This window comes from Aquarana catesbeiana, linkage group LG02, assembly GCF_042186555.1.
Source record: "Aquarana catesbeiana isolate 2022-GZ linkage group LG02, ASM4218655v1, whole genome shotgun sequence".
NCBI lineage: Eukaryota > Metazoa > Chordata > Amphibia > Anura > Ranidae > Aquarana > Aquarana catesbeiana.
Window position 1 is genome coordinate 149,143,778 of NC_133325.1, and position 144,179 is coordinate 149,287,956.

General features: G+C 43.7%; 2 protein-coding genes across 9 annotated transcripts; one reads left to right on the forward strand and one right to left on the reverse strand.

Annotated features, from left to right (window-relative positions):
• Window positions 1-40,596: 40,596 nt before the first annotated feature.
• CBX5 (chromobox 5) lies at window positions 40,597-85,822 on the reverse strand. 4 transcript variants are annotated; one of them, XM_073613625.1, is made up of 7 exons: window positions 85,532-85,674; window positions 68,265-68,313; window positions 56,711-56,913; window positions 54,657-54,819; window positions 47,698-47,863; window positions 45,006-45,103; window positions 40,597-43,665 (listed from the first exon to the last, which is right to left on the reverse strand). In XM_073613625.1, exons 3-7 carry the CDS (start codon window positions 56,760-56,762, stop codon window positions 43,515-43,517), a joined length of 630 nt encoding a protein of 209 aa, XP_073469726.1. In that variant the 5' UTR covers window positions 56,763-56,913; window positions 68,265-68,313; window positions 85,532-85,674; the 3' UTR covers window positions 40,597-43,514. The 4 variants fall into 4 exon arrangements, with proteins under 4 accessions (XP_073469726.1, XP_073469728.1, XP_073469727.1 ...); XM_073613627.1 differs by lacking the exons at window positions 56,711-56,913; window positions 85,532-85,674 and adding an exon at window positions 85,724-85,822; XM_073613626.1 differs by lacking the exon at window positions 56,711-56,913 and having other exon boundaries at window positions 85,532-85,689.
• Window positions 85,823-85,991: 169 nt separating this feature from the next.
• HNRNPA1 (heterogeneous nuclear ribonucleoprotein A1) lies at window positions 85,992-99,560 on the forward strand. 5 transcript variants are annotated; one of them, XR_012241540.1, is made up of 11 exons: window positions 85,993-86,148; window positions 87,953-88,069; window positions 88,765-88,911; window positions 88,991-89,201; window positions 89,280-89,372; window positions 89,746-89,853; window positions 89,938-90,159; window positions 90,244-90,408; window positions 92,559-92,627; window positions 97,288-97,363; window positions 99,410-99,560. XR_012241540.1 is itself a non-coding variant. In XM_073613623.1 (10 exons), the coding sequence occupies exons 1-9, from the start codon at window positions 86,134-86,136 to the stop codon at window positions 92,615-92,617; spliced, it is 1,137 nt and encodes a 378-aa protein (XP_073469724.1). In that variant the 5' UTR covers window positions 85,993-86,133; the 3' UTR covers window positions 92,618-92,627; window positions 92,752-93,045. The 5 variants fall into 5 exon arrangements, 3 of the variants coding, with proteins under 3 accessions (XP_073469723.1, XP_073469724.1, XP_073469725.1); XR_012241539.1 differs by having other exon boundaries at window positions 85,992-86,148; window positions 89,938-90,384; XM_073613623.1 differs by lacking the exons at window positions 97,288-97,363; window positions 99,410-99,560 and adding an exon at window positions 92,752-93,045.
• The last annotated feature ends 44,619 nt before the right edge of the window (window positions 99,561-144,179 follow it).

Sequence of the window (144,179 nt, forward strand, 5' to 3'; positions counted from 1 at the left end):
CCTGCTGCATTCGCCAATCCTAATTGGGAACCCACCGCTTCTGCAGCACCCGTACTTCCCCCATTCACATCCCCAACCAAATGCAGTCAGCTGCATGAGAGGCATTTTCTTTATGTCCTCCCGAGTACCCCTACCCAACGAACCCCCCCAAAAAGGATGTCGTGTCTTCAGCAAGCGCGGATATAGGCGTGACACCCGCTATTATTGTCCCTCCTGTCCTGACAATCCTGGTCTTTGCATTGGTGAATGTTTTGAACGCTACCATTCACTAGTTGAGTATTAGCGTAGGGTACAGCATTGCACAGACTAGGCGCACTTTCACAGGGTCTCCCAAGATGCCATCGCATTTTGAGAGACCCGAACCTGGAACCGGTTACAGTTATAAAAGTTAGTTACAAAAAAAGTATAAAAAAAAAAAAAATATATATATAAAATAAAAAAAAATAGTTGTCGTTTTATTGTTCTCTCTCTCTCTATTCTCTCTCTCTATTGTTCTGCTCTTTTTTACTGTATTATATTCTGCAATGTTTTATTGTTATTATGTTTTATCATGTTTGCTTTTCAGGTATGCAATTTATACTTTACTGCTTACTGTGTTTTATTGTTAACCATTTTTTTGTCTTCAGGTACACCATTCACGACTTTGAGTGGTTATACCAGAATGATGCCTGCAGGTTTAGGTATCATCCTGGTATCATTCTTTTCAGCCAGCGGTCGGCTTTCATGTAAAAGCAATCCTAATGGCTAATTAGCCTCTAGACTGCTTTTACAAGCTGCGGGAGGGAATGCCCCCCCACCCCCACCGTCTTCCGTGTTTTTCTCTGGCTCTCCTGTCTCAACAGGGAACCTGAGAATGCAGCCGGTGATTCAGCCAGCTGACCATAGAGCTGATCAGAGACCAGAGTGGCTCCAAATATCTCTATGGCCTAAGAAACCCGGAAGCTACGAGCATTTCATGACTTAGATTTCGCCGGATGTAAACAGCGCCATTGGGAAATTGGGAAAGCATTTTATCACACCGATCTTGGTGTGGTCAGATGCTTTGAGGGCAGAGGAGAGATCTAGGGTCTAATAGACCCCAATTTTTTCAAAAAAGAGTACCTGTCACTACCTATTGCTATCATAGGGGATATTTACATTCCCCGAGATAACAATAAAAATGATTTAAAAAAAAAAATGAAAGGAACAGTTTAAAAATAAGATAAAAAAGCAAAAAAATAATAAAGAAAAAAAAAAAAAAAAAGCACCCCTGTCGCCCCCTGCTCTCGCGCTAAGGCGAACGCAAGCGGTGGTCTGTCGTCAAACGTAAACAGCAATTGCACCATGCATGTGAGGTATCACCGCGAAGGTCAGATCGAGGGCAGTAATTTTTGCAGTAGACCTCCTCTGTAAATCTAAAGTGGTAACCTGTAAAGGCTTTTAAAAATGTATTTATTTTGTTGCCACTGCACGTTTGTGCGCAATTGTAAAGCATGTCATGTTTGGTATCCATGTACTCGGCCTAAGATCATCTTTTTTATTCCATCAAACATTTGGGCAATATAGTGTGTTTTAGTGCATTAAAATTTAAAAAAGTGTGTTTTTTCCCCAAAAAATGCGTTTGAAAAATCGCTGCGCAAATACTGTGTGAAAAAAAAAATGAAACACCCACCATTTTAATCTGTAGGGCATTTGCTTTAAAAAAATATATAATGTTTGGGGTTCAAAGTAATTTTCTTGCAAAAAAAAAAAAACTTTTTCATGTAAACAAAAAGTGTCAGAAAGGGCTTTGTCTTCAAGTGGTTAGAAGAGTGGGTGATGTGTGACATAAGCTTCTAAATGTTGTGCATAAATTGCCAGGACAGTTCAAAACCCCCCCCCCAAATGACCCCATTTTGGAAAGTAGACACCCCAAGCTATTTGCTGAGAGTCATGTCGAGTCCATGGAATTTTTTATATTGTGACACAAGTTGCGGGAAAGAGACAATTTTTTTTTTTTTTTGCACAAAGTTGTCACTAAACGATATATTGCTCAAACATGCCATGATAATATGAAATTACACCCCAAAATACATTCTGCTGCTTCTCCTGAGTACGGGGATACCACATGTGTGAGACTTTTTGGGAGCCTAGCCGCGTACGGGACCCCGAAAACCAAGCACCGCCTTAAGGCTTTCTAAGGGCGTGAATTTTTGATTTCACTCTTCACTGCCTATCACAGTTTCGGAGGCCATGGAATGCCCAGGTGGCACAAACCCCCCCCCCCAAATGACCCCATTTTGGAAAGTAGACACCCCAAGCTATTTGCTGAGAGGTATAGCGAGTATTTTGCAGACCTCACTTTTTGTCACAAAGTTTTGAAAATTGAAAAAAGAAAAAAAAAAATGTTTTTTCTTGTCTTTCTTCATTTTCAAAAACAAATGAGAGCTGCAAAATACTCACCATGCCTCTCAGCAAATAGCTTGGGGTGTCTACTTTCCAAAATGGGGTCATTTGGGGGGGTTTTGTGGCACCTGGGCATTCCATGGCCTCCGAAACTGTGATAGGCAGTGAAGAGTGAAATCAAAAATTTACACCCTTAGAAATCCTGAAGGCGGTGATTGGTTTTCGGGGCCCCGTACGCGGCTAGGCTCCCAAAAAGTCCCACACATGTGATATCCCCATACTCAGGAGAAGCAGCGAAATGTATTTTGGGGTGCAATTCCACATATGCCCATGGCCTGTGTGAGCAATATATCATTTAGTGACAACTTTTTGTAAATATTTTTTTTTTTTTTTTGGTCATTATTCAATCACTTGGGACAAAAAAATATATATTCAATGGGTTCAACATGCCTCTCAGCAATTTCCTTGGGGTGTCTACTTTCCAAAATGGGGTCATTTGGGAGGGGTTTGTACTGCCTTCCATTTTAGCACCTCAAGAAATGACATAGGCAGTCATAAACTAAAAGCTGTGTAAGTTCCAGAAAATGTACCCTAGTTTGTAGACGCTATAACTTTTGCGCAAACCAATAAATATACGCTTATTGACATTTTTTTTACCAAAGACATGTGGCCGAATACATTTTGGCCTAAATGTATGACTAAAATTGAGTTTATTGGATTTTTTTTATAACAAAAAGTAGAAAATATCATTTTTTTTCAAAATTTTCGGTCCTTTTCCGTTTATAGCGCAAAAAATAAAAACCGCAGAGGTGATCAAATACCATCAAAAGAAAGCTCTATTTGTGGGAAGAAAAGGACGCAAATTTCGTTTGGGTACAGCATTGCATGACCGCGCAATTAGCAGTTAAAGCGACGCAGTGCCAAATTGGAAAAATACCTCTGGTCCTTAGGCAGCATAATGGTCCGGGGCTCAAGTGGTTAAAGCAAGGTCATCACAGAGGACAACAAGCTTTCACAGAGGAAAACAAGCTTCTCCTTAAAGGGGTAACACTGTGGCAAACTAAACAGCCCATATAGTAGCTTCCACTCCTACTGGACAATATCATCAGAATAAAAACAAAAAACTTTTGTGGAGCACTTGCGTTTGCACGCCCCATCAGCACATTGGCAATTTTAAGCATTTCCTTAACCAACATAATCAGTACTTAGACCACCCTCCTTCTCTTTGAGCAAGGTTGCTACAGACTGTTCAGTATCATAGCCTGAAGATGCAGACCCTAAATGTGACCCCATTTGTTGCAGAGACTGCATCCACCATTTGAGTAATCCTTCTAATTGTTCAAGGGAGCTGAGAGAGGTGGAGGCAGACATTGTTTATCTAGACGTGACTAGGCAACAAGTGCACTCCACCCTAGAAACAAAGCCCTCTAACATGGCAGGGAATCCATAGTTGTGGCTGGCCCTGGGTGACCTAAGGGTGGGAAAAGGGACAATGAGGATGGGAGTGGCACCACAGGTGATTGCTTACAGCAATCTCTCTGACATGCTGTCCAGCAATGCCCACCAAACTGCAATGATGCAGGGTATGCCCCCCCCTTCAAACAGGGGAACATATAGACCAAGGTGCAGCAGCTTGTGACCACTCAAGTCAGCAGAGAAGTGAAAGTAGCGTTGTATTTTTAAATCTGCGTCTGAGAAATGACAGGAGAGGAGTGGAGGTACTGTTGCGCTTTTAAGTCTGCAACATTCTCTATGAAGTCTGGGAACAGAACTGGGCAGTTTGAAGAAACAAAGACATTAAAGGGGTGCTAATACACTAATTATAATGTATGTGCCCTAAACACCAATATCAAATGTTAAGATCCTAAAGAAAATATGCAATAAAGATAAGTGAAAAAGATCCTAACACCACTTATATAACCAAACTCTAAATAATAATATCCTAAATAATAATGCCCATAAATATGTGATCAATTTTCTTCAATGTAGTACTTTGTGCCTTCACTGTGCAATATTATTTCACATCCAATGTGCTCATGTGAATAAATCACTCACCGAACACAATGACCGCTTAACATTGTCCACTCCGCCGGCCACCGCTGGCCCTTTTATATGACCAAACGATATTCCTTCAAAGTATTCCTCTGCTTACATAAGGATTTGTAATCTATCCAATAATGCCTCCTCAATTTCACCATAGAAACCAAGAGATGGTAAGATAATATAGTGTAGTAAGTTTAATCAAACATGTTAAAAACCAATAATAAAAAATGATGCTCACATTAAAAAGTGCCTAATCTTTGGCACCAATATAAACAGCCTTAAAGAAGTACAGTCAAAGCTTTTTTAGGTGTACTTCTCCTGTGGATCACAGGAGTGCAGTTCGTTCTACACTCCTGTGACCCGTTTTCAGCAGACAGCAGGCTGAAGCCTGCTGCTGGCTGACGTCACAATGCCGGTCAAGGTTCATGAAAGATTGCAACCATGTGGTCGGGATCCACCCACATGCCTGGACCGCCACCCAGCTTAACCTCTCCACAGCTCAGCGCTCCAGTGAGCGCTAGAGGGGCAGAGCCGACAGCAGTGACTGACAGTTACCAGTCCTCTGCTCATTGAGCTCCGAGAACCGAGCGATCGGCGGTGTTTGACCATTTAGTTGTCAGCCTTGGAACCAGCGGGGGACAGATGCTGCATCCACCCAGGTAAGTATGATTCTAAAATTTTTTAAAAATCACATACTTCTCTTTTAATATGCTGTAAGAACGCAGCCACTCCACTCGTGTCCTGAAGCCAGCGTGCATTCCACTGACCGGGTGTTCGGGACCAGAAAAGACGTACCTGATGTTCTGCATTTGACGAAACCGTGGTGTGCTAACTACACACATAGGAAAGGTAGCCACATGGATTTCAAAATAGAATCAAGTAATCCAGGACTGCCCTCTCCTCCATCAAGTGTTTCCTATTCCTTTCAGGGCAGAATCCCTTACCAAAGAGAGTCACTTCAGCTTTCGTAAGATTCAAACACACAGGGCAAGTACTGGATCTCCTTCTGCAGCCAGAGGCATGTCCTAAAGGGATATTCTTTCAAAAGCACATAGATCTCCAAATTAGCCTCCAGCAGTGACCCCACTACAGGGAACCACCCAGTCGCACTATACATTAAACCAGGGGTGGACAACCTTTGAGAGGCAGAGATCTACCTAAACATGAAAGATCCAAGAACACCAGGGTTTGGCACCCTTCATTTCATTTTTTAAGGAATTAACTAGCAAGGCCTAACTAAATAGTAACAAAAACTTAGGAAAAATATAATAAAACAAGTGTCACTGTAAAAATATAAAAACTACCTTTGTAGTAGACCTGTCAGCAGTGCAATGGATGGTGTCAGTCAGTAGGACAGAGTTTGATGTCAGTAGGACCATGGATAGTGTCAGTCAGAAGTGCAGGAGACAGGCCAGTAGGGCAGAGGCTGGTGTCAGTTTACTATGCTTCTGTTATGAAAGAACACAGTGATTGATCAGTACCAATTACTCATTCAGAAAAGGACGGGGGTGGTAAATTACAGATTTACCTCTGCAGTTCTCCATCCATCTGCAGCAGCTGGCGGGAGAGGAGAAGGTGTGGTAAGTTAATCTCCTTCCTGTCCAAACCTTTCCTGCTTCCCCTGTTTAACCTTTATTGGGTCGACAACCCATGGATCACGGGCAGGTGAGCGTTAGACCATGATCCTTCCTTGTCGACCCAGCGATATTTACAGGTACCGATTCGCTGTATTTTCCTCCTGCAGAAACTGAATGCCGGTGGGAGGGAGAAGAGAAGAAGCAGACTTTCAGCTGCTGCAGTAGGAAAAATACAGCAAGTCGGTACCAGTAAATGCCACTGGGTCGACCAGGAAGGATGATGGTCTACCTATCACCACCCTGCGATCAACAGGTAAATCGCAGTTGATGGGTTGCTGACCCACACATTAGACAGAGGAAGTAGGAAACGGAATGGGACAGAAAGGGTTGGAGGTGGACAAGGAGATTAACTCGCCACACCTTTGGCAACAAATACCAGGAACCACAGCCTTTTTGAGCAGAGATGCTTCAGGCCTGTAAGGGAGACACTGTGACAAACCAGCAGTTTGGCCAGTCATATGTGCCCCCTTAGGGTAAAAATCCCACATGCTGCCTGTAAGGAAACGTAGGCCTGTAAGCCTGTTACATATACACATTGGATGTTGGCATGGTAGGGGTCCTCCCTTTCTATGTAAGGAAACAGGGTTGTCACAGCCGAACCTGCACAGAGCAAGAACTGTATATGCTCAATGGCTGCTACAGGGAGTACTACTAAAATTTATTATCCAGTCTGTTCCCCAGCCAGCACCTTAAGCCTCATATACACGGTACGATTGTTGGCCAACCGAGCGTCTGATTTTTGGCTTAAGGGCGTGTGCCAGGATCTTGTCTTGCATACTAACGGTACACAAATTGTCGGTCGACAACACGAACGTATGACGTACTACACGTACTACGAGACTATAATGAAGAAGTTAATTTCTCAAGCGCCAGCCTTTGGGCTCCTTCTGCTAATTTCGTGTTAGTAGAAGTTTGGTGAGTGTTGATTCGCGCTTTTCCGTTTGTCAACCAGCCATGTTGCGTAATTGGAGGAGAGAATGTGCGATTATTGGGCTAGGAGTTATTGCTTTGACCCAAGTCCAGTCCAGGAACAGGAGGAGTTCTTGGACCAAAAATTGGTTGCTTAATCGTGACCAATTATGTCATAAGCCATTGCTGCGGGAGCTCCAGGAGAATAATCCGGATGATTTTCGGAATTATCTCCGGATGACGGACCCCTGCTTTCACCAACTCTTGGCATTGGTGACCCCCTATATTAAGAAGCAGGACACATGTACGAGGCTTTCCATCACTCCTAGAGCAAAGGCTCATAGCCACCTTGCGGTACTTGGCAATGGGGAGAAGTCTCCAGGACCTTAAGTTTACGAATGGGATCTCCCCCCAGGCCCTAGGAGTCATTATTCCAGAGATCTGATCAGCCGTCATTCAAGTCCTGCAGAAGGACTAAATTAGGGTAAGTTTTTACCTTTAATATCATGTATTCTATGTATTTAGGTTTGCTAATGTATTTTATTAATTTGTTGATTACATAATTATCAAAATTGTAATATGCTGTGAATGTCCTCTTTATCCTCATGCATGCTGTAAGCTTTTCCTGCTCCTTTTTTTTGCCTACATGCATATTTTCCTTCACTATCCTCCCCAGCATGCTATCCTGGGCACATACACACCTGGCCTGGTAACTTAACAATGTTTTTTGTCAGCTACATTTTGGGGCTTACCCTAAACAACCCCTAAAATGTGTACAAATGTTATTGTTGTCCTCAAATTCAGGCGGAGTGCAAGAGGCAATTTTTTTGGGCCCAAACTTATTTGGAACCTTCCCTCTCCCCCAAAAATGCGAAGTCAACAGATCCAAATACTCTATCTGCTGACTCTTTTGTGTTCAAATTTCTGTATAAATTCACCAAACCATGTAGTCCAAGGGCCTGCCTGATTACCTACAAATTCAAACTTCTTAAGTTTTTGTCTCCTGTTATACTGATTGGTTAAATAATAATGTCAAAATATGTTGCAATTTGGTCAGTGTGTATCCAGCTTTTTAGATTATGACACTTCTTACCTGTCCAATGGGCTGCCAATAGTGTAAGTAAGGAGGGGCTGGCCAAAGTATCACTGATTATTTAGGCAAACAGCTCTCATGGAGGTGGAGAGGGTTACCTGTCCAAAACATATACCCATTACCCCCCCTATTGTCTAATGTGCCACTGGGGGGGGGGGGGGGGGGAATCAGATAAGTTGACCTTCCACTTTTGTATTTAAATACTCATTAAAGCGGAGTTTCGCGAAAAAAATTTTTTTTTAGATGTCAGCAGCTGCAAGTACTGCAGCTGCTGACTTTTAAAATAAGGACACTTACCTGTCCCGGGGTCCAGCGATGTCGGCACCCGAGACCGAACCGTCCCTCGATCCTCGGGTGCTGCCGCCGCCATTCTCACTGAGGGAATCAGGAAGTGAAGCGTTGCGGCTTCACTGCCCGGTTCCCTATTGCGCATGCGCGAGTCGCGCTGCACGTCTACACTGGTCCCCGTTGTGTTGTGGGGACTGTGTATTTCCCACAACACAACGGGGGTGGGCGGGGAGCCTGCGGCTAGCTATACCCGGAAGTGGGTGCAGATACCTGTATTATACAGGTATCTGCACCCCCTCCCCCCTGAAAGGTGCCAATTGTGACACCGGAGGGGGGAGGAATCCGATGAGCGGAAGTTCCAATTTAGGGTGGAACTCTGCTTTAAGTGTATCCTTATGTTGGCTAAGCATGTTTGTGTCAAATCTGATTGCAATGTTATGTGCAGAAGTAGTAATTTCTTTTTTAGTTTTTTAATCCAGTTTCCTTCCAACCCAGAGCAATGGCAAGACGTTGCAGCCCAGTTCCATCATCAGTGGGATTTTCCCAACTGTGGTAGTGCTATTGATGGCATGCATGTCCGGATTGTACCACCAGCCAACTCTTGCTCATATTATTTTAACTATAAGGGCTTTTGCAGCATAGTCATGCTAGATGTAGTGTCTGCCAACTACGAGTTCTTGTATTTGGATGTTGGGAAAAACGGCTGCAACTCTGACGGAGGAGTGATTATGCAGACAGAGTTCTACAAGCGAATGGCACCTTAAACTTGCCACCTGCTGAGGAGAATGTTGAGGGCCTCAATTTTGTTTTTTGGCAGATGAGGCCTTTGCTCTGGGGCAACATCTGATGAAGCCATTTCCTATGAGGAACCTCACCCCAGAGCAGAGAATCTTCAATTACAGACTCTCTCGTGCCAGAAGTAGACATGTGCATCTCGTTTCATTCCGAATCGAAATTCGGATGAATTTTTCATTATTCGGAAATTCGGATGCATCTGAATTTCCTAATTATAAAAGTGATGAATTTAAACGAATCTGAAAAAAAGCGAACGAATTTGAATCGAATTTGAAAACATATTCGAATCGAATTCGAAAACATAATCGAATTCGAAAATAAATTTGAATTGAATTTGAAAACAATAGAAATTGATTTTCTAGAAAATACAATAAAATAGAATATAAAATCATAAAGCAATAGAATACATATATATAATATTTTTTTTAATTCTGTTTTATTGTTTTTCTATGCTTTTCTTTTCTATTATTTTCTATTCTTTAATAGTCTTTTCTATTCAAATTCGAATTCATTCTATACGAAATTCGAATTTCGGAACATGGCTCCTGAAGATCGAATTTCGTATAGAATGAATTTGAATAGAAAAGATTAGAATAGAAAAAAAAAATAATAGAAAAGAATAAACTAGAAAAACATATATTGTATTTTATTCTATTCTGTTATATTGATTTTCTATTCTATTTTATTATTTTCTCTTCTATTCTAATCATTTCTATTCAAATTCAAAATCATTCTATATGAAATTTGAATTTCGGAAAATGGTTTTATATATATATATATATATATATATATATATATATATATATATATATATATATTTATATAAAACCATTTTCAGAAATTCTAATTTCGAAAATTAGAATAGAAGAAAATAATAGAAAAGAATAGACTAGAAAAACAATAGAATAATATATATATATATATATATATATATATATATATATATATATAAGTTCCAAAGGTTGCTGCACTTAAAAATTTGTTGCTTTATTCCATCAAATCTTTAGAAAAAGATTACAAAGCAAGTAGAGTCATTCCAAACAGAATCATTACAATCAATTGTTCAGACAAAGATTACGTTTCAGGCTGATTTGTTCGCACCCTTCCTTAGATCAGTCAGAACACATCTGAACTTTATTTTTATAAATACAAGGTCGGTGGGAGGACCTGTTTGCTGACACTAGATTGAAAGCTGTGTGTGGTTCTCCTCTACACTTCAATCTATATATATATATATATATATATATATATATATATATATTATATTTTTTCTATTCTGTTCTATTGTTTTCTATGCTATTAGTTTCTATTATTTTCTATTCTATTCTAATCTTTTCTATTCAAACTTGATTTCAGTCTATATGAAATTCGAATTTAGGAAGATGTTTTTTTCTATTCTGTTCCATTGTTTTTCTATGCTATTCTTTTCTATTCTAAACTTTTCTATTTGAATTCATTCTAGACGAAATTCGAGAATGAATTTGAATTTGAATAGAAAAGATTAAAATAGAAAATAATAGAAAATAGACTAGAAAAACAATAGAACAGAATAGAATAAACTATAATATATATATATCTCTATATCTATATAGATATATATATATATATATATATATATATATATATATATATATATATCTATATAGATATATACACATCTATATATAGACACTGGCTGCAATGGGGGCCACTGGCTGCAATGGGGAACCCTGGCTGGCTGCATTGGGGACACTGGCTGCAATAGGGAACCCTGGCTGCAATGGGGGGCACTGGCTGCAATGGGGGACACTGGCTGCAATGGGGGACACTGGCTGGCTGCACCAAAACTCACAGACTGGGCAAGGAGGGCATCAGAGAGGCAGCACAGAGACCTAAGGTAACCCTGGAGGAGCTGCAGAGTTCCACAGCAGAGACTGGAGTATCTGTACATAGGACGACAATAAGCCTTACGCTCCATATAGTTGGGCTTTATGGCAGAGTGGCCAGAAGAAAGCCATTACTTTCAGCAAAAAACAAAATGGGATGTTTTGAGTTTGTGAAAAGGCATGCAGGAGACTCCCAAAATGTATGGAGGAGGGTGCTCTGGTCTGATGAGACTAAAATTGAACTTTTTGGCCAAACAAAACGCTATGTCTGGCGCAAACCCAACACATCACATCACCCAAAGAACACCATCCCCACAGTGAAACATAGTGGTGGCAGCATCATGCTGCGAGGATGTTTTTTAGCAGTCGGGACTGGGAAACTGGTCAGGGTTGAGGAAAAGATGGATGGTGCTAAATACAGGGATATTCTTGAGCAAAACCTATTAGGGCTAGGATGGAGGTTCACCTTCCAGCAGGACAATGACCCCAAACACACTGCTAAAGCAACACTTGCGTGGTTTAAGGAGAAACATGTAAATGTGTTGGAATGGACTAGTCAAAGCCCAGACCTCAATCCAATAGAAAATCTGTGGTCAGAGTTAAAGATTGCTGTTCACAAGCGCAAGCCATCCAACTTGAAGGAGCTGGAGCAGTTTTGCAAGGAGGAATGGGCAAAAATCCCAGTGGTAAGATGTGGCAAGTTCATAGAGACTTATCCAAAGCGACTTGGAGCTGTGATAGCCACAAAAGGTGGCTCTACAAAGTATTGACTTTAGGGGGGTGAATAATTGACTTTTTCTGTTATTTTGTCCTATTTGTTGTTTGCTTCACAATAAAAAAAAAATATTCAAAGTTGTGGGCATGTTCTGTAAATTAAATGATGCAAATCCTCAAACAATCCATGTTAATTCCAGGTTGTGAGGCAACAAAACACGAAAAATGCCAAGGGGGTGAATACTTTTGCAAGGCACTGTAAATGAGGTGACAATATCTTCTTCAGCTAACTATTATGGTGTGCTGTGGGTCTGCTACACACACACACACACAATGTTTTTGTTCTTAATGGATCTAATATATGAAGTTCAAAAACATTATGCCTTTACAACTCCTTTAATTTTTTGGAGGCCTAAAAATTTCAGGAGTTGTCCACATTTAAGAGCATATTGTCACTGCAACTACAACAACTTACGAAATACACTGGTATTGAGCAATGAAATAATAAGCCACACATTGTTTATTAAAAAACATTTTACTCAAAGCACTTTCACATGTGCGTTTTAATGTTTTAAAACAAACCAACATCTTGGTGTATAACATGTATGTTTTGCATTATTTCTCCTTTTTTGTGGCTAAACAGGCATGTTCTAAAACATTAGATACAAATCCCTCAGTAACTTACAAAGTTCGAGTTGGGTAAATCGAAGGCCAAATGAGACATTAGTATCCCAAGACTGTGTTGCCTTCCTCAGATGGGGTGATCTCACCCCTCTAAAATCCAAAAATTGAAGCCACGTACACGTAGAGGCCTAACTGTTAAATGTCCCTTATGACCCCATGCCTAAAATGTGTGTAGTTACAAACATCTATTTTTCTAAACCCCCAAAACACACAGTGTGTCAACATGTGCTATCTCCCATCACGAGGTATCAATGGACGCATTTCGGGGGTGCAACCCCTTCCTCTGAGTTACTTTAGTTATGAGGAAGGGGTTGCACCCCCAAAAAGCGTCCATTGATACCCTGTGATGGGAGATAGCACATGTTGACACGCTGTTTTGTGGTTTTGGAAAAATAGATGTATAGAGCTACACACATTTTAGGCATGGGATCATGGGGTAAATAGGAATGTTAACATTTTTGGTTTTAGATTCTAAAAAAACACAAACATTACAATTCACATTAGTTAGGGCAGTGTTTCCCAACTCTGCTCCTCAAGATGCAAACCCAGGTCATGTTTTCGAGATTTCTTGAATTTGGCACAGGCGATGTCATTTTAACTGTTAGTAATTCATAAGTCGTTTATAGACTGAGGAAACTATAGAAAACAGGACCTGGAGGTGCACCTAGAGGAGCGGAGTGTAGAAACACTGAGTTCTGTCCCTTTCACATTTAAAAGTCATAAAAACATGGTAATTAGTAATGCAAACAGGAGCCAACAAGTGGAACAATAAACTTCAGACCAGGCATAAGGAAATTAAAATTTGGCAAGCATGTCCACAAAATCTCTTATTCTTCGCTGTAAAGCAGTGGCAGCCTCCTTGATTTGCTCCAGTTCCTTCAAACAATTCAACATATATGCACTCATTCTGCCAATAGTACATAGTGGAAGATCATGAGTAAGAAGAGTAAAAAGTATTAAGGGAACGATGGTCAAGTGGCTGAGGCCCTACATAATGAGTTATGGTCATGTTACTAGTCAAATTCAGGAAATACCTACCCAGTCTATTGTTGCTTGCAACCTGCTTGCCCTTCAAAAACCTACACTACTAGGTATGTACACACTGCAACTACTCTGTAATCTTGGCTTGGTGCCTGGGTCTCCCAAACTCGGGTACCTAGCAAACAGGGCCGGACTGGCCTACCGGGATACCGGGAAATCCCCCGGTGGGCCGGCTGTCTGGCTGCCCCTGGTGCCGCTGTGAGGGCAACGGCGCCTGAAAGAAACATGGCCACGGGGCCGCCAGGCTGGCATGCAACTGCGCATGCGCTAGCGCTATTCTTGGAAGTGTGTAGGGCTTTCCCGAGCTAGCCGTGCCCGGGAAAGTCCGTACACACTCGGCAATTCTCGGAAATGCGGGCGCATGCGCAGTGACACGATGGCGCCGAGCGGCGCCATTATTAAAAGTACCGCAGTGAGTACTCGTCTGGTGGCCTCTTCCTCCTACTCCCCCTGCAGCCTCTGACCTCCTGCCCCCCCGCAGCCTCTGACCTCCTGCCCCCACTGCAGCCTCTGACCTCCTGCCCCCCCTGCAGCCTCTGACCTCCTGCCCCCCCTGCAGCCTCTGACCTCCTGCCCCCCCCTGCAGCCTCTGACCTCCTGCCCCCCCTGCAGCCTCTGACCTCCTGCCCCCCCCTGCAGCCTCTGACCTCCTGTCCCCCCTGCAGCCTCTGACCTCCTGCCCCCCCCGCAGCCTCTGACCTCCTGTCCCCCCCCTGCAGCCTCTGACCTCCTGCCCCCCCTGCAGCCTCTGACCTCCTGCCCCCCCCTGCAGCCTCTGACCTCCTGTCACCCCCCTGCAGCCTCTGACCTCCTATCCCCCCCTGCAGCCTCTGACCTGTCCCCCCCTGCAGCCTCTGACCTCCTGTCCCCCCCCTGCAGCCTCTGACCTCCTGTCCCCCCCTGCAGCCTCTGACCTCCTGCCCCCCTGCAGCCTCTGACCTCCTGTCCCCCCCTGCAGCCTCTGACCTCCTGCCCCCCTGCAGCCTCTGACCTCCTGCCCCCCCTGCAGCCTCTGACCTCCTGCCCCCCCCTGCAGCCTCTGACCTCCTGTCCACCCCTGCAGCCTCTGACCTCCTGTCCCCCCCCTGCAGCCTCTGACCTCCTGTCATCCCCCCGCAGCCTCTGACCTCCTGTCACCCCCCCCCGCAGCCTCTGACCTCCTGTCATCCCCCCTCCGCAGCCTCTGACCTCCCCTGTACCATCCGCAGCCTCTGACCTCCCCAGTACCATCCGCAGCCTCTGACCTCCCCAGTACCATCCGCAGCCTCTGACCTCCCCTGTACCATTCGCAGCCTCTGACCTCCCCTGTACCATCCGCAGCCTCTGACCTCCCCTGTACCATCCGCAGCCTCTGACCTCCCCTGTACCATCCGCAGCCTCTGACCTCCCCTGTACCATCCGCAGCCTCTGACCTCCCATGTACCATCCGCAGCCTCTGACCTCCCCTGTACCATCCGCAGCCTCTGACCTCCCATGTACCATCCGCAGCCTCTGACCTCCCCTGTACCATCCGCATCTTCTGACCTCCCATGTACCATCCGCAGCCTCTGACCTCCCCTGTACCATCCGCAGCCTCTGACCTCCCCTGTACCATCCGCAGCCTCTGACCTCCTGCCCCCCTGCAGCCTCTGACCTCCTGCCCCCCCTGCAGCCTCTGACCTCCTGCCCCCCCCTGCAGCCTCTGACCTCCTGCCCCCCCCTGCAGCCTCTGACCTCCTGTCCCCCCCTGCAGCCTCTGACCTCCTGTCCCCCCCCTGCAGCCTCTGACCTCTTGTCATCCCCCCGCAGCCTCTGACCTCCTGTCACCCCCCCGCAGCCTCTGACCTCCTGTCATCCCCCCTCCGCAGCCTCTGACCTCCCCTGTACCATCCGCAGCCTCTGACCTCCCCAGTACCATCCGCAGCCTCTGACCTCCCCTGTACCATCCGCAGCCTCTGACCTCCCCTGTACCATTCGCAGCCTCTGACCTCCCCTGTACCATCCGCAGCCTCTGACCTCCCCTGTACCATTCGCAGCCTCTGACCTCCCCTGTACCATCCGCAGCCTCTGACCTCCCCTGTACCATCCGCAGCCTCTGACCTCCCCTGTACCATCCGCAGCCTCTGACCTCCCCTGTACCATCCGCAGCCTCTGACCTCCCATGTACCATCCGCAGCCTCTGACCTCCCCTGTACCATCCGCAGCCTCTGACCTCCCATGTACCATCCGCAGCCTCTGACCTCCCATGTACCATCCGCAGCCTCTGACCTCCCATGTACCATCCGCAGCCTCTGACCTCCCCTGTACCATCCGCAGCCTCTGACCTCCCATGTACCATCCGCAGCCTCTGACCTCCCCTGTACCATCCGCAGCTTCTGACCTCCCATGTACCATCCGCAGCCTCTGACCTCCCCTGTACCATCCGCAGCCTCTGACCTCCCCTGTACCATCCGCAGCCTCTGACCTCCCCTGTACCATCCGCAGCCTCTGACCTCCCCTGTACCATCCGCAGCCTCTGACCTCCCCTGTACCATCCGCAGCCTCTGACCTCCCCTGTACCATCTGCAGCCTCTGACCTCCCCTGTACCATCCGCAGCCTCTGACCTCCCATGTACCATCCGCAGCCTCTGACCTCCCCTGTACCATCCGCAGCCTCTGACCTCCCATGTACCATCCGCAGCCTCTGACCTCTCCTGTACCATCCGCAGCCTCTGACCTCTCCTGTACCATCCGCAGCCTCTGACCTCCCCTGTACCATCCGCAGCCTCTGACCTCCCCTGTACCATCCGCAGCCTCTGACCTCTCCTGTACCATCCGCAGCCTCTGACCTCTCCTGTACCATCCGCAGCCTCTGACCTCCCCTGTACCATCGCAGCCTCTGACCTCTCCTGTACCATCCGTAGCCTCTGACCTCCCCTGTACCATCCGCAGCCTCTGACCTCTCCTGTACCATCCGCAGCCTCTGACCTCCCCTGTACCATCGGCAGCCTCTGACCTCCCCTGTACCATCCGCAGCCTCTGACCTCCCATGTACCATCCGCAGCCTCTGACCTCCCCTGTACCATCGGCAGCCTCTGACCTCTCCTGTACCATCGGCAGCCTCTGACCTCCCCTGTACCATCTGCAGCCTCTGACCTCCCCTGTACCATCGGCAGCCTCTGACCTCTCCTGTACCATCCGCAGCCTCTGACCTCCCCTGTACCATCTGCAGCCTCTGACCTCCCCTGTACCATCTGCAGCCTCTGACCTCCCCTGTACCATCGGCAGCCTCTGACCTCCCCTGTACCATCTGCAGCCTCTGACCTCCCCTGTACCATCGGCAGCCTCTGACCTCTCCTGTACCATCCGCAGCCTCTGACCTCCCCTGTACCATCTGCAGCCTCTGACCTCCCCTGTACCATCTGCAGCCTCTGACCTCCCCTGTACCATCCGCAGCCTCTGACCTCCCCTGTACCATCCGCAGCCTCTGACCATCTCTTGTCTTATATCACGTCTGCAGTCTGGAGAGGAGGCAAGAGTGGGAGTGCCTCAGGGATGGGGGTCATGGGAGAAGTCAGACATGTATGGACTGTGGAGAGGAAACTATGGGATAAAACCAGAGCCACCGAGCTGGAGCCGACTGACTGAGCCCTGCATGGTGCACCTGAGAGGAGGTCAGTGACAGCACCGCCAGGCCTACCTGAGAGGGGGGGGGTCAATACAATATTGTAAGGGGGCACTGATATATAGGTTTCCCCCTTATATCAGTAAACCCCCTTACTTTAGTGTTTTCTTTCTGCGGAAGGTACTCTCTGGTCACCAGAGTCCTCCCCACATTCCCAGAGTTCCCCTTTACATCATAGTCTGCAGGATTTTACCTTACAGTGCAAGGGGGAACTCTGATGTAAAGAGGAATGCTGTGGACTCTGATATAAGTGGGGTCTCTGGTCACCAGTGCCCCCCTTTTATATCAGAGTTCCCGCTTAGATCATGATCTGCAATGTGTCCCTTTATATCAGAGTTCCCCTGCACTGTAAAGGGGAATCCTCCTGATGTATGGGAGAACTCTGTGTTGGGTTATATTAATCTGACCTTCATGTAAGAGGAGAAATATGGTTTTTGACTTTTGTTTAACTTAACACATTGCTAATAGCAGTTTATAGCTTAAATATTGATATTTGCACTGAAAACTGCCATTTACGGCACCTTTTTTTTGCAGTGTCAATAAAAAATGTGCCAGTAAATGGCATGATTTTTGCCTTGAAAAAAATTGCTGCTGTTTGTAAAAGCCATGTCTCTCTTATCTATATATAATACACTCTTCAAATGTGCTTTAAAATGCATGGTTTTCCCTTTTGTGAACAAGAAAATAAAGACGTTATGCGGTTGGGCTGGTATAAAAATACTATGGGGCTGGTATGAAATTATTTCCGGGGCTGGTATGAAATTATTTCCAGGGCTGGTTTTTATTCCCAGTCCGGCCCTGCTAGCAACTCGGGTACATAGCAACACTGCCCGCTCCTTCCACCTCTTCCTTCTCCATGCTAATGTTAAGGCACTACATACAGTACTTTGCTAATGTGTGGAGTGGGTGTTTGGTTTGGACATCTATACACATTTTTTTTTTTCATTTAAAGTTTTTTTATTGAGTACACCAGACCAGGCAAAACAAGACCAAAACTGACATTTTGTACAATGAGAACAGGCTGATACATAAACCAAAGACAAAGCATCAACATACAATATGGAGATAGCAAGTCGGCTGGTGTCAAAATAGCGCCAGCTCACCTAAATTAAACATAAGGTACCACAATATAAAACAATATGCTCGCCCCTAGTCAGGTGCACACAAACAGGTTTTTCAAATATCGAAGAAGACATAACAGTTTCGGAAATCAGAAGACAGGGTAGAAGACGTGAACATGATAAGAACCAAAGCAGGTTTAAAAGAGATCAAGAGAGAAAGAAGGTAAGATCTTAAGGGGAGAGAGGGAGGGTAGGCAAAAAAAAAAAAAAAGGGAGTGATGGAAGCGGAGGCAGTTGGTAGGGAAAACATGCACAGTTGCTGTAGCTCTATGTATACACATTTGAAGCAAGATTCCAAGAATACTTACTTGCGCAAACAAGAGGCTCCCAAATACTTTCTTTCTCTTCGGCTTCGCTTTGGCCCTCACTGTGACCCACGTTAGGGGATTTGACGTCCACAATGGCAATGTCTGTGCTGGGTCCAGGAGTCAGATCCCATGGCTCCAAAGAAACATCCTGGGTGAGCTGACCACACTCACTTTCCTCTAAAAAGAAAAAATACACCATTCATTAAGCCACCCCAAGTCCCATCTGTTTCTAGCATTTATTTTGCTACATTAGTTGACCAACTTTACACTTGGTCTGATGTCAGTGTTTGCTCCTGACTAGTAGACTTCACCAAGCTGCACTCTTTTTCTGTGAAAAATGCATAGAAAATGGAAGGTGATGGCATTTTCCAGAGGTCAAACACTTGACAAGGGCCAACATTGAAAAAATCCTGCAGTTGCCCCCAACCCCTCTTGTCCCCTATGGGATACGGGATATATTATGACCATCCTAGCAGGCGTGACTTTGTGTGACTGGGAGCCCCGGGGCCTCTCCTCTACCCATGTCTACACTGGCAAGGCTGCATTAATGGGCACAGATGAGCCAGGCAGTAACCAGAAAGTGTTCTTTACCCCTTAAGTTTTGCCCTAAGCCCATGGCCCACCTAGAAACACCACTGTCGGTGGCTAAATGAGTGTGTTTGAAGTTGGCACTTATGTTTTTGGGGAAGATAGCCTTGTTGTCTTCCCTGTTGGGGCCAGAGTGAGGGTAGCCTCCCTTTGTCCCTTGTGGTGACTTGGCTGGAGCCTCCTTTTTTTTGTGCCTCCCTATTGAAAGAAGAAAAGAGGAATGGCCAAAAACGTGACCAAATAAGTATGTTCATATATACCTTCATCTTTGGAATCTCAAGTCATACAAAGATTTTAAAAAAACATTATCTAGAATTCTCTAGAGCTACTTGGAGAACGACCATATACAGACAGCTAATTTACACATATACATATAGTTTAGATCCAAATATTGCTTACTTTTTTTTATGATCTAAAGTATGTACTCCATCTGGTCTTGTTCACGGTGTTTCAGATTAGACCATCATTTTCGGATTTGGTCCTTTGATCGTTAAACTGAAAATTTGCGCTGCAAAATGGCGATGACCTTCTCCAAAATGATGTCCTTTTGGCTGTTGGGCCTTTCATAATTGCGTAGCTTGCAGTTGTAATCATGCTTCGCTAGGGTGCGCGCCATCTCACCCTTGCTCATGGGGGTTGCTTTGTGCCTCCTATGAGCTCCACCACCACGGGGCTGGCTATAATCCTCTGAATACGCCATGTTGTCCCTCCCGAATGTTCCGCCGTGTGTGTCGCATGCAGACGAGAGATGGTCACGCCCCAGCGTCGTGACGCACTGTGAGCGGAGTTTGACGCATGCACAGTGTGTATAAAGCCAGAACGCACGGTTGATGAAATGGCCGTAGGAACGATCTTGGAGTGAGTGTAGGAAGAACGATTGCCAACGCAAAAAAGGAGGCATAAAACGAAGGTACAATTGGAAATTGGGGCATAGGTGGGTAGGTAAGCCTACTGCTTAGATTGAGGCCTATATTAGGACCAGCTTATGGGTTAAAACAGACATTATGGTTTGTCTTGCAGACATCATATTATCATGACGGATACATTTACTTCCTCGGAATTTCTCCCCTAATTCATTGACCTGTATTGGGAGCTGCCCTGTCTCTGGAAGGTCAAGAGTAGACACTACTCCAATAAAATATTGAGGAAGGCAGCTTTGGAGAACCTGGTGGAGTTGGTCAAACCTGTGTACCCCAGGGCAGACACCAGCTATGTAAAGCAAAAGATAGCCAACCTTTGGACTACATTTAAAAGGGAGCTGAACAAGGTCCTGGATTCTGAGAGATCTGGAGCAGCAGCGGATGACCTATATGTCCCCAGGCTGTGGTAGTACCACAGCTTGCGGTTTTTGACAGACCAAACAGAGCCCAGGCCATCACTGTCTACACTCCTTTCAACGTCTGCTGAGGCCACAGCCCCTGAGGTCCGCGCAGGTCCTGATGCACAGGATGAAGATGTGGAGGAGCCCAGCTTGACCCAGGTATAACATTGTTGAACATATTTGTATCCAAAAATACAAATGATGATAACTAGACGTTATTGTGAAAATATTTCTGCCTTAACAAAGTGGTTTCCATATCAATAGACATTAGTGACCAAAAATGATTTGAACAAGAATGAAAAATGCTGGGGTCAGAATGATAGTCTTTTCTATTTCTCCACATTCAACAGCGAGGAGATAAAAATTTGTGTGTGGTTGATGAACAAACCCTAAAAAAGATTATTTTTTTAATTTTTAATTATGTCCCATTTTCATACACAGGAAAGTGTCAGTCTGGAGGAGCCAGCAGCCAGCCAGAGTCCCAGATCCCTCCCCTACGCCATCCTGCTAAAAGGGCCAGGAATCTAGAGGAGGCCACAGCTGCCTTCCTCAGCCAGGCCACTACTGCCATCTGGACAGACACAGATGAGGCTGAGGAATTTGGGTGTGTGACGGCCAATAGATTAAGGCAGATGGCCGGTGAGCAAAGGAGCAGGTGTGAGGAACTCATCCTGCAACTCCTCAACAAGGTGCTGAGGGGCCAAATTTCAGAAATTTCTGATTTTGTGGCCCCACCTCCACCCCACACACCACAGCAGCATGGCGGTCAGTGGCAATACCAGCCACAAGAACCCCAACAACCCCGCTGGACCACTTACTAATTTCTATTATTTTGTTGTTTTTGGAATAATGATTTTATTTGTTATATTTTCTATATTTTTGTATGCATGGAATACACTTTTTGGTTAAGTTCTTTGTATTTGGATGACAGATAGCATGTCTAATTTTATTTTATTTATTTTTCTGAACAATAAAAAAAATTGTGTAATAATACTTGGCTATGTGTTTTACTTCAAATGACAGTTTGGGAGTAGGCAGTTACATTAAAAAAAATACAATGTAAAATTAACAAGGGACACCAATATAGTTGTTTCTTTATTACAAGAAAGGAGAGGAATTGGAATTTGGGACTTTAAATGAGGAAATGGCCTGGTAGGGTCAAGTACCTCCATCCCTGTCACTACGAAGGAATTGGGGAAATAAGGGGGGAGGAAATGGGGAAATAGGTGGGGGGGGGGGAAGGGAAGAGGGAAATTTGGACTTTAATTGAAACATGTGCGTACAAAATAAATAATTGTAATTAATTGAGTAAAATTCATATTTAATAGTTCATAGCCAGGTTATATTTTGGTAATAATACATCAGATCCCAATTTGATTCATACATGGTAATGATACAAAATCGAACAATATGCATGATTGAACATATAAAAATACAATATAGACAATATAATCTGGGGCCTCGCTTAATCCCTAACATTGATGATAGACAAGATTATACAATAAGGCAATGCATAGTCCAATGGATCACATATACACACAATAATGTCCCATTGTGGGGCCTCATAGATACTAGTTAAATCATCCCATGAGGGATTGACACAGACACCCATGGGACCTATTATCTGAGGTAAATAACATAAAGTAGTTGGGATGGGCATGACGAAGTACACGGCATCTGTAGCTTGACGCTTTTTCTTGGCTGGAGCCAATCCTCAAGAGCTAAGCACGTGAACTGGATTTGTGGTAGAAAACTATAATTATATTGGTTCCTAAATTTTTTTTTTTTTAGGCAATCCTGATAAGAGGCAACAATAGGATGGATATGAAAAATCCGCCAAGGGTGTGTTACTCACAGGGTGTCTGTGTAATGATGGTGTGGCACTGAAGGTCGGGAATCACCCAGAGAAAGCCATTTCCGGGATCTGTGGCGGCGCGCCAACAGATGTCGGCCAACAATCATGGTGGGTATAGATCAATGATAGTGGTTGGGTAGATAAGTGGGATCAATCAATAAGGGCCTCTGTGAAGGATAATATAATAGATTAAATTGTGTAAAGAAAAATAGCCCAAATACAGGATTGGCCAGTGATAATCAACAGTGACTTATTAAGAGCCCAACTGCAAAGTTAAAAATAAGAACTAGGGAAGGTGAACAGGTGATTCACCCAAATGCAAAACAAGTCAAAAAGAAGTGGCATCAAAACAAACCTGTGTAGTGACTGTTGAAGGTTGTGATTACCTCATTCTAGGATATAGATCGAGGTCCCATGTAATACCAATATCCTTTGTGAAAAAAATGACATGAGTGCAAAAAGCACACTGGACCGATCCCACGCGGCCGACACTGCAGCACACCACTAACTTCATGCAACCGCGCGGAGCGAGAGGAAAGGCGCCATGGTGCACCGATGATATAATCGGGCAATTGGCGCCAATCAACTCTCAACGTGCTTGCAGGTGTAACAAAGTTGCCAGCGGGGCAGCGCCACGTGTCCGGCGCACAATACATGACGTCAACGCACCGTGTCAGTGCACCCGCCCATCCCATGGCAGACCGGCAGGGGAGGAGGGGGAGCCTGCAGTGCGCATTGCAGCTCCTGGATTAAATGACAGCCCGGGTGGTCACAGCTTTTCAAGCCGCAACCACCACACACAGCAGCCTGAGGGGACATGTTAGGTAGTTAAAACAAATGAAGGAGAGGGCTAGGGCCAACCGGGCATCATGGGAAAGTGTATATAATATCATCCAGTGGACTGAAGACTACCTCTCAAGTAATAAAAGGCGCACAACCACGTTTCCATCCCTATACTGAATATTACAAGAAAGGAGAGGAATTGGAATTTGGGATCTTAAATGAGGAAATGGCCTGGTAGGGTCAAGTATACAAAAAAAGGTCACTGCCCCCACCTATAACTGGTCTTCACGGCAAGGAGCGCTGGAAGGGCAAACGCATGTCAAATAAAATCAAAGAACTTCCAAGCTCAACTTAACAACCAGCCTGCGACCAACCGAATTAACCTGTCTAACAGTATGCGTTAAAAACAGGGGTTTAGTTGCACACATTTGTAAATACATGCATAAGCTGCAGACCCTAACTCTAACTTTGAAGAGTCTCCACAGTGGGAGTACATGTATTCTAATCGATAGATGAAGGGCAGATGACTGGAGGGAGCCCAACCCTCCTTAAAGGCACAGGAACACACTGAACACCCAGCACATTGCACAAAGGCAGCAAATGTGTCAGTGCGAGGACTGGCACCTTTGTCAGGCCACGCACTGACACCTTTGCTGCCATTGTGCAGTTCACGTGCTTCGCTCCTGAGGATTGGCTCCAGCCATGAAATGCGTCGAGCTACAGATCCCATGTACTTCATCATGCCCATCCCAACTACTTTATGTTTATTACCTCAGATAATAGGTTCTATGGGTCTCTGTGTCAATCCCTCATGGGATGATTTAACTAGTAGCTATAATAGGGATCTATGAGGCCCCACAACGGGGCATTGTTGTGTGTGTGTGATCCATTGGACTATGTATTGCCTTATTGTATAATCTTGTGTATCATCAATGTTGGGGATTAAGAGAGGCCCCAGATTATATTCTCTATATTGTATTTTTATATGTTCAATCATGCATATTGTTTGATTTTGTATCATTACCATGTATGAATCGTATTGGGTTCTGATGTATTATTACCATAATATACCCTGGCTATGAACTATTAAATATGAACTTTACTCAATTAATTACATTTATTTTGTACCCACATATTTCAATGAGCCACTTCAGCCCTGGAAGATTTGGCTGTTCAATGACCAGGCCATTTTTTGCAATACGGCACTGGGTCGCTTTAACTGACAATTTTACGGTCGTGCGACGCTGTACCCAAACAAAATTGACGTCCTTTTTTCCCCACAAATAGAGCTTTCTTTTGGTGGTATTTGATCACGCTATAAACAAAAAAAAGAGCAACTATTTTGAAAAAAAAAACAATATTTTGTACGTTTTGCTATTATAAATATCCCCAATTAAAAAAAAAAAACGCAAATTTTTTACTCAGTTTAGGCCGATATGTATTCTTCTACATATTTTTGGTAATAAAAATCGCAATAAGCGTATATTGGTTGGTTTGCGCAGAAGTTATATCGTCTAAAAAATAGGGGATAGATTTATGGCATTTTAATTTTTTTACTAGTAATGGCGGCAATCGATATTTATCGAGACTGCGACATTATGGCGGACACAACAGACACATTTTTTGGTCGATTGACTATCATACAGCGATCGGGGTTATAAAAATGCACTGATTACTGTATAAATGTCACTGGCAGGACAAGGGGTTAACACTAGGGGAGCAATGAAGGGGTTAGCTGTGTTCCCTAGTGTGTGTTCTAACTGTAGGGGGAGGGGACTGATTATAGGAGATGACAGATCGTGGTTCCTAGCTATTAGGGGAGGGCCGTACACCACCCTGTTCAGTTCGCGGCAGAACATGCAAAAAAATTTGTTCGAACGCGAGAACACCGTTAAAGTCTATGGGACACGAACGTGAAAAATCAAGTGTGCTAATTTTAAGGGTTAATATGCAAGTCATTGTCATAAAAAGTGTTTGGGGACCTGCCCCAGGGGACATGTATCAATGCAAAAAAAAGTTTTAAAACAGCTGTTTTTTTAACAAGGGGACCCCCAGATCCCTGCCCCCCCTGTGTGAAATGGTAATGGGGTACAAATGTACTCCTACCATTTCACAAAAAGTTTTAAAAATGTTAAAAAAGACAAGAGACGGTTTTTGATAATCCCTTTATTAATGTCTTCTTTCCCTGCTTCTTCTTCCATCTTCTTCTGGTCTTCATTCATATTTCTTCCTCCATCTTGTTCTTCCCCCGCTTCTTCCTTTGGTCTTCTGGTCCGCATCTTCCTCTGGCGTCTTCTTCCCTGCTTCGTTCTCCGGACGATCCGCATCCATGGGAGGTTCCCTCTGTGTGACGCTTCTGTTCTTCTGACAGTTCTTATATAACTGAGGGCAGAGCCACCCGGTGACTCTGCCCCCCCCCTCTGATGCACGGGGACTTCCCTATGGCTTTCCCAGTGATGTACGAGGGGGGCGGGATCACCCGTTACGTAACGGGGTGACCCCACCCCCCTCAGACATCACAGGGAAAGCCAAAGGGAAGTCCAGGTGACCCCACCCCCCTCGGGAGATCACGAGGAAAGCCATAGGGAAGTCTCCTTGCGTCGGAGGGGGGCGGGGTCACCGGGTGGCCTCACTCTCAATTATATAAGAACTGTCAGAAGAACAGAAGCATCACACAGCGGGAACCTCCCATGGATGCAGGTCGTCTGGAGAACGAAGCGGGGAAGAAGACGCTGGAGGAAGATGCGAACAAGAAGACCGAAGGAAGAAGCAGAGGATCCGAGGAAGAAGTGGAAGAAGCGGGGGAAGAACAAGATGGAGGAAGAAAATCGAATGAAGACCAGAAGAAAGACGATGGAAGAAGCGGGGAAAGAAGAAGACATTAATAAAGGAATTGTCAAAAACCATCTCTTGTCTTTAACATTTTGACACTTTTTTTGTGAAATGGTAGGGGTACATTTGTACCCCATTACCATTTCACATGGGAGGGCGGGATCTGGGAGCCCCCTTGTTAAAGGGGGCTTCCAGATTCCGATAAGCCCCCCGCCCGCAGACCCCCACAACCTACCGGGCAAGCGTTGTGGGAATGAGGCCCTTGTCCCCATTAACATGGGAACATCCTTCCCATGTTGAGGGCATGTGGCCTGGTATGGTTCAGGAGGGGGGGACGCTCTCTAGTCCCCCCTCTTTTCCTGTGGCCTGCCAGGTTGCATGCTCAGATAAGGGTCTGGTATGGATTTTTAGGGGGACCCCCCACGCCATTTTTTTAACAAATTTTGGCACAGGGTTCCCCTTAATATCCATACCAGACCTGAAGGGCCTGGTATGGAATTTGAGGGGACCCCCACGCATTTTTTAAAAAAAATTTGGTTCGGGAAACATGCGCCACTTTACAGGCATACTATAGACATCCCCCAGGTATGAAATTTAAAGGAATATTTCGCTTTTGTTGTTTCACTTTAAGCATTATTAAAATCACTGCTCCCGAAAAAAACGGCCGTTTTTAAAACTTATTTTTGCATTGATACATGTCTCCTGGGGCAGGACCCAGGTCCCCAAACACTTTTATGACAATTGCTTACATATTAACCTTTAAAATTAGCACTTTTGATTTCTCCCATAGACTTTTAAAGGGTGTTACGCGGCTTTCAAATTTGCCACGAACACCCCAAATTGTTCGCTATTCGGCGAACAGCCAATGTTCGACCCGAACAGACAGCCCATCCCTACTAGTTGTTAGGAACTCATGATCTGCATCTCCTCTCCTCACAGGACAGGGATTTGTGTGTTTACACACACGCGTACCTGTTCTGCCTCTCGTGCCCGCGACCGCCGGTCACGAGCATGGGCACGCCCGCAGTGCGGCAGCGCGCGCCTGCTATCCCGCTTAAAGGAGCTGATGTACAGCTACGACGGTTCGCGGGATCTTGCCGACCTGCCGCTGTATAATGATGGCGGCTGGTCAGCAACTGGTTAAAGTGGAGGTCCACCCTGTAAAAACACAAAAAATTACACCAAAATCCCCCCCCCCAAAAAAAAAAAAAACATTTGAAAAAAATTTTTTTAAACTAACCTAAACCCTTGTTGCTAGGCAGTCTTCCTAATCTGCCTCTTCCTTTTCCGCAGTGTCTTCTGCTCCTCGGTGAACGGCCTCGTTGTCTTCTGGGAACTGTGTGTGTTCCCAGAACACCACAGGGCCATTCACAGATCACTCGCGTGTGCGCAGTAGGAAACTGGCAGTGAAGCCGCAAGGCTCCACTGCCTGTTTCCCTTACCTAGGATGGCAGTGCCGGGACCCAAGACCTGAGGGACAGGTTAGCCTCGGGCGGCCGACATCGCGGGCACCCAGGACAGGTAAGTACTTATTTAAAGTCAGCAGCTACAGTGTTTGTAGCTGCTGACTTAATTTTTTTTTTTTAAGCCGGAATCCCGCTTTAAAGTCCCAATTTCCCTTTCCCCCTCCCTCCCCCCCCTTATTTCCCCATTTCCTTCATAGTTGTATCCTTGATCTTAAACTACGGAATAATGGTGTTGTGGTACCTTGCCCAAAAAACAAAAACAAAAAAAAAAACAAGCATTATAAGAATATTCTTGATATCACTAGAAAACAAGCGCCATTTGCCATAACTCCATCAGTATCACCAGCAAAGCCGCTTCATTATTATCCCATTAAAGAAGAAGAAAATGTGTGCTGCATTTAGATATTTCATAATTTGCTGCGTCACAAATGTTAATTCTCCATTACGAACGCTAGTTTACAAGACCGACCACTTCCGGCTCGTTCCTTGGTTCCGCTCGTGCATGCTTGTACTTTCGACTTTTGTGTGACGGATTTGTGTACTGACCATATGAAAATATGACATCAAACCGTTGTCCACCAAAAATACTAGCCTGCCATCCAACATTTGTTAGCCGAAAGTCGGACAACAATTGTCATAAGGAGAGTAAGATTTTAGTACAGTCTGTCAACTGACAATCCCTTGCCAACAGTCGTACCATGTGTCTGAGGCTTTCCTGGCAGAAACAAAAAGATCTTAGGATTTTCAAGAGGAAAAACCTTTATCTGAACTCCTATACACTAGGCTTATACCAGAGCTGTCCTCTACTGTGGAGTGGGTTTTGCATAACAGGAGGGACCACCCCCTGGGCTGTTTTTCTTTTTTTAATGCACCTAGTGTCCAACCTCCGTAGGCTGTGATATACCCAGTTAAAGCGGGGTTCCACCCAAATTTTGAACAATATCTGTATGTATTCTCTTCCTTGCCTAGATGCTGACATGCCGTTTAAAAAAATTTAAATCGCCGTAATTACCTTTTATTTTTCTATTCTTCTTTGCACTTCCTGGTTCTCCTCCGTGGGAGTGGGTGTGTTTCTAGCCACTCCCAGACTCCGCACAGTCTCCTGGGAGCTAGTCTCAGGCTTCCCAGGATGCCACTGAGCATGTGCGGGAAGGAGCGGTGAATGCTGGGAGCACAGCATTCACCGCATCCAGGAAATAAATGCTTGTGGGCTTCAAATGCCCACAATGAAGATGGAAACCGCCTGCAGTGAATAATATAAGTTATTCTTTCTGAGGAAATCTGACACAGGCGGACATATTACACACAATATGTGAGTATGTAATGCTGAGAAGAAAAGTTTGTGAATGAACTCAAAAAAAAACAAAAAAAAAAAACGATAGATAGGTGGACCCCCGCTTTAAGAGGATTTATAGCAGAGCTGTGTCCTCCAATGAACAGAGGAGGAAAAAGTGGATCTGAGGCGAGAGTGCTAGCTATTTTATTCATGGACTGTATTGCATTTGGAAAGGAATGTTTCCGTGTGCCACCTCAGATGACTCTCCTGGACTGGAGCTTTATCTACGATGAGCTGATCTTCTGTTTGGGGTTATTTAGGCAAGCTTAAAGTCATATTAAACCCCAAAACAAAAAATTATTAAATTGCAGCTCACCAATTCTTAGATATGGTGGCTGCATTAGTTTTCTTTAAGGCTTTTTTCCTTTAATTTCACCTGGTGATCTAGCCAGTTAAGCTGTCCATAGGGGAGTAGAATTTAGAACAAATAGTTTTAGGAAAAGAAAATTTAAAAAAAAGCGTTCATGTTTTCTATTAGCAAGTCAAATTGATGTTCTGTTTTTGACTGCAGTGATGGGAACAAATTACTAAGAGTGTATGTTATTTTCATTCGGTAAAGTCCATTCATTCCAAAATCAAATCTTTTAGAAGGCTTATTCGCGACAACTCTAAGGATGGACGCCTGATCCATGAGCTCCGCACCTCTCCGGCCTGTTCTCCCCACTATTGCTCCTGAATGGCTCAGTCCCGGTCAGCCTCACAGCCCACCAATCGAAGAGGATCAGAGGAACCACCCCAGATGGCAGGAGGTTCGGCAAGAAGGGACTTATCCCGGCAACCGAATCTTGGACCTGCGGCAGTGCCCTCTTCAAAGATGGCGTCCACAGCCTATCCACGAGGGGATGGAGAAGTCCATAGCAGATCAGGATGGCTCGGCTGCGTGCAGGAGCCTATTGCAAAGCTACACAGCAAGTACACACATCCCTGCTATGCTGTACCCGACCTCCACCAAGTCCTTAAAGCGGAGTTCCACCCAAAAATGAAACTTCCGCTTTAAGGGAAGGTGACCCCTTGACATGCCACATTTGGCATGTCATTTGTTTGAGGTGGGGAGCGGAAACCCTCAAAAACTAGGGTTCCAGATCCCACTTCCTCCCGAGGCTCCACGGAGCCAGAAGTCAGTTCACCTCTCCCCCTCGGCAATCATCTGGGACCTGTGACGTGTCCCAGATGATTGCCTGGCCAGTCTTGCAGCGCAGCTTGCACATGCACAGTGCATGCTCGGATGTGAAGCCACAGCCGGGCGCCCACAGTGACAATGCCGGCGCTGCAGAGGAGGGGGAGATGAGCGGGGCTTCGTTCCCCCGCACTGCTGGACCCTGGGACAGGTAAGTGTCCGATTATTAAAAGTCAGCAGCTGCAGTATTTGTAGCTGCTAACTTTTTTTTTTTTTTTTAAGCGGAACTCTGCTTTAATTGGCAGGACACTGCATGAGCTCCTCCTCACCTCCATGGAGGATGTGACAAACAGCCCAGAGCAACTCAGAGACCCCAATCAAGTTCTCCCCACTACTCCAAACTATCTATCCTCCATGAAGGACACATTCTCCAAAATGCAAATGCAGCCCAAATTACTTTGGCCATCCAGGCTGATTTACATCAGTTAGGGGCCAGGATAGAGGCTATTGAAACGAAAAGTGACCAGACAATAGCCAGAACAAACCAGAACACAAACCGAATACAAGAACTGCATGAACAACTGGACACTGCACTATCAAGCTAGATGATCTAGAAAACAGATCACGAAGATATAAAACTTTAGAATCAGAGGGCTCCCTGAGTCATTCAAGGAAGTCGATTTGGTCGTCTGCTCATTCATTAGGGGACCTTATCCCTAATTTTCTGGATCACCGGCTGGAGATGGATCAGGCCCATAGGACCCTTCATCCTCCTCACCAAGATGGGGTCCCTAGAGACATCGTTGTCAAACCCCCCTTTCTACAAGGTAAAAGACAACATCATGTGTCATGCTCGGGAAGTGGGAGACCTCACAATACAAGGCCATCCTTTACAAATCTTTGCTGACCTCTATCTCTAAATTATACAAAAGAGAAGATCCCTGAAAGAAATCAGAGAGAAATCCATCACCTATAGATGGTCCTTCCCCTTGAACTTCACCTACCAAAATAAATCCTATGGATTCTCTTCATTTGCTGATGGAGACCATCCACTCCTGCAACTGAGCCTAACCTCTTAAGATCCAGCTAGGACTTTGGCTTCCAGAGGTTCCACCTCCTCCAAGAGACCCCCGCCGCCCAGCCCCCTTACACCTGTGTGGCAAAAACACCAATCGAAGAGATTCAAAGACTATCGACCCCCTTAATCCAAGACCAACGCCTCGAGATTTGCTTAAGTTTGGAACCTAAACACTCAGATCCAATAAGATCTCTTTTTTTCACCCTTATGAGCCCTGCTTTGCTTGGCCTGTACATCTACCCTTTTCCACCAAATGTGGTTCATGTGGAGGAACTCATGTTAATTAGCTTTTTCTACTTAAGTTGCATATTCCTCTTACTCACCCAATGTTTGATCTTTTATTACAGATTTTAGGATTGTCTGGTACTGCCTGTTTAGTGTTTAGTTATCTCCCCATGCCCATTCCTTTGGAATGCATAACGTAGAGCAATGATAATAACTTTCTTTTGAAAAATGCAGCGAGTCAGGGGACATTTTTCGACCGGACGAGCTGCATTTGTTAACAGTGACGGTTCCTCCTTTCCCCTCAGCCCAGGTTGGGACACACTCTTAGTTGAGGTCCCACCTGGCCAACTTGTGGTATTTGACGGAATCCTCCTCACTTAATACGATTCATTGTCTCACATCTTATATTCAGCTATAATTAAGCGGGGTGCCGGAATGGATGTCCTACGCCTCCAGCTGTCTCTGAATGGCACGTTCACTCCATTCTAGAATGGTGTCTCATTCCCTACTTTTGGGGATGCCTCCTGGGGTTATTTGTGTTTTGTTACTTGACTTGTTTCCTTTTTTCAGCAGACCTCCTTTTCTCTCTTCTCCACCCTATTTTTCCTCCCTTTTGGTCACCTAGAAGGTGTCATCTTTCACTCGCCCATGATCCAGGCGAGCTTCAGAAATGGGACTCAGAGCAGCGATTCACATCCACACATCTCAGGGTAAGAACCCTCTTGATAATGCGAATGTTACACCCTCTGATAACCTTATCTCCATTCCGCTATGTATAGCCTCACACAATGCACAAGGCCTGAACTCCCTCGTTAAAAGAAGGAAACTGTTTAAACTCTATCACTCTCAAAAGATGGATATCCTTCTGCTCCAAGAGACCCACTTCCCTACCTCATTTAATTCTTATACCAGCATTACCCCCAGTTCTACATCTCTAATGCTGTTAATAAAACAAAAGGTGTAGCTATATGTTTTTCAAAAAAAATCTGAATTTTCCCAGTCGGAAGTCTTCAGGGATCCCTTAGGCAGATACATCCTGGTGAAGGCCTCAATAGGTGGAATGATTTACTCGTTCGTCTCCTACTATACCCCAAACAGTGGTCAGGCCAATTTCTTCTCCTCCATGATAACATCCCTTAGACCTCATCTGATAGTTTTGGGAGGTTATTCAAATCCACTGTTTGACCAATTGCTAGATAAATCTGGGAAGGGTCTTCCACGTACAAAACAACCTCCTAAAGTCTTAGAACAGCCAACCTTCTATTCTCAGCAGGTTTGATTGACATCTGGAGAGAACTCAATCCCCGCACTAAAGACTACACCCATTATTCAGCTCCACACCATACCTATGCCAGGAGAGACCATATTTTCCTTCAAGCATCTCAAATACCATATACCATTAAACCAGTCATTAGAGACAATCCTCTTTCTGACCACTCTATGGTACTACTATTCCTGCAGCGCTCAACCAACACCAATAAGATTTACTTGGCGCCTCAATGAGGCCCTCCTAAGTGATCCAGTGTAAAGGTTTAATCCTTGAAAAGGATTTAAAAGGAATATTTTCAACTAAACGACACTGACTCCATTTCCCCAGAAATCCTATGGGCAGCCCACAAAGTAGTGACAAGAGGAAAGACCATTCAGATTGTCTCCCACCTAAAATGAGAACATTGCGCTACAATAGACAAACTTACTAAGGAGTTCCATTTACTGAGCAAAACTCAAACGAAACCCCACTAGGGAATCTCTAGTTCACCTAGAGGCAGCTCGATTATCCTTAAATCTGGCCTTAACCACAGAAGCTGAAAAATACCTCAGTGCGGGGCTTTGTTTTACTCCCAAAAAGACAGGAGCCCTTTAACATTGAAAAAGGCACAAATCAAGGCTGCCCGCTTTCACCCCTTTTTGCGATAGCCATAGAATCCTTGGCTATAGCCATCAGAAGCCATCTTGATATTAAGGGAGTATTTTGTGGGCCCCAGGAACATAAATGCGCTTTATTTGCGGATGATCTCCTCCTTTGTCACATCCCCCTTATCTCAACTCCAAATATTTTCAAACTGCTTAACCAATTTGGAAATGCATCAGGCCTTCAAGTAAGAATATCAAGATCCCTAGTATTGAATATCTCAGTACCCCCCACTTTGCTTGAGCGTCTGCAGGCTCACTTTCCTTTTACCTGGAGTTCTTATATTCCATATCTAGGTGTCAACCTGGTCCCTAATTTTGATCTCCTATATTCAACCAACTACCCTTCTATGTTCAAAAAACTATCAGCAGACCTCTTTCTTGGTCCAAACATGACCTATTCTGGCTAGGTTGAATTAACTCAAAACTCAGATCACCGTGGCGCAGGAAGAGGCAGATTAGAAAGACTGCCTAGCAACAGCCATTTCAGGCGAGTCAAAAAAAAATTTTTTTTTTCCTCCATTTTTTTAATGCAATTTTTTTTAGGGGTGGACCTCCACTTTAACACACATATTCCATAACCCTGACTTCTCCCCGGGCTTAGATATTCTTGCCTTTAAATGGGGGCTTAATAAGGGCATGTTTAGAATAGGACAGTTCTGCAATTCAACGGGCCCCCTCTCAATCAGATATTGCGTAAGCAAAAGCGAAATACCACATTGAAATGGTTCAGATTAACTTAAATATCACATTATGTACATTCTATATGGCCCAATAAACCTGAACCTCCTAGGATTAACAATTATGAATCCTGATGCGCCAATATTATGGATCAGAGGGGAGGTATATCCATTATTTACTCCTCCCTAGCAAAGGCCTCAAATAAACCACCTTATGCCTGAACCTGGGAAGATGATATCAAGGAAGAGTGGGACCTCGAAAAATGGTACTATTGTTTTCAACATTCCTTTAAGGGAATAATGAACATATCTTTGATTGAGGCCAATGTCAAAATCTTCACACGCTGGTACCGAGTTCCCACGTTACTTGCTAAAATCTACCTAGACACCTCCCCGATGTGCTTTAGGGGTTGCAATCATCTGCCTACATTGTTCCACACATGGTGGACCTGTCCTCGAATTAGAGGTTTTTGGAACAGACTTTTCTCTCTAATACGCAAGGCAATGGGCTCTCCTATGCCCAAAAACCCCGAAATGGTGCTCCTTAATCACAGGGTAGAGAAGCTCTCTAAATAAACGAGCACTGGTCTTTTTCATGCTTCTAGGAGCCAAAATTACCATAGAAAATTTAGGAAAGACTTCAGTCCCGCTTTCTGTTAAAACGCAAGATTTCCTGGAACATGGCCCAGGAGAAAATGGTAAGCATCTTCCAAGATAGAGGATTGGCGCTGTTCACTGATAAAGACTGATGATAAATCAATACAAACTCCTAACAAAAGGAAAATATAACACCCCAATACTAAGTGGGTAAAAAGTGTAACACAATGTGAAATAAATATACGTGCTGAGAATGGTCAAAAAAAGTGCAGAGTACCCAAAAAAATTTTTTACAAAATAAAATTGGTAAATAAAACTCCAAGCATTACCAACGCAAATGACAAAAAGCTCAAGGAATGTGTATGTGTGTAATGAAAGATATAGGTGAGTCTACCTAAAAAGGGGACAAAACACCGTGTTCCCCACTGAAAATTAATATGTGTGCTAGTGAAGCTAAATCGCGTTAAAATGGTAAATATGAAAATATCTATAAACTAAAAAAGGAACAATCGGCATGTGGTGTACAAACAATCTTGGTGCACAAAAAAGTGAAAAAAACAAAAAGAAAAGAAAGTCCAAACAACCAGATAAATAGTTTCAAAAAATATATATAAAAAAAAAAAAAAAAAAATATACGTATATTTATTTCACATTGTGTTACACTTTTTACCCACTTAGTATTGGGGTGTTATATTTTCCTTTTGTTAGGAGTTTGTATTGATTTATCATCAGTCTTTATCAGTGAACAGCGCCAATCCCCTATCTCTTCAGACTACATAATTATCGGATCGCACCTTTGGTGCTTTCCTATTTAGGGGGCTGCAGTTCGGTCACTGGCCTGTCCTAAGCGCGGAACACCATTATATATATATCTTCCAAGATAGAGTTCACATCTTTGAATATGGGATTTGGGAATTAATTATTCCCACATACCCCTGTACCCATCGCTACACAATTGGCCCATATTTAGGCAACCCTCCTATTTCCTTTCCCTCATACCCTTCTCTATTTTTTCTAACATCTCTCTTACGCCATCCTGTTTCTTCCTTATTTTCTCCCTCCTCAGCCTTCACCTCATTGTGTGATTTGCAAGACATAAGTCAGACTATGCTTCGGAAATCAGTAAGCAGATACATTTCTGCCTCCAAAAGCTAATTTTACCCAGAACACCTATCTGTATTATTAATAAGATACTACTTTGATCTTCATCTGGGCATAATTTGTTAACTGATTGTGCTCAATCTAGATGTAATCTATGTTATTAGAATTTGGAATTTCTAGTTGTATCTACTTTCCTATCACCTATATGGGGTATGTTATAAGCATGACCTGTAAGGTGGTTCTATTGCTAATACTACATAATAATGAAAAGGCCATATTAACTGAGGGATTTTTGTAACACCCTTAAGCTAGCTCATTCACACTTTTGATTTGCTAGCTTTGGCCCAGGTAGCCCTGTATAGTATTGACAACTGTATCACGGTGTAATCTTCCTGTCCACAGCATGATCCCTTTGGGGTGGTGGGATGAACATCCGACAACATATCTTCCTTTATCCTGTCACTGGGTAATGTTTTGGCTACTCAACCGATTCTCTGTTTGCTTTTAATAGGTCTTTGAGTTTCAATAGGTTTTTTTCATTGTTTTACCAGATCATAATGCAATCTTGGGTATTCTTATATGTATTTCTCTAATGTTTACGAAGCACAATCTTTGGGTTTCCTACATGCTTATAAGCGCTCTCTGATTTTCTCCAGGCCATGTATTTTATCTTTACTTTCATTATGATAAAATCAATAAAATTATTGAAAAATAAAAAATAAATCTTTCAAACAAATGTTCTGAGAATTTTCGTACAAATGTATGCTCAACACTGTTTATAAGAAGGCCGTTGACACTGTTTTACATCTGATAGTAAAAGAAAACTTACTGGTGTGTGGTGTAGGAACCTCAACCCATTACAGAAAGAAACAGGTGTGCTGACTGTCAAGTGCTGACCCTAGTTCGAACAACCAACAGTGTTATACATACAGCAGGTAAAATAAGAATTGAACACGTAACCATTTTTCTAGGCAAATAGATTTCAGTAACAACCCATACATACAAAGAAACCAAAACAAATGAGTCTAGAAATTAAGTTACGTGTAATAAAATGGAATGACACAGGGAAAAAATATTGACTACATGAAAAAAAGGAAGGGGCAAAAAAGCATAGAAAGCCAAGACACCAGCTGAAATCTATCAATAATTAAAAGCAACCCTCCCCCTTGTCAGTGCAAATTAATATCAACTGGTTGTGTCTCAACTGATGGCCTATAAAAAGGTATCTCATTACCAGGGTGTCACACAAGAAACATCTCATGATGGGTAAAAGCAAAGAGCTCTCTCAAGACCTTTGCAGCCTTATTGTTGCAAAACATACTGATGCCATTGATTAAAGAAGCATTTCAAAACTTGTTCCAGTGAGCACTGTTGGGGCCATAATCAGAAAGTTTAAAGAACAGAATTTCACTATAAACAGGCCACAAACAGGTGCTCCTCACAAGGTTTCTGACAGAGGAGTGAAAAGAATTATCAGAAGAGTTGTCCAAGAGCCAAGGACCACTTGTGGAGAGCTTCGACCTGGAATTAGCAGGTACAAAGAAAATAATAAGTATTGCACTCAACCGCCATAGCCTGTATGCACGCTCACTGTGCAAAACTCCATTGCTGAAGAAAAAGCCTGTTGAAGCTTGTTTAAAGTTTTCTGCACAAAATTTAGACAAGCCTGTGAAATACTGGGAGAATATAATCTGGCCAGAGGAGACCAAAATTGAACTCTTTGGATACCATAATACACACCATGTTTGGAGGTCAAATGGCACTGCACATCACCCCAAAAAAAACATACCAACAGGGAAGTTTGGAGGTAGGAACATCATGGTGTAGGGTTGTTTTTCAGCATACCGTACTGGCAAACTTCATATCATTAAAGGAAGGATGAATTTAAAAAAAAAAGTACTAAGATATTCTTGATAAAAGTCTGCCCACCATCTATCAGGATGATGAAGATGAAACATTGATGGGCATTTCAGCAAGACAATGATCCCAAACACAAAGCAAAGGAAACTCTCAATTAGTTTCAAGGAAAATAAAACTGCTAGAATGGGTTTAGCCAATCACCTGACTTGAATCCAATTAAAAATCTATGGAAATAACTAAAGATTAGAGTTCATAGAAGAGGCCCACGGAACCCTCAAGATTTCAAGACTGTGTGGAAGAATGGGCCAAAATCACACCAGAGCAATGCGTGCGACTAGTTTCTGCATACAGGAGGCATCTTGAAGCTGTCATTACCAACAAAGGATTTTGTACGAAGTATTAAATACATTTCAGTTAGCGTGTTCAATACTTTTTCCGTGTGTCATTCCATTTTATTACACATAATTTCTGAACTTATTTGTTTTGGTTTCTTTGTATGTATAGAATGCATGGGTTGTTACTGAAAATTTCATGTCAATAGCACCTTTAGAAATATATTTACCTAGAAAAATGGTGATGTGTTCAATACTTATTTTACCTGTTGCATTTGCAACATGAAGCTGATTGTCCAAGATTAAAGTTATTTAGAAAAAACACAATTTGCAAAGGTGACATTTATAAAATCCCTTGCTTGTTGATTACCCTTTAGGCCTCATGCGCACTGGGATGTTATAAAAACACCAGAAGCTTTGCAGTGAGTTTTTCAACGTATTTGCAATAGCGTTTTTTTTTTTTTAGCGTTTTAAAGCTTTTTTTTCAATGGGATAAAAAACGCTGGCGAGATGAATTTGACGTTAGAGCATTTTTCCAGCTGAAAAACTCCTCTCAGAACACACTAGTTTTGGGGTTTTTTTCCAGCCAAAAACAGTTGATAAAAGCCTGCATGGAGTGTGCCTGGACACACAGGATAACATGCTGGAGAGTTTATTGACTGTAGAAAAAAAACGTCTGAAGCCAAAAACAGCAGCTGTAAAAACGTCCAGTGTGCACAAGGCCTTATTTAGGGAATGATGACTGACAAAAGTACACATATGTAAATAAAAATGACTAAGAGAGACATTAAACCTGTATTTTATTTAGATGAATACGCATCAAAAAGGAACATTTATAAACTTTTTTTAAATATATCCTAAAATCAGTGTACAAAAGCATCAGCATTAAAACCAAGTTGCACAAGCAGCCATAAGTTGTGTTGAGCTAAAACGTATTGATGCCGGTAGGAACAGAGGCCAGTCTACAGACCAGCTTTTTAAAGCCATGAAAGGCAGCATTGCTCTGTATTCACTGCACAAACATCCATACTGAAAATGGAAAATAAAAGGGTATCACATTGGCAAATGTGCCCTTAATAGCTTCTGCTGCAAATTTATCACCAACATGGAAATATGGAGTTAGGTCTTAAATATACCTAGAATTTTATTTTTGCTTGTTTTTTCAGAACATTTGCCGCTGCTGGGTTGAGCAACTACAAGCTAAAACAATGCTACACACTGAGTTACAGTATAAACAAACTTTAGCAAACTGCAGTGAATTTAAAAAGTGTAAAGTGACAGCAAACATGATGTGCCTACACATACCTTTATTTTTCTTCCAAAACACTCTGCAACCTGAAACACTGGTTACTATTTTTTGTTTAAATGTGTATTGCTTTTGTATTGTCATCATCATCATGTAAATACATACAAAAACAAATGTCTCGACCTGGTTACAAAAGATAACATACAGTATAGATTCTGGTACACAATGGCTTTGCATTTGTTTCACAAAGTTTCTGGGATTCCTCCCAATAGTTTGTCAAACTTATGAGTAGGGTTGTTTCCAGGGCAATTCATTTTACATTCCAGAATCAAAGCTGTGGCCCAATCTCATCCTGCCTGACGTACCTAATACTGGTCACAAGTACATAACTTAAAGTGATTTCAAAAATTTTTTTTTTTTTAAATAACAAACATGTTATACTTACCTGTTCTGTGTAATGGTTTTGAACAGAGCAGCCTAGATCCTCCTCTTCTGGGGTCTTCTGCCATTGGCTCCTGCTGGCTCCATGTCCAGTATGAAGGGGGGAGAGAGCGCCTGCATTTGGGCTCAGTGCTGGATCGAGATTGGGCTCAGGTAAGTAGTATGCAGGGGTGCTGGGGAGGCAGGATCTTCTGCACAGAAGGCTTTTTACCTTAAAGTGTCACCAATCCCACATCATAAAAAAAAAAAAAAAAATTATCACTCACACCTATGCGTTCTTTAGTGCGTTTTTCAGTTTGCAGAAACGCGCTACAGTCCATTTAACATGGTTTCCTAGGCTACACGCTCACAGCTATGCGTTTTTTCATCCGGTGCATTTTTGGAAAGGGTCGGGGACTTTATTTTTTTTCAATGGATCCACACCAAAAATGCAAGCTACTGACACAGCTAAATGTAAAAAAAGAATTGCTGGCAATAAAAAAGAAAAATGGTGTGGGGTCCCCCCAATCCTTAACAGATACTTCGGGTCTGGCATAAGTTTTGAGGGAAACCTCACACCAATTTTTTTTTTTTATAAATGGCATGGGTTCCCCCCATGTGAATGAGTAGGGGTACATAGTACCCCTACTCATTCACAAAAAAAAAAAAAAAAAAAGCGTAGTGCAAAACATGACAGTAGGCAGTTTTTGGGGAAAAACAAACAAACAAAAAAAACAAACACACTGCTGCCTGCCAGTTCTTAAGTAACTAAGGGCCGGGGTCACTCGCTGACATCACCTAGTGGCTCTATCCCCTTGTAACATGATTGTCCCAGCATGCCCCCGGTCAACGTCACAAGAGGGTGGAGCCACCCAGGGATGTCTGCGAGTGACCCCGCCCCTTAGTTATTTAAGAACTGTTAAGATGGCCGAGCTGGCAGAAGGCAGGAGTGGACAGATTTTTTGCTTTATCACATCTGAGCAGCCCACGTGAGCGTATACTAGAGGTGCATCGATGGAAATTTTGGTGCCGAAACTGAAAATGCAGGATGTACTTGGCCGAAAAATGGGAGTTTTAAAAAAATATTTATATTTTTATACATAAGTATTATATTTGACTTCTGAATATCAATTCAAATGTGAATTTATTGTCGGCCACTATTGGCACCTTTAGCGCAAAAAAAGACTAAAAAAAAAAAAAAAAAATTAATAAGAAAAAGTGAATCCCTTTAAATTCTATGTACGTCTTCACACTGGTCTATTGCACTTCCTTTGCGTAAAAAATCCTACTTCCTGCATTTTTGGTTATAAAAAAAAAAAAAAAAACAAAAAAAAAAAAAAACAAAAAAAAAAAAAAAACAAAAAAAAAAAAAAACAAAACCTCCCTGTTAAAAATCCATTGAAAACGCAGCAAGAACGCATCATTAAGGCACCCGTGTTATGTTTTTGATGCAGTTGAGTCACCTATGAAAAACAAACCATAAGCACAGTAAAATTGTGTCAAAAATCACTGTAAAACTGCCACAAATTCACAGCAAAAGCGCATGCATTTTTGGGCCCATTATCGGCACCTTTTTCTCTTATCAGCAAAATGCCGATAACATCATTTTCACCCGATATGTTTGCGCGGCCGCAATTTTGATGCATCTCTCGCGTATACACAGTGGTGACAGCCCACTCCCTCCCCGCTAACCAGCTAAACACAATGGGGCAGGCTTGAATGGAGGAGAGGATTTGGATGCCGCACACCGGATGTAGTCAAAAAACTTCACTTTATTGAAAAAATGGGATCATCAAAATAACAAGACTGTCATGCAGAAAGTACAGGTAAGCTGACGCGTTTCGCACTCAGGACTGAGTGCTTACTCATAGCACTCTAGCATTCAGCCAGCACCTGGAACTCTTCTGCTCTGAAACTTTCACTTACACCTGGGTCAGTGTCAGCCTGAGCGGTGGAAACACTTTCTTTGCTTGTCTGCATCTAAGGATAAACACAATGGGGGTTGGATATTACAAGTAGATTAATGGAGGGATCACCTCCCTCTTATTCTAAGACACAGGCTGGAGTGGTGTCACACAAGCCTGTGGCTGACAGAAATCCACCCACACCATGTTCTTGACAAAAAATAACAAAGATTTAATTTCAAATATATATTTGTATGACCATTTAAAACCGTTCATTGATATTTTTTTATTACTCTGATTTCAAAGGCTGTTTTTTTTTTTTTTTCTTTTTGGAACATTTGACCAGCAGCAGAGGACTAGAAGCTTACGATTCCCTGCAGACAGGCTCGGAAAGATCCGGGTCAGGTGACAGCTATATATCGATTAGGAAAAGGGTACTTAGATTTTTTTTTAATTAAAATAATTACAGTGCCATAATTCGCATACAGAAATACAAGGGGGCAAATAAATTAGAACGTGTGTGTTTAGTATGACTTTAATGCAAAGAATGAATTAAAACGTAAAAAAAAAAATCCTTCTACCTCTACAACTGCTTTAATAAACAATGGGGATGGAGCCAAAGCTTTGGTTCTGCAAAGCCATTTGGAAGCCTGCATATTGAGTATCTGAAAGTTTGGGTCTTCTGGAGGAAAACAATATGTATGTGCAAGCCTGCTGTCACTTTACCATAATTAAGATAGTGTCTAAAACTCTTTAAAATGTATGTATTCCCCAAAGAATGAATTCAGTTTAAGTGTATTAAAAATAATATACACTAATATGCAAGATAAAACTAAGCAAAATTAATGCAAGCACTACTCCTATTAAAAATCTTCTTGGATTAGTCAAATTTCTTTTAGTCTTAAAGGAGGTGTTGTAATCCACATACTATTTCAGCGGGGGGTGGACAACCTATCAAGAACTCAGGAGCCAGTACAATCTGGGACTTTCAGGGAAGATATGCTGCCATTATTAGCAGGAATGGCTCAAAAAAATGTTAGCTGCCATGTTCTAAAGCATATGGGCTACTTGGCTCCCAGGATTTTCCAGTACTGATCTCGGGTGCTGTTCCAGACTTCTGCTCTTATTTATTTAAAAAGAGTGCAATGTTCAGTGACATGCACCAGCTAATTTCATAAGTACCCTGTTTAGGGATGTTTGTTTCATACTATAGCTTACATTTTATATCCTGTTGATAAAACAAGTATTCATGTTCATATATGCTACATAAATACCTGGATAAACTTGCCTTGCTTCCACAGCAGCTATAATAGATAATGGAGCATTTGTGACACTTTTGGTACACATTTTAAACCTTACTTACTTGTAACACATATAAATTTTCGTTTTTTAGCAACATGAAGGAAACATACTTTATATTTCCATGAATACTTTAAAACTGCATTAAAAAAAAGTGTTGCAGGTTATGATAGATGGAATTATACCCATAAAAAGCCTAATAAATATCATTACATCTACATGGAAGTCAATACTCTGTGGCATTGTATTCTCCCAAACACAAGACTGTTAAAGGCATGATATCCAGTCACAATATATGGCACATTGAATGAAGCACACATACAAAAGCCACAAAGTCACTCCACATTTGAGGTCTTCTTCTTGATGCAGGAGGTGGGACCTGCAAACACGCTGCATTTTTCTCAAAGTGCTTGTTGCTGACACTATGGATATGTACATACAAAAGTTTCCCTCTGAGGGGCACAGTTATTTGCAACTGTATTAAGCAATATCTTCGGTTATAAAATACGAGAATGCAGGGACCCTACATGATAGTACAGAGATATTTAAAAAGAATTCAAACAATAAAAACAGTCTTCTCCCTCAAGAGAGCAAGCATCCGAGAATGCAAGCAAGCAGCAAGGTTCCCTTCACAGTACACGACTGATCAGTGGTAACAGAGGGAGGTTTTCACATCTGATCCTGAAGGAACTGACCAGACACTGAACACATGTAACCATTCACTATTATCTCTTAAACCCACCCTTGTAGATATTTCTCATGTTCATTTAAAAACTGGAGAAAGTGTAGCAGCACACAATGTCTACAATGCATCCTTCACAGAGTGGTGAACATGCCATGGCTCTTGGTATGCATGGCAATCAGATTTTGTGCAAATGCCACCACTGGAGTGATTCAGGGCAAGAGAGTTATATGGAAAAAGGAAAAAAAAAAAAAAAAAAAAAAAAACAACCCTCCCCATCTTGAAAATGTTTGGATCAAAACAGAGAAGACATGTGGGGTGATGGTATGTGTGTGTTAATGAGGGGAGGTATATTATATACAGATATAAAAAGATTTTAGCTTTTCACAGCCTCTTTTTCTTTGCTTTCTGTATCCTCTGGATAGGCATGCCACGTCAATCTCTCCTCATAAAATGCAATAACTATTTGTGGACATTTCACATTGGCTTCTTTTGCTAGCACCAGATCGGCTTCATCAGAATCTTTCCTATGGAAGAAAACATGTGTTACAGATGCAGTACAAAAATGGCATTTACCGTATAATAAAGTCCTTTCATTTACTATGTACAAAATGACCATGCGGGTGCATATACAAAATGTTCATGGGTATCCAAACTACACTATATTACCAAAAGTATTGGGACACCTGCCTTTACATGAACTTTAATGGCATCCCAGTCTTAGTCCGTAGGGTTCAATATTGAGTTGGTCCACCCTTTGCAGCTATAACAGCTTCAACTCTTCTGGGAAGGCTGTCCACAAGGTTTAGAAGTGCGTTTATGGTAATGTTTGACCATTCTTCCAGAAACTTATTTGTGAAGTCAGGCACTGATGTTAGACGAGAAGGCCTGGCTTGCAGTCTCCGCTCTAATTCATCCCATAGGTGTTCTATGGTGTTGAGGTCAGGACTTTGTGCAGGCCAGTCAAGTTCCTGCACCCCAAACTCACTCATCCGTGTCTTTATGGACCTTGCTTTATTGCAGGTCACGTGATCGCTGTAGCTTACCACAGCGATGCACGGACCTGCCGATGGGCAAGTCCAATTTCAGGGCATGCACATCATGACAGGTGATGACGTTGCCGCCGAGCTTCTGGGTTCCCATAGCAATGGAACGCCATCAGGCAACGATGGCATGCATCACTTCCTCCTCCTTGCCCCGGCCAATTGCAGTGGCAGGTGCATCTGTGACTGACTACAGAAGATACATGCTTACGTGGTCAGTTTACTCTCAGGAGGTGGGGCGCAGGCAAGATCAACCAGGTGAAATGGAACATCAGCAGAGAGACATTTTATAATGACATGATAAATCACATTTCAGCAACTTAAAAAGCCAGCTCAAGGTTTTTTTTTTTTTGGGTTACAAATATTTTTAGGCGGCGGAGTGAGGGGAGCAAGATCTAACATTTTTTGCTACAATTCATTAATTTTCTCAATCTGCTCATACTAGCACGGATTTATGCCAGCCATAGACAGAGCGATTTTCTTTTCTGCAACCAAGGGTTGATGGGGAATCCCTCCCGTGGAGTCATTGTCTTCTCCCGGTGGGGGAGCCATCTCTGCCAGGAGTACACAGTGATTATTGCTAGCAGCTATAACAGCCTCTAGCAAAAATTGCATATGAAATCCGACAGGCTGGTTGTATCCAAGTTGATCGATCAACTTGGGTACATTCAGCCTGCCCATACATGGTTCGAACCTCGGCCAGTCTCTGCTGAACCGGTCGAGATTTACTTTCACATCTCAATTAAATGCACTACATTTCTATCCTAACTTCTCACTAAATCATAAACTAACACTGAATGAAGCAAATATACACTGGTACCTACCATTTCATGAGAAACATAAGCTCTCCACAAGAATCTGTAGCACCAATGATCTTCTCAGGTTCAAGACCCCTTTCAAAACCCCGGGCAATATCATTGCTCTAGGCAAAACAGGAAAAAAAAAATCTTCGCTTTTAAAATACGTCAGCTCACCATAAAAACATTTCATTCATTTCAAAGTGACCGATTATTTCTAACATTTTTCATGTAAACAAATGTAAAATAGTTTTTCACAATTAAAAAAAAAAAAAAACAAAGACATTGAAAATAAATGACAGAAAAATCACCTGACTGCAAAAAGATATTTGACTAACAGCAGAGGTATGCTTTGCTCATGTAGAATCTTGTACTTCCGAATATAGAGTAGCATGTGATGGCACTGGTGCTTGCCGATTAGCTCAGAGCTGCACATGTGGGTGGGAAGAATGTCCGCTGACCAATGTAAGCACTTACTGGACTGACTTGCACAATGCTGCATTTTCTCACTTCCAGCAGCTGAACAGAGTTGGGGGGAATGAAGGAAAGGCAAGTATGTGCAGGCAGGGAGTGAGCCATCTGTCAGGATAACATATGGAAGCTGCCACTGCTGACTTCTTTTTGAAGATGTGTAATCTGGCTCTTCACTACGCTTTCTGATGATGTAGCAATATGAAATGTCTCACCGATCTCCCTGATCAACCTTCCACTTGGCCAATGCTCCCTGCTGCCGTGTAATCACATCTTGACGTTTCGTCGTTCTGACTTCTTCTGAAGGCCATTGATCCGGGGAACTCAGTCAAGTAAATGCCACACCATTGTTTCTAATTTTTACTGACAGTCTACTGACTGGAATGGTACCAGCAGATTGGAGAAAAGCCAATGTAGCACCAATATTTAAAAAGGGCCCAAAATACATTCCTGGGATCCACAGACCAGTTAGCCTAACAAAAAGTAATCTCTTGGAGGGAATGATAAGGGACTATTATACAAGATTTTAGTAATGAGAACGGTATCATTAGCAGTAATCAGCATGGATTCATGAAGAATCGTTCTTGCCAAACCAATCTATTAACCTTCTATGAGGAGGTGAGTTGTCATTTGGATAGACCCGTAGACGTGGTGTATCTGGATTTTGCAAAACCATTTGACAGTCACCATAAACGTTTACTGTACAAAATAAGGTCCGTTGGCATGGACCATAGCAGGAGTACATGGATTGAAAACTGGCTACAAGGGCAAGTTCAGAGGGTGGTGATAAATGGGGAGTACTCGGAATGGTCAGGGGCGGGTAGTGGGGTCCCACAGGGTTCTGGGCTGGAACCAATCCCATTTAATTAGTTCATAAACGACCTGGAGGATGGGGTAAATAGCTCGATCTCTATTTGCGGACGATACTAAGCTAAGCAGGGCAATAACTTCTCTGCAGGATGTGGAAACCTTGCAAGAAGATCTGAACAAATTAATGGGGTGGGCGACTACATGGCAAATGAGGTTTAATGTAGAAAAATGTAAAATGATGCATTTGAGTGGCAAAAATATGAATGCAATCTACACACTAGGGGGAGAACCTCTGGAGGAATCTAGGATGGAAAAGGACCTGGGGGTCCTAGTAGATGATAGGCTCAGCAATGGCATGCAATGCCAAGATGCTGCTAACAAAGCAAACAGAATATTGGCATGCATTAAAAAAAGGGATTAACTCCAGGGATAAAGCGATAATTCTCCCACTCTACAAGACTCTGGTCCGGCAACAACTGGAGTATGCTGTCCAGTTCTGGGCACCAGTCCTCAGGAAGGATGTACTGGAAATGGAGCGAGCACTGAACTTATTCTCTCTGGAGAAGAGACGCTTGAGAGGGGATATGATTTCAATATACAAATACCGTACTGGTGACCCCACAATAGGGATAAAACTTTTTTACGGAAAGGGAGTTTAACAAGACACGTGGCCACTCATTAAAATTTGAAGAAAAAAGGTTTAATCTCAAACTACATAGAGGGGCAAGGATGTGGAATTCCCTTCCACAGGCGGTGGTCTCAGCGGGGGGGGCATTGATAGTTTCAAAAAACTATTAGATAAGCACCTGAACGACCGCAACATACAGGGATATACAAGGTAAACCCTGCATGCCGCCTGCCCTGGATAAGTGCAATGCAATGCCATGGTGCAGGCGGGCCGGCTGCCAACACCATAGCAAGAAGTTACACCGTACTTCCTGGCCCTAGAGCACCATTGGCTGTTATGGTGTTTGTGGTTGAGCCCCCCACACCATGGCAACTCATGACACTGATCCAGGGCAAACTAGGTCTTGTGCTCGTGGCACCCAAACAACTGTGGCAACATCGCTTTAATGTACCATCGCTACCTCATTGCTTTAATGTACCAATCAGCAACACGTCTGGAAATAGGAGAAATTGGTTGGAGTGGAAGGATACTGAAAAGCCAGTGTGTGGCTACAATGTTTTTTTTTTTTTTTTTCTATGGATGAAGTGAGTGGATAGTCTTTAGCAAACCTTGCAGTCCAGGGCTCAGTGTGTGCCAGTTGAGGCTTTTAAGCAGTACTAATTCTCTAGAACAAGTGACAGGGGTAACAGTGAACCAGTTGCGATATCGCTAGCAAGAATGGCAACGGGTGCAGGCATTGGACAATTACTTGGGGAAGCAACCTTTGGCATAGGAATAAAATCTGCAGGTACTGAAAGCAGTTAGCCTTACCTCTCTCCTCTTTTTCGCCTTAATGTCCTCATTCCCAGCTTTTCTTTTAGTGGCTTCTGCCTTGGGTTTGGGCTCTCCCTCTTTGGGTTTCTTGTATTTTTTCATGAATTCAGAAATCAACTCAGGACAATCCAGATTACCCTCTGGCTCCCATGTATTGTGTTCTCTTAAATAGAGTACAAAAATGTTCAATATCTTTATAGTAACTACATTTCAATAAGGTGATATCAATAAAAGATGACTTGTGGGTGGGAACATTTTTGCAATGTACACCAGTCTCCAAATACACCAGTGCCATAATATAAATGTATTTTATATTTATATTTATATATATATATATATATATATATATATATATATATATATATATATATATATATATATATATATATATATATATATATATATATATATATATATATATATATATATATACACACACACACATATCTTTTCATGTGACAACACTGAAGAAATGACACTTTGCTACACAATGTAAAGTAGTGATTGCACAGTTTGTATAACTGTAAATTTGTTGTCCCCTCAAAATAACTCAACACAGCCATTAATGTCTAAACCACTGGCAATAAAAGTGAGTACACCCCTAAGTGAAAATGTCCAAATTGGGCCCAAAGTGTGAATATTTTGTGTGGCGACCATTATTTTCCAGAACTACCTTAACACTCTTGGGCATGGAGTTCACCAGAGCTTCACAGGCTGCCACTGGAGACCTTCTCCACTCCTCCATGACAACATCACGGAGCTGGTGGATGTTAGAGACCTTGCGCTTCTCCACCTTCCATTTGAGGATGCCCCACAGATGCTCAATAGGGTTTAGGTCTGGAGACAAGGCAGTGGTTGTCTTGGAGGTGTGTTTGGAGTCATTATGTTGGCATACTGCCCTGCGGCCAGTCTCCGGAGAGAGGATCATGCTCTGCTTCAGTATGTCACAGTACATGTTGGCATTCATGGTTCCCTCAATGAACTGTAGCTCCCCAGTGCCGGCAGCACTCATGCAGTCCCAGATCATGACACTCCCACCACCATGCTTGACTGTAGGCAAGACACTTGTCTTTGTACTCATCTGGTTCCCGCCACACATGCTTGACACCATCTGAACCAAATAAGTTTATCTTGGTCTCATCAGACCACAGAACATGGTTCCAGTAATCCATGTCCTTAATCTGCTTGTCTTCAAACTGTTTTCGGGCTTTTTTGTGCATCATCTTTACAAGAATCTTCCTTCTGAGACGACAGCCATGCAGACCAATTTGATGCAGTGTGCAGCGTATAGTCTGAGCACTGTCAGGTTCACCCCCCACCCCTTCAACCTCTGCAGCAATGCTGGCAGCACTTATACGTCTATTTCCCAAAGACAACCTCTGGATATCACGCTGAGCACGTGCACTCAACTTCTTTGGTCGACCATGGCGAGGCCTGTTCTGAGCGGAACCTGTCCTGTTAAACTGCTGTATGATCTTGGCCACCGTGCTGCAGCTCAGTTTTAGGGTCTTGGCAATCTTCTTATAGCCTAGGCCATCTTTATGTAGATCAACAATTCTTTTTTTTCAGATCCTCAGAGTTCTTTGCCATGAGGTGCCATGTTGAACTTCCAGTAACTAGTAAGAGAGTGAGAGCGATAACACCAAATTTAACACACCTGCTCTCCATTCACACCTGAGATCTTGTAACACTAACGAGTCACATGACACAGGGGAGGGGGAAATGGCTAATTGGGCCCAATTCTGACATTTTCACTTAGGGGCGTACTCACTTTTGTTGCCAGCGGTTTAGACATTAATGGCTGTGTGTTATTTTAATGGGACAGCAAATGTACACTGTTTTACAAGCTGTACACTCACTACTTTACATTGTAGAAAAGTGTCATTTCTTCAGTGTTCTCACATGAAAAGATAGAATAAAATATTTACAAAAATGTGAGGGGTGTACTCACTTTTTTCAGATACTGTATACATAAAAAGCATTTTACCTTTGAGAACATTTAAAGTGTATGTATTTGTCAGATACTGTATATATAAAAAGCATTTTACCTTGGAGAACATTTAAAGTGTATGTAAACCCCAAAAATTAACTTCTTTTCTATGCTTCCTTTTGGCCTGTTTAATGCCCCAATATGAGAAAATGCATCCAGTTGTACACATGCAGAAAAATACATTTTCCAAGCCAAGCTGGCCAGGGACACAGAGAGGATGAGCTGGAAGTGACGTCAAGCACGTCGCTTTCCAGGTCAGCAACAAGATGGTTGGTGAGCGGACGTGCATCTGCTCTTCTCCCTCCCCTCTATCCAGCAGCACCCGCTATGCCAGTCCGAGGAACGCCATTACCGAGGGTGCATGGGAGCAATGCAGTCATCCAAATGCTTCAATCTGATGGGCAGGAGTCTGCTTGATTTACACAACATAAAGGCTAATCATTCTGTAGTCCAAGATGAGAACTAGGAGGGCTCTTTGAGATAACACTGGAAATATGGACACAGGAATTTCTGACAAGGTAGACCCTTTTACTGCAGTGTGATCTGCATTGCATTATATTACATTTAGCAGAGCGCAGGGAAGACATCCAGGGTCTTAGACCCTGGATGTCTCAAAGAGAACCTGTTACCATAAAAAAAAAAAAGTAAAAGAAAAGCATTAAAACGTCAATTGTGACACACATTACATATTGCCGCGCACGCTGGACAGCAATATTTCTAGCACCAGATCTCCTCCTTAACACTAAACTGATGACCTATAGGGAGCTTTTTGAAGCGTCGCCTATGGAAAATACAGGTTATTGAAGTTTGTCGCCATTTCACAGGTGCACACAAAATTTAAGGTTTGACATGTTAGGTATCTATTTGGTGAAACCTCATCTTTTATATTTTACCAAAACATTGTGTAATTTATTAGTTGTGTTCCCTAAAACTAACTTTAGTGTATTTTTTCCTGTTATTTTGCATTTACTAGACCTTTGTGGTAATATCGCGCGACATAAAAAATTTGAACTACCACTATTTTATTCTCTATGGCGTCTGCTTTCAAAAACGATATCATGTTTCGGGGAGTTTTATGTAATCTTTAGGGCAAAAAATATTTTTTAAGCACGTGTGCAAAAAAAAAAAAAAAAAAAAAAAAAAAACGCAAATACTGCTTTGGCAGCGAAAGGGTTGAAGGGATAAAACATGGGAAAATGTGCATTTATTGCAGAGAAGTACTGTATGTTTTGTTTTTTGGCCTTCACATACACTTTAAATGTGTAAGAAATGTAGCCAAAATGTTGTAGGGGTTTGGATTCACAGGCAATATTTACGGCCATCTCGTTGGTGACCAGTGCCACCGGGAAAAGGACACAGAAGTAAATGTTGCCAATAGAAACACAAATACCTATCATGTTTTTAGACCTCATGCACACTGGGCGTTAAAATAATGGCTCTTTGGGAGCTATTTATTTTTCTGGCCTCAAATGCCCCTCAATGTTAGCCTGTATGTCCACGCACACATAGGTGTTTACAGGGGAAAAAACAAAACACTGTCAGCGCGTTCAGGAGCAGCAGCGTTTTGTCAATAAAAACGCTTGACACACCTAAATGCGCGAAAGCATGTCTAAGCATGCATTAACACTAGGCGCATTTAGCACCTGAGTTTTGGGAAGTAAAGGGAAATCTCTGCAATAGAACACAGCTGGTGAAAAAAATCTGACAGGGGTTATAACCCTCCCTTACTCTATCAGAAAAAAAAAAGAAAAAAAAAAGTTTTGCCTATAGTTCTATTTTAATTTGTTTCAATGGCCAGAGTAAATTATTATTCTGTCCAATGAAATGAACGCCTAAGTGCTTGACCCATCTAAACATTTCTGACGCTGCTTTTCTTCTTCTAGGAAAAAGGTGCTCAGGAGAGCTGGGCAAACCCAATGTGCATGAAGCTTTATCCTAGGTTATCTTTAGGGCTCATTCACACAGGACCTGAGGGTTGTGCACAACAGAATTCAGGGTATTTCTGCTCCTGGCATTTGTGTACAACTGCAAACTGTCTGGTTCCATAGCCACTTATCTGTTCCTGTAGGCATGTAACCGATCTGATGTACATACAGCTGCATTATCTGTCAGATGATCATTGATCTGTACAGGCTGCAGTCCATGGCTGTGTGCAAATAGTTGGTGCAGAAACATGCTGAATTGTGAAAAGTGTACAGCCCTGTGTACCTCTGTGACTGAACCGTTCACTTATAAGTTCAACTTTAATTTAAACAGCTTGTATGCTTAGTTAATGGGTTCATTATGCTGGCAATTTAATTCCTTTATAAATAACTGGCTATAGTTTACTTTTGTTCTATTATTTACACAATACAGCTTGGAAGTTTACATTGTGGATTGACTGCTTTGTCACGTTTCCAGTTTTGACCATTATTCCAAAATATCCAAATCTAGTGACATGACTAGTTAAAGAGGAACTGCCGTCTGCTCACATAATTTGTAATAAAAACATCTTTGCCATTTTGAAGCTTCCCTCCAACCACTTTGCATATTATTTTATATATACTGTGATTCTATACATGCCAAATATGCTGCAGAAATCTCCCTCAACTGAGTCTGGCTGCAACCATTTTAACTGTGGGCAGCTTAAGCTGCTGCCTGTTCACTTCCTGGATTCACACAGAGGCACACCTCCAGCTCTGCAGCTCTCATTGGCCCTCTTATGACTCATCCCCCTCCCTTCTTGGCAAACTCACTAGAATTAGAGAGCTGTGCATGATGTCAAAAGCCTAGGCTAATGTGTATAAGGTATTTACTGGCACAAAAAAAAAAAAATGTTTACTATCCAAAGATAAAACAACAAGGGCAGAAGATTTAATAGATGGAAAGATGAAAACATTACTGAAGATCCACTTTAAATCTGCAATAACTGTAGTTTACAGGAAAATACCATAAAAATGCATTTCAATTAAATATATAGCATACTATTACAGTGCCTTGAAGTATTCACACCCTTTGAAATTTGCCACATTTTCTCATGTTACAACTAAAAACGGAAATTTATTTTATTGTGATTGTTTTGTGGCAGACCAACACAAAGTGGCACATAATTGTGAAGTGAAAGGAAAATAATAAATGGTTTTCAATTTTTTTACAAACAAATATCTAATAAGTGTGGCGTGCATTTGTATTCAGCCCCCGAGTCAATACTTTGTAGAACCACTTTTCGCTGCAATTACAGCTGCAAGTCTTTTTGGGTATGTCTCTACCAGCTTTGCACATTTAGAGAGTGAAATTTTTGCCCTTTCTTCTTTGCAAAATACCTCAGGCTCTGTCAGATTGGATAGAAAGCGTCTGAACAGCTATTTTCAAGTCTTGCCACAGATTCGTAATTGGATTTAGGTCTGGACTTTGACTGGGCTATTCTAACACACAAATATGCTTTGATTTAAACCAGGGGTCTCCAAGCTTTCTAAACAAAAAGGGCCAGCTTATTGTCCTTCAGACTTTAGAGGGGCCACACTGTGGCCAGCTGGAGTGGAAATTTTCCTGGCATCAGTGGAAATAAACATTGCCACATTTGGTACTAGAGGTAAATATAATACCCTATTGTTGGTATCATTGGGTGTAATAGTTCCCCATTGCTGGTGTCAGTGGGAGAAATGGTGCCCCACGGTTGATGTTAGTTGGCAAAATAATGTCTTGTATCAGAGGGAGGAATAGTGCCCCAAGGGCTGGAAAAAAGCAAGCAAGGAGCCAAATCTGGACCCTGGGCCGCAGTTTGGAGACAACGGATTTAAATGATACCATTACAGCTCTGGCTGTATGCTTTGTGTCGTTGTACTGCTGGAAGATGAACCTCTGCCCCAATCTCAAGTCTTTTGCAGACTCCAACAAGTTTTCTTCTAAGCTTGCCCTGTATTTGGCTCCATCCATCCACCCTATCCCTGCTAAAGAAAAGCATCCCAACAACGTGATGCTGCCACTGTGGGGATGGTGTGTTCAGGGTGATGTGCAGTGTTAGTTTTCCACCACACATAGCGTTTTGCTTTTAAGCCAAAAAGTTCAATGTTGGTCACATCTGACCAGAGCACCTTCTTCCACATGTTTGCTGTGTCCCCCACATGGCTTCTTGCAAACGGGACTTCTTATGGCTTTCTTCTTGCCATCCTACCATAAAGGCGAGATTTGTGGCGTGCATGACTAATAGTTGTCCTGTGGACAGATTGTCCCACCTGAGCTGTGGATCTCTGCAGCTCCTCCAGAGTTAACTATGGGCCTCTTGGCTGCTTCTCCGATTAATGCTTTCATTCCCCGGTCTGTCAGTTTAGGTGGATAGCCATGTCTTGGTAGGTTTGCAGTTGTGCCATACTCTTTCCATTTTCGGATGATGTATTGAACAGTGCTCCGCGAGATGTTCAAAGCTTGGAATATTTTTTATAACCTAACCCTGCTTTAAACTTCTCCACAACTTTATCCTTGACCTGTCTGGTGTGTTCCTTGGCCTTCATGGCGCTGTTTGTTCACTAAGGTTCTCTAACAAACCACTGAGGGCTTCGCAGAACAGCTGTATTCATACCGAGATTAAATTACACACAGGTGGACTCCATTTACTAATTAGGTGACTTCTGAAAGCAATTGGTTACACTAGATTTTAGTTAGGGGTATCAGAGTAAAGGGGGCTGAATACAAATGCACCCCACACTTTTCAGATATTTACTTGTAAAAAAATTTTGAAAACCATTTATTATTTTCCTTCAGATTCAAAAATGTGTTGCTCTATCACCTAAAATCCCAATTAAATACATGTTTTTGGTTGCAACATGACAAAATGTAGAAAATTTCAAGGGGTTTGAAAACACTTTTTCAAGATACTGTACATATGAAAACAAGGCAAGTAGAAAAGGTCAGTATTACCAATCTTGTATTTCAAATTACATTAAAAGGGCCTTCTGCAGATAATACTGATCTGATCAAGCTTACTTACTCAGAAAAGCCCTTCCATTTAAGTAGGTATTCCACTTGCCCTTTCATCATTCTGCGATCAAGAACTTTCTCTACCACATATTCTTCTTCCTCTGAGGAAGAGGATTCATCAGATGCCTTCTTGGTCTTTTTTCCCATCGCAGTGCCTCTATTCGGCCTCACCCCTGTAAAAAATAAAATCACACCAATGAAAAAAAGACTAAACTGACTTCTTACATGGAAAGGTATGAATGGTATAATACGGTTATACTTTTATAAGTTGCAGGAAGAAAAATATCAAAAGGAAACCTTTTACAATACCAAAGAATAAAAGCTTTAATAGACTGTTATCTAAACTAAGAACAGCCATACACAGTTAGAATCTCAGTCAGTTACTGCTGAACCGACAGATTTGAACAATCAATGGGCAGGCAGAATGTACCAAATGGATTGATCAACTTGGATACAACCAGCCTGCCAGATTTTCTAGTGATTAGCGCTAGCGCCTTCTATAGCCGCTAGCAATAATCACTGTCTTCTAGACCAGACCGTTTCACAACTCCAGTCCTCAAGGAGCCCCAACAGGTCATGTTTTCAGTATTTCCCTCAGCTGAAATGGCTGTGGTAATTACTAAGGCAGCGAAACTGATTAAATCACCTGTGCAAAATAATGGGAAGCCTGAAAACATGACATGTTGGGAAGCCTTGAGGCTGGAGTTGAGAAACACATCATTCTAGACAATGGCACGGGAGGAGGGACTCCCACATCAACACCATCTGTGTTGATGGGGGAATCGAGCAAATTTCTTTCCCGCAACAACGGGGATGGGCGGCCTAAGAGCTATTAATTAGCTACAGTGAGGCAAGGTCTTAAATGGAAAAAGATAACCCCCTTACTCCTCAAGTATTTTTTGTCACGTGAACATAGAACTGCCTAAACATTTGAAAATATACAAAGGTTGAGCCTGCCCTAAGAAATTTTAAAGGTCTGGCAACCATGGTTGGATTGTTTTGTGATCTCTTGATATACTGTAATTATCTGCTACCATCAATACATGTTTATTAGTGTCTGTATACTAACCCAAGGATACAGGTTGGGCCATGCCCAGAGGGGACAGCTAAGCATGTATGCATGGTGCAGGTTTGTGTGTCACCCGTTATCTAGATTTTATTGTTGGCTCTGCATAGCCATTTTTTTGTTAATTTTCTAGTCAATTAGTGCTTTGTTGTGCAAAAAAACTGCAAGTTGAAATCAAAATGTAAAAAAAACTAATTTTGCTTGGGTGAACAGAAGTCAAATGCAAACTTCTACGTAAAAGCATTGATTTATAAATGTCCATCAGTGCCAATGTTTGTGCGAGAGAAAATTTCTGAATTTTAGTCAGAAAATTAAGTCTTGCTAGATCACATCAGGCTGGCCTCTTTTTCAGGTATATCTATTTAAAACATTAAAAGTAAATGTCTACACCGTTGAAAATCCAGTAATACAGGGTCTCACCCTGCTCTGCACATGCTCAGCTGCTCCGTATTTTTAGGCACTGCTGAGTTTGTAGAGGCCTGATGGCCTTAAAGCAGAATTAAAACCTCCTATCCTTTACAGCCAAGGAAGCTGCTTCTGTTTGATCTTTTTTTTGTATCTTCTGTCTAATCTACAACTGACATGTGATCAGTTATGACACCAGCCATTTGATGGTTTGACAGTTTGGTCGAGGACACAGTGACAGTTTAACAACCCCCACATTCCATAAATGTAACAGTTTTTTTTTAATTGATGGGTTTAGTTCCGCTTTATGATTTACAGCTGGGGCCCTGAGCTTCAGCAAAATGGCAGACTCCATCAAGAAGAAACAGGAGCTATTCTGGAGACAATTTACAGAACATAATTTTGGTAGCATAATTATTAATATGGACTGTGTGTTCCGTGCTAAAGAACATTATTTTTTACCAAGTTGTTATGGGTAAAGTTCCGATTAAAAGCCGTAGTAAACTGCATAAAAGAGAAAAAAAAGGCACTAGTCAGTTTAGGTGATAATGTGCTAGTATGCATCAAATACTAGCACATTATGACAGACTTACCTGAAAAAGAAGCCCTCCAGCGGCGCACTGTCACCGCTGAAGGCGCTTCCATCTTCACCCGTTCTTCCTTCCAGGTTCGCAGGCTTCGGCTATATGAATGGCCGAGTCAGTGATGACGTCACTCACATGTATGGGAGTCACTATTTACAGCACAAGTATGCCATTCCTTCAGCGTGTATGCGCTGTAACGTCACCGGCTGCATCTAAAGTAAACATAGATATTCACTGTACCTATAGTTAAGCCTTATTATAGGCTTACCTATAAGTAAAAATCATACAAGGGAGTTTACTCCCATTTTAATTTTCAAAGACCAACTACAGCTTAATGCCTTTAAAAAAATGACTTGTTCAGTACACATTTAAAAATACAGCTCTCTTAAATGATCTGCATTCTGTTGTATTTTGTGTGTTCACTGTTTCCACCATGTTTTCCTTATTTAGTCATCAATTTTGATACTTGACTACCTGTAACATTATCACGCACAACTTTTTGTTAAATAAAGGAATTAAAAAAATAATTAAATTGAGTTCTCACAGAAACACACCCTATATTAGATTGTAAGCTCTTCTGAGCTCTTCTAATTGTATTGTAACTGTATTGTCTCCTTTTATATTGTAAAGCTCTGCGTAAACTGTTGGCGCTATATAAATCCTGTATAATAATAATCTTTGACACCTTTCTCCACAGGCTGGCCATACTTCAACCAAAAAAAAAAAAAAAAAAAAAAGGATCAGATTCCCCATCCACACATTCGATGTGGGGCAATTGTTCCCCCTGTGCTATTGTATTCTGATGGCGGGAGGGAAATGATCATTCAGGAAAAAAACGACCGGCTGGCTGTACACAAGTCAATCAATAGATTGACCTGTGAGCAACCAGCCTGTCCATACATGGATTGAAATTTGGCTGGTTCAGCAGGGACCATTTCGATCCATGTATGGCCACCCTCAGACTAAAGTCTAGTACACACTAAGGTTCTTTTTTTCGCTCAACCCAGCGGGCTGAACGTAAAAAAAACCCTGACTCGTTTAGGAGGAGCCACTGTACTAATGATCCAATGTTAGTACAGTGATTTCCCCGCTGAGCTTTTGTGTTCTGACAGCGATTGGCTGAGAGCACTGAACGGATGCTAGTTGGCAGACATTTTTCAGTCATGCCCTTTCGACAGAAGCCAGCCGTTGTACACACAGGCCGAATGTTGGGCAGTTTCTACTGTCGGTCTGTGTGTACTAGGCTTTACACCTCTGTGATCCAGTCCCAGTCCAGTTGGAATAACCCCCCCCCTCCCCCCAAAGGGGGTACATCAAAGAGCATGCTGCTGGGAACGTGCGAAAGCCATGTGGTTGTTGTACTCTGAAGAGGGTGGTGGATTTCCAAGAAAATCTGGACATGGGCTTTAAATGTTATAAGATTTCCTGCTGCAATGAAAGGATACTTTTTTACATTCAAAATAGTTATTTCATAAATCGGGAAAAGAAAAGGACTACCTATGTTTCTCAGTGTGTTTTATCCTAACCAGCGTTCTCCTTTAGCTGACCACACACAATCATAAGCAGTCATCTTACATCCACATATGATCCCATCACTAACAATCCCCCTGCTGTTCTGAGCTCCTCTGTGCTGCATTATGCAGACAGCTGTCTGGTGCTGAACTGATACAGGCAGAAGTCATGCTGCAGTTCCTTTATCCATGTGTAGTCATCAACAAAGATTTGTATCGGTAACCTGGGCTAGGTTTTATTATACTATAACCTGATTTATTGTACTACAAATTCTGAGGTTTAGCAATACATGTGTACACAATAGAAATCATCTACACAATTTTGTGTTTTATAGATTATATTTTATAAGTGAAAGAACTGACGTCAGTAAAAACATATAAGCAATGTGAAATAGATATAAATGATCGCTTGAAAGACTGAATTTTATTATTTTAATATCCCTATTATAACCCAGCACATCTTCAAAGTTAAACCACAGCGAAGTGAAGACTCATTTCTCATTGTTAGCTATTTAACGGCACATTTCTCCGCAAAAGGGTTAAATCTGTGTTACCTCCATCTGGCTAGAAAGGAGCATAGAAAATGGATAGGAGAAAGGGAGGCTGGCTCCCCTCCCCCACAGACAGCGGGGGAGGGGTGGGAGAGGAAATCAGATACAGCCTCTGTTGAGCACAGAAGAGCTACAGATCTGTAGTCTGGTTCTACATTCACATGTGTACATTAAAGTTGGCATTTTGGTTGCTGCGGTTCTGTCTTGTTTTGCTTTAAATCTCAGAATGCACATAGGTGTTGCAACAAGCATGATGGATGCAAAACAAAACAAAAAAAAATGCTAATTTCCGCAGCTATCATTGTGCTTCTGGGACCCGCTACAATCTATTTACTCATTACAATTTAATACATGCAGGATACAGGTTTATATCATGTTGATATTTTGGTAGATGACCAAAAAAAAAAAAAAAAAAAATGAAGACATTTATGAAGGTAGCAGACTACATTCTGTGAATTTTGAAAATTGAGGAAAAAAATTGCCAGCAAAACCAGTTGGGATTGATTTAATAGCACTAGATAAATGGCAATTATTTGTGAAAATATACTGATCCTCATTGGTTGCTATGGATGCTGGACTTGGTTCACCAAATACATTGGTGTAATAGTGCCTGCACTGGAGGGACAAGCTGGAATGGCCACAGACTGGATGTAATGTATAAAGCCGTGTCCAGTCTGTGACATAGCTCCGAGCCCCACTGCCAGACTACATACAAGGGGAGGAAAGATCTCTGCATAATGCAATGGAAAGATTATGTTTTTAGGCTCCTTTCAGATGGGCTGTGTCCAGTTAAAGGAAATCTGTGAAGAGATCCCATACTGAATCAGAGCTGTCATTTTTATTACATCTGTGTGCCTTACTGAGGGTTTAATTAAGTTTATTGCCAAAAAATAAGATTTTTACGTGTATGCAAAAAAAAAAAAAAAAAAAAAAATTGCTCTGGAGCCAAACTGGTTAAAGCTGGCCATAGGTGGATCAAAATTTCAGCAGGGAATTTCCATACGATGGCTTAGCGGGCAGGATTTCCGCATCCACCTCAAACGTGTGGACAGGGAAATTGGTTGAGTTTCTTTTGTTCAGCTCGCTGACTGAATTAAAAAAAATACAGCCATACATGGCAAGCTTTAGGGTGTCCATGCATGGATTAAAACAAACGGACTTTCGACCTGTGTATAGGCAGAGGGTGATCTACCTTCTGTACTACCGGCCTGTTGGGTTTTTCCCCAAGTGATCAGTGCTCCCTGCCATCAGAACACAATATCACAGTGGGAGCGATTTCCCTCATCCACCTCATCATTACTGTATGGCTAGCCTTAGTGGCAAATTCTTGGCTACCTACCGTTGTATTTCAACAGACGGGAGTTGCCCAGATTTGCACAGCAAAAGGTATGGCTGATTTTTGTAAATTAATAAAAGCACAATGCTAAAACACAATGCTAACACATTTCCAGTCTAAAAACAGAATCTGAGTTGTATTCACTATACCCGTATATTCCAACACACAAAACCATGTGACAAATTTTACTTTCATCCAACACCCTTATCTGAATAAAGGCAATCCACAAAGCTTTAACCAGTTGTACAACTTTGTTCTTAAAATAAATTAATATTTTACTTAGGTTGCATATACGCTACTGATCTTGCTCTTATTGTGATTCAACTGACCGCACCATTTTTTTTCTTTTTTTACGTATATGCATTACCAGACATTTAGGAGGCCTCCCAAACAGGACTACTGCATATATAGTCCAATGAACTCTATAGGAGTGTAAGTTCTCAGGAACACCGTGGGGCCATTATAAGCCATCACAGATTGGGGAGCTGCTCTGGACTTTTGCAGAAAACTGTATGCTTGGTAGTGGGATTTTTTTAAACTTTTCAGTTTAAAAAAAATAAACTATAGTACTTATATAAAAATATAAACAAGTAAAATATATGATTGTATCTATTAGAACCATGCAAACACAATTTAAACTGCACATATATTTGTGTGCATCTAAAAAACACACAAAAGAATTAGAAACTTAATTACAGAAAACGTAGGTTTTTGAAATGTCACGTTAATAAAAGTATACGTAATACTATTTTCTAATGCACGGGAAACTAGGAAATGATTAAATGCTTTTAAAATGTTTTCCAAAACCCATCAGCATGAACATAAGGACCTGTGTCAGTGGGCTTTGGGCCTGTGTCTATATCAGTTCAACATCAGTTTCAGATTCTTCAAACCAGGTTTTGAATTTTAGACTTGTACGGAAATACAGTTTGAAGAGAAAAAAAAAAGCCTAAGGATTCCCATACACATCACTTATGATGGTCTCAATATGACACTTGGTCTAACCAAATGAAACAAGAACCTGTGGGGAAAACAGCCATATATGTCAGTCCGTTTCTGAAAACTTTACAGCTTTATGCTGTAGCAGAGATCCCAAACGCTGATCCAAACACCCTCCTCACAAAAAAGGTTCCCCTTCCATCATTAATCACATGATTGAACCACATGGCTAGTGGATGATGCACTATTTGACAGGCACAGGGAGAGATCTGCTACAGTGCAAAGCTTTAGCAAAGGTGCCAAGCATGTATAAAGCAGTTTTATGTATGGGTTAATTCTTTTCTCCAGCTCCTAACAGGGTTACTTTTAAGGGCTCATGCACACTGCAGCTAAAAAAAAAACAAGCTGCTTTAATTTCAGCTTGAGGAAGCTTGTGCTTTTTTGTGCTCTGGTGCACGTTTTTATTGCACTTCTTCAAGCTTCTTTGAGCATAAGCGTTTTCTAATGCTTGAAAACGCCTAAAAAAGCCATAGTGTGCACAGACACATTGGTTAACATGGAGGGGAGTTTCTAGGTGAAAAAAATAAAGAGCTCAAAAGCATGTGGGAGCCGCTTCTTTGAGCTGCAGTGTGCATGAGCCCTAAAATGCAGGAGGTGCTCACAAGCAATAAGGAGAGCATACACCAGGGGTGCTTTGCAACCAATGATCAACTGTTGATTTTTTCTGCACAAAAAAACAAAACAATCCTTTCACTTTGCTTGTGCTGGCATTAAACATCGCTCAATCAATCTCCCCAATATATGTAGCCCGAAATGGTGTATACTGGGGGATTCTGGAGGATATAGATCTGCGCTCTCATCAAAAAGAATTCCTCGGGTACTTATTATTCTATGCCAGGAAAACTGTGGTGCTACTAGGGGTGCAACGGATCAAAAAACTCATGGTTCGGATCGTTCCTCGGAGCAGGGGTCACGGTTCGGATCATTTTCGGAACAAAAAAAAAAATCTCCCCCACTGTAATATCCACATCATCTCCCCCACTGTAATAATATATTGGCAGGGTATGGCAGAGTACTGGCAGGGTATGGCAGAGTACTGGCAGGGTATGGCAGAGTACTGGCAGGGTATGGCAGAGTACTGGCAGGGTATGGCAGAGTATTGGCAGGGTATGGCAGAGTATTGGCAGGGTATGGCAGAGTATTGGCAGAGTATTGGCAGGGTATGGCAGGGTATGGCAGAGTATTGGCAGGGTATGGCAGAGTATTGGCAGGGTATGGCAGAGTATTGGCAGGGTATGGCAGAGTATTGGCAGGGTATGGCAGAGTATTGGCAGGGTATGGCAGAGAATTGGCAGGGTATGGCAGAGAATTGGCAGGGTATGGCAGAGAATTGGCAGGGTATGGCAGAGAATTGGCAGGGTATGGCAGAGAATTGGCAGGGTATGGCAGAGAATTGGCAGGGTATGGCAGAGAATTGGCAGGGTATGGCAGAGAATTGGCAGGGTATGGCAGAGAATTGGCAGGGTATGGCAGAGTATTGGCAGGGTATGGCAGAGTATTGGCAGGGCATGGCAGAGTATTGGCAGGGCATGGCAGAGTATTGGCAGGGCATGGCAGAGTATTGGCAGGGCATGGCAGAGTATTGGCAGGGCATGGCAGAGTATTGGCAGGGCATGGCAGAGTATTGGCAGGGTATGGCAGAGTATTGGCAGAGTATTGGCAGGGTATGGCAGAGTATTGGCAGGGTATGGCAGAGTATTGGCAGGGTATGGCAGAGTATTGGCAGGGTATGGCAGAGTATTGGCAGGGTATGGCAGAGTATTGGCAGGGTATGGCAGAGTATTATTGGCAGGGTATGGCAGAGTATTATTGGCAGAGTATTATTGGCAGAGTATTATTGGCAGGGTATGGCAGAGTATTATTGGCAGGGTATGGCAGAGTATTATTGGCAGGGTATGGCAGAGTATTATTGGCAGGGTATGGCAGAGTATTATTGGCAGGGTATGGCAGAGTATTGGCAGGGTACGGCAGAGTATTGGCAGGGTACGGCAGAGTATTGGCAGGGTACGGCAGAGTATTGCCACTGCTGCCATCCGATCTCTCCCCTCCACTGTACAGATCAGTACACAGAGGGGAGAGAGGAACCGGCGTCATGACATGACGCCGGTTTGTTTACAAGTGATCGCTCCGTCATTTGATGGAGCGATCACGTGGTAAACGGCCGCCGGGTGTACCAAGATGGCCGCCGCTCCGGAGCTGGGCCGAAGCCGCGGCCTTTCCCAAGGCCGAGGCAGCAGCGCGCTCCGCGGAGCGCATGTGTGCCGATCCGAACAGACTGAACCGTTCGGATCACGGATCGGTGCCGATCCGTTGCACCCCTAGGTGCTACAATGGATTCATTTAGAAATTGTTCCCATCAATCTCTGGAAGAATCTGATTAATCAGGTATTACTGCTTTATAAACTAACTTATGAAGCAAGGGGATTTCCTCACAAATTTAATAAAGTATGGGGACAGTGGGTGGGTGCATTTGGAACTTGTGAATTGACAGAAATTTGAGTCGCTCTCCCTCTGACAAGTGGGCACAAATTTGGAGCCTTCAACATGGGATTGTGGCCGCCACGTTTTTTAATAAAGTGTTTCTTTTTTTTAAAAAAAATTTAAAGAGAGCCTGTCACAAGGCTTTTAGGTGGGAAACAAGTTTTTTCTGCACGTGTACGGGGCTATAAAAGGCCCCGCTTGACAGACTCGTTTACAGTGGTCTTGGATCGGCTTGGCGAGCTCCCCCTCCCACCCTGTCACTGGCACCATTATGTGGTTATGTCACCCTTGAACCAAGGGGGACTTTGTTTTATGAATTATTCATTTATAGCTTTTGTTCTATGACTGAGCGAGTTTTAAGTTGGTTTAAAGTTTTGAAAATATATTTACTTATTGATATTTGAATAAAGTTTAATAGATTACAATTTAACCGCTTGCCGACCGGCTCACGCCGATATACGTCGGCAGAAGGGCACGTACAGGCAGATTAACGTACCTGTACGTTGCCCTTTAAAAAGCGGTTTGCGGGCGCGCATTGCCGTGACCTCCGTGAGTGTGATCGCGGGTCCCGCGGACTCGATGTCCGCGAGGATACCCGCGATCGTCTCACGGAGAAGAAGAATGGGAAAATGCGAATGTAAACAAGCATTTCCCCGTTCTGCCTAGTGACAAGGACAATGATCACAGCTCCCTGTAATCAGAAGCGGTGATCAGTGTCGTGTCACACATAGCTGAATTGTTGAATCCTAGATCTATAACAGCACATGGACTTAAGCCCTGGTTCACACTGGAGCATTTTGACATGCGATTTGGCATGTCAAATCGGCGGCAATTGCAGTCAATGGCACCATCCTAAATCGGTGCGCCGCCGCATTTGTGGCATTGCACCAATTTAAAAAAGTAGTTTCTGTACTACTTTTTGCAATTTCGGGCTGCGATTTACATGGACATCTGTGCAGAGGTCTCTGAAATCGCGGCCGAAATCGGGACTGACATGCAGGAGTGAAATTGTGCGAGTTCAGCTGAACTTGCGGGGCTTCATTCCCGCAGCTCAGTGTGAACCAGGGCTAAATGTTTCAGACGATCAGATTGTTTTAATACTAATACATTCTCCTGTACAAGGTTTGATATAGGTATAATCTATCTATTCTTTTTGTATGTGAAATACTGCATACGCTGTACTGTTATCATTTATAAAGATAATAAAAAGGAAGTTTAAAAAAAACACATCGCTCAAGTTTGCAAATTTTCTCTAACGTTCTACCGATCCCAGTGATAATGAACATTTCTCTCATTTCCCAGAGAAATCTGCCCATACGTGACCAATCTTTAGCTGCCACACTTCTTGAAATACACACAGAAAACACTCCCACCACACAAGAGCTGGCCCAATCCCTGTATTAGCCTATATCTTATAAGTAAGGTATAACTGGTATTTAAAGTATAACTAAAAGGCAATCTTTTCTTTCATTTTGGATAGCATAAAGTAGAGCTGCACGATTTTGGCTTAAATGAGAATCACAATTTTTTTTTGCTTAGAAGATAGATCACAATTCTCACAGTGTAACGTCATCTTTCACGTTAAATAAAATAATTGGGCTAACTTTACTGTTTTGTTTTTTTTTTTATTCATTGAAGTGTATTTTTCCCAAACAATTGTGTTTGAAGACCACTGTGCAAATAGTGTGTCATAAAATATTGCAACAATCGCCATTTTATTCCCTAGGGCCTCTGCTAAAAAAAATATGTGTTTGGGGGTTCCAAGTAATTTTCTAGCAAAAAAATCTGATTTTAACTGTAAGAAACAAGTGTCAGAAAAAGGTTTAGACTTTAAGGCTCCATGCACACTGCAGCTCATAAATGGCCGTTTTTTGGAGTTTGGGCGGTTTTGTTTTTTTTTTAAAAAGCCCATAAACTCCCCTCTATGTTATCCTATGTGTTCATGCACACATGGACGTTTTTGGACATTTATCAGCAGTGGAGTTTATGGGCTGTTTTCTGAACGCCATAAAAATTTCGTTCAAAAGCAGTACTGGAAACGCCAGACACGTTTAAGGTGTTAAACGAGGATTAATGCTGTAAAAGGAGCGTTAAGCCTCGTTCAGCGTTTCTCTGCCTCTATTAAAAATCAATGGTTCCCTATGGGAGCCCATTGATTTGAATAGAAGTTGGATCATCATGATTCGACTTTTAGTGCGACTTGTGTGCTGAGGATGAAGGGGGAACCCCCGCCAAAATGAAAACAAAATTGGCGTGGGGTTCCCCCCTCGAACACTACCAGGCCCTTCGGGTCTGGTATGGATCTTAAAGGGAACTCCCCTTCGCCGAAAAAACGGCGTGGGGGTCCCCCCCCGAAACCAAACCCTTATCTGAGCACGCAGCCCGGCCGGTCAGGAAAGGGGGTGGGGACGAGCGAGTCCCCCCCCTCCTGAACTGTACCAGGCCGCATACCCTCAACATGGGGGTAGGCGCTTCGGGGCAGGGGGGGCGCTGTCTCCATGTTGATGAGGACAAGGGCCTCTTCCCGACAACCCTGGCCATTGGCTGTCGGGGTCTGCGGGCGAGGGGCTTATCAGAATCTGGGAGCCCCTTTTAATACGGGGGCCCCCCAGCCTATGTGAATGAGTATGGGGTACATCGTACCCCTACCCATTTACCTGGAAAAAGTGTCAAAAATAAAACACACTACATAGGTTTTTAAAATTAGGCAGCTCCATAGTTAATTAGGCAGCTCCGGGTTGTCTCTTCTGACTTTAGGGGTCTCTTCCTTCTCCGCCCTCTTCTTCCGCCGGGCTCCTCCGCTATCTTCTGCTCTTTTGCTAGCGTTGGCCCAGTCTTCTCCGTCGTCTTCTTCCCTCTGCTCTTCTTCCGATGTTGACACAATGCTCTCTCCCGCCGTAATGCCGGGTGCGCATCGATTTATACTGGCATGGGGCGCGGTCACCGGGTGATGTAATTCAGTGACCACCCGGGGCATCATGGGACGGTAATGTCATAAAGGGCGTGCTCACCAGATGACATCACCCAGTGACCACGCCCCATGCCAATATAAGTCGTTGCGCACCCCGCACTACAGCGGGAGAGAGCATCGTGTCAACTTCGGAAGAAGAGCAGAGGGAAGAAGACAACAGGGAAGACCGGGCCAACGTTAGCAAAAGAGCGGGCAAAAGAGCAGAAGATAGCGGAGGAGCCCGGCAGAAGAGGCCTGGAGAGCGGCAGAAGAGGCCTGGAGAGCGGCAGAAGAGGCCTGGAGAGTGCGGAGAAGGAAGAGACCCCCGAAGTCGGAAGAGACCCCCGGAGCTGCCTAATCTGAAAATCTGTTGTCAGATTTACATATGGTCTGTACACAAGTCCGTCACACAAAAGTCGAAAGTACAAACACGCATGCTTGGAATCAATGCTCAGCAAACAGGAAATTAGCAGAAGGGGCCCAAAGGGTGGTGCCCAAGAGCTGAAATTCCTCGTAGTACGTCACTACATTCGTGTTTGTTGGCCGACAATTGTGTACCTTTAGTACGCAATACAAGTTCCTGGCACACACCCCTTTGGACAAAAATCAGATGCTCGGTTGGCCAACAATTGGATTGTTTGTACGAGGCTTTAGTCTTCTACAGTACCTTGTTCCTTTATTCGAACATAAAACCGAGGTGCAAAAATGTAACACGTCACATCCTAACAGTCCGTAGATGTGCTGGCTGCATTTGTTTTCTTTCAGGCTAATAACATTTTTCGCAAGCACAGAAAATAGCTGCTGACCATGCCAAGAACTGGTCAGCTGCATAATGTTAGATTTTTTGCTTTTGTGTTTAGGTACTTACATTAATTTGCCCACTCCTGAAGTACAACACTATTTACACCAATATATTCCATTGAATTATAATAGTTTTAATGTTGCCCAAAAACTAAGCAAAAGGTGTCCACAGAATGAAGTCTTTCACGGTGACAGGATGAGCAACCAAGGCTTTGTTTTTTTTTAACCAGCAGCTTGCAGCACACATGCATTTTGTTGATATACAAGTCTAAGCACTATGCTCTTTGCCAAATACAGAATTTCAGCATATTTTATTTTCTACTGAATCACCATACCATTTTGTTGCTAGTTTCTGTAGAGTGTGGGGAAGGAGACGTCAATGGCTTAAAGTGATTGTAAGGCTTTGTTTTTTTAAATAACAAGCATGTCATACTTGCCTCCACTGTGCAGTTCATTTTGCACAGAGTGGCCCCGATCCTTGACTTCTGGGTTCCCCCAGCGGCGCTGGTAGCTCCTCCCGGCATCGTATAACCCCCTAGGAGAAGCGCTCTCCCGGGAGGTTACCTTGCAGGCGCGCTACCGAGTCCAGCATTTGTGTCCACAGATGCAGAATGCCGTCCCCCGCGTCATTGGATTTGATTGACAGCAGCGGGAGCCAATGGCTGCGCTGCTATCAATCTATCCAATCAGGAGACGAGACAAGGGGCAGAGCGGAAGAGCGTGTCTCCGACGTGGGAATTACGGGACTCAGGTGAGTAAAAAGGGGGGCTGGTCAGTGACAGAAGTTTTTTCACCTTAATGCATAGAATGCATTAAGGTGAAAAAACATGAGGGTTTACAACCCCTTTAAAGAATTTTAAACAATACGCCATGTGGATATCTGAAAAAAAGAACATTATGTCACAAAACAATCACATTATGCAGTTTCTTGTACCTGTAGGTGCCTCAGTGTTGTCCATTATCTACGTCTGAATTAGGTGGAGCTGGAAAACGTTTTGTAAGAAAAAGAGAGAGAGTTTTGACTGATACACATGTATACACAACAATAATTTGATACGATAGATAACAGATATATGTAAACATGTCTTCCATCAACATAGCTAAGAACAAACTGCAGGACGTAGTGCTACAGCAGACAACTTCAGACATTAACGCTATTGCTATGCAATTCACAAACAGGGCTTAACGGGAGACAGTTCACCGACATATTACTGAACAAGACCAGTCACAAGTCCCATCCCACAAAGCCATAAACCAAATAAAACGAAATTCAGAGCTCAGCATGACCAGGTTCACTGGCCTCATTTACATGGGTTAAGACAATCTAAACCTTGTCTAGTGATACTCAAAACGCTGTTATCATTAGCATTTGCTTTGCAAACTTTTAGTGTCTTCACATAGCAGCATTAGCAACTCTATAGTCAAAGTTTTGAAAACTACTCAGTAGCCTGGAAAATTGGATTAACCCTTACTAAAACTGGAAATAACTGGTAACCAATGACATTTATATTTTTCTCACTACAATTTCCTTGTAGTGAGAAATTAAACATCAACATAAAAAAATACTTACAAAAACCTCTAAAGCTTTTTTTTGTATTATAACAGGGTTGAGCTCTCATAGATACTACGTGGTCATTAAGCAAACATGGATAAATGCCAGTTTGGCAGACACTTCAAGGCATAAATACACAATATGGTATACCTCAATGGACCTTAAAGGTCCCATATGCTGGAAAACCCATACCGTACTCAAATCTACCGTACTCAAATCTTCCCCAAGTACTATTTGTTATATGTACGAACGAAATAACATGAATACCCCTCGTATCACGTACATATTCGAGAACTAACTAAAACCTACACAATAGGAAAAATGTACACCTTAAAACGGAACAAAACCATTAGAGTTTCCTTTTCAAAAACATTCACACTAGAATGTTTACATTTGCTAAATGGCTTGTCTGTGTTGGCATTGGGGAAAATTAACACCTATTTATTCCCCCCTCACCCACAAAAAAGTGTTATGGTATTTTGGTTAGAATGATTCTTGCAACTCAATGGCCATTTTGGCATAACACCACCCTTTTCTTACCTCGGTAGGACAACAGCAAAAAACTAAACAAAACAAAAAAATAAACAGACCAATTGTGATACAAAAACAGTTGATTACACTAACACTGCAACCTCGCATTCAAAGGGCAACTTTACAGGAATTTGGGTTCAATAAGAAACCTTTAGTTCTGCTTCAAAGCAGAGTAGCCCATACTTCACATGACAGTAAGGGCCAGTTCAGGCCACATGCAGTAAAGTATTTTTTTCTGAATCAAAAAACGCATGGAAAGTAGGTTATATGGTTTTCAATGGCATAGTTCACACCAGTGCTTGCAGTTCCTGTGCGTTTCAGTTCCAGAAAAAGAAAGTCAAACATGCTGCATTTGTCCTGCACTAAACGCTGTAAAAAGCATCCAAAACGCACTGGAACACATCAAAAACACACCAGAACACACATGTCCTTATTTAAGGTCAAGAAAAAAAAAGAGGGGGGGGGGGGGTGCACTGGACTGGATCAAAAACACACCAAAAATTCACTTGAACGCATCAAAAACATGCATGCAGAAAAGCATCTGGAACGCATCTGAACTGCGTTTCTATGGTGTGAACTGGCCCTAAAGTACAGTACAAGGAGCATCACCATGAGATTTGGGCTACTCCCAAAAGCAAAAGCCAAGTGAAAGGCAAGCAAAATTAAATGTCTAAAGGTAGGGATGCACCGAATGGGTTTTTTGGTGCCAAAACAGATACCGAAAAGAAATCTTCCTTGATCCCGAAAGCCGAAACCGATACCGAAAAAAGCACAGGTACCGAAAGTGACTGTTTTTAAAAATATTTTTATACAGGAGATAGACGGTCAGCGACTGGGGACATGGTACAGGAGACGGTCAGCGACTGGGGACATGGTACAGGAGACGGTCAGCGACTGGGGACATGGTACAGGAGACGGTCAGCGACTGGGGACATGGTACAGGAGACGGTCAGCGACTGGGGACATGGTACAGGAGACGGTCAGCGACTGGGGACATGGTACAGGAGACGGTCAGCGACTGGGGACATGGTACAGGAGACGGTCAGCGACTGGGGACATGGTACAGGAGACGGTCAGCGACTGGGGACATGGTACAGGAGACGGTCAGCGACTGCGGACATGGTACAGGAGATGGTAAAGAGACTGGGGACATGGTCAGAGAGTCAGAGACTGCGGACATGATACAAGAGATCAATGCAGCCAGCCAGTGTCCCCATTGCAGCGCAGCCAGTGTCCCCATTGCAGCGCAGCCAGTGAAGGGAGAGGAGAGCTGCCACCTGTTTGATTACAGCGCCGAGAACATCACAGCTTTCATTTCAATAGCTGTGTTGTCCCCGCTGCGCGCCGTCACATACAACCCCTCCCCCTTGTCCAGGGAACTTTGATAGACAGATCACCTGTCCCAGGATAGGAAGCCCCCCCTGATAGGTGGGGGCACGGGCGGAGCCCCGCCTCGCGCCCAGGCTCCGCCCCATTTTTGGCACCAGTATCGGCAAAAAACCCCCTTAGACTTACCGGTAACGGTATTTCCAGGAACCTTCCAGGACAGCTACTTGAGAGATGATCGGCTCTGCCCTCTACAGGAAACACAAATTTAAAAGGCCCCTCCCCCTTTCCTCTGACCCTCAGTTGTTTAGAAGATCAAGTAACCTCCACCGAAGGTGCACTCGGCAGAGGAAAAAAATAGAAAACATAAAACACACCACCAGCAGGAAAACATGGTTGGCCAGTGAAAAAAAACAGAATAGGGTGGGAATATAGACGCTGTCCTGGAAGGTTCCTGGAAATACCGTTACCGGTAAGTTTAAACGGGGGTTTTCCCCCCTCACCTTCCAGGACAGCTACTTGAGAGGATAAGCAAGATATTATACCTTAGGGAGGGACGACAGCCTGAAGCACTTTCCTACCAAAGGAAAGTTCCTGGCTGGAAAGCATCTGAACTCGATAATGCTTGACAAATGCATGAGAGGAGGACCAGACGGCAGCTTTAGAGATATCTTCCCATGAAGCTCCCGCTCTTTCTGCCCATGATGTGGCCATGGATCTCGTTGAACGGGCCCTAATTTTAGAAGGAGGGGTGTGACCTGACGCTTTATATGCCTCACAGATAGCTCCCCTAATCCACCTAGCAATAGAACTTTTAGATGCTTTGGACCCCTTCTTGGGGCCACTGAACAAAACTAACAGTTGGGAGGAACTCCTAAACCCACTGGTCTTTTCTAGATAAAGTAGAAGACATCTCTTTACGTCTAAAAGACCAAACCTTTCCTCTTCCGCATTTTTGGGAGAGGTGCAGAAACTAGGGAGGACTACCTCCTGGGACCTATGAAAGTTGGAAGAAACTTTGGGTAAATAGAGTGGATCGGGTTTAATCACCACCCTGTCCTCTAAAATCCTCAGGAAGGGATCTTTACAGGAAAGAGACTATAGATCAGAAATCCTTTGCCCTGAGGAAGGACAACTTCAAAGAAATCATTTTCAGGGAAGCCTCATGCAAAGGCTCAAAAGGAGCCCTTGTTAGTGCATTTAATACCAACGACAGATCCCAGGGAGGAACATGTTTGAGGATCCTGAGAGTATGCCTAGATCTGGCTAAAAGGAACCTCCTGACTAAGGGATCTACCGCTAGTCTCTCTGAAAATAAAGATAGGGCAGCAACCTGAACCCTAAGGGTGTTGACAGAGCCCCTTTTCCACTCCCTCCTGAAGAAAATCTAAAATGCAGGGAGTGGAAAAAGAATCTAAACCAGATTTCCTTTGCCAGGAAATAAAAGTTTTTCAAACTTTCCCATAGATTCTTCTTGTGACCAATTTACGGCTGTCCAGGACAGTATGAATAACCCTCTCTGAACATCCATTTAACTGTAGGATGCGCCGCTCAGCCTCCAGGCCGTCAAATGGAAGGTCTGAGGGTTTGGATGCAATACCGGTCCCTGATGGAGTAGATCCTTTCGAACTGGAAGGGGCCAGGGAGGATACACAGATAAGGCCTTCAGAGAGGAGAACCAACTCCTCCTGGGCCACCAGGGGGCAATCAGAACGACTTCTGTTCTGCCCTGAATAATTTTCCGAACCACTAGGGGCAAAAGGGGAAAAGGAGGGAAGGCATAGGCCAGGCTGAAGTCCCAAGGGAAGGACAGTGCATTCGTCCCCAAGGACTCTTTTTCTCTCTAAAGAGAGAACGCCAGTAGTTTCTTGTTGAGATTGGAGGCAACAAGATCCACTGTGGGGAGACCCCATCTTAGCACCACCTCCTGGAACGTGCCTTGATGTAGTTCCCAACTGCTGGAACTGATGCTCACCCTGCTCAGAAAGTCCGCCAGCACATTTTCTGACCCCTTGATGTGAACTGCCCTTACTGAAGAGACATAGATCTCTGCCCAAGACAGAATCTGCTGCGTTAATGACAGAAGTGATTCTGAGCGAGTGCCCTCTTGCTTGTTCAAGTACGCCACTGTTGTGGCATTGTCTGAAAATATTAAAAGATCCTTTGAATAGACCCTCTCTCCCAGAGACATAAGTGCCTTCCTCACAGCCAGAAGTTCTCTGAAATTCGAGGAGCGACCTGCTTCCTCTAGCAACCAGGCTCCTTGAGCCTGCCAACCCTGTGAGTGAGCACCCCAACCCCACAGACTGATGTCTGTGGTAATCTTGACCAGGCAATGTTATGCCCAATCCTTCCCCCTCTGCAGATGTTCTCGCTGCTCCCACCAGGCGAGATCTAGAAAATTCCCATCTGGTAGTTTTACCAGCTGATCCAGAGAATTTTTCCTGCGATCCCAATGGAGCAAAAGAAAAGCCTGAAGGGGTCTGGAGTGCAATTGAGCCCAAGGCACCCCTGGAATGGCTGCAGTCATTAGGCCCAGCAACTGCATGATTCGCCGAAGAGAGGTCTGAGGGAGCAGTTTGAAGGTCTGCACAGAGAGAAGAATTTTCACAATTTTCTCTTCGGGAAGAAAAATCTTTAGGGCAACAGAGTCTATTAGATAACCCAGGAAAAGTATGCTCTGTGAGGGTACTAGGCAAGACTTCTGTTGGTTGACCTTCCACCCTAATTTTTGAAAGGTCCGCAAAACCAACTGTAGGTCTTGAATAAGGGACTCCTTGCCCTGAGAAAAAAAAAAAAAAAAAATTGTCTAGATATGGGACGATTGATACACCTTGAATCCGAAAAAAGGCCATGACTTCGGCCATGATTTTTGTAAAAATCCTCGGTGCTGCCGAGACCCCAAAAGGAAGGGCATTGAACTGCCAATGAGACGGCTCGTTTCCCATGAGCACTGCAAACCTGAGGAACCTTTGGTGGCTCTGGCAGGTTGGTACATGAAGATAAGCATCCTGAAGGTCCAGGGTCACCATGAAGACCTCTGGTAACAATAGATTTCTTACTGAATAAATGTTCTCCATACGGAAACGTCTGTAAACTTTGTATTGGTCCAGGAACTTCTGATCTTCTGAGACAGGAGAAATAACTCCCTCTGTTTCCCACACAGAGATCAAATTTAACATGGCTTGCCGTCTCTCAGGAGGTGGGTAAGAAAAAACCTCTGGGGGGGGGATTTTTGAACTTTTGGTGGAAATTTCTGCCTATTCCTTGATGAAATGGCACAATCTTCCCCCTACCCCTAACCTGGCGTCACTGGGTATTCTTGGAAGGGGCTGAAGGAGCAAAGGGAGTCCCCCCTTTGAGTTTGTCTTTGTTAAAGGACCATTTCTTTTTAGCCTGTTGGCTTTAAAATTAGCCTTGTTTTGGAAGCCACGAAAAGGCCTTATTCTGGGGCTTATTCCTTTGGGAAGAAGGGAATCGTTTACCTTTCTCAGAGGAACAAGATAAAACTTCTTCTAAGGAAGAACCAAACAACAGTTTGCCTTCGAAAGGAATGCCACAGAGCTTATTTTTGGAGGTAAGGTCACCTTCCGACGATTTAAGCCAGATAGCTCGCCTAGCTGAATTAATGAGAGTAGAAGCCCTAGCTGCGGATTTTACTGAATCTGCTGCTGCATCAGCTAAGAAGGCGACTGACTTGGCAATGAGTGAGAGGGATTCTCTAATCTCTTCCTTGGGGGTGTCAGATGCCAGAAAATCATCTAGACGCTGAACCCATACGTCTAAATTTCTAGCCACACAGGTAGATGCTACTGCTGGGCCTAAAGAAAAAGCTGAAGCATTCCAGGCCCTATGCAGCAATGAGTCGGCCTTCCTATCCATTTGATCCTTAAGGACCCCAGAATCCTCAAAAGAAAGATCTGATTTTTTGGACACCTGCGACATAGGGGCATCTAATCTAGGACACTTAAAGAAAACCTCCTCAAAGTCAGGCTGAAAAGGAAATCTTCTTTTGTGTCCTCTGGATTGGAACAACCTTTTTTCAGGTTCTTTCCATTCAGATAGAATCATGTCTCTAAGAGACTGATGTACCGGAAAGGTTCTAGATTTCCGTCCCTGAAGGCCCCTATATATTTTATCCTGTACAGATTGAGCATGCTGTGGCATCTCAATCTGCTCTGAGGTATAAATTGCTTTTAATAGTTCATCAATATCCTCCACTGGAAAAAGATACTTGGATGAGCTACCTGTATCCTCCTCTGTTGCAGACTTTTCATCAGATGAAGAGACTGAATTCTCACCTTCCTCCAGATCAGAGGTATTGCGTGAACTAATAGTCTCAGATACTAATAAGGGAAGGGACTTGGCAGAGGTTGAAGGATCTTGAGCTATGGGTCTAGAAGAGGGAGGGCCTATACTAGTAACCCTGTCATTCAGTGACCGAAAAGAATCCACTACCTCCTTCATAGAAGTCATTAGCTCCTTAAAGGAGGAAGACTCTGAACTAGCTCTGGGTGGGATACAATCCTCACAAAATAGCTTTTTATAACTATCAGAGAGCCTGGCTCTACAGTTCCCACATTTCTTCTTCACCGGTTTGGCCTAGAAGAGAGCAGAAACAAGGGCCATGAATAAGAAGGATCCATACAAAAGAAGTCCCTTGCTGTAGCTATCCACAGACCAGGGCTTACCTTGGGGGCAGTATGGGACCCGGATGCTGCCGCTGGTTAAATAGGAGCGGACGTTCCATCCTCAGACCTGTCCTCAGGCTCCATGAAGCAAGAGGAGAACGGTTGCAGAGAAGACTGCTGCTGTACCGCAAAAACTGCGCCTAGAATGGCATTTTTGGCAGGCCATTCCCCTGCAGCATGTCCTCAGTGTCTCCACACCATGCTCCTTATAAAAACTCGGCGTCCGGAAGTGCGTCATGTGACTTCCGGTTCCGGCGCCATCTTGCTGCATCACCGGAAGTCCTGACGCCATCTTGGTACACCAGAATGAAGCATTTAGGAATACTCAGTTCCACACAGCAGCACTGGGGAAAGGAAGGGAGTTGCCACCATTTACAAAGGCAAGTAACCCTTAGAAATAGGGAACCCTTCTGGTACAGACCATCATCCAGGACTTGGCCACAACTAGTCCTGGTTGAAACCAGAGAAGGGGGGTCCACCAACCAGTTACCAGACCATAAGAAAACAAAAACCGTGTCGGTGCTCCTGGAGGGACTGGAAGCACAAAACAACTGAGGGTCAGAGGAAAGGTGGAGGGGCCTTTTAAATTCTGATTTGTGTTTCATGTAGAGGGCAGAACCGATCATCTCTCAAGTAGCTGTTCTGGAAGGTGAGGGGGGAAAATTCTCTTTCGGCTTTTTGCCGAAAGGGCCATTTTCGGCCGATATGTTTCGGTGGCCGAAATTTCGGTGCATCCCTAGTTTAAGGCTACTTTCACACTGGGGCGGGGGGCGTTAGCGGTAAAGTGCCGCTAAATTTAGTGGCGCTTTACCGCTGTAATAGCGGTGCTTTTCGGCCTCTTTTAACCCCCACTATGTGCCGCATAAAGGGTTAAAACTGCCCACAAAACGCCGCTGCCGAATCGGTGCCAATTGATTCCAGTACTGGGGATGTAGGGGAGGAGTTTTTCAGCCGCTTTACAGGAGCTATTTTTAGGCCAAAATCGCCTGAAAAACGCCCCAGTGTGAAAGGGGTCTAAATGTTTCTCTCTGCACATGCCAATTGCTTTAACTGACAATTTCGCGGTCGTAGATCACAGGGAGCAGAGATCAGTGACACTGTTACTAAGCATAACAGGGAGATGTTTACATTAGCATCTCCCCGTTCGTCCTCTCCGTGAGGCGATCGCGGGTATGCCTGTGGCGATCGAGTCCGCGGGACCCGCGACCCGACTCATGGAGCACCCGGCCGGCGCACACGCAGGAAAATACAAAAGGGACGTACGGGTATGCCCATTTACCCAGCCGTGCCATTCTTCTGACGTATATCGGCGTGCGCCGGTCGGGAACCAGTTAATAAACTGATATCTCGGTGTTTCGGTAAATTTCTGGTACTGTAATTTTGTAAAGTCTCACGAAATTCCAGTATCAGGGGCCGTTCTCCACTGTTGGAAGCGTGTGTAGATCACTTCACTCCTCCAAAGGTGAAGCGATCTACTCTGCTTCATAAACAGGTACACAGAGGAAGATCTCCTCTGTGAATGCCGGCAAATGAAGCAGTGAATAGATTTCACTGCTTCATAAACAGACACCAATGTCACTTAAAGGATCGACACTAGGACCCAGATTAGTTATGAGCCCAGCTACTTGGTAGCAAAGGAGGTTCAGGCAGCCTAAGGGCACTTTCACACCGAGGGCGTTTTGCAGGCGCTATAGCGTTAAAAATAGCACCTGCAACCCGCCCTCAAACAGCTGCAGCATTGTCTCCAGTGTGAAAGCCCGAGGGCTTTCATAACCGGAGCGCTGCGCTGGCAGGATGGGAAAAAAAGTCCTGCCAGCAGCTTCTTTGGAGCGGTGAAGGAGCGGTGTGTTTACCACTCCTCCACCGCTGCTCCCCATTGAAATCAATGGTGCAGCGCTGGGATACCGCCGGCAAAACGCCGCTATTGCGGACGGTTTTAACCCTTTCCCGGCCGCTAGCGGGGGTAAAAGCGCCGCTAATCCGACGGTAAAACACTGCTAAAAATAGCGGCGTTTTACCGCCGACGCTATGGGCGGCCCGGTGTGAAAGGGCTCTTCGGTAACCAAGTCACTGAAAGTGAGCAGCAGGGACAAACCAAAGCAACAGTTCCACATGTTTTCATCAATTATGAACACCAGTTGGGAGGTGCTTCCTCAAAGCTGAATTGTAGTAAAATGCGCCGTGCATGGGCACAGGACTCCATTCAGTGCTCGATCCCTCAGCTTTAACCCCTTCCATGGTGGTACCAATCACCCTATCAATTGTATTGATGATCATTGTCATTGATGGAGAACAGGGGAAAATCCAACATTTTAGAGCTGTTTCCAGAACAAGTGGTAAAGATTTTTTTTTCCAATGGGGACATATGTTCCTGGGGCAACTTAAGAGAGGAAAGTCTCTCATTTTGGGAGGCTTCTAACTTCCGGTTACATCTCTGAGACAGGAAATGAAAGGGAATTTCTCCAACGGTACACAGAGAGAAACAAAATGGCAGGAGTTTTAAACCTTCTCTACTCTATCCAAAAATTAATAAAAAAAAGTTGCTGCTATACATACACTTTAAGTTTGTTTGGCTACATATCAGAAAAAAAGAATTGAAAAAAAATGGTAATGCGCTTACATTCAACACACAGATGTTAAGACATAACATAGAACATGCAAAACAGATATGCATCAGAAAGTACTCTTAAATTAGATCTCAGTATGTACACAGTGGTTGTGTATTGACAGACTAAACCAATATTGAAAGATTAACTGCAAAATAACTTCATAGACAATATGGTGAAACGCCATTGCTGAAGTCTTCAGAAACACTAGGCTCTTTCACACGGGCGCTGCGCCCTGTAGACTCCGCTTTGCTTAGCAGGGGATAACTCCGCTGAACCCCACTGAGCAGGCGGATGACAGGTCCGTCTCTGCTCACTGTGCAGACACGGACCTGTCAGAGTCCCGCTCTCCTCTATGGGGAGATCTGATGAAAATGGACTGTCTGTCTGTTTTCATCGGATCCCATCCGCCAGACGGATGGAAAAGAGGGTCACCAACCATCTGGATTTCAGGAACAGGATCGGATATCGACGGATGTCAGCGGAAATGTCACCGCTGATATCCGCCGCTCCATAGAGGTGAATGGAGCGTCCGATCAGGTCCGCCTGAAGAACTGACAGGTGGACCTGATCGGAAAGCCTGTGTGAAAGAGGCCTAAGGCACACAGGGGTAGATTTAGTAAAACTGGTGCACTTATTCTGGTTCAGCTGTGCATGGTAGACAATCAGCTTTTAATCTCAGCTAGTTCAAATAATATTTGGCAATAAACCCTGGAAGCTGATTGGTTTCTTTGCAGAAGTAAGCCCAATTTTGCACTCTCCAACTTTAGTAAATAAAACCCAAAGACGACTGTAGATGTCTACATTGCATTCATTTTGGCAGATTTAAGTTAGACACAATTCTTTAGACTCCCTCCAATATTAGTCACATAACCAAATTTCTTGGCTCTAGTCACATGATGTCTGCTGAAGAGGAGGACTGGGTAGTCTAAGCCTCCTCTGCAACAGAAAGTGTGCCCAAAAGCCAAAGTTTTTTGATTTTGTGAACAGTAATTGAAAGAATCACCTCAATAGTTTCAGTGTGCTGTAAATTAGGGGACTGCTAACATGCAGCTAAAGCTCTTAGCAGCAAGATGCTTAGTAATTCCACAAAAACTTCAAAAACACAAGATGTTTAATATGAGATTTAAAAACAGTTTACAGAGAAACCTCAACAGACAACACAGGCATTTTTCTTTTCCAATAAAACACTGGTATTGGATAACAAGGAGGGAGAGAAAGAGAAGTAGGACTTTAAATGAAGCACACAGCAAGTAAAAGAGTTGGTCAAGCGACTGGGAAGTTATGTTTATTTATATTATATAATTAACTATAAAACATTTTGGGCATCATGCCTCTACATAATAAACCTTAGATTAACCAAACATAAAATACATAATGAACCACAATCCAACAGACATTCATATATAGTATGGGCAAAAATGACAGTTAATACATATATACACATGGGTCATAATATAGTTGGAACTTAAGGGGTCTGAATGGCTTTCCTAAATGAGTAAAATAACAGATTTGCTGTAATGAATAGTTCTGAGTAGGGTTAGATCATATATTATCTTGATATTCCATGATTGAAGTGAAAGTAAAAGATTGATTAAAAGCTCTACGCGTTTCACGGCCTTATGGCATAAACCATGGAATTAGGGCTCTTTCACATGAGGCGGATCAGTGATGATCCGCCCCGTGAACACCCGCTTGCTCAGCGGGGATCGCTCCGCAGATCCCCGCTGAACAGAAAGATGACAGGTCCATCGCTGCACACTGTGCAGCGACGGACCTGTCAGAGCGCCGCTCTCCCCTATGGGGGATCGGATGATGACGGACCGTAGTGTCCGTCGTCACCTGATCCGAAAATGGATGGAAAAGTAGGGTTTTCCTCCGTTACACTTTTCGGATCGGAGCGGGTCGGATGTCAGCGGACATGTCACCGCTGACATCCGACGCTCCATAGGGATACATGTATGTCCGTTTTTCATCCGAAAACGGAAGGATGAAAAACGGACATACGAATCCCTCGTGTGAAAGAGGCCTAAATCTACAAAAGAGAAATTAAAAAATGGGAGTTTGCAAAAATAAAATTAAAAAAAAGGAAAAAGTATATAATTAAAAAATATATATAATTTTTATATGAAGTTACTGAGGGTTTTGCGTCCAACTCATGTCTGCATCCGCACACCAGTAGAGCGGCATCGAGGATTGCCAAAATACAGCAGAGCAACACCTCCGGGCACCACAGCGGCCAGCGAGGGCGATGAGGACCGCCACAGGCACATCCAAAGTGGGCAAGTGCAAATTTTATGTGAAATGAAAGTGAAAACCCCAATAGTGGACCTAGGTGAGAAAAGTTCATGTATTTAATATATGCACACACATTTTTATATATATATTTTATTTATTTATTTCAGGTACTTATATAGCGCCGTCAGTTTACGCAGCGTTTTACATATACATTCACATCAGTCCCTACACCCTCAAGGAGCTTACAATCTAAGGTCCCTCACATTAATACATACTAGGGCCAATTTAGACAGGATCCAATTAACCTACCAGCATGTCTTTGAAGTGTGGGAGGAAACCGGAGTACCCAGAGGAAACCCACGCAGACACAGGGAGAACATGCAAACTCCAGGCAGGTAGTGTCGTGGTTGGGATTCGAACCAGCGACCCTTCTTACTGCTAGGCAAGAGTGCTACCCACTACACCACTGTGCCACCCATATATATGAAAATGGTGTGTGTAGAAAAAAGCCAAATAAAGTGAAGGGTGTGGAATAGGTGAGTGAAAGAGATAAGTGAGATCAAGGAGATTACAGTGAAATCAACACCAAACAAACACAGAACCAAGAAAAAGGAAACACAAAAGAGAAAAAAAAAAAAAAAACGAAAAAGTGGAGAGATGTATGGGGTACCTAATATGAACAAGGAAAGACCACAATCCATGGATGTGAGTGTGATCCATCATAAGGAAGAAAAGTAACGTGCGTGTAACCCTGACTAGGGAAATACTTTTCACCTGGGTGGCTTAGCCATCCGGCGATTAGCGCCTACCCATCTCTCCAGTGTGTTTGCCAGATGACACACCGCCGGCAGGTAAAGCATTTCTCTCTCCATTGCTGTGTATGTCCGCATGACGCTGGGGGCGGGACCACAACAGTGCACCTATATAGGCATTTCCCTAGTCAGGGTTACACCCACATTACTTTCCTTCCTTATGATGGATCACACTCACATCCAGGGATCATGGTCTTTCTTGTTCATATTAGGTACCCCATACCTTTCTCCACTTTTTCATTTTTTTCTCTTTTGTGTTTCCTTTTTCTTGGTTCTGTGTTTGTTTGGTGTTGATTTCACTGTAATTTCCTTCATCGCACTTATCTCTTTCACTCACCTATTCCAAGCTCTTCACTTTATTTGGCCTTTTTCTACACACGCAATTTTCATATATATGTGTGTGTGTGCATATATTAAATACATTAATTTTCCTTACCTAGGTCCCCTATTGGGGTTTTCACTTTCATTTCACATTAAATTAGCACTTACCCACTTTCGATGTGCCTGTGGCGGTCGTCATCGCCCTCGCTGGCCGCTGTGGTGTCCGGAGGCGTTGCTCTGCGGTATTTTGGCAATCCTCGATGCCGCGCTACTGGTGCGGGAATGCAGACGTGAGTTGGACGCACAACGCTAAGTAACTTCATATAAGAATTATATATATTTTTTAATTATATACTTTTTCCTTTTTTTATTTTTTCAGACTCCCATTTTTTAATTTCTCTTTTCTAGATTTATTCCATGGGTTATGCTCCTAATGAGCGGCTATAAGGCCGCGAAACGCGTAGAGATTTTAAACAATCTTTTACATTCACTTCAATCATGGAATATCAAGATAATATATGATCTAACCCTACTCAGAACTATTCATTACAGCAAATCTGTTATTTTTTTGCCCATGCTATATATGAATGTCTATTGGATTGTGGTTCATTATGTATTGTATGTTTGGATAATCTAAGGTTTATTATGTAGAGGCATGATGCCCAAAATGTTTTTTAGAGGCTTGATGCTCAAACTGTTTTATAGCGGATTATATAATATAAATAAACATAACTTCCCACTTGCTTGACCAACTCTTTCACTTGCTGTGTGCTTCATTTAAAGTCCCACCTCACTCTCTCTCCCCCCTTGTAAACTTATGATAGGGATGGAGGCGGGCACCCCTTTGGTGCTTGCTTCATTTAAAGTCCCAAACTTTTCTTTACTGGTATTGGATTTGTAGTAAACAAAGTTCCTGTTATTATGACCTTTGTGCACTGGTCCAAATCATTTTGTGGAGGGGGATTATGGTGTGGGGTTGTTTTTCAGTGGTTGGGCTTGGCCCCTTAGTTCCAAAAGTGGAGGGAGCTCATGCACACTGCAGCTCAAAAAAAAAAAAAAATCCTCCTCTCAGCTCATGTTTTCTATTTTTTTTTTGTGCGTTGCCGAACTTAATTGAGCTATTTCGCACTTTGGCTTCTTTTCTGCTCGTAAGCGCCTCTCAAAAACATGAGTTGTGTGTGGGGGGGGTTCTGCCTGTAAACGCATGAAGAAGCCATAGTGTGCATGGACACATTGGCCAACATGGAGGGGCATTTCCAGGTAGAAAAAAAATTGGAGCTCAAAAGCCTATAGGAGCCGCAGTTTGCATGTGCCCTTAAGGCATTAGCATACCAAGACATTTCATGCTCCCAACTTTGTGGGAACAGTTTGGGGATGGCTCCTTCCTGTTCCAACATGACTGCACAAAGCAAGGTCCATAAAGACATGGAGTTTGGGGAGGAGGAACTTGACTGGCCTGCACAGTCCTGAGGCAATTCTCATCTAACATCAGTGCCTGACCTCACAAATGCGCTTCTGGAAGAATGGTCAAACATTCCCATACACACACTCCTAAACCTTGTAGACAGCCTTTCCAGAAAAGTGGAAGCCGTTATAGCCAAGTTTGGATGCAGACACTGCACAATAAGGATATATGGATCCTGGTATGGGTGCAGACATTGTACTGAGGATATGTGGATCCTGGTATGGGTGCAGACATTGTACTGAGGATATGTGGACCCTGGAATGGGTGCAGACATTGTACTGAGAGGATATGTGGATCCTGGTATGGCTGCAGACATTGTACTGTGAGGATATTTGGATCCTAGTAGGGGTGCAGACATTGTACTGTGAGGATATGTGGATCCTGGTATGGGTGCAGACATTGTACTGTGAGGATATGTGGATCCTGGTATGGCTGCAGACATTGTACTGTGAGGATATGTGGATCCTGGTATGGCTGCAGACATTGTACTGTGAGGATATGTGGATCCTGGTATGGCTGCACTGCAGACATTGTACTGTGAGGATGTGTGGATCCTGGTAGGGGTGCAGACATTGTACCGTGAGGATATGTATATCCTGGAATAGGTGCACATATTGTACTGTGAGGATATGTGGATCCTGGTATAGGAGCAGTCATTGTACTGTGAGGATATGTGGATCCTGGTATAGGAGCAGTCATTGTACTGTGAGGATATGTGGATCCTGGTATGGGAGCAGACATTGTACTGTAAGGTTATGTGGATCCTGGTAGGGGTACAGACATTGTACCGTGAGGATATGTGTATCCTGGTATGGGTGCAGATATTGTACTGTAAGGTTATGTGGATCCTGGTAGGGGTAGACATTTTACTGAGAGGATATGTTGATAAAGGAATAGGAGCAGACATTGTACTATGATGATATGTGGACCCTGGTATGGGAGCAGACATTGTACTGTGACGATATGTGGATCTTGGAATAGGAGCATACATTGTACTATGAGGATATGTGTATCCTGGAATGGGTGCAGACATTGTATTGTGAGAATATGTTGATCCTGGTATGAGGCCACAAATTGTACTGTAAGGAAATGTGGATCCTGGAATAGGAACATACATTGTACTGTGAGGATATGTGATCCTGGTATGGGTGCAGATATTGTACTATGGCAATATGTATAGATCCCCGGTATGGGTACTGACATTGTACTGTGAGGATATGTGGATCCTGGCAGGGGTGCAGACATTGTACTATGCAGAGATCTCCGGTATGGGTACAGACATTGTAATAGGAGAATGTGTATAGATCCCCAGTACGGGTGCAGACATTGTACTATGGGGATGTGTATAGATCCCCGGTACGGATGCAGACATTGTACTGTAATGATATGTATACATCGTCAGTAGGGGTGCAGACATTGTACTATAGGGATATGAATAGATCCCCGGTTCGGGTGCAGACATTGTACGATGGAGATATGTATTAGTACGGGTGCAGACATTGTACTATGGGGATATGTATAGATCCCCAGTAGGGGTGCAGACATTGTACTATGGAGATATGTAGAGATCCCTGGTACGGATGCAGACATTGTACTATGGGGATGTGTATAGATCCCTGGTGTGGTGCAGACATTGTACTATAGAGATATGTATAGATCCCCGGTAGGGGTGCAGACAATGTACTATGGAGATGTGTATAGATCCCTGGTGTGGTGCAGACATTGTACTATAGAGATATGTATAGATCCCCTGTGTGGTGCAGACATTGTACTATAGAGATATGTATAGATCCCCGGTAGGGGTGCAGACAATGTACTATGGAGATGTGTATAGATCCCTGGTGTGGTGCAGACATTGTACTATGGAGATATGTATAGATCCCCAGTGTGGTGCAGACAGTGTACTATAGAGATAGGTATAGATCCCCGGTAGGGGTGCAGACATTGTACTATAGAGATAGGTATAGATCCCCGGTAGGGGTGCAGACATTGTACTATAGAGATAGGTATAGATCCCCGGTAGGGGTGCAGACATTGTACTATAGAGATAGGTATAGATCCCCGGTAGGGGTGCAGACATTGTACTATAGAGATAGGTATAGATCCCCGGTAGGGGTGCAGACATTGTACTATAGAGATAGGTATAGATCCCCGGTAGGGGTGCAGACATTGTACTATAGAGATAGGTATAGATCCCCGGTAGGGGTGCAGACATTGTACTATAGAGATAGGTATAGATCCCCGGTAGGGGTGCAGACATTGTACTATAGAGATAGGTATAGATCCCCGGTAGGGGTGCAGACATTGTACTATAGATCCCCGGTAGGGGTGCAGACATTGGAGAGTAATCTTCCGGAGGCGGATACTAGTGCTGAAGCCGGACCCAGGCCATGTGTCTGGGGGGATAACGGCCATCCGTACGGTAGATCACCCCGTGTCCTCCCGGTGGGGCCTCGGTACCCGCATGCACGCTACCATCGGCGGTCCTCCTATACCCCGCCCCCACCTGGCCCGCCATTGGCCGCTCCGGTGGTTCTAGAGCAGCCATTGGCCGGCTTTCAGTCCTAGCTCCTTACAATGAGCCCCGGGAACGGACACGGTCCCCGCTTGTACTGTGTGCGGCGGGTTCCGGCGGAATTACCCCGTGTGTGCCACTCACCTTCTCGAGCGGAGACAGGCGACAACGCCAGCTAGACACAGCTGAGCACCACTACCGGGGAGCACGGTACGCGCACACCAAACCCCGCCAAAAACAAGGAACAGCGCGCCTGCGCGACTCCGCCCCTTGCCGCTCACGCTAACCTCTCCCCCTCCTTCTACTACTATGAAGACTGCACATTTCCTGTAATACCCGCCGCCGTAGTCCGCACAGAATCAGGTCGTAGTACACTCATTTACCGAAGAATACCAAACACAAAGCGCGCTCCCTCCCCCTATTACAGTACCCAGACCTTCTCTGTGAAACGTTGATTGGCAGCTTTTTCCACCAATCACAGGAAGGGCGGGGCGGAAAGGCTATGTGAGACTAAGACCGGGGGGCGTGTACAAGCGGCTGCTTCAGACGATCCAATGAAAGGAAGCACAAAGCAGGCTGTCTGTCCAATCAGGGAGGCCGGAAGTAGATGCGGACGAATGAGGAATTTGGTGGGCGGGCTTTGCTGAGGTAAATAGGTGCTGTACGCAAGTCGACGCCCTTCATCGCAGCGGTGAGAGCCTGGTGTGGTCGACGTTTGAGCGGAGGAACAGCCGTATATTGCCATCATGCACAAGTCAGAGGTTAGTTAAGGAGTCGCGGGGACATATGTGGGGAGTGAGGTTCGGTTTATATCCCGGTATGGAGTCGGGTTTAGTGAGGGAATAATAATGTATCCGGCGTGACGCATCTATCTCGGTCTGTATTGGTGTGTCGTTTCGCTATACGTTCTATTCGGTGTTCGCTTCCCATAGACAAAGCCAAGCGGCCTGTGCGTGTATCCGCAGACATGGGGGAGGGGGACGCGCGCTTTGTCCGCCGCCATCTTGGCAGGTTGCGGCCCACTCCACGTGCGCTGCGCCATTTTCCTCGGCCGCGTCCATCGCCCCCCCCCCCCCCCCGCCTTATACACGGAGATGGAGACACTGGGCGCTTCATACACGTGAAGGCGCCCATTAATTGTTATTGGCTTATATATTACATTACCGGGCCTGACATCTCGTCTTTTATACCGAAGATCGACCTTGGCTCCATGAAAGGACGTCATGTCTGGGGAGCCTCACTCGGGTTATTTATCTGAAACTAGAAATGCGTTTTTTTGAGACCGTGGATAGGAGTGTGTGAATTTTTTTTTCCTTGCTTTGTGCTCCATTAGAGATTCAGCTATTCCAATTGTTATTTACCATTATCAAAATTGAGAGAAATGAACACATTTTGGTCACCAGAATAGCAATAGAAGGGACATCTTTGATTGGGGACACTGATTTTCTCACAGGAATCTCCTCTCACTTCCTGTTTGGTTATGGAGCAGGAAGTAAAGAGACATCTTATCAATGGGTCACCTTGATTCAGTGATCCTTTGTTTCTGTAAACGTTGGGCTCGTCTGATACAAATGATGCCAATGGGGTTCTTGATCCAGTTCATATGGGGGGGATTAGGAATTGTGCTGACTATGGAGCCAGTGTCATTGATTCTAGAATAGAGGTGTAAATTGTGGTGGGTTTTTTCCACTCATCCTGTCCCTCCAAGGGATTTTACTTTGGGCCAGCTCACACCACATACAGTCCATTTTTTTTGTTTTACTTTTTTTTTTTTTTTTTTTTCCTGCATCATACACATGTAAAGTTATGTTTCTAATGGCGTAGTTGACACCAGTCCAGTTTCCAGGGCAATCCAGTTCCAGAAATAGAAGTAGAACATACTGCTTTTTTCCAAGACTCTACTAGAACGTGGTAAACCACATAACCCCAGTATAGTGGGGGGGGGGGGGGGGGGGGCTCTTGCATGCATCCATCCATAAAACTCTCCAGAATGCATCAAAACTTGTTGAATATGCATTCAAAGTGTATCTTAAGTGTTTTTGTGGTGTGAGCTCACCCTTACTGTTTTGACACAGCATAATATAAGGGCATTATTAAATTTTGTGAAGCTTCAGCTAAAATGGAGTCTTAGCTTAAACCTAACTAGCCTTACATATATTCCCTCCTCCCATCACAGAAAAGCTCTGTATGATGAGCTTGATGCGAGTTTGCAGCTGAAATTTGACTAGCCTTAAAGTTCCCTGCCCCTCATCCATCACCTGAGCTGACTAACCTGTTATAGGAGAGTTCTACTTGCCTACTTTCAACACATTACTGCTCAGTAGTGGTGCATACAGCTAAATGAAATGTTTTTGACTTTATGGTGTGATGTTTTGTAAAATTGCGATTATTGCACCGTCCATTCACTTGCACACCAGTAAAGTATGCCTTGCATCTGCTAGTTTTAATGGGGCTCAATTTCCCCATACAGCTGCTGTAATTGGTCACTTCTGTTACTGGTAAGGATGACAGCCAAAACTTTTTTAAGCTTTTATTGCCATGCTATAATCTGGCCTCTGTTGTTAGGCACCCAAGGAACCTGAACAACTCCGCAAGCTTTTCATTGGCGGTTTAAGCTTCGAGACGACAGATGAAAGCCTTCGAAACCATTTTGAACAATGGGGCGCCCTAACCGACTGTGTGGTAAGTTTCACTTAGCCGAAATAACTTTAACTTGTGTTTATCGTATAAACCTGTCGCATGTTAGAAGCATTCTTCTTGCATTTGTTAGTATGTCTTTTGCTTCATTTCTTCCACCTAATGCTGGCCATACACTATATATGAAACATCTTTTGAAAATGCTTTAGGCCTCATGCACACATGGTGCAAACTCTGCTGAACACGTTTTTAAAAGCTAAAACTAGTGTTTAGAAACGCCTGTTTTGCTGCATTTGCATGCCGTGTTTGCATTTAGAAGCGTCTGCAGAGAATGACATTTTGCGACCCAAGTTTGGGGCCTCGTATCTCGGGGTCACTTGGTGCTAGGAACCCCAAATTTGGTGTTTTTAACAGTGGAACTAGCACTACAACATATCCATTTGGGGTTCCTAGCACCAAGTGGCCCGAGATACAGGGTCCCAAAGTCGGGTCGCAAAATGTCAAGCACTTTTCTGCAGCAGAGTGACATTTTTGGACCTGATTTTGGGGCCCCATATCTCAGGGCCACTTGGTGATAGGTACCCCAACTTTGGATATGTTTTAGTTCTAGGTCCACTGTGTTTGCTCACCAAATTTGGGGTTCCTAGCACGGGGGGGGCACATTAAATTAAAGACACTGCTGGGGGACTTGGTAAATGTTCCAGGTTTGTATGGTAATAAGGGTTGGTTTTGTTTTATAGGTCATGAGAGATCCAGGCTCAAAACGATCCCGTGGCTTTGGCTTTGTTACTTATGCTAACACTGAGGAAGTTGATGCTGCTATGAACGCAAGACCGCATAGGGTGGATGGTCGCATGGTGGAGCCTAAACGAGCAGTTTCCAGAGAGGTATGTCTAGGGGTTAAGTCTTGATTGTGTTTTAATTATTTTGGCATACTGCAGTCCTAAGGATCTTGTGTTATTTCAGGACTCCCAAAGACCAGGAGCACATCTAACTGTAAAGAAAATCTTTGTTGGAGGAATAAAAGAGGACACAGAAGAATCTCACTTACGAGACTATTTTGAACAGTATGGAAAGATAGAAGCTGTTGAGATAATGACAGACCGCACTAATGGCAAGAAAAGGGGGTTTGCCTTTGTTACTTTTGAAGACCACGATTCAGTCGACAAAATTGTCAGTAAGTAATTGCTTTCGTGTGGTTCTTAAACTTTACTATGTTGAATGTGTGCATCGTTTAACATCTAACTTTTTACAGTTCAGAAATACCATACCATCAATGACCACAATTGTGAAGTAAGGAAAGCTTTGTCCAGGCAAGAGATGTCCACAGCATCGTCCAGCCAAAGAGGTGAGATTTAAAACATGTATTCTGACTTCTGGCCCTTTTGTAGCCTCAAAGTTGACATTCAGTAATTTGTGCAGGATTTACTGCCATGGCAGAGGAGGCTTTTGGTTCAGAAAACTGGTATCTGATGCTTGTGGTATTATAGAATATGCTGGTGATAGGACAGACCTGAATTTAGCTGTTGTACAGTAAATGTGCTATTTCAAATGTGTCTAAACATACTAAGGGAAGGATTGGTATCTAAGGAAGCACTAGGGTGTAGTCTAGAATTTCATGGGACTTCTAGTTTTGCTTGTGGTCAGTTTTTTCCTTTTTTTTTTTTTTTTTTTTTTTTTTTTATGGTACTATAAACTAAAATTTTACTTATTTTCCCTAGGACGTGGTGGCGGAGGAGGAGGAAACTTTGGACGTGGTGGTGGTGGTTTTGGTGGCAGTGAAAGCTATGGTGGCCGCGGAGGAAACTTTGGTGGAAGCAGGGGGGGTGGTAAGTTGTCATTTGTAACTTCAAACGGAAACCCTAAAAGTTTATTGGTTTTTCATAGCATTCATGAATCTGTTTGCCTCCTAGGTGGTTTTAGTGGACGTGGTGGATATGGAGGTGGCAATGATGGTGGCTACAACAACGGATTTGGCAATGATGGATATGGAAGCAACCCACCCTACTCTGGAAACCGTGGATATGGAGGTGGACAAGGTTATGGAGGAGGCGGTGGCCAAGCTGGTTATGGTGGAAGTGGTGGTGGATACGATGGCTATAGTGGCGGGGGCAGTGGATTTGGTGGTGGAAATGGTAATTGGCAAGATTATATTGTGTCGTTTCTTACCCCTTTTTTCATGTCTTTGTTTCTTCTAAATATTTTTTATTTTTTTAAAGGAAACTTTGGTGGCAGCAGTGGTGGCGGTGGTAGCGGCAGCTACAGTGACTTTGGCAGCTTCAATAACCAGTCATCTTCAAACTTTGGGCCAATGAAAGGTGGAAATTACAGTGCAAGGAATTCTGGACCTTATAGTGGTGGTGAGAAACCTTTTAATAGTGGTGGTGAGAAACTTTTTTTTATTTGTGGATAATAGAAGTTTAAGCGATTCTAGAGTTCTGTATATTCTCATTGTGGTATGACAGGTCCTTTTTAACAAGTTGTAAAGGCTTTTTTTTTTAAACATCAAGCCTGTGTGCAGCAGCACCCCTTAACATAACACTATGTCCACAAGTGTCTCAGCTGTCGTATTCTCCCTGATTGACTGACACAGCGACACCATTGGCTGCTGTCAGCTTGCCAATCAAGAGGGTGATCGGGTCAAGGCTCTGTGTCTGAATACATGGAGCTGTGGCTCTGCTCCTCCCATAGCAAGCTGCTTGCTGTTGGGGGCACAAGGAGGGAGGGATCTGGGCTGCACCGCAACAGAGCAGGTAAGTAACATGGTTTTTATAGGGGGAGGGGAATAAACTTTACAATCTAAGCCGACCATAGATGGATCTAATCTCAGGCAGTGCAGCAGGGATTCAATCCATCTATGGGCTAGCTGGTCTATTGATTAACTTCAGTGCAACAAGCCTGGTTTCATGCGGTTACTGCTGGCAGCTGCTAAAGCTGCCATGAGTAATCGTGTTCTGCCAGCAGGGACTGGACTCCCTCATCTCTCCCCAGCTACTGTTGACCTTGAGTCCTGTTATGAAAAAAATCAAAATGCTGCTTTTATGGTCCAGGAATTTGAAGTCCAATCGGCTTAATCACCTAAATGTACCTCTGTGTACAGATGGGCATTCTAATTGGTCGTCTATCACATGACGGTGCTGACCAATGCACATCTAACCCATACGGTCAGTGCTGGGGAAGGCAAGAAAGCTGAAGGGATTTCAAATCCCCAGACTGGTATAGTGGCAACCTGATGTCGCACAGCAGGTGATTGTGGGTCTCCCTGTCAGCATGACTGGGGAATGAGAGGTGGTAAATAGTAAGCTCACATTACATATTTTCTATAAAGGTGAACTTGCACTTTACATTTTAAGCATGGGTTTTGTGCTTGAAGTATGGTCTGCCCTCTTGTACAGATCAATGGTTAACCTTTACAGAGCCTAATTTTGTGCTATATTCTCAATGCAGACATTTTGACTCTTTATTACCTTGTTTCTGCTTGTAACACATTTGTGTCCTAGGATGACAATGTTGTCTCCTATGGAGGAGTCACTGTTTTGTCACTAGGAGCAGAACTAGAGCAATCCCTCATAACCTAGATTCACAGGCATTTGTAGTTCCCAGGTAACTTCCTACTTAAATCTTGTGAATTCTGTAGATGAATAGTCAGTAATTGATTGCCCTTAGGTGTCCGTTTATGAAGCGGTGATCCCGAGGATCACCGCAGATCACAGTCCATAAACAGTTTATGAAACAGTGATAATCGGGGGAGAACATGTTTGAACTTGTTCTCCCGCCGATTATCTCTACACACGGAGAATCCTCATTGAATGACACAGTAACGGCCAGTTTATGAAGCGGTGATCTCACCGCTTCACTGGCGATCTGTGTCAGAATTCACACTCCCAGGTTCACCATCTCAGAGGTGGTGAATCGGGGAGTGAAGAGGAAATCTGGGGGGATCTGAGGGGGAAGGAGGAAGATTTTTAACTTCCTTATGCCTCGTTCAGACCCCCCAACACTGTAAGCATGTCCCCCTGTCATATTTATGTGTATACATATTTATACATATATACATATAATGTGTATATGTGTATATATATATCATGTGTGTGTGTGTGTGTGTGTGTGTGTGTGTGTGTGTGTGTGTGTATGTATACATGTGTATATATAGTGTGTGTGTGTATACATATGTGTATAATGTAGGGGGACACATTATTTTATTAACATTAATCCACGCCGTTGAGCGGTGATAATTTATCACTGCTTGATAAACTGACATCTGGTGCTGTAATCCCGTAAAGTCTCACGAGATTCCAGTATCAGGGGACGTTCTCCACTATTTGAAGCATTTGTAGATCACTTCACTCCTCCAAAGGTGAAGCGATCTACACCGCTTCATAAACTGGCACACAGAGGAGAAGATTCTTCACTGTGAATGCCGGAGAACGAAGCAGTGAATAGATTTCACTGCTTCATAAACGGACACCTTAATCTTTAAGCTGACAATGGGAATTTCCAAAAATTCTAAACTGCGTGTTTTTTTTTTTCCCAGGTGGCTATGGAGGTGGTTCCAGCGGTGGCAGTGGATATGGTGGCGGAAGAAGATTTTAAACAGCTTTAGGTAAGTTGTTGTAATGCAATGGCAGTCTTTCTAATGGAACAAATCGTGCCAGACAGGTTACTGCCATTACACTTTGGCCTTTGACATGTGTAGATTAACGCACTTATTCCATATTATTCAACAGGAAATGCTTAGCAGGAGAGGACAGCCAGGCAAGCGACAGGTTACTACACAAGTTGAATTCAGCCAAGCACAGTTGTGGCAGGGCATAGCTGCTACATGAAGAAATGTTAGCAAATCTTTATGTGTGAGGAAAAACACAGGAAGAAATATGAAGACTTTAATATTAATGTATTGTTGAAGTGTCACGCATTCCTAGGACTGGGTTTTATTGTATAGGATTCCTTTTTTTTAGTTTATTTTATTTTTTAATATGTAAAGACATCATGACTCTTGAATAAATGTGTCCCCCCCCTTTTTTTTTTTTTTTAACCTGTGTTAAATACTTTCTTGTGGTTGGTGTCCTGAAGACTGCTTATAAGCCTAGGTTTGTGGTTCCAGAATTTAGTGGGATTTGTAATTGGCCTTCTGTCAGTAGTGTCCACATATGCCTTATATAAGTCTAGTGGTACTTATTCCATTTAATACTTGCTATCCTCCAACAAAGTATGCTGTTTATATGGTAACTAGGAAGGGCTTTTTAATAAGGTTAGTTTTATATCCACCATTAGTCCTAGATTGTATAGGGCTATATGAAGAAAAATGGTGTCCATAGGTTTTTTTTCTCCTTTATAGCCAAGGAAGCCAGTCTTATGACATTGTGCATAAGGGTGACTTGACAAATGGATTCATAAGTCAGACTGGTGACTTAATGCTTGTGCTGACTTGGCTTTGAAGCCGTACAGCACGCTTTGATAAAACTTCTTAGTACCCTAATACTACAAAACTCTGGTTTATTTTATTATCCCTCTACTATGCTAATGACCTTTAAATAAATTATCAAGATGCTGTACTTTTGAAATCACAGCACCCTCATGTAAGCAGTTGCCCAGCTCCTGGTAGTTATGCAGTGGGTGGATGTCAGTCTGCTACCAGAGTACAAACCACTGTAGGTAGCATGATGGGCACCCATGAATGAAAGGGAGGGGGCAGGGGGAGTCGGGCTGGGAATTTAAGACTAGATGTCGTCTAGCCAGGAAATTGTCAGGCTCTCGATTTGCTACAGCTTGTAATGTACATTGTGATAGCTCAGTGTGCAATGAAGTTAAGAGCTAGTAACTTCAGTATAGGAAAGGAGACCACAAGACTTAATCTTATGGCCATAAATGCCTCTGCACCTGGGCTGCAGGAAAATGTGTAAATTTATGAGGTGTTCAGGGTTACTGTAACTGACATTCTACTTTGAAAAATCAACTCCATCCTTTTTAAACCGTGTTACACCCATATTTGGGATGAAGTATGATGCAAAGCAGACCCACCCCACAGAACACAACCAGTCTCCTGTGACAATGTGCAGGGGTTCTTCTCCCCGGCAGTTGCTGTCACGTTTGACATCTGCGGAGCTGAGTCAATCATTCAGATGGCTATGAATGAACTACACACTTGCCACCACGTTCATTCCAGTGACTCCTCCAGCTGTTAGCGTTTATCTGTTTGAACAGGAGGCTAGAAGAGGCTGCGGAAGCCTAGCACTGCACCAAGTAATCTGCTGAGTGCAATGCTTTGCAGGCTGGGGGTGAGTTATATGTTGCTGCTACATGCTGATCTTTCCACATGCTACTGTCTCCATAAGAGCAACTGTCTTAGTGGGCCAATAAAAAAAGTTGGGTCAGAACCAGATTTGAGGGCCAAATTTGTCTGTTGCCCCAACCCAAGCATTTGTTACTGTAAAGTTTCTTACTTTGTCTTTAGTAAAGGGGTTAATTCATGGTTAACCACTTGACATCAAAGGTTTTAACCCCTTCATGACAGGCCCTTTTTTTTTTTTTTTTTTTTTTTTTTTTTTTTTTTTTTTGCAATGCGGCTGTTTGACAAATTTTCCCACAAATATATATAGAGCTTTCATTTGGTAATTGATGACCTGCAGTATTTTATGCACTAAAACACCAATTTTGAAGAAAAAATTTTACTTTCTGCTATAAAACATACCCAGTAAAAATCAAATTTCTTCAATTAGGCCAATATGTTGTCTGCTATAGGTTTTTGGTAAAAATAATCCTAATAAGCAGACTGGTTTGCACAAAAGTTCTAGCTTCTACATACTATGGGAGATGGATATAAATAAAAAAATGAGATATATATATATATATATATATATAGTGGGACTGCAACATAGCAGCGGACAAATCAGGCACTGACTCTTGTGACACCAATACAGTGATCAGTGCTAAAATATAATCACTGTACTGACACTGGCTATGAGGGGGTTAACTGCCTAGGTTGTGCTTACTGAGGTAGGTGCTTTGACAATTGGAAGGCAGAGATCAGTGTTCCTGCTTTGCAGGATCAGTCTTCCCTGCTTGCAGAACTGACTTGTTTTTATAGACTGCCTGTGACCTGAACAATAGGCAGGCATCGGGTCCACCAGACCCACAGACTGGCTCCCACTGTGTCCATTCACAACAGGAGTGGGTCGCCGGTGGCACGAGCCCCAGACCTGTAAATGTTTGATCACGTACTTAAGTACGTCATTTGGCAGAGCGACTGCCCTGCTGTGGTAAATGGGGAAGTTGCTAAATGGTTAAGGCAGATATTCAGAGAAGCTGGTGCCAAATGTACTGAAGCTTCTGGATAACTTTAGTGCTTAATTGGTTAACATCTGTCATGAGACCCAGTTATTAATAGGGCACAGCGTAGACAAAACGGCACTGTCCAGCAACCTCCCACGCCAAGCATGTTATGTGACTGCCCCATGCTGTCTGTGGTGCATTATGCATATCTCAGATGTAGGTGGCTTGGCTCTGACAAGTCAAAATAGGCATGTCAGCCTGCTTCTTGGAGTTTGTTGGGCAAGGGTTTTTTTTTCTTTATACTACTTTTGATTTGGTGGCCAGAGAAGTTTACTATGCTACTTTATGGCTAGGGGATAGATGCAAAGGATTCAGTTAACCATATAAACGTGGGGAAAATCTGCTTAACAAGTGTCATACTATCGAACTGTGCTGCCATATTTGGTTTCAGCTGACCTGATGCTTAACTGCCTAATCTGCCAAGTCGGCCTAGTATGACCATAAAAAAAAAAAAAACTTGACATGCATCTAGTGTCCTTCACATGAAATTATCTTGGTGGATTCTTTTGATGAAAGGCTTTGACTCTCAACTTATACCTGGTTATAAAAAAAAAAAAAAATCAGCTAGAATGGTCGTCTGAGGATGAAGACAGTCAGGAACTGAGCCATTTTAGAGAGACAATCTCCAGTGACTGCTAGCAAGGAAGATATTATTCAGCAGCTCAGACCAGTCTTGCTACAAAAGAGTAGCCGGTCATCCATTTAATTCAGATAAGCTGACACTTAAGCAACTAGCAAGATAAAGGGATTCATCAGCTCATCGGAAGGAGTCAGACCAGAATACAGAACCTTCATGTTAAGCCTAGCAGGCAGTGCGAGCCAGAAGGGGCAGTTATGTGCTTGTAGGTAAGAACAGACTTTCCTTTGTCATGACTTGATTGTGATTTTGATCTTTTTAAAAGTTTAATGTGTATGTATAGCCAAAAATGATTTGAATGGAATAGGGAAAGGGTTAAAACCTTCCCCCCCCCCCCCCTCCTGTGTCCAGATTTTTTTTTTTAATTTCATCCCTGTAAGCTTACTGGATGTAAATCTTTTTGGTGAACGGAGGTCCCCATAAGGCACGTCACTGGAATAACTACAAATAAGATTTCCCCTCCATGTTTGACAACTCCAATTTTTTTGGATTTACCATTACTTTTCTCTTGACAGTGGTCAGTAGGACAAATGGGTAAAAAATCTCCCCAGACAGGGCATAAACCACAAACGTTTACCCTTCTCTAAAACCAGTAACTTGTCTATACGTACACTTTAATGCTAACTGGCTTTAGTGGCTGGATTGAATCAGCTTGCAATGCTAAGGTTTTTATGCAGAGAGGTTGGCAGTATATCACTGACTATATAGGTAGCATGCACATCTTTCAGCATCAGCTTGCTTCCAGTAAGCTCCTATTTGCACTTAAAACTTGGATAAACACTATATACACTTTTATTACCAAAACCATATGTGGTCAAACCTTCAGTCTCAATTTGTATGTAGTCAGGCAGACCCTTGTACTACATGGTTTTGGTAAATCTAAAATCAAACAAATGTTGTATAGTGTGTATCCAGCTTTACTGTCAGTTTCTTTTGAGTTAGACTGTTGCCCCATCAGTAGAATATATATCGTTTTACTTGGTGCAAAACTACAGTTCTCATACTTTATAACAAAGCCTCATTATTTTTTTTTTTTATATAGTAAAGCTTGTGCTCATTGGTAATCTTTAATTGCCCAACGCAAATACTGATGTAGACAGTAGTACGTGTAGGTTCTTCAGTTTTGTGACTGCAGAAATTGGTGGGTTTTCCACCAAAGGATTGTACCGCTTTTTATAGCTGCAGGTCTAGACAGTTACACTACTCACTACATTCTGCTTAGGGTATTTCTTTTAGCTATATATGGGGGGGGGGAATATCAAAACTTGTATTGACTTTTGTCATATTTTTACAGGTGGCTATTCTGTATTACTTTGCTTTACTGCCTGGCTTGACTTGAGGTTGGAAGTCATAACATTCTGATGTGTACAGTAAGTAAATTTGGAATCTACTATAGAAAGAGCTAACAGATCCACAATCTGACATCTCAACTTTACACCCTTTCCAATATCTCTATGCTGAACACCCCAAATCTTTCCACTCTTCACCTCACTCAGTCTCCTCTTGCATTACTAACTGAACTATCAGCATGGATGTCACTTTTCCTCAAACAAGATCTCTATAAGAGCCCTTTTTCACACTGACAGAGTGGCTGCGATAACGGTAAAGCGCTGCTAGTTTTTGAAGATCTTTACTGATGTTTTCAAGGAACTTTAAACCCCCGCTAGCAGCCAAATAAAGGGTTAAAAGTGCCCACGCAGCTCCCCAGTGTGAAAGCACTTGGGCTTTCACACGGACTGCAGATGAGGCTCTAAAGTGCCTGGAAAAATTCCTCCGTGTCAAATAGGTCTTAAACTGAGCTTGTAGTATTTATCTTTATGGAAAAGTCAGATACCTATCGGTCACCTCCCTCATGCCAGGGTACTAGGCGTAATCCTAGACCAGTGATGGCAAACCTTGGCATCCCAGATGTTTTGAAATTACATTTCCCATGATGCTCAACTACACTGCAGAGTGCATGAGCATCATGGGAAATGTAGTTGCAAAACATCTGAGGTGCCAATGTCTGTCATCACTGTCCTACATTTTGACCTGTTTCAGCCCCAGATCCAGTTGCTGTCAAAATGCTGCTTTTCACCATTGCTAAAATTTCCCCTTTTTTAACTAATCAAACAAAACTAATTCACTTCCTTGCGTGCCTTGACTCCCTTTCCCATAGGCCTACCTCTATAGGCTATCCCTTCAATCTATCATGATTGCTGCTGCCAGACTAGTTTGCCAATCCCTCCATTTGCTTCCAATTTCAGAAATTGGTCAGTTTTCCACAACTATTGTACCGCTTTTAAAGCTGCAAATTCAATTGTAATAAAGACATTCACAGTTCTGCCCCAGGCTACTTTACCGATCATGTCTCCAAATATCACCCAAATTATCCTCTGCTCCTCCCAAGACCTCTTGCTCTCCTGTCTCCTCCAATGCTCCTCTAGGACTTCTCCAGAGCCTTTCCCACCCTCTAACTCTCTACCGCAATCTCCTACTTTGGCCACCTTTTTTAGATGATCCCTGAAAACCCTTCTCTTCAGGGAAGCCTATCCTGCCTTAGCTGTGTAGGAGATGAGCTGATAAGTTTATTACCTTTTTGTACCACTTGCCCCATCCTATTGGATTGTAAGCTCTTGTGGACAGGGCCCTCTTGTATAGTATTGTATTGTATTGTATTGTCTCCCATATTGTGATGTGCAACAAAATCCTGTACAATACTTTTCAATGAACACAGCCTGTGTCTTTATTTTGGCACATTGTGTAACCCTGTAGGCTAAAGCTGGTTGTCTCTTCACTTGCATTGCATGGCGATGGAATAAGTTATAGCTTAATGAGATTGCATGGAGATAGAATACGTTATAGCTTAATGAGCCTGAAAAGCACATCTTTTAAATTGAAGAGGAAGTTGCATGTATACCAGTTTCTGGGTACAGCTACTTTGGCAATTTGTGTGTTAAAGTGATGATATAAGTCTCCAAAAATGTACATCAACTACTATGGCCCTGTAATCTAATAATTAAAATGTGATGGTTAATGTGCTTTAGTTTCCTTGTAAAAATTCTGAGCCACTGAACCCATTTCCCACATATATTTTTGGAATTGAGCGGTTCATGTTTGCAGTCATGTGGACCTATATGTATGTGGCACTGATCTGGCATCAGTAAGAGCAACAACCTTATCACAGAATCTTCTGGTGTCTTGAAATCTGGCATCAGAGCAACAACCTTATCACAGAATCTTCTGGTGTCTTGAAATTTGGAGTGCTTGAATTGCGCAAATTTAGTTTTATGCCTGAGAATTGCTGCTGGTTTCAGAATGCCATAATATAGCTTTGGAGCTCCAATTGGTCACTTCTATTTTCCAACATGCTTGCCTTGTTTTTTAATGTATGTAGAACATGCAAAAGAGGATTCATAAATTAACTTTATTTGTAGGTTGCCTGGGAATAACTGGATCTTCCATAAAGACAAGTTGTCGATACTGGTGCGTCAGATGGGTGGACCCCCAGATGTAAATGTGACATACTCAAACTATGCTGCTGTGCAGTACTTTACATATTTTTAATAAACTTTATTTATTTTTTTACTTTGTCTTTATTTTTTAGTGTGTGTTTTAAAGCCTTCACTTTAAACTGGACATTAGAAAGTACCAGTTGCAACACAACTACCTCTAGGTTTGCAGTTTTACATGTTGCATATCAAAGTCTCTAAAACATGTTAAACATCACCACTTGAAAGTACATCTAAAGGTTCTAATTGGCCCTTAAAGGGGTTGTAAAGGCAAATTTTTTTTATTTATTTTTAATAACAAACATGTTATACTTCCACTGTGCAGCTCATTTTGCAGAGTGGCCCCCGAACCTGGTCTCCTGGGGTCCCTGGGCAGCTGTCTCAGCTCTCTCGCATGGTGTTTAGTTCTTGCGGGAGCGCTCCCATGATACAGCCGGCGGCTATAGCCGCCGAATATCACTCAGCCCCATCATTGGATGTGATTAACAGCGGTGCGAGCCAATGGCTGCGCTGCTTTCAATCCATCCATTCTAGCCAATCAACAGCCAGGCTGAGCGACGAGGATGGGAGCGAGCACGGGATTTTCGAGGGGTCAGGTAAGTAAAATGGGGGGGCTAGCATTGTTGGATGGTTTTTTCACCTTAATGCATATGCATTAAGGTGCAGAAAACGTGAACCTTTACAACCCCTTTAAATCCAGTTTACTTAGTGATGCCCAAGAAGTTCTTCCTATACCCTATGGAAGAAAGGTTTCTAAATGATGCTTTGTCCCCATTCTTACCCAACCATTTTTCATTAAGACTGACATGCCTTGTGTTTTAAAAACCTGGTGGAAAGAACACTAGAAGACTATTATAAATCTTTAGTCTCACTCGGGTCTTTCCCTGCAACCTGCCATTGCAGCATGCACATCTGTCAACCTTTTTAGCTGTCTGCTCCAAGGTTATATCATCTAACAGATTAGCCAGCACTTCCCATTTCTCACAAAACATGCCAACTGGTTAGAATTTAACACTTGGATGTCTGAATCCCAGGTGAGACTTAAGTCTTTTCCAACCAGAGATCTCTGCCACCTGGTGTTTAAGAGTGTAATTTCTGGATGTTATCTATAGTAAAGGATACCCACCCATGATCTTTAAAAACGTATTTAAGTCTGGTACACGTTTGACGCAGCAGGCTCAGTGGTAAAGACCTGACAGATTTCTGTACTATTGTGTTCTGACAGGGCCCTGCCAGGACACACTGATTGGTACTGCCAGCACTGATATGCTGCTGGTTTTCCAACATGCCCATTCAACAGAAGCCAGTCTTGCTTGGCTTCTGTCAAATGGGTACCTGTACATGGACTGATTTTCAGACCATGTAACTGGCATTAAAAGTGATGGTGTTCCTGCACCAACTCTCCTTTACCATCCTTTTATCAGTCACAGTACCTCTTCTGCAGAGTTCCAGTTGTCTTTATGCATGAGTAACTTCTCAGCCTGTCAAACTGCTGCTTGCAGCACATTTCCAATCTGCAGCTCGTCGGTCCAGATTTCCTTCCAGACCCTACATCAGGGGTGTCCAACCGCTGGCGGATCGGCAAGCCCAGATTGTAGGTTCCTGACACGCTAGCTCCGAGCATTAGTGCGAAGAACGGAGCTGCCGCTAGAGGAAGCGGAGCCAATGCTTCCTGTATAGTGCCGTCTCCTTCACAGGTGGAGTGATACCAAATGTACTCTGCCTGTGATTGGAAGAATTGGCTCTGCTAGCTACTGCAGCTGCATGTTTCTGTCACAATTATGCTCGGATGGCGTATTGGGACATAGGAACCTGCTATCTGGGACACCAGTACCAGCCAGCTGCAGGAATCCTGAGGAAGAAGTGAAGATTGAGGTTAGTTGAGCTGGTAAACCGCTGTGCATCAGTGTGAAAGCAGTCTTGGGCCTCTTTCACATAGTTTTTCAGGTGGACTCAAACAGACTCTCCATTCACCGCTATAGAGCGGCAGCTGTAAACTGACTCTTGTCTGTTTACACCTGTCAATCTGATTTTTTTTTTTTTTTTTTTTTTTTTAAAAAGGGGGAGAAATCCTGTCCCCTTCTGTCTGGATCGGAGGGCCCTTAGGGTAGAGTGGTTTGCATCCATGTCTGCTCTACATATTTGCAGAGTGGACACAGGCCTGCCTTCCCCTTTATGCTCATTGTGACCGGTTACCAAGTCAATGAAGTAGCCCTTGCTCTTCAAAAGTTTGGGCATTAATTTATGCCTCATGCATGCAAATGTTTTAACTTTATGAACACAAGAAGTTTGCATTTGTGAAGTTGCGCACGTGCATCTGCACAAATGCGTGCCAATACATACGAAAGGCTGAAAAATAGATGCTTGAACAAAAGTATTGTGTGCAAGAGGCCTTAAAATCTCACTTGCTCCAGACAGAAGTGAATGTATGTTCGAAAAAGGGAGTGGACAGATCTCTTCCTTGAATAGTATACTTTTTTTTTAAAATCCCTCTGGTACAGGACATTGTACCCTACAAACTCGAATTTTGGTCTCTGCTTCCATTCCAGCTTCCTACAAAGTTTGGGCCATCACGCCACTCTACTGCAGCTGCTCTCTCAAGGGGGTCACAATTGTGTTTGTATCTATCTCAAACCTGTTCACCTTCCCTAAAGCAAAGGGGCAACCATACCATAATTAAAGGAACTCAACCCCCTCCCAAGTAAAAAGAGAGAAAACAATCCATATGGGAACTACCCAGTTGGTCACTGTTTCTTTTTCAAAAGACCACCTGGCCTCTAGGGGGGGACATACATGGGAGAGAACAAGGGAGCTGCACACCCTGAAATAGATAAAAGAATTTAGGATTCCCCTGATTGGGCTTTAAAGCAGCAAGATGTACCATTACAAAAGATCATTTAGTAAAACAATTTATTTGACAAGATGTCGTATATTCATGTAAAATCTAGTACAATGATGAATTCATATTTCATAAACGGCAAAATGCATATCACATCATTACATTACATGGAGTAGTAAAATATCGAAGCTCCGACGCGTTTCGACCTATTGCGGTCTCTTCAGGGGGCACATCTGAATCTATAAAACAATACAAATATTGAAAATAGTATATGATTTTCTAAAAAAGATCACATTGGATAAACCATAATGATGGGTTTTACCGTTGAAGTGAAGTAGGCATATCTAGTGGGGGCATTGGGGAGCCATGGAGGGGTCCGGGTGGCGCGCAGGCCATCCCCAACCCCCCACCCGGGGAAAGAGCCAGCCCCCTGGGGCTTACAAGGAGCCACACTGGTACACGTCCCCCCGGGGGAGCGGGAGACCGAACACCTGCAACAGACATCCATGAGCAGCCATTAAAGAAGTAACATATTTGTATATAAGTCATCATAGTAAAAATTAATTTAAATTATATAGATATATGGAGACCAAAAATGTGTGTATGTTTTTAGGGATGGTAGTTGAATCACATAGATTAAACAAATAAATAATCAAATTGAATTAGTATTGCTGGCAACCCAAATCTAATGTGCAAGTAGTACCTAATATGTGAGTGAAAATGTGTGCTATGAGTGAAAAAAGGGGAATCCTTGGGAGAGTGCATGATGAGGAAAATCCTGGTGTGATGGTGTGACAAGCCTAGTGTAATGATGTGATGAACCAAGTGTTGGGAAAAAAGTGAAGAGTGAAAAAACAAATAGGGTGAGGAAAAAATGTATAAAATAAAATAAAATGAAGAGCCAACCAAAAAGCAGTGTGTGAGGAAAGAAGGGGTGTGAAATGGGATGGCGTGACTAGGAAACATAAAAATTTACCTTGTGCTGTATGAAGTTGTATGAGGTATGTGAAGCTGGTTGGCTTGGCAATGACCAAGCTGCAATTACTAAAAAACGAATACCGTTAGTCCTGAACAGCAGGAAAAAACTGTTAGCTGGTAGACATTGGGGTCTCCTAATATATCTAGGCTGAAGCTGATGGAGTAATCACATGCAGGTGCCCAGCTCCCCCACCCATCCAGGATAATGGCGTGTGGGCCGCCAACTACAGCCCACGTGTGGCTCCCTCGGCGTCCCGGAAGACCGAACGGTCCCGACCACCGTCATCTCCGTCGCAAAACGCGTGACGTCATGACGGCGCGCGCGCGCCGGGCCGTGCACGCGCACACCGCCATAGACACTCCGGAGGTGAACGCGGGACGCCGCCGGCAGGGTGAAGCTCGCCACGGCGCCTAATAATAGGCGCTAGGCAGAGCAAACATGGGGGCGTGCGGAATATCCACATGCCCCCACCCTGCCGGGAAGTCTCAAGGAGGGCAGGCTCCACCCAGAGGGGGGAGGGAGAGTGGAACCGCACCCACCGGGACCCAACAACGATCCCCCAAGCGTGAGAACCACATATAGATTGGCATTTGGCATGATCATGAGGTGTACCGAGAAAACAATAATAATAAATGTTGCATATATTAAACAGGAGCAGTGTGCCCTAACTCCAGACTCCTGCATGGAAACCAATAGAGTTTCAGTCATAAACTACCATGTGAAATATTAAATATTAAATGTCATGCAGTACAGGAGTCAGTTTCTCCTGGTGCATGGAAGGGGAAAGGGTTGAATCGCAGACCGATTCCCCCTTGATTGGAACAAAATATATTCAAAAGTTGTATATATGTTAAAATTAAATTGGTAAGTGCTGGAATCTGAAGGTGGCATAAGACACACTGCTACCTGTTTTGATCTCTGGTATGTCAAAGCGGGGAGGGGTGTTTAACCACCCAAGAAAAATTGTAACTAGGGGGGGACATACATGGGAGAGAACAAGGGAGCTGCACACCCTGAAATAGATAAAAGAATTTAGGATTCCCCTGATTGGGCTTTAAAGCAGCAAGCTGTACCATTACAAAAGATCATTTAGTAAAACAATTTATTTGACAAGATGTCGTATATTCATGTAAAATCTAGTACAATGATGAATTCATATTTCATAAACGGCAAAATGCATATCACATCATTACATTACATGGAGTAGTAAAATATCGAAGCCCCGACGCGTTTCGACCTATTGCGGTCTCTTCAGGGGGCACATCTGAATCTATAAAACAATACAAATATTGAAAATAGTATATGATTTTCTAAAAAAGATCACATTGGATAAACCATAATGATGGGTTTTACCGTTGAAGTGAAGTAGGCATATCTAGTGGGGGCATTGGGGAGCCATGGAGGGGTCCGGGCGGCGCGCAGGCCATCCCCAACCCCCCACCCGGGGAAAGAGCCAGCCCCCTGGGGCTTACAAGGAGCCACACTGGTACACGTCCCCCCGGGGGAGCGGGAGACCGAACACCTGCAACAGACATCCATGAGCAGCCATTAAAGAAGTAACATATTTGTATATAAGTCATCATAGTAAAAATTAATTTAAATTATATAGATATATGGAGACCAAAAATGTGTGTATGTTTTTAGGGATGGTAGTTGAATCACATAGATTAAACAAATAAATAATCAAATTGAATTAGTATTGCTGGCAACCCAAATCTAATGTGCAAGTAGTACCTAATATGTGAGTGAAAATGTGTGCTATGAGTGAAAAAAGGGGAATCCTTGGGAGAATGCATGATGAGGAAAATCCTGGTGTGATGGTGTGACAAGCCTAGTGTAATGATGTGATGAACCAAGTGTTGGCAAAAAAGTGAAGAGTGAAAAAACAAATAGGGTGAGGAAAAAATGTATAAAATAAAATAAAATGAAGAGCCAACCAAAAAGCAGTGTGTGAGGAAAGAAGGGGTGTGAAATGGGATGGCGTGACTAGGAAACATAAAAATTTACCTTGTGCTGTATGAAGTTGTATGAGGTATGTGAAGCTGGTTGGCTTGGCAATGACCAAGCTGCAATTACTAAAAAACGAATACCGTTAGTCCTGAACAGCAGGAAAAAACTGTTAGCTGGTAGACATTGGGGTCTCCTAATATATCTAGGCTGAAGCTGATGGAGTAATCACATGCAGGTGCCCAGCTCCCCCACCCATCCAGGATAATGGCGTGTGGGCCGCCAACTACAGCCCACGTGTGGCTCCCTCGGCGTCCCGGAAGACCGAACGGTCCCGACCACCGTCGTCATCTCCGTCGCAAAACGCGTGACGTCATGACGGCGCACGCGCGCCGGGCCGCGCACGCGCACACCGCCATAGACACTCCGGAGGTGAACGCGGGACGCCGCCGGCAGGGTGAAGCTCGCCACGGCGCCTAATAATAGGCGCTAGGCAGAGCAAACATGGGGGCGTGCGGAATATCCACATGCCCCCACCCTGCCGGGAAGTCTCAAGGAGGGCAGGCTCCACCCAGAGGGGGGAGGGAGAGTGGAACCGCACCCACCGGGACCCAACAACGATCCCCCAAGCGTGAGAACCACATATAGATTGGCATTTGGCATGATCATGAGGTGTACCGAGAAAACAATAATAATAAATGTTGCATATATTAAACAGGAGCAGTGTGCCCTAACTCCAGACTCCTGCATGGAAACCAATAGAGTTTCAGTCATAAACTACCATGTGAAATATTAAATGTCATGCAGTACAGGAGTCAGTTTCTCCTGGTGCATGGAAGGGGAAAGGGTTGAATCGCAGACCGATTCCCCCTTGATTGGAACAAAATATATTCAAAAGTTGTATATATGTTAAAATTAAATTGGTAAGTGCTGGAATCTGAAGGTGGCATAAGACACACTGCTACCTGTTTTGATCTCTGGTATGTCAAAGCGGGGAGGGGTGTTTAACCACCCAAGAAAAATTGTAACTAGGGGGGGACATACATGGGAGAGAACAAGGGAGCTGCACACCCTGAAATAGATAAAAGAATTTAGGATTCCCCTGATTGGGCTTTAAAGCAGCAAGCTGTACCATTACAAAAGATCATTTAGTAAAACAATTTATTTGACAAGATGTCGTATATTCATGTAAAATCTAGTACAATGATGAATTCATATTTCATAAACGGCAAAATGCATATCACATCATTACATTACATGGAGTAGTAAAATATCGAAGCCCCGACGCGTTTCGACCTATTGCGGTCTCTTCAGGGGGCACATCTGAATCTATAAAACAATACAAATATTGAAAATAGTATATGATTTTCTAAAAAAGATCACATTGGATAAACCATAATGATGGGTTTTACCGTTGAAGTGAAGTAGGCATATCTAGTGGGGGCATTGGGGAGCCATGGAGGGGTCCGGGCGGCGCGCAGGCTATCCCCAACCCCCCACCCGGGGAAAGAGCCAGCCCCCTGGGGCTTACAAGGAGCCACACTGGTACACGTCCCCCCGGGGGAGCGGGAGACCGAACACCTGCAACAGACATCCATGAGCAGCCATTAAAGAAGTAACATATTTGTATATAAGTCATCATAGTAAAAATTAATTTAAATTATATAGATATATGGAGACCAAAAATGTGTGTATGTTTTTAGGGATGGTAGTTGAATCACATAGATTAAACAAATAAATAATCAAATTGAATTAGTATTGCTGGCAACCCAAATCTAATGTGCAAGTAGTACCTAATATGTGAGTGAAAATGTGTGCTATGAGTGAAAAAAGGGGAATCCTTGGGAGAGTGCATGATGAGGAAAATCCTGGTGTGATGGTGTGACAAGCCTAGTGTAATGATGTGATGAACCAAGTGTTGGCAAAAAAGTGAAGAGTGAAAAAACAAACCAAACAAATAGGGTGAGGAAAAAATGTATAAAATAAAATAAAATGAAGAGCCAACCAAAAACCAGTGTGTGAGGAAAGAAGGGGTGTGAAATGGGATGGCGTGACTAGGAAACATAAAAATTTACCTTGTGCTGTATGAAGTTGTATGAGGTATGTGAAGCTGGTTGGCTTGGCAATGACCAAGCTGCAATTACTAAAAAACGAATACCGTTAGTCCTGAACAGCAGGAAAAAACTGTTAGCTGGTAGACATTGGGGTCTCCTAATATATCTAGGCTGAAGCTGATGGAGTAATCACATGCAGGTGCCCAGCTCCCCCACCCATCCAGGATAATGGCGTGTGGGCCGCCAACTACAGCCCACGTGTGGCTCCCTCGGCGTCCCGGAAGACCGAACGGTCCCGACCACCGTCGTCATCTCCGTCGCAAAACGCGTGACGTCATGACGGCGCGCGCGCGCCGGGCCGCGCACGCGCACACCGCCATAGACACTCCGGAGGTGAACGCGGGACGCCGCCGGCAGGGTGAAGCTCGCCACGGCGCCTAATAATAGGCGCTAGGCAGAGCAAACATGGGGGCGTGCGGAATATCCACATGCCCCCACCCTGCCGGGAAGTCTCAAGGAGGGCAGGCTCCACCCGGAGGGGGGAGGGAGAGTGGAACCGCACCCACCGGGACCCAACAACGATCCCCCAAGCGTGAGAACCACATATAGATTGGCATTTGGCATGATCATGAGGTGTACCGAGAAAACAATAATAATAAATGTTGCATATATTAAACAGGAGCAGTGTGCCCTAACTCCAGACTCCTGCATGGAAACCAATAGAGTTTCAGTCATAAACTACCATGTGAAATATTAAATATTAAATGTCATGCAGTACAGGAGTCAGTTTCTCCTGGTGCATGGAAGGGGAAAGGGTTGAATCGCAGACCGATTCCCCCTTGATTGGAACAAAATATATTCAAAAGTTGTATATATGTTAAAATTAAATTGGTAAGTGCTGGAATCTGAAGGTGGCATAAGACACACTGCTACCTGTTTTGATCTCTGGTATGTCAAAGCGGGGAGGGGTGTTTAACCACCCAAGAAAAATTGTAACTAGGGGGGGACATACATGGGAGAGAACAAGGGAGCTGCACACCCTGAAATAGATAAAAGAATTTAGGATTCCCCTGATTGGGCTTTAAAGCAGCAAGCTGTACCATTACAAAAGATCATTTAGTAAAACAATTTATTTGACAAGATGTCGTATATTCATGTAAAATCTAGTACAATGATGAATTCATATTTCATAAACGGCAAAATGCATATCACATCATTACATTACATGGAGTAGTAAAATATCGAAGCCCCGACGCGTTTCGACCTATTGCGGTCTCTTCAGGGGGCACATCTGAATCTATAAAACAATACAAATATTGAAAATAGTATATGATTTTCTAAAAAAGATCACATTGGATAAACCATAATGATGGGTTTTACCGTTGAAGTGAAGTAGGCATATCTAGACCACCTGGCCTCATTGAACATCAAGGATGTCTGCATTTTTTTCCCCCCTCACCTTCCACGACAGCTACTTGAGAGATGATTGGCTCCGCCCTCTACAGGAAACACAAATCAGAATTTAAAAGGCCCCTCCCTTTCCTCTGGCCCTCAGTTGTTTTGTGTTTCCAGGAGCACCGACATGTTTTTTTTTTTTGTTTTCCTATGGTCTGGTAACTGTGGTTGGTGGACCCCCCCTTCTCTGGTTTCATCCAGTACTAGTTCTGGTACAGACCATCATCCAGGACTTGGCCACAAGGGTTCCCTATTTCCAAGGGTTACTTGCCTTTGTAAATGCTGGCAACTCCCTTCTTTTCCCCAGCGCTGCTGTGTGGAACTGTGTCCTCCCAAATGCTTCATTCCGGTGTACCAAGATGGCGTCAGGAGGACTTCCGGTGATGCAGCAAGATGGCGCCGGAAGTCACATGATGCACTTCCGGATGCCGAGTTCTCATAAGGAGCATGGTGTGGAGACACTGAGGACATGCTGCAGGGGAATGGCCTGCTAAAAACGCCATTCTAGGCGCAGTTTTTGTGGTACAGCAGCAGTCTTCTCGGCGACCGTTCTCTGCTTGCTTCATGGAGCTTGAGGACAGGTCTGAGGATGGAACATCCGCTCGTATTGAACCAGGGGCAGCATCCGGGTCCCATACTGCCCCCAAGGTAAGCCCTGTTCTGTGGATAGCTGCAGCAAGGGACTTCTTTTGTATGGATCCTTTTCATGGTTCTTGTTTCTGCTCTCTTCTAGGCCAAACCGGTGAAGAAGAAATGTGGGAACTGTAGAGCCAGGCTCTCTGATAGTTATAAAAAGCTATTTTGTGAGGATTGTATCCCACCCAGAGCTAGTTCAGAGTCTTCCTCCTTTAGGGAGTTAATGACTTTTATGAAGGAGGTAGTGGATTCCTTTCGGTCACTGAATGACAGGGTTGCTAGTATAGGCCCTTCCTCCTCTAGACCCATAGCTCAAGATCCTTCAACGTCTGCCAGGTCCCTTCCCTTATTAGTATCTGAGACTATTAGTTCACGCAATACCTCTGATCTGGAGGAAGGTGAGAATTCAGTCTCTTCATCTGATGAAAAGTCTGCAACAGAGGAGGATACAGAGCTCATCCAAGTATCTTTTTCCAGTGGAGGATATTGATGAACTATTAAAAGCAATTTATACCTCAGAGCAGATTGAGATGCCACAGCATGCTCAATCTGTACAGGATAAAATATATAGGGGCCTTCAGGGACGGAAATCTAGAACCTTTCCGGTACATCAGTCTCTTAGAGACATGATTCTATCTGAATGGAAAGAACCTGAAAAAGGTTGTTCCAATCCAGAGGACACAAAAGAAGATTTCCTTTTCAGCCTGACTTTGAGGAGGTTTTCTTTAAGTGTCCTAGATTAGATGCCCCTATGTCGCAGGTGTCCAAAAGAACAGATCTTTCTTTTGAGGATTCTGGGTTCCTTAAGGATCAAATGGATAGGAAGGCCGACTCATTGCTGCATAACGCCTGGGATGCTTCAGCTTTTTCTTTAGGCCCAGCGGTTGCATCTACCTGTGTGGCCAGAAATTTAGATGTATGGGTACAGCGTCTAGATGATCTTCTGGCATCTGACACCCCCAAGGATGAGATTAGAGAATCTCTCCCACTCATTGCCAAGTCAGTCGCCTTCCTAGCTGATGCAGCAGCAGATTCAGTGAAATCCGCAGCTAGCGCTTCTGCTCTCATTAATTCAGCTAGGCGAGCTATCTGGCTTAAATCTTGGGAAGGTGACCTTACCTCCAAGAATAAGCTCTGTGGCATTCCTTTCGAAGGCAAACTGTTGTTTGGTTCTTCCTTAGAAGAAGTCTTATCTCGTTCCTCTGAGAAAGGTAAACGATTCACTTCTTCCCAAAGGAATAAGCCCCAGAATAAGAGGCCTTTTCATGGCTTCCAAAACAAGGCTAATTTTAAAGCCAACAGGCTAAAAAGAAATGGTCCTTTAACAAAGACAAACTCAAAGGGGGAGCTCCCTTTGCTCCTTCAGTCCCTTCCAAGAATGCCCAGTGATGCCAGGTTAGGGGTAGGGGGAAGATTGTGCCATTTCATCAAGGAATGAGCAGACATTTCCACCAATTCCTTCATCCTTCAAACACTGTTAAAGGATTTCAGATTGGAGTTCAAAAATCCTCGTAGTCTGCCCCTTCCAGTGCCTGGGCTGGTGACATCACCTCCCCCTCAGCAAAGGAAGGGCTCCGCTCTGCTCCCTCGCCGCTGTCAATCATCTGGGACCCATTACAGGTCCCAGGTGACTGAGCGGCCAATCGCTGCGCCGCATGCGCAGTGGGTGCCAGGCTGTGAAGCCACAGCCCGGCGCCCACAGCTCCAATGCCGGTGCCGCTGAACGGAGGGGGAGACGAGCAGGGCTTTGATCCCCTGCATCGCTGGACTCAGGGACAGGTAAGTGTCCAATTAACAGTCAGCAGCTGCAGTATTTGTAGCTGCTGACTTTTAATTTTTTTTTTTTTTTACCCGACCCCCTGGGTGGAACTCCTCTTTAAACCCAATCCACTCTATCTACCCAAAGTTTCTTCCAACTTTCATAGGTCCCAGGAGGTAGTCCTCCCTAGTTTCTGCACCTCTCCCAAAAATGCAGAAGAGGAAAGGTTTGGTCTTTTAGACGTAAAGAGATGTCTTCTACTTTATCTAGAAAAGACCAGTGGGTTTAGGAGTTCCTCCCAACTGTTAGTTTTGTTCAGTGGCCCCAAGAAGGGGTCCAAAGCATCTAAAAGTTCTATTGCTAGGGGGATTAGGGGAGCTATCTGTGAGGCATATAAAGCGTCAGGTCACACCCCTCCCTCTAGAATTAGGGCCCGTTCAACGAGATCCATGGCCACATCATGGGCAGAAAGAGCGGGAGTTTCATAGGAAGATATCTCTAAAGCTGCCGTCTGGTCCTCCTCTCATGCATTTGTCAAGCATTATAGAGTTCAGATGCTTTCCAGCCAGGACCTTTCCTTTGGTAGGAAAGTGCTTCAGGCTGTCGTCCCTCCCTAAGGTATAATATCTTGCTTATCCTCTCAAGTAGCTGTCCTGGAAGGTGAGGGGGGAAAACCCCCGTTACACTTACCGGTAACGGTATTTCCAGGACCCTTCCAGGACAGCGTCTATATTCCCACCCTATTCTATTTTTTCACTGGTCAACTATATTTTCCTGGTGGTGGTGTGTTTTATGTTTTCTATTTTTTTCCTCTGCCGAGTGCACCTTTGGTGGAGGTTACTTGATCTTCTAAACAACTGAGGGTCAGAGGAAAGGGAGGGGCCTTTTAAATCTGATTTGTGTTTCCTGTAGAGGGCGGAGCCGCTCATCTCTCAAGTAGCTGTCCTGGAAGGTTCCTGGAAATACCGTTACTGGTAAGTCTAACGGGGGTTTTTGTGGTCCTTGGGCTGAAAGTGGTCTTTTGCTTGCTTTTATCTAGCATTGGGGCATTATTTACCCCTCCCCCCACTGTCTGCAACAGTGGGGCATATAGTTCCTGCTAATGACACAGGCGACGGGGCGCTGTTCCTCCTAATACGAAAGAGGGGACACTCTTTAATTCCAATGATGCCAGACAAACATTTTCTACTCCAGCTGGCCCCTCTAAAGTTTGAAGGACAATAAACTTTGTTTTGAAATTTTGGAGACCCCTGGTCTAGAGTGTCTGGGCCCGATCTTAGATATGTCCCTGTCCAAGATTAACATTCACCTGGGCAAACTTCAGACTCTCCATTCCTAAGTTCAGCCGCTGCAATCCAGGAGCCAACCAACCTGTTGTGTTTATACAGTTGTGCTCATAAGTTTACATACCCTGTGAGAATTTATTATTTCTTGGCCATTTTCAGAGAATATGAATGATAACATAAAATCTTTTCTTTCACTCATGGTTAGTGTTTGGATGAAGCCATTGTTTACTCTTTTTTAAATCATAATGGCAATAATAACTACCCAAATGAAATACAAAACAATCAAAAGTTTACATACCCCAGTTCTTAATGCTGTGTATTGCCCGCTTTAACATAAATGACAGCTTGAAGTCTTTTGTGGATGAGGCTCTTCATCTTCTCAGATGGTAAAGCTGCCCATTCCTCTTGGCAAAAAGCCTCCACTTCCTGTAAATTCTTGGGCTGTCTTCCATGAACTGCACGTTTGAGATCTCCCTAGTAGAGTGGCTCAATGATATTGAGGTCAGGAGAATGAGATGGCCACTCCAGAACCTTCACTTTCATCTACTGTAGCCAATGACAGGTCGACTTGGCCTTGTGTTTTGGATCACTGTCAAGTTGGAATGTCCAAGTACGTCCCATGCGCAGCTTCCTGGCTAATGAATGCAAATGTTCCTCCAGTATTTTTTGATAACATACTTCATTCATCTTGTTAACAATTTTGACCAAATTTCCTGTGCCTTTTGTAGCTCACACATCCCCAAAACATCAGCAATCCACCTCCGTATCTTGCATCATAGGCCTTGTTGACTCATTTCCAAATGTACCGTTTATGGCTGTGGCCAAAAAGCTCTATTTTGGTCTCATCACTCCAAATGACTTTGTGCCAGAAGGTTTGAGGCTTGTCTCTGTACTGTTTGGTGTATTGTAAGCAGGATACTTTGTGGCATTTGCATAGAAATGGCTTTCTTCTGGCGACTTGACCATGCAGCCCATCTTTCTGAAAGTGCCTCCTTATTGTGCATCTTGAAACAGCTACACCACATGTTTTCAGAGAGTCCTGTATTTCACCTGAAGTTATTTGTGGGTTTTTCTTTGCGTCCCGAACAGTTTTCCTGGCAGTTGTGGCTGAAATTTTAGCTGGTCTACCTGACTGGTTTGGTTTCAACAGAACCCCTCATTTTCCACTTCTTGATTAGAGTTTGAACACTGCTGATTGACATTCTCAATTCCTTGGATATATTTTTATATCCCTTTCCTGTTTTATACAGTTCAACTACCTTTTCCCACAGATTCTTTTGCTTTCCCCATGACTCAGAATCCAGAAACGTCAGTTCAGCACTGGATGAATGATGCAAGGGTCTGTCAGGAGTTTAGAAACTCATTAAACTTTTATACACACACACACACGAATTACAAGCAAACAGATCACAGGTGAGGATGGTTACCTTTAATAGCCATTCAAACCCCTTTGTGTCAACTTGTGTGCATGTTATCAGGCCAAAATCACCAGGGTATGTAAACTTTTGATCAGGGTCATTTGGGTAGTTCCTGTTGTCATTATGATTTATAAAGAGTAAACAGAGTTGATTGATAATAAATGGCTTCAGCCAAACACTAACCATGAGTGAAAGAAATGTTTTTGTGTTATTCATATTCTCTGAAAAATGGCCAAGAAATAATAAATTCTGCCAGAGTATGTGAAACTTATGAGCACAACTGTGTGTGTGTGTGTATATATATATATATATATATATATATATATATATATATATATATATATATATATACATACAGTATCTCACAAAAATGAGTACACCCCTCACATTTTTGTAAATATTTTATTATATCTTTTCAAGTAAACACTTTGCTACAATATAAATTTGCTGTCCCCTCAAAATAACTCAACACACAGCCATTGATGTCTAAGCCGCTGGCAACAAAAGTGAGTACACTCCTAAGTAAAAATGTCCAAATTAGGCCCAATTGTCAATATTTTGTGTGGCCACCATTATTTTCCAGTACTGCCTTAACCCTCTTGGGCATTGAGTTCACCAGAGCTTCACAGGTTGCCACTGGAGTCCTTTTCCATGACGACATCACAGAGCTGGCGGATGTTAGAGACCTTGCGCTCTTCCACCTTCCATTTGAGGATGCCCCACAGATGCTCAATAGGGTTTAGGTCTGGAGACATGCTTGGCCAGTCCATCACTATTACCCTCAACTTCTTTAGCAAGGCAGTGGTCTCCTTGGAGGTGTTTTTGGGGTCGTTATCATGTTGGAATACTGCCCTGCGGCCCAGTCTCCGAAGGGAGGGGATCATGCTCTGCTTCAGTATATCACAGTACATGTTGGCATTCATGGTTCCCTCAATGAACTGTAGCTTCCTAGTGCCAGCAGCACTCATGTAGCCCCAGACCATGACACTCCCACCACCATGCCTGACTGTGTACTCCTCACCTGGTTCCTGCCACACACGCTTGACACCATCTGAACCAAATAAGTTTATCTTGGTCTCTTCAGACTACAGGGCATGGTTCCAGTAATCCATGTCCTTAGTCTGCTTGTCTTCAGCAAACTGCTTGGGGCCTTCTTGTCCATCATCTCTAGAAGAGGCTTCCTTCTGGGACGACACTGGTAGCACTTATACGTCACTTTCCCAAAGATAACCTCTGGATATGACACTGAGCATGTGCACTCAACTTCTTTGGGCAAACATGGCGAGGCCTGTTCTGAGTGGAACCTGTCCTGTTAAACTGCTGCATGGTCTTGGCCACTGTACTGCAGCTCAGTTTTAGGGTCTTGGCAAACTTCTTATAGCCTAGGCCATCTTTATGAAGAGCAACAATTCTTTTTTTTTTTTTTCAGATCCTCAGAGAGTTCTTTGCCATGAGGTGCCATGTTGAACTTCCAGTGACCAGTATGAGAGAGTGAGAGCGATAACACCCAATTTAACACACCTGCTCCCCATTCACACCTGAGACCTTGTAACACTAACGAGTCACATGACACCGGGGAGGGCAAATGGCTAATTGGACCCAGTTTGGAAATTTTCACTTAGGGGTGTACTCACTTTTGTTGCCAGTGGTTTAGACATTAATGGCTGGGTGTTGAGTTATTTTGAGGGGACAGCAAATTCACACTGTTATACAAGCTGTATACTCACTACTTTAAATTGTAGCAAAGTCATTTCTTCAGTGTTGTCACATGAAAAGATATAATAAAATATTTACAAAAATGTGGGAGGTGTACTCACTTTTGTGAGATACTGTACATGGCAATTTTTGTTGTACATACATCACTTATTCTGTCTCTCACAGCATTACATCGCTACAGTTGTTACCTGTCACGTTTATGGGTACTAATGGATTGAGATGATCGTTCAATAATTGGCTTGTTCGGTGGCAAGTCCCCTCATCCGTTACACATACATTACGACATATCGAAACTCTCATATCTCTTGCCTGACAGGTTTTCAGGCACCCAAGGCCTGAGAGTACGTTTTTAATTTGCCTGCTACACCTCAGGTAACTCGGCCTTATACCCACTCATAGGACTGACACGTTTTCAGTTCTGTACAACATGAATTTAGTTAAATTGACCCACTTTCACCATAGTGAGTCCATTTATTGCACCACATAAACTCACACTCCTTTGTTCACAATAAAAAATAAATTAAAAAAATAATATATGCTCACAACAGATTTGTTCTTAGTTACATAGGTCATGTCACAGGCTGCGGATATTGAACAATTTGCCTCCATCCCTCCTTCTCCTCCAAGGGGTTCAGAACATGGTAGCACGCCCTCCCTGAGATCCTGGACCATTCCCAAACTCGTGATTGAACTGCAGCGCAGGGGTATATCGTACCCAGCTTTGGCCCGCAAAGCTGAACTTTTCAGACTTTTATTCCCAAGTGCACCAGGCACAAACGCTGAGCAGGTCACCCTACACATGGTCGCTACGTCCCTCTCACAAATCCACTCCACCCTAAGATCATTGGCAACCTCCTGTAATGAGTTACGAACCAGGGTCGAGGTCTTGGAAAACCACCTGGTCACAGAGGCACCCACCATCCTTGGGACATCAGCAGTTCCCCGGACCCCTCGGTTTCAGCCCCCGTACCTTTATCTTCAGGTAAGGGCGCTAGTACCCTCTCTGTCAGCCCGACACATTTCATACCAGTGAATATTAAGAAATATATTTTAGATGATTAAAACATCAATTTGGTTTCCCTTTTTAATAGCTGCCTATGATATAGCTTGTGAAGGAATGTAATGTAGATAATAATAATCATAAAAATGCCTATTTTCTTATGTGTATACATGTTTCTATGCAACTCCTTACTTATAATATAGTATACAGATTAGCCTTGCTTTGGAACTGAAGATGGCGCCTATCCCCTACTACCCACACATTGAACGTATGAGGAAGTAAAGACAGAACCAGCAACAACCAAGCCTCAGCATCAAGTTTCTCCATTCCTCTTGTATTTTAACCAATGAGATGTACCTATTAGACTGACATAGCAATGACGTATAATCTATTATTCTCTCTGTATAAAACATTAGCACCGCCCTGCATTAAAGCAGAAGTGTGGAAGTAACCGAGCTGAACACGTGTCAAGAGTGTTTGCTTCCAGCGTGCATGCACATTCACACTTTCTAATTAGGAACAGCAGCAGATAACCTTGAACTAGATTGTAGTTCTTAACCATTACAAGCTGACAACAGATAATATGCTTGTGGTGATGTCTCCGTGGTAGTCAAGACCAGGCACCACAGGCTTAACCATAAACTCTTCATCCTGGATTTTGTCCTTGCTTTCAGTATATTCAGGGATGTAATTTGCTTTGTGAGCCCACATAGGAGGGAGGAGCTTGATCTCTACCTTTACACGGTAGTGGAGTTGGGTCAGAAATACGGGGGGTCCGCTTTTTATGATTATCATTGCTTCTTTTCCGCCAAGGCCGCAGCTATTTTTGCTTAACAATGGGTAGTAACAGACTGGAGCAACATAGACACAGAACTGTTTTGCTGGGCTAAGGTCGCTAGTTTGTGTGACGTGCCAGTCATCCACACACATTACCTACTGGTGCTCCAATGCACAACCCCCCGTTCTAACAGATATGTCCAGGGCATCCACAAGTTTACTCCTGACCCCAGCTCACGCAGGACTATTAGACAAGCTAGGCCGCCCAATTCAGTTTTTAGGTAAAGCGCAGATTTGCAATAATTTCAATCATGCCACGTGCAATTATAGCCAGTGCCGCCTTCTGCATGTTTGTGCCAGTTGTTACAGGGCTCACCCCAAGTTTGCTTGCACGCTGAGACAAGCGAACACCACATGACTAAGCCGCATCAATGTCCTATACTTGCAGGCCTGCTTAGCTACTCATCCTTCCCCCACGTTAAGTCAGTTTTTGGTAGAGGGTTTCACACAGGGGTTCATTTCACTACCGCAATGCACTTTTGAATGTAAAGATTTACTGTCGACAGCCACAGATATGGGGACGGTGGGTTTTCTGCTCCAGCCCGAACTAGAGAAGGGTTTTTATCATAGGGCCGTTCTTGATACCGCCTTACCACAACTGGAGAGTTAACCCCCTTGGTCTGGTTAAGGGAAAGTTTTCGAATAAATTAATGACTTGTCAGCACCTCATTCTTCCCATGTACCTAGTCTAAATTCCTTGGTTCCATCTGAGAAATTTTCAATCAAATATGCGTCAGTTGATCAGGCCATACAGCACATCATCAGCATGGTCTAAGGCCGACATTTCCGATGCGTTCAAGCTTCTCCCTATACTGCCTTCCCTCTGGCAGTGGCATAGTATCAAGTGGAGAGGTCTGTATTATTTTGCTACTAAACTTAACTTCAGGTCAAAAAGTAGCCCTTGGCTGTTTGATACTTTCGCGCAGGCACTAAATTGGATTCTCACGCATAGAGAACTCTGTCAGAAAGTCATCCACTATCTAGACGATTACTTCCTTATTGAAAGTCCTAAACAAGCTTCTGCCGAACTACAGAAACTCATGGCAGTTTTTTCTGCACTTAACATCCCAGTGGCAGTGAAGGAAGTTGAAGGCCCGGCCACTGCACTCACCTTCCTGGGGATCACGTTAGACACCCAGTCCATGCAAGCTAGTCTGCCTGTGGACAAATTAGCGAGAATTAGAGATCGTATCCATGCGGTTACGATCTCCCAAGCCTGTTCCAGGAAGTAACTGCAATCACTGCTAGGTATGCTCAACTTTGCCATGAGGATAATTCCCCAAGGTAGGTCCTTTATTTCTAGGTTGTTAGCACTGTTACCCATCGCCCCCGACTTTTATTCTCGGATCAACTTAGATTCTGCGGCTTTATCTGATTTACACATGTGGGACGAGTTCCTCCAGCACTGGAATGGCATCGACATGTTCATTCCTGCAGTGTCAGTGTCATCTCCCCGAGTTATTACTGATGCAACAGATGAGGGCACTTTTACAAAAACTGAACGTTCCAGATTAGGGTCTCTCAAAATGTGATGGCCATCTCATCTTTCGAGACCCTGTGTTAGTGTGCCCTAGGACTGTGTAGTGCTGTACCCTACGCTAATACTCCACTAGTGTGTGGTAGCGTTTGAAACAGTCACAGATGCAGAGACCAGGTTGGTCAGGACAGGAGGGACAATAAAAGCAGGTGTCACGCCTAAATCCGCGTTTTCTGCAGACACAACATCTTCTTTGGGGTGTTCTTTGGATAGGGGTACCAGAGAGGACATACGGAAAATGCCTCTCATGCAGCTGGCTTACTGCATTTTGGGAAGGTGGGCCATAGCACCGTCTAGAAACAGAAGGGCTGTGACGATCTCTTCCTGGAATTTTAGGAAGGATCCAGTTCGTCCTGAAGCTTTGTATAGCACAAAAGCGTTCAGCAGAGCCAATTGAAATAAGTATACAGACACTTTTTTGTACCAGCGTCTGGCCTTACGGGCAATTAGGTACGGCGCCAACAACTGGTCGTTGAGGTCCACCCCTCCCATGTAAGGTTGTATTCGTGGACACAGAGGGGTTTCTCCACAACACCAGTCGCCGTAGGAAGTTGGACTGTCGTATCTGCGTGAATCCCTCCACTTCACTGCTAACAAATTATTACACTTCAAGCAGGCTCTCTCCCCCATCTAAGTCGGGATTCTACAAGCCGTTGGGGGAAGCCCCAGCGATTAGATCACACAGTGCCACGTGCGCCAATTCCATAATCAAAAAGGTGACTAAAAAGTGGCACGCTCTTGTAATAATTGTCCACGTACAAGTCCCACAAATCTTACCCTATGTAGTCTCCCTATGTAGTCTGGGCAGTTCTCCGGCTCTACGTGACTATCTTTTCCCTCATAAACCATAAAACTATATGTATAGCCTGTTGCCCTGTCACAAAGCTTATAGATCTTGACCCCATATCTGGCACGCTTGCTGGGAAGATGATAGACAAGCGGCCTAGAAAACTTGATCAGGGACTCATCAACACAGACAACTTGATCGGGAGTAAACAAGGCTGCAAACTGTTGGTTGAAGTGGTTTATGAGAGGCCGAATTTTGTAAAGTCGATCAAATCCAGGGTCACCCTGAGGAAGACAGAGTTCATTATCATTGAAGTGCATGAACCGCAAGATCTGCTCATATCGTGTCCTGGTCATGGAGTCAGAGAACACGAGCATATGGTGAATTGGGTCAGTGGACCAATATGACCGCAACTCGCTCTTTTTAGTTATGCCCATGAGGAGGGATAGGCCCAGGAAGGTCTTAAATTCGGAGACCGTAATGGGTCTCCAATCTTTGGCAAGGGTCACCTGGGGATTAGCTGCAATGAATTGACCAGCATACAAATTGCTTCGGTCCACAATAGATCTATAGAGATTTTCCGTGAAAAACAGCGAATAAAAAACAAGTGACGTTTCCACCTGAATTCAGGGTTGGCCAGTGAATGGGGGAAGTATAGGTGCTGCAGAAGTGGTGGGCTCCCAATTAGGATTGGCAAATGCAGCAGGAAGGGCACTATGGGCTCGACGGGCCTGTGTTTGTCTTCTTCTTGGTGGCTGCAGGACACTACTCGTGCTAGCCACCTTACCAGCTTGAACTGCACTTATGGGACTTGCCACGTCACCAAGTGTTACTGCAGTGCTGGATGTACGACCAGGATGTACTAGGCTGCTGGTGCTTGCCAGTTCACCAGAAGGATAAGCGGCACTAGTACTGTAGGCTCTCTGCTCCATACAAGAGCCCTGTGGTTCTTGCACCTCAACGACAGCAGAAGAACGGGGTCGGGTACGCCTGACCTTGGCAGGGACCACTACTCCGTCGTAAGAGCTATCTGTCAGGGTGCTACTGCTGTCTACCGGTTCGTATTCTGAGCCTGAATCTGACAGATGGGTGACTTCCTCTTCACTATCTGTCATGCTCAGAAACGTGTAGGCTAGCGTTCTCAGGGATCAGGCCTGACTGCGAATGCATATATATATATATATATATATATATATATATATATATATATATATATATATATATATATGCATATATATGATATTATTGCACAACACCGAAAAGAAGTAGGCCAACTCCAGCAGGAAGCTAGGGACATTGCTAAAACATGGAGCCCATTTGACAATGCAGGATTTGGGTTTTTCTATGTTTACATTGTTCACAGAGTCTTACTCCTAAGGGTCTGGTGGTCCTACCCATGTACTGGAGCCCACATGGACAGGACAGAAGATACGTGACGTGTGGTGCTACAAAATGGGCGCAATACAAAATTTGATTGGTCTATGAAGAGGGAGGTGTCTCCCCCTCTGTATTTAAAGATGGCTTAGCTAACCGGAAATTGGTCCTTGATGAGGCCCTGTGGGAGGGTGAAACGCGTAGACGTAATTTCCGGTTCCTAGTTCCTTTGACGTCACTTCCGGTTATCGGTGGAACGCACGCCATGAACAGAGTTTTTGTACTCTCAGCTCCCTGATTTTTATGCCAAATTTTATCTTGCTTCTTGTAAGTATTCATTTTTTTACGCGCAACAAATTCTTTGCAAAATGGTCTTTACTATAGTTCCTTCCTTTCATTTTGGGTACCTTTACCCCATCTGAGTATCCATAACAAGGGAGATCTATCTGATCATCTGATGTGAAAGCTGCCATCCCTGGCCACCATTGCTAAGCCTGAAGTGACCCCTAGACTGAAAAGCTGGGGGTCCATTCCATCTGGTGAGTGGGGACACAGGAGGGGGTGTTTTGGCACACCTTGAAAACTCTGGAGCACTGTTTTGTACTATTCTGTTGATATATATCTTCAATAAAACTCTTTGTACAAGAAAACTCTGGAGCACTCTGCACCTTTTTGGATTGGAGAGAATCAGTCACTTTATATGGACATTCGCTTTATAATTTTTTTTTTTTATATATTCATTAATGTTGTGTTTGCTAGCGCTGTAGTTTATATTTTATTGTACTAATCTGACGCTGCCTGGGGCGACGCAGACCCTATCTGACACTAAAACCTAACTGATATCACCCGCCGGGTGATCAGGGAGTTAAACCTTTATTTAGGTAATATACAGCGGGTGCCCTGACGCTATAAAAAAAAGCTAGCTAACCAGCGTCACCTGTGACACTAATACAGAGATCACTGGTGACAGGGGGTGATCAAGGGGTTAAACCTTTATTAGAGGGGGTTAGGGGGGTACCTAGACCTATCTGGGCTTACCACTAAGTACCCTAACACTGATTTTTTGTTACTAATGACATTAGTACACTGATCAAAAAAAAATATGAACACTGCACTGGGTGACACAGGGGGTAAAAGGGTTAACTGGGGGGGGGGCAATCGTGGGTGACAAGTGTACCTACGTGAACTGGTGTCAGTGTAGTGTAGTGTTGGTGCACTTACTCTGAGATGTCTTCTATTTTCTCTCTGTAATGGAAAACAGTTCCATGAGGAGAGATGACATCACTTCCCCTGCTGTGTTTACACTTACACATGCAGGGGAAGGATTTCATTCGCCGGTACTGATCACCAGGTCCAGGCCAGAAATGATTGGCCTGGGCCTGGAGACTGATCAGTCCTGAAGTGAATCCAATTGCGCGGCGGCCGCGCACACAACGTATAGTTTTTGGGTACAGGAAACACTAGTCCGTTATATGTATTCTGATTTGTATGTCAACACTGGAATGTTTATTCTCAACATGTTTTTTTATTAAATGTGTATTTTTCATATTTCAATAAATACTTTTCATATTAAAATATACCTTTTTACCATTTTGTGCCTTAAAAGTCCGCCACCTGGGGATCTTGTTTCATTTCTTGTAAACTTTGGATGTGGCACAACTATATGCCCATTTGTAAACTGACTCACCCTCGCTATTTAATTTGGTAGTAGATACCGCTCCCCGTCCGAGTCGGTTTGTTGGAGCATTCAAGATAATTCACTGCGGTTCAATCACCAATGTGAATTAATCAATTTGAGATCTTTTTATCTATTTTTAATTCAAATTATACGTTGTCCACTTTTTATACTCTTTTGAGAAAATGACAGGATTTGTAGGGAAAGATTGGGAATCCCTTATGGAGGGGTACTGAATATGAATATTTGTGGTAAATTACAACAACTAAAAACTCACAAATCCCTAACAAAAAAGGAAGAAAAACTTAAATTACACCTTGAGGCTTTCAATAGGGATATACTTATCAAAAAAGGACAAAAGTTTATGAGAGACAAAAATGCGTTTAGGGATTGTAAAGCCTATAGATGGACCCAGAATACAAACACACAAAATAAAGGGAACCCTAATCAAAAATACCCCCCACTACCTCACAACAGACACTCAACCAATCTGGTTCTCATTTTCCCACTCTAAATAAGAAAAAAAACACACAGAGCACAAAACGCAAATAAGGTGATCCATCTGAAGGTCATTCAGCAAAGAAACCGGTATTGGATATACCATCTCATGTTTCACTCTCTAAAAACACTTCACAAGGTCCAACACCTTCATCCAAAATGAATCCACCCACCAATAATACCACCATTATAAGGGACTCAATTTTCCAATCAAACATCACACTATCTAATTCTTCAAATATTACCCCCAATGATCCCTCTTTTTTAGAGAAGATCCTGGCGGGTGTCTAACACCCACAACCCAATTTGAACACTTACACACAAATGACCCTTTAACTACTCCAATTATCACTGAATGTGTCAGTGATACTGACCTTAACATTATTAATTTTTCCTCATATACTCTGTCAGAAGATGAAAAATCAGTTCTCAGGAGAGGACTAAATTTCTGTCCCAGTCAGGATTTGGACAGGTTTGAAGTCTACACGGACCTTCAACTTTTTGTCCGTAAACTCATTTTAAAGAAAATTTACCACAAGTCAACAACAACCACAAACCAAACTCCACAAGACAAACAGGGTGAGCCCCCCAAAATAGGTAAATCTACCCTTAAGAAGAAATCTGACCTCTATCCAGCACCCAGTACTCACTCCAATGCTGCAGCTTTCTTAAATTAGTCAATAGGGATCTAGAGAAACTTAGGATCACTAATAAGAACCCCATGAACTTAAGTGAGAATGAACTATCTGCGCTGAAATGTCTATCTGACAACAGCTCAATCACCATCAAAGCCTCTGACAAAGGCGGGAATGTTGTGATCTTGGATAATGACCAATACCTAGATATGTGTAATCAAATTTTAAAAAACTCAAATTGGTATCGCCATATGCCGAGCAACATTGTCGAGAAATTTATCAGAGATTTCTATACCCTGATTGATACTGCTTTTTCTAACAACAAAATAACTAAACAACTTTGGAATTACATCAGAAATGACTTTCCTCGGGTGCCCACCTTTTTTTTGCACTACCCAAAGTTCACAAGAACGACAAGAACCCCCCAGGTAGACCTATCATTTCTGGGGTTGGGTCAATTAGCGAGAATGCCAGCAGGCTGATTGATGAGTGCTTAAAATCATTTGTGACATCGCTACCCTCCTTTGTGAGGGACACTTCACACTTTTTACAGATTCTAGACAATTTGACTATCCCTGATAATTGCACTCTGGTTACAGTAGACGTCGAAGCGCTTTATAGCTCCATTCCACATAGTAAAGGTGTGACAGTCGCCAGGCACGTTTTGCTTAAGGATAAAGACACTGATCCAGCTTATAGCAAATTTATAATTTCACTACTTGAATTCATTCTCGAACACAACATGTTCACGTTCAATGGCTCCCACTTCCTCCAGGTGCAGGAGGTTGTGATGGGGACTTGCTGTGCTCCATCGTATGCCAACCTGTACCTGGGGGAGTGGGAAAACATGTTCCCTGCAGATGAAGAGATATCAATGTATACGGACCACATTTTAGGGTGGTACCGATACATTGATGATATTTTTATAATCTGTGATGGCTCGCATGATGCTTTTGAATTGCTTTTCTAGAATGAACAAAAATGATTTCAACCTTTATTTCACTATGTCTCAACACAAACAGCGGATTGTGTTTTTGGACGTGGAAGTCTATAAGGGGGAAGGGGGGACCCTCCTCAGTAGACTTTATAGGAAACCAACTGCCGGGAACGCAATCCTGCATGCTACTAGCTTCCATTCTAAAGCTCTCATTGATTCCATACCATATGGACAATATCTTAGGATTCAACGTAACTGTACTGATGATGCGATCTTCCAAGTTGAGGCTAACAACCTGCGAAGCCGCTTACTTTCGAGAGGATACTCTCATGGCTCTCTAAAAAGAGCTTTCCAAAAGGCATCCAAACGATCAAGACACAATTTGTTATACTCCCAAACACCTAAAAGCAATGCTAATTCCCTCAGAATTAGTACAAGATTCACAAATCAACAACACAAAGTAAAGAATATTGTTGGGAAGTACTGGCACATGCTTTCACTCGATCCACTCTTAGGCCCACTTGTCCCCAACAAACCTTTGTTCACATTCAGGCGAGCCACTTCGGTGAAAGACAGAGTTATGAGCAATGAATTTAAAGGCGATCATCGCAAGGACCACTGTAATTACAAGGGGACCTTTATGTGCGGGACCTGGAACTATTGCAGGTTCATGCTTACCCAGAAAAATCCTGTCTTACCGAATGGCCAGATTTTCCGCCCCAGGCATTTTGCTAACTGCAGGACATTTGGGGTGGTCTATCTATTGATCTGCGACTGCAACTGTTTTTATGTCGGGAAAACAAAGCTCGAATTTTGGAGGAGAGCTTACCGACATATACGCAGTATGCAGGTATGCAATCCAGACCTCCCGCTTGGGCGCCATACTAAATCTATACACCAAGGTATTTTTCCCAAGATTAAATTTCTCATCCTTGACCGTGTGCACCCCAGCTCCAGGGGAGGAGACTGGAACAAGATTCTCCTCCAGCTTGAGCTGCGGTGGATATACAAACTTAAAGCGACACGTTATCCGGCTTTAAATGAAGCCATCTGCTTCAAACCGTTTCTTATGGGGTTTTCCTCAGGATGAATGGAGCTTTCGGCTCTCATACCTCCATCCCCTCGGATGTGGTTTTTGCATGCACCTATGGCTCTATACTCTGATCCCTATATGAATTCATACAATTTTTCATAATTTATCTCTCCTCTTTTTTCTATGCATAATAGAGTTATAATATGTCCTGCTATTTGTCATATTGTCTAAATCATGTCAAAAGATTTTTTTGTGCTGTTTGGCTAATTTTTGTACCAATATATGTATTGTTTTAATATGCCGTTTGTCCTCTTTGCTTGATGCCCACTTGTTATTTTTACCATCGCCCTCTGTTGTCTTGTTCACCTCCTTCCCCCCTCCCTCTCCTCTCTCTGTTGGGTGGGTTTGCTGGGGTGCTGCCCGGCACGCAAAGCCGCCCAGGAATTCCCTGTCTGTGGCGGCTATTTGTGGGGCCTGGGACGCTATTGTCTCGGCGTCCTGGCCTCCATCTTGCTCCTCCAGCGGACATGCTCGGTCCACTGTTGGGGCATTGCGTGTCGGTGGGCGGTGTGGGCGGGTCCCCGTTCCGGCGCATGCTACTCCTTGGCGTGCGCTGTGGATGGGGATGCGCGCGCATGGCTCAGGGGGCCGTCCTGAGATCGGGCCCTGTCCTCTTTCCCTGCCTCCTCTCCAGCTAGATAAGATGTGTTTTATATGGCTGATTGCGAGTGGGAGGAGGGAGGGGGGTGTTCTCTGCATATCAAGGCCAGTCTCTCTGGCATCCAGTTCAGTCCTGGGCTGGTTGCTGGCGCGAATGGTCACATTATTCCCACAGGTATGTTTTTTGGCTGGCCTGTTTATTCTACCATTTGCCCGCATTTGGTCTGTTGGATCCTTGACTCCCCATACATCACTTTTTGTCTATTGATTCCCTCACACTTTTCACTCTCCAACAAAATTTTTTTTTTCAAAAAAGTGTTTGTTTTTAACAATTTTCACCATTTTCACTCTTTCCTTTAGCTGTGGCATTCGCAGACAGCCTCTCCTCTTGTTGCGTTTTTCTTACCACACAAATAGCAATGCAGCTAAGTCATTTCCACGCACCACTGTGCAGGTATTTTTATTATATATGTTTTTTTTTGTCAACAATTTATATACAATATTTTAGAACCAAGCTATTTTTTATAATGGGCTACTATACTTCATTGCATTAAAGCTTTGTACCCTATGGGAGGGTCTATCGCTACTTTGAGATTTTTCTGAAAAAACTGTTTAAAGAAAACCTGTACACATTTTTTAATACCTTACATTCATTAATTCATTTCATGCTTTTAGGGTCCGTCCCTGCTTTTCGGCCCCAGTGGGTCCTCTGGCTTCCGCTCCTCCGGGTTGGTGTTGTGTGGGTGTGGGGGAGCTGGACCAGCACATACGGGCCAGGCATTCTCCTGTTCTTGAGGTATGCCTGCATATTGAACTCTGTGGCTCAAGCAATTTGGAAACAACTCCTGTTGGCACCTCTATGTTTTTAAACAATTGTGACTTCCAGTCTATGTAAGTGCTCTCCCCTTTATTATCCCTCCATGAATCCTGCCTGTCACTTTATATTTGGATGTACAATATGTTATATATTTGTATATTTATGCTATCATTTTCTCGATTTTAATGTAGAATACTGAGTTTCTTGTTTAAACTATACCCCTGAAGAAGGAGGATTACATTTTCACTCCGAAACGCGTAGGGTACAGGAAACACTAGTCCGTTATATGTATTCTGATTTGTATGACAACACTGGAATGTTTATTCTCAACATGTTTTTTTATTAAATGTTGTGTATTTTTCATATTTCAATAAATACTTTTCATATTAGAATATACCTTTTTACCATTTTGTGCCTTAAAAGTCCGCCACCTAGGGATCTTGTTTCATTTCTTGTAAACATTGGATGTGGCACAACTATATGCCCAATTGTAAACCGACTCACCCTCGCTACAACGTATAGCTACGACGCTTCGCTCAGGCGGGCCAACCTGCCGCTGTATAACTGCGGTGGCTGGTCCAGAACTGGTTAACATGGGTGGGGTGGACTTCAACGACCAGATGATGATAGCAGGCTTAATTGCCCTTAGAGCCAGATGCTTGTATAAAAAAGTGTCTGTATACTTATTTCAATTGGCTCTGTTGAACGCTTATGTGCTATAAAAAGCATCAGGATGAACTGGATCCTTCCTAAAATTCCAGGAAGAGATCATCATAGCCATTCTGTTTCCAGACGGTGCTGTGGCCCAACTTTTCAATGCAAATGCAGTGAGCCGGCTGCATGAGAGGCACTTTCCAGAAGTCCTCCGTGGTACCCCTGCCCAAAGAGCACCCCAAAGAAGATGTCATGTCTGCAGAAAATGCGGATAGGCGTAAGACCTGCTATTATTGTCCCTCCTGTCCTGACTAACCTGGTCTCTGCTTCAGTGAAGGGTACACTTACACAGGGCCTCGAAAGATGAGATGGCCATCACATTTTGAGAGACCCTAACCTGGAACGTTTATAGTTAAAATAAAAGTGCAAAAAAAGAAAAAACAATAAAAAAGCCAAAAGTAGTTGTTGTTTTATTCTTCTCTCTATTGTTCTCTATCTTTTGTTCTCTCTCTCTTGTTACTGTATTTTATGCTTAATGTAATGTTTTATTGCTATTGTGTTTTATTGTGTTTGCTTTGCAGTTATGGTATGTCCTACTGTTATACTGTATTGTTACTTTGTTTTATTGTTAACCTTTATTTGCTTTGCAGGTACGCCATTGAGCTGCAGCACTGGTTTATTTATTCTAACAGCAACGGGGTTTGCTCTCACAACTCCAGGGCTGTAGGAGATGATTTTACCACCACAGTTAAAAAAAGAGCATATATGTCGAAGCATAAGGGCAGGGGTGGACATTAGGGGCCAATTGCCCCTAACATTAGGGGCGGATTGCCCCTATGCTTCGACATATATTTTTTACTCTTTTTTTGGCACAGATTGCAATAAAAATAGTTGTTTTATTGAGTTAATGTTTTATTGTTACCATTGTTTGCTTTTCAGGTGTGCCATTCAGCTGCAGCATGGATTTATTTTTTTTGACAGCAACAGGGTTTGCTCTCACAATACGTAAATCCATGACTCCAGCGCTGTAGGAGGTGATTTCACCACCACAGTTTAAAAAAGAGCATATATGTCGTACGCCATTCAGCTGCAGCACTGATTTATTTATTTTGACAGCAACATGGTTTAATCTCACAATACGTAAATCCCCCAAATGACCCCCCAAGTAGACACCCCAAGCTATTTGCTGAGAGGCATGTTGAGTCCATGGAATATTTTATATTTTGCTACAAGTTGCGGGAAAATGACAAACTTTTTTTTTTTTCTTTTTTACACAAAGTTGTCACTAAATGATATATTGCTCAAACATGCCTTGGGTATATGTAGAATTACACCCCAAAATACATTCTGCTGCTCCTCCTGAGTACGAGGATACCACATGTGTGAGACTTTTTGGGAGCCTAGCTGCGTACAGGACCCCGAAAACCAATCATCACCTTCAGGGTTTCTAAGGTGGTAAAATGGTGATTTTACTCCTCACTACCTATCACAGTTTCGGATGCCCTGAAATGTCAAGATAGCACAACACCCCCCCCCCCCCAATGACCCCATTTTGCAAAGTAGACACCCAAGGTATTTGCTAAGAGGCATGGTGAGTATTTTGTAGCTCTCATTTGTTTTTGAAAGTTAAGAAAGAAAAGGAAAATACTTTTTTTTTCTTTTTTCCATTTTTAAAACTTTGTGACAAAAAGCAAGATCTGCAAAATACTCAAGGTGCCTGATTGGTTTTCGGGTTCCTGTACATGGCTAGGCTTCCAAAAAGTCTCACACATGTGGTATCCCAGTACTCAGGAGAAGCAGCAAAATGTATTTTGGGGTGTAATTCCACCTATATCCATGGCATGTGTGAGCAATATATAATTTTAGTGACAACTTTGTGTAAGTTTGTATTTATTTTTTTGTCATTTTTCAATCACTTGTGACAAAAAAATAAAATATTCAATGGGCTCAACATGCCTCTCAGCAATTTCCTTGAGGTGTACCATAGTTTGTAGACGCTATAACTTTTGCGCAAAACCAATAAATATACGCTTATTGAATTTTTTTTACCCAAGACATGTGGCTGAATACATTATGGCCTAAAAGTATGACCGGCCAGGTGCCGGTCCAGGCTCTTGGGTGGATCCCGTCTATATGCTTATAGAATTGGTAAGCTGCAATATATTAAATTTTTGTTTTTAAGTTTAGTACCACTTGAAATTCAGCTGTTTGCCTATGAACCCTAAGTTCTTTTTACAATGTGCTGCCCTAAACTAGACTCTGAATTCTATTCTGACTAAAATAGAGTTTATTGGATTTTTTTTAATAACAAAAAGAAAATATTATTTTTTTTCAAAATCTTTGGTCTTTTTTTGTTTATATCACAAAAAATAAAAATCCCAGAGGTGATCAAATACCACCAAAAGAAAGCTCTATTTGTGGGGAAAAAAAGAACGCAAATTTTGTTTGGGTACAGCATTGCATGACCGCACAATTACCAGTTAAAGCAGTGCAGTGCCAAATTGTAAAAAGTGCTCTGGTCAGGAAGGGGGTAAATCCTTCCGGTCCTTAAGTGGTTAACCACTTGCCGCCCGCCCTATTACAAAATGACGGCTGCAAAGTGGTTTGAAAATCCTGACTGGGCGTCATATGATGCAATGCACTGCTATTGCGCGCCCCTGGAGCGATCGGGGATGATGCTTGTCCCTGGGACACAGCGCATCCCCGATCAGGGTAAACAGCCAATGAAATGGCTGTTTACCCACGTGATCGGCTGTGTCCAATCACAACCGGTCACAAGTATAAACATTGTAGCGGTTTCCAGGGATCTCTCCTTCTCTCGCCTCACACACCAATCGTGTGAGGAGAGAGAAGAAGAGATCTGATCAGTGAGTGAAACACCTTTTTTTTTTTTTTTTTACACATCTACTGTCTGCACAACACGCACCCCCCCCCCCACCAATGAAGAGAACCTGTCATAGCCCATCAGGATCTGTCACAGCCCATCAGGATCTGTCACAGCCCATCAGAACCTGTCACAGCCCACCATCAGCACCGCCATCGGTACTGCCATCAGCACAGCCACCGCCATCGGTACCATCTGAATCTGACAGTCCATCTGTCACACAGGCCGCCATCAGTACCACTAACGGTGCCGCTATTAGTACCGGCATCGGTACCATCTGGATCTGATAGCCCATCTGTCACACAGGCCCGCCATCACTACCGTCGCACAGTCCCGCCATAAGTACCGTCACACAGGCCATCAGTAACCTGTCAGTACCATCACACAGGCCCGCTATCAGTGAGCTGTCAGTAGCACCACCAGTTCCGTCACACAGGCCCACCAAAAGTACCACCATCATGTCCCAAAGAGTTTACATAGCTGAGCAGGCATATAACATCCTTACCATGTTGGATGATGAGAGCAGCGGGGAGCTCTCATTATCCGATTCTGGTTCGGAATACGAGCCAGTGGAGGGTAGTGGATCGGAGTCCGAGTCAGCGGAGGAAAACGCCTCTCCTAAAAGAGTAAGGAGATCAGGACCAAGATCAGAACACCTGCCTACCACCAGCAGCGCCAGACCCCAGGAAGAGGAGCCCAGTACAAGTACTGGAATTGCACATCCAGCCCAAAGAATCCGGGCCCAGTCCTACCTTCCCGATTCCCTGGCAAACTCCTTATGGTTGCCTGCCAACTCAGGATCCGCTACAATCCCCCCTTTCACTGCACAGCCAGGCGTGCAGCCCAACACTTCTAATTTTTCATGGAATATTTCTATTTGTTTTTCCCGGAAGATTTGTTGCAGTACATGGTGGACCAAACAAATCTCTATGCAAAGCAGTTTATTGCTGCCAACCCCAGTTCGTTCTACGCCAGTATGTTCCATTGGAGACATCTCACACTAGACGAATTCAAATTGTTCTTGGGCCTTACTTTTAATATGGGGCTTACAAAGAAAATCGAACTGCATGCCTACTGGTCCACCCACCCCATCCACCACATGCCCATATATTCTTCTGTTATGTCCAGGACACGGTACGATATGATTATGCGTTTCCTACATTTCAATGACAGTTCTCAGTGCCCTCCCCAAGATCATCCCAACCACGACAAATTATATAAGCTTCGCCCCCTAATAAATTCTTTTACCAAACGATTTTCTGAAGTCTTTATCCCTGACCAAAATATTTGTGTAGACAAATCCCTTATCCACTTTACTGGCTGGCTGAATATCAAGCAGTATATCCAAGTAAGAGAGCCAGGTACGGGGTGAAATTGAATAAATTATATGACCGAGCCACTGGATACGTGTACTCATTTCGTCATTTATGAGGGCAAAGACCCCCAGCTCCAGCCCCGTGAGTGCCCCACATACATAGGAACCAGTGGTAAAATTGTGTGGGACCTTGCATACCCCCTGTTCAAAAAAGGTTACCACTTTTATGTAGATAATTACTACAGCAGCTTGCCACTTTTCCGTCACCTGTATTGTGAAAAAACCCTGGCCTGTGGTACCTTCCGAAAAAATAGGAAGGGCTTCCTACAGAATTTACTATCAAAACGGCTACAAAAGGGGGAAGCCGCATTCATGAGGAATGAAGAGGTGTTGGCCATGAAGTGGCGAGACAAGAAGGATGTTCACATGATGACTACCATTCACAATGACACCTTGGTGGAGGTTCAGAGAAGATGTGGCCCCGTAGTAAAGCCTGAATGTGTCCATGACTACAATCTGTATATGGGGGGGGGGTGGATTTAAATGATCAGATGCTGCAACCATATTTGTCAACCCACAAGTCCAATTATTGGTATAAAAAAGTTGCACTTCATCTGTTTCATATGGCCATGTTCAATTCATTTGTCTGTTATCAAAAATCACCCGAAAACCAACCCATCACCTACCTCAAATATATTGAAAACATTGTCACTGCCCTTATTTACCAGCAAGGACCCGCCCCAGGAAGCATTCACTCTGATAGTGTGAGTCGACTTCATGAGCAACATTTTCCCTATAACATTCCCCCTGCAGAATCTGGAAGAAGACGCCAAAAGAAATGTTGTGTATGCTCAAGTGGAGGAGCTAGAAGACAAGTTATTATTGTCCCCAATGTCCCTCCCAACCTGGCCTGTGTATCGGTGATTGCTTCAAAAATTATCACACATCCATCAGATATTAGTTCCCCTTATTAGTAACAGAATGCCATTTCCCCATTTCAATTACCTGTGTGCATCATTTGCCTGCCACCATGTTTCTACCCTCCATGTTAACTGACCCTGGCCTGTTTACCGACAACGTCTTTGCCTGCTGTTTTAATCTCGTTTCTGACTTCCACGTGCACCAACCTCAGCCTGTTTACCGACGATGCCTTTGCCTGCCGTTTTAACTATGTTTCTGACTTCCACGGGCACCAACCTTAGCCTGTTTACAGACGATGCCTTTGCCTGCCGTTTTAACCACATTTCTGACTTCCACGTGCACCGACCTCGGCCTGGACCTGTCGACCATGTTTTTGCCTGCCACTTGGACTGATCTTTTGCCCTTCTACTTCAGTACACAGGGGTCTCACATATGTGAGGGACTTCAGAATAGCGTTCTGAGTAGAGAAAATCAGTTTTTGGTTTTCTGTGTTTCCAGAACAGGCTCTGGTTGCCCTGAGGCTTCAAAGAGATTTGGATGGGAGAAGCCTCTACCCCTGTCCCCCTGGCCCTAAGCTTGATGGTCCTTCCTGCTGCCTGGACCAATACTTTGGCTGTGCTGACCATATCGCTGCCTGTAATGACCCAGGACTTTATGGACTGTGTTTCTTTCTGCTGCCTGGACCAATACTTTGGCTGTGTTGACCATATCTCGGCCTGCTGCCTCTACTGACTATAGACAGTATTTCTGCCTGGACATCTCTGCCTGCTACCTGGACCAATGCTTTGGCTGTGCCGACAGTATCTCTGCCTGAACTAACTATGGACAGTATTGCTGCCTGGACGATTGCTTTTGCTGTCGCTGACCACATCCCTGCCTGCTGCCTGGACCGATGCTCTCCTCTGTGGACCACTACACTACTAAAACCACAGGTAATCTTTTGTTATTTGGTATGTACATGTTATGTGTTAGAAATATGAAGGGCCTTCAAAAATATGATCGGTAGTCATGAAATGTGTAATTTATGCTCCTAGAACGACTGGAGGTGCTATTTGGATGTTGGGCCTCTGTATGTGGCCAGGCTGTGTAAAAGTCTCACACATGTGGTATCGCCATACTCAGGAGTAGCAGAATGTATTTTGGGGTGTCATTTTTGCTATGTACATGCTATGTGTTAAAAATATCTTATAAATTGACAACTTTTTCCCACGTTTTCCGAAAACTTTTGGAAAAAAATGAATGGTTCAAAAGACTCATTAGGCCTCATAGATTATACGTTGGGGTGCTTGCTTTCCAAAATGGGGTCATTTTGTGGGCGTTTTCATTGTCCTGGTGCTCCAGGGCCTTCAAAAGGGAGATAGGTCGTCATTAAATTATATGTGTAATTTTGCTCCTAGAATGCCTGGAGGTGCTACTTAGATGTTAGGCCTCTGTATGTGGCCAGGCTGTGTAAAAGTCTCACACATGTGGTATCGCCATACTCAGAAGGAGTAGTAGAATGTATTTTGGGGTGCCATTTTTGCTATGTACATGCTAAGTGTTGGAAATATCTTATAAATGGACAACTTTGTGTAAAAAAAAATGCGTTTTCATTTTTTTCCCACGTTTTCTGAAAACTTCTGGAAAAAAATGAACCGTTCGAAAGACTCACTATGCATCATAGATTATACGTTGGGGTGTTTGCTTTCCAAAATGGGGTAATTTTGTGGGCATTTCCATTGTCCTGGTGCTCCAGGGCCTTCAAAAGTGAGATAGGTCGTCATGAAATTATATGTGTAATTTTGCTTCTAGAATGCCTGGAAGTGCTCCCTGCATGTTGGGCCTCTGTATGTAGCCAGGCTGTGTAAAAGTCTCACACATGAGGTATCGCCATACTCAGGAGGAGTAGCAGAATGTATTTTTGGGTGTGGTTGCAAGTATGCGCATGCTGTGTTCAAGAAATAACCTGTCAATACAATAAGTTCGTGTAAAAAAAAAAGTCTTAATTTTCCCAAAAATTGTGGGAAAAAATTACAACTTCAAAAAACTCACCATGCCTCTTACTAAATACCTTGGAGGGGTCATTTGGGGGGTATTTGTACTTTCCTTGATTGTTAGTGTCTCAAGAAATGAGATAGGCCTTCAGTACATCAGGTGTGATCAGATGTGATCAATTTTCAGTGATTTGCACCCTAACTTGTAGACTCTATAACTTTCACACAGACTAAATAATATTCACTAATTTGGGTTATTTTTATCAAAGATATGTAGCAGTATACTAAAAAATGGGAACAATCAGCGCAAACCAAAATATATATAAGATAAATGCAAGCTGAACACTTTAGGTTTTCACCAAGCCCATAAATCAACTAAAAAACAAAATTTAAGTGCAGTGCAAATGATAATAAATAAATAAAGTCCATGTATTAAAAGAGAAATCCTTTGTGGTAAAACCGATCCTTCTATATGGAACAGCGATCCTCTTCACTCACACACATGTAGAATGCTTACCAGATAGGATGGACCTCTTAAATTACAGGAGGTCATACGAGCATGGATCCCATACAAACTGGATGGACACAGCACGGCCCCTCTGGCTATCCTCAATGGTTACCAGCAGACACCTCTTCAGTGCAGCAGTGTAATAGGTGAGCTTAAATCACCCAAGAAAAAAAGAGGAAAAAACCTAAGAGCGGTCCGTTGGGTATACCCATATAGGCAATTTATTGAAAAAGTTAAAACCACTTTTAAAACACGAACTGACACAGCGCTATAGAAAAGATTTAAAGCGGGGGTTCACCCACACCGCCAAAAAAAAAAAAATATTAAAAGCCAGCAGCTACAAATACTGCAGCTGCTGAATTTTAATACATGGCCACTTACCTGTCCCAGGGTCCAGCGATGTCGGCAGGGGACACCGAGAACCCGCTCGGTTCTCGGCAGCTGCCGCCGCCATCCTAGGTGAGGGAATCAGGAAGTGAAGCGTTACGGCTTCACTTCCTGATTCCCTTCTGCGCATGCACGAGTCGCGCTGCGCGTCCCTAGTGGTCCCCGCTCTCTCCTGGGAGCTGTGTGTTCCCAGCAGACAGCGCGGTCGGAACGGGAAGAGGCATAGACTCCCATGGGAGTCTATGCCGGAAGTGGGTGCAAATACCTGTCTTAGACAGGTATCTGCACCCCCCTCCCCCCTGCAAGGTGCTAAATGTGACACCGGAGGGGGGGGGGTTCCGAAAAGCGGAAATTCCATTTTTGTGTGGAACTCCGCTTTAAGTACAAGGCTGAAAAACAGACTGTTCGCATCCGAACAGCTGTGAGATGGCAGCAGGTGACGTCAGAGCAAAAACTCCGCCCCCGTACGCGGCGTTACGTCCACAGGACTTCGTCAGCGAGGGTGGAGTCAAGCTGTCACCCAGAAGCCTAAATGCATGCCGACTGTCAGCAGGGAATGTGCCACGACCGGAAACGGAAGACACTACAGAAGCGGCATGATTCTTACATGGAGACACCTGCTGAAGATATGGCAATTGGTAAAAAAAAGCTACCCCCAAGCTTTTTAAAACCGGAAGTAAATATATAATTACACCCGCGGCCATCTCGTACATAAATATGATACATATAAAATGCATGTAAAATACAACTACATGGATGCACACAGAAAAAAAGTAATGCACCAAAAATAAAAACAGCTTGACTCCACCCTCGCTGACGAAGTCCTGTGGACGTAACGCCGCGTACGGGGGCGGAGTTTTTGCTCTGACATCACCCGCTGCCATCTCACAGCTGTTCAGACGCGAACAGTCTGTTTTTCAGCCTTGTACTTACATCTTTTCTATAGTGCTGTGTCAGTTCGTGTTTTAAAAGTAGTTTTAACTTTTTCAATTAATTGCCTATATGGCTATACCCAACGGACCGCTCTTAGGTTTTTTCCTCTTTTTTTCTTGGGTGATTGCTGCATTCTGAATTGCACTGGAAGCTCGCCTATTACACTGCCGCACTGAAGAGGTGTCTGCCGGTAACCATTGAGGATAGCCAGAGGGGCCGTGCTGTGTCCATTCAGTTTGTATGGGATCCATGCTCGTATGACCTCCTGTAATTTATGAGGTCCATCCTATCTGGTAAGCATTCTACATGTGTGTGAGTGAAGAGGATCGCTGTTCCACATAGAAGGATTGGTTTTACCACAAAGGATTTCTCTTTTAATATATGGACTTTATTTATTTATTATCATATGTAGCAGTATAAATTGTGGCCCAAATTTATGAAGGAAAATTACTTATTTGCAAAATTTTACAATAGAAACTAAAAAAAGTGTTTTTTTTTCAAATTTTTCGCTCTTTTTTCGCTTATATCGCAAAAAAGAAAAAACCCAGCGGTAATTAAATACTTGACCATTCTTGTGATGTGAGTTTCCCCGCCTTTTTTTTCTGTACAGATTCTCCCTGTACGCAGGAGCGAGCAGACGTCTGTGTTAGCAGCTCCAGCCATCCAGGACTCATCCCGGACTCCCCAGCGGAACTGTACAGGGACCCCCACCTATGCACCGTGCGTCCACTGCCATCTGGAAGCCGCATTCCAGCCCGCCAGCTGCATAGGCCCTTCCCGCTGGACACTCCGCGGCTTCGGCCTAGCACCCTCAGGAAACTCCGCGGCTTCGGCCTAGCTCCGGCTAGTGCCGACCTGCCGCTTCACCTCCCACAGCCCGATTGGCAGTCCCGCGCACCACCTCCTACCGGATCCATCCTCCTCCATCACCATCCTCAGACGGACCGGTAGCCGCACCGGGATCCGAGCAACCGGACAGCCCACGGCTCGGGCCTGGCCGGCGGCCATCTTGGTCCTCCCTCCTGAGGCCACAGCACCCTGCCGGCCGCCCGGAGATCATCCCCGTACATCCCAGCAGGACCCACCAGGACCTCGGTCCCAGCGTACCCCACCCTCTAGCCCAGCTCACCAGTACACCCACCGCAGCTCGGGCCTAGCCCGTCGGCCATCTTGGTCCACCCACTTCGGCAGCTATCACCACCTCCACCCGGAGCTCATCCTTGGAGCCCCCCCAGCAGGTAGTACCGGGACCTACCCCACTATCCACGAACAGGACCTAGCCACCTCCGAGCTCGAGCATCAGGACAGCCCGTGGCTCGGGCCTAGCCCGTCGGCCAACTTGGTCCACCCAGTGCAGCTGCAACCACTACCTCCACCCAGAGCTCATCCCGGCAAACCCCCCCCCAGGCCTGCACCAGCCCACCTCCAGGCAGGACCACCATCCCATCGACCCCCTCCCCCGGGGGCACCACCGCAGCCGCCGTCCAATCACCCCGCTCTCTAGCTGTTAGACTCGGGGGACAGACCACGGCTGCAGCCTAGCTCCAGCGACCCAGCACCCACACCTCTCCAGCGGGCCCCTACACCTGGAACACCCCCTCCTCTACACTGGACCTCACTGCGTGGGCACAGGTTGCCACTGGAGACTTTGGAACTGACCAGCGTCCATCTTAGATCCTCCTAGACCCAGCTGCAGCACCATTCCAACCAGTAAGTAGCAGCCAGACCCCCCCACCCCCCACCATCATCCTACAGACCATCCTGTACAGGTAAGCCCACCAGGGTACCCTAGTAGTTGATCCAGGGTCCTTGAATCCGATCGCCCCTCGGGGGTTCAGGAAGGAATTTTTCCTCTGCTGTAGCAATTGGCCAGCTCAGCTAGGGGTTTTTTCGCCTTCCTCTGGATCAACGGGAGGTGGTAGGTAGCCCTCCATCACCTCCATCATCCTCCTTCAGCAACTTTTTGCTCTCACCATGTGCAATTTCAAGTACACAGCGGACGCCCTCCACAACGCTAGGAAACATTGGTTCAACTCTACCAACCCCCACTCAAAAAAGACTAAAAAAAAGAAAAATTACTACGGACCAATCTACAAGCAACCATCAAATACAGGGAGACACCAATCCAATTACAACAAATAGCATGTGCCCTGATCAACACCAGATCTGCAGTCAAGCGCAGACTGGAAATCCACGACTTCATCATCGAAAACAACATAGATTGCCTCATCATTACGGAAAGTTGGCTAACATCCGACTGCAACACCATCCTAACTGAATTGGTGCCTGAGAACTACAGCATCCCAACTGAGCATAGTAGGAGGCCTAGCAGTGATCTTCAAATCGCACCTTGCCTTCACCAAACCAACTTCACAGAACTCAGTGCCCTTCATGGAGATACTCCCCCTGCATCTTCAAACAACACCCCAAGACACCATTCACATATTACTATGCTACAGACCACCAGGACCAAAGACCAATCTCCTTACACCACTCACTGAATTCATTTCAATGCACACCCTGAAAACCAAAAACCTTCTGGTACTTGGAGACAACCTTTGGGCAAACTCTACCCAAGACCCTATTGCGACCGCCTGCATCAACTAACTGGAAGAACTAGGTCTTCAACAGCTGATAAATACTCCCATGCACGGTTCAGGACACACTCTAGACCTCATCTTCAAACAGAATATGGACATCAACATATTTGACAACACACCACTACCATGGACGGACCACAACGCCATCAAATTTAAAATCACCATTAACACCACCCTCCAAAAACAGAAACATGCAACAACAACACACTGGAACAGATCTCAGAAGAAACTGCACTCTTCAAAACCACATTATCAAACAAAATACAATCGCTAAACTTAAACCTCTCAACGGAACAAACATTCAACTCCCTAAACAAGGCATTACTACAAACAGCAGACTCAGTAGCGCCAAAACGCAAAACACTCATCCGCAAAAAAAACTCAAGATGGTTTAATGGCACTCTCACCCTACTCAAGCAGGAACGTAGAAGAGCTGAAAGAGCATGGAGTAGATTTCGTAAACTAGCCCATACAACCTCGCCACTCACCAAATCATCCCTAGCAGCATGGGATTCGCTGTGTAAAACACAAAAGTGGCGCTACAACTCCCCACTCATGCCACTGTGTGGTCATGATTACTTCCCCCCAGGGAATATGGACTCGAGATTCAGCAACTGGATATCGGATTCTCCGCTTTTATTACATCAAGTGACTACAGACACGGGAATCCTCCCTATATCTTGTCTGATAACAACGACCCCAATTTCATTTATGGACCATTGAAAATATCACCAACTATCTCTATTTGTCAAAACCTCCCGCTACCTCTACGATCTGAAACAGAGCTGAATCCAATAGAGAGCTTGCTTGCGGGGGACCAACCACCAGATAAACCCATCTCATTCTTTTATCAAGCTCTTCTGTCTTTATCCCCAACGTTATAACTGCCATTTCTTCATAAATGGGAACAGGAGCTTCAAAGTCCATTAACAGACAGTCAACGTACCATTGTACTTCAGTTATCTCATATTTCCTCCATATCCTCAAAAGCAGCTGAAGCAAACTATAAACTCCTGACAAGATGGCACTATACTCCTGCAGTGCTCCATAGAACTTTCCCAACCAAATCAGAAGTTTGTTGGAGAGGTTGTGGTGAACGAGGGTCTTATGCCCATATTTGGTGGGTATGCCCTCTTATTAAACCATATTGGTCCACCATTTTGTATTGGATTAAGGAAATACAGGGGATTGAAGTTGTCAATGACCCATGGGTAATACTATTTAATTGTACAAACGAACCAACAGGATCATACAAAAAATCTATTACACCCCATCTCCTAAACGCGGCTAAGATGCTTATACCAAAATATTGTAAACAACAAGCAACTCCCACGTTAATGCCAATGGCTAACAGAGGTCGAACGTATCTACCACATGGAAAGCAGCACGCTCACATTGCAAAATAAATCCGATTTAGCTAATAAAATATGGTCCTGTTGGTTCGCATTTAAGTTCTCATCAGTATATGCAGGAATAATGTCTCAATAGAGAACGTAGCAAAAAGTAGACGGAATTATAAGGTGGAAATCTGCTAAGGCTGGATACCCCCTTTTTTTACCCCCCCCCCTCCCTTCCTCCCCCCCATGCCCATTTCCTCTTCTATTCTCTTACTCCTGCTTTTTCTTCACTATCCACTTCACTTTTAAGTACAGTTTGTGGTAAAAAATTTATACTGAAAGGTATAGGTATCATAGACGCCTTGTTCTTAATATAAGGTATGATGTTACCTCAAATTTGGAGATTGCATATAGGTTTGATGTAATGCTCTGCCTTTTATCACGATTGTCCTATGGAGACATTCAAATATCTTTGTACGATAGGTTATGTCAAATGACAAAACAATATTTCCATTGTGTTTGTTTAATGGGGTTTATGTACCTTCCCCTTATATTCGTGTTTTAATACTGTACAATGTTCAAATAACATTCAATAAAAACTTATTGAACAAAAAAAAAAAGAAAGAGCATGGAGAAGAAATCCTACCAAGGAAAACCATACAAACTACAAAGTACTCACTGTGAAATACCACAAAGCAATCTTCACAGCCAAAAAAGAACATTTCTCGAACACCATCTCAACTGCCTTAAACCGGCTGCGGGAACTTTTCAAAATAGTCGCCCAGTCAATGAACCCAACCTGCTTAGAGCCCCCAGCAAACGATACTCAAGAATTCTGCAATGAGTTATCAAATTTCTTCATCGACAAAATCGACAACATTCGGAAATCAATTCAACAGAAAAAAACAACCAACCTTACCCAACCAAAGCAAAGAGAGGACATCAACACGAACATCACACAACCGTCGGACTTCTTCTTGACCCCAATCACCACTGACACGACTAAAAACATTATGAGAAGTCTTCGAGACAGCACATCACCAAATGACATAATTCCCATGAAACTCCTGAAAGAATGCTCCGACATCCTGGCTCCCACTATAACACACCTCATAAATCAGTCATTCAAAGAAGGGATTGTGCCAACCACCCCCAAGCAAGGCACCGTCAAACCCCTGCTAAAGAAACCCAATCTTGACCCTAAGGACCCTAACCACCGCAGACCGATAACAAGCCTTAACACCATCTCCAAGATTATGGAGAAAGCGGTAGTACAACAGCTACAACGCCACCTGGACACGCATCAACTTCTGGACACTACAATCAGGCTTCCGCCCTGGCCATGGCACAGAAACTGCACTTCTAAAAAATATGGGATGATGCCCTCGAAGCAGCAGATGACAGAGAATCATGTCTCCTGATACTGCTAGACCTTACTGCAGCATTTGATACAGTGGACCACAATACTCTACTTGTCCGCCTCACAGAAGTTGCAGGAGTCACAGATTCTAGTCTAAAATGGTTTGCATCCTTCCTAGAGAATCGCTCTCAGACAGTGAAACTAGGAGCATTCACCTCTGACACCCAGACAATCTCCTGTGGAGTCCCTCAGGGTTCACCCTTGTCGCCAGTGCTATTTAACATCTACATCCACCCACTCCTCAAAATCATCAAAAAATCAGACCTCTGCTTCCACTCATACGCTGACAATACCCAAATCTACTTTCGCATCACCGGACAAAAAGACCACCATCAGCAACTAGGGAAATGCCTCACTTTGATAGATGACTGGATGACCATTAGTTCCCTCAAACTCAACGGGTCAAAAACAGAACTTCTCTTCCTACACGCTAACCAAAATCCCAAAACCAAGACTCCATGGACACCTCCCAACATCTTTGGACAGACCATCTCTCCGAGCACCAAAGCCAAGAGTCTCGGAGTTATCTTTGACTCAGAAATGACAATGGATGCCCAAATAGGATCAGTAGTTAGCGGATCTCACCATCTCCTCCGCCTGCTACGCAGACTCATTCCCTTCATCCCAGAAGAGGACAAAGCAGCAGTAGTTGGAACAATCATCAATTCCCGTCTCGACTACGCAAACTCACTCTACATAGGATTACCCCAATATCAGCTTGCGTGCCTACAGGCCATTCAAAATGCGGCAGCAAGACTGCTAACAGGAAAAAAACCCTGGGAGTCCATCTCCCCATCCCTGAGGAGCCTACATTGGCTAACGGTAAAGAATCGGATCACATTCAAGACCCTCTGCCTCGCCCACAAATGCATACAAGGTAAGGCCCCTCAATACCTCCGAGAGAAAATAAAACACTACACACCCAATCGCAATCTGCGATCATCTAACCAAAACCTCCTCCTCGTTCCCAAATACCGCTACAAAGCAAGGGGAGAATGCAGATTCGCAGTCCAGGGACCTCGGCTATGGAACACTCTTCCGACTCACATCCACATGGAAGAAAACCATCTGGCCTTCAAGAAAAAACTCAAGACCTTCCTCTTCTAAGAAGCTGTCAACACAAAACGCATTTAGCGCCTTGAGGCGATTCAGTTCGCATTTGCAGCGCTTTACAAATCATTCATTCATTCAAATACCACCAAAAGAAAGCTCTAATTGTGAGAAAAAAATGATAAAAACTTTGTTTGGATACAGTGTAGCATGACAGAGTAATTGTCATTCAAATTGTAAGAGTACTGAAAGCTGAAAATTGGTCTGGGCGGGAAGGTGTTTAAGTGTCCTGTATTGAAGTGGTTAAACAATGTTTCCTATAGTATAGCTTTAAAAAATAAACATTGTTAAATGGTGCTTACTCTTTCAATTGTGTACAGAACAGAGGGGTGACCTTTGATCAGCATGTCAGTTAAGACAGCCCTAACCAGTAAAAAAAAAAGAAAAAAGTTTTTGAATCTGTTTATTAACCTCTTGTTGACCATTATCAACCCCAATCAGCCCTAATTAACTTCTTTTTCTCTTTAGCTATTATTTGTATGTTGATTGCTTTTTGTATTTTGCTTTGTAACCGCTGTAAAAACCAACCTAGAAGTTTAGGGTTATTTTTTTTTTTTTTTTAGAAATCATACTTACCTAAGTGGATGCTGCATCTGTCCCCCGCTGACTCTAAGACTGAGTAGAGAGCTGGTGACTTTCAGTCAGTCAGCGGCTCTCTGCTGTCCCCTTAAGTGCTCACTGGAGCACTGGGCTGTGGAGCGGCTGGAGGACTGGATCAGCCTCTCAGCGGATTGTTGAGCCAAGTGACGGTCCAGGCTTTTGGGTGGATCCCGA

What these genes read in the sequence shown, in the direction of transcription:
- CBX5 (XM_073613625.1), bottom strand. Translation starts at nt 56,762, where the DNA reads ATGGAAGCGCCTTCAGCGGTGACAGTGCGCCGCTGGAGGGCTTCTTTT. An exon ending in AGGCGAAAAAGAGGAGAGAG is followed by an intron (nt 45,104 to 47,697) that starts GTAAGGCTAACT and finishes TGTTTTGCCTAG; the next exon opens with AGCAATGATATTGCCCGGGG. An exon ending in CTTATGTTTCTCATGAAATG is followed by an intron (nt 43,666 to 45,005) that starts GTAGGTACCAGT and finishes TTTCTTCCATAG; the next exon opens with GAAAGATTCTGATGAAGCCG.
- HNRNPA1 (XM_073613622.1), top strand. An exon ending in AGCATCGTCCAGCCAAAGAG is followed by an intron (nt 89,373 to 89,745) that starts GTGAGATTTAAA and finishes TATTTTCCCTAG; the next exon opens with GACGTGGTGGCGGAGGAGGA. An exon ending in TTCTGGACCTTATAGTGGTG is followed by an intron (nt 90,385 to 92,558) that starts GTGAGAAACCTT and finishes TTTTTTTCCCAG; the next exon opens with GTGGCTATGGAGGTGGTTCC.